The sequence below is a fragment of the Coregonus clupeaformis genome, unplaced genomic scaffold (genome assembly GCF_020615455.1).
Source record: "Coregonus clupeaformis isolate EN_2021a unplaced genomic scaffold, ASM2061545v1 scaf0820, whole genome shotgun sequence".
NCBI classification, from domain to species: domain Eukaryota; kingdom Metazoa; phylum Chordata; class Actinopteri; order Salmoniformes; family Salmonidae; genus Coregonus; species Coregonus clupeaformis.
In genome coordinates, this window is record NW_025534275.1 from 91,502 (window position 1) to 235,680 (window position 144,179).

The 144,179-nt window shown below is 42.5% G+C and overlaps 1 protein-coding gene and 1 long non-coding RNA gene across 2 annotated transcripts in view; both read left to right on the top strand.

Annotated features, from left to right (window-relative positions):
- LOC121560157 (melatonin receptor type 1A-A) overlaps positions 1 to 1,760 on the top strand; it is a 2,943-nt gene extending 1,183 nt beyond the window's left edge. The window contains exon 2 of the mRNA XM_041873181.2: positions 498 to 1,760. Coding sequence (XP_041729115.2) covers positions 498 to 1,366 — 869 coding nt within the window. The 3' untranslated portion in view covers positions 1,367 to 1,760. The remainder of the gene's footprint in view (positions 1 to 497) is intronic.
- A 25,651-nt stretch (positions 1,761 to 27,411) lies between these two features.
- Positions 27,412 to 111,926, top strand: LOC121560158. Its single transcript, XR_005998900.1, has 5 exons — positions 27,412 to 27,508; positions 31,209 to 31,397; positions 32,693 to 32,763; positions 34,291 to 34,465; positions 111,855 to 111,926. It is a non-coding gene; the product is annotated as an uncharacterized LOC121560158 (long non-coding RNA).
- The last annotated feature ends 32,253 nt before the right edge of the window (positions 111,927 to 144,179 follow it).

A 144,179-nucleotide genomic window follows, 5' to 3' on the forward strand; every position in this document is an offset into this window, starting at 1 on the left:
TTATAATTGCAATGTTCTTTGTTTTTCTCTCTCTCTCTCTCTCTCTCTCTCTCTCTCACTCTCTCTCTCTCTCTCTCTCTCTCTCTCTCTCTCTCTCTCTCTCTCTCTCTCTCTCTCTCTCTCTCTCTCTCTCTCTATATATATATATATCTCCATATCTCTATGCCTCTCTCTCTCTCTCTCTCTCTCTCTCTCTCTCACACTCTCTCTCTCTCTCTCTCTCTCTCTCTCTCTCTCTCTCATTATTCTCTCTCATTATCTCTCTCTCATTATCTCTCTCTCTCTCATTATCTCTCTCTCTCTCTCTCTCTCTCTCTCTCTCTCTCTCTCTCTCTCTCTCTCTCTCTCTCTCTCTCATTATCTCTCTCTCTCTCTCTCTCTCTCTCTCTCTCTCTCTCTCTCTCTCTCTACTCTCTCTCTATATATATATCTCTCTCTATATATATCTCTCCATATCTCTATGCTCTCTCTTTCTCTCTCTCTCTCTGTGTCTCTAGGCAACATCTTTGTGGTGAGCCTGGCCGTGGCCGACCTGGTGGTGGCCATCTACCCCTACCCTCTGGTCCTCACCTCCATCTTCCACAAAGGCTGGAACCTGGGCTATGTCCATTGCCAGATCAGCGGTTTTCTCATGGGCGTCAGCGTCATCGGCTCCATCTTCAACATCACCGGCATTGCCATCAACCGCTACTGTTATATATGTCACAGCCTTAAGTACGACAAGCTGTACAGCGACAAGAACTCAGTGTGTTACGTCCTACTCATCTGGGCGTTGACCATTGTGGCCATCGTGCCGAATCTCTTTGTGGGTTCGTTGCAGTATGACCCCAGGGTGTATTCGTGTACGTTCGAGCAGTCGGCGAGTTCGGCGTACACCATCGCTGTGGTCTTCTTCCACTTCATCCTACCGATCATGATCGTCACCTACTGCTACCTGAGGATCTGGATCCTGGTCATTCAGGTTAGGCGACAGGTCAAACCGGACAACAAACCGAAACTGACGCCAAATGACGTGAGGAATTTCGTGACTATGTTTGTGGTGTTTGTGCTGTTCGCCGTGTGCTGGGCGCCACTTAACTTCATCGGGCTGGCGGTGGCCATCAACCCCGAGGTGGTGGTGCCTCTCATCCCCGAGTGGCTCTTCGTAGCGAGCTACTTCATGGCCTACTTCAACAGCTGCCTTAATGCCATCGTGTACGGGTTGCTCAACCAGAACTTCCGGCGCGAGTACAAGCGCATCGTGGTGTCAGTGTGCACGGCGCAAATCTTCTTCCACGGCAGCTCCAACGACGTGGCCGAGCGGCTCAAGAGCAAGCCGTCGCCGCTCATCACCAACAACAACCAGGTCAAGGTGGAGTCGGTGTGAGAGGACCAGCTGGTCCCAGTGCGCTCCCTACACCTCCCCCATGGCGCAAACCCTTCGATGTCTATACATCTATAAGGTGGAAGGAAGCAATATGGCGGAAGCTCAAGCTTCACCATTTCGCTCCTTGTACCTATCCAGTACACTGCAGATCTACAAACATCGGAGGGGTTAAGGAGCCCAGGGGAAGGGGTAGGGAGCGATTTGGGACCGGGTGATACTAACACACACACAAAGGGGGAGGGGGAAGTAAGGGAACTAATGTGACATAAAAGAGTAACATTTGTTTAAAAAATACAAGTGAACGGAGAACAATTACCAAATACAAAAACAAAACAGCTTCCACTTTCTGAACCGTCCGTGATCTGTGCTATCTTCACCTCTATAAAATCAAAGCAAAATGAAAAAAATTATCTTTGTCTTTTGCAAAAGCACATTTGTTAGTTTTTTTGGTACCTAAAAAAGTTATAATGTACTTTTGTTTTCATGTTTACAGTGATACTAACAGTAACTCTATGTAAGACATTATATGTTTTTATTTGATATGAAGTACAGTGAGGGAAAAAAGTATTTGGTCCCCTGCTGATTATGTACGTTTGCCCACTGACAAAGAAATGATCAGTCTATAATTTTAATGGTAGGTTTATTTGAACAGTGAGAGACAGAATAACAACAAAAAAATCCAGAAAAACTCATGTTAAAAATGTTATAAATTGATTTGCATTTTAATGAGGGAAATAAGTATTTGTCCCCCTCTCAATCAGAAAGATTTCTGGCTCCCAGGTGTCTTTTATACAGGTAACGAGCTGAGGTTAGGAGCACACTCTTAAAGGGAATGCTCCTAATCTCAGCTTGTTTCCTGTATAAAAGAGAACAGTCCACAGAAGCAATCAATCAATCAGATTCCAAACTCTCCACCATGGCCAAGACCAATTAGCTCTCCAAGGATGTCAGGGACAAGATTGTAGACCTACACAAGGCTGGAATGGGCTACAAGACCATCGCCAAACAGCTTGGTGAGAAGGTGACAACAGTTGGTGCGATTATTCGCAAATGGAAGAAACACAAAAGAACTGTCAATCTCCCTCGGCCTGGGGCTCCATGCAAGATCTCACCTCGTGGAGTTGCAATGATCATGACAACGGTGAGGAATCAGCCCAGAACTACACGGGAGGATCTTGTCAATGATCTCAAGGCAGCTGGGACCATAGTCACCAAGAAAACAATTGGTAACACACTGCGCCGTGAAGGACTGAAATCCTGCAGCGTCCGCAAGGTCCCCCTGCTCAAGAAAGCACATATACAGGGCCGTCTGAAGTTTGCCAATGAACATCTGAATGATTCAGAGGAGAACTGGGTGAAAGTGTTGTGGTCAGATGAGACAAAAATTGAGCTCTTTGGCATCAACTCAACTCGCCGTGTTTGGAGGAGGAGGAATGCTGCCTATGACCCCAAGAACACCATCCCCACCGTCAAACATGGAGGTGGAAACATTATGCTTTGGGGGTGTTTTTCTGCTAAGGGTATAGGACAACTTCACTGCATCAAAGGGACGATGGACGGGGCCATGTACCATCAAATCTTGGGTGAGAACCTCCTTCCCTCAGCCAGGGCATTGAAAATGGGTCGTGGATGGGTATTCCAGCATGACAATGACCCAAAACACACGGCCAAGCAACAAAGGAGTGGCTCAAGAAGAAGCACTTTAAGATATTGGAGTAGCCTAGCCAGTCTCCAGACGTTAATCCCATAGAAAATCTGTGGAGGGAGCTGAAGGTTCAAGTTGCCAAACGTCAGCCTCGAAACCTTAATGACTTGGACAAGATCTGCAAAGAGGAGTGGGACAAAATCCCTCCTGAGATGTGTGCAAACCTGGTGGCCAACTACAAGAAATGTCTGACCTCTGTGATTGCCAACAAGGGTTTTTCCACCAAGTACTAAGTCATATTTTGCAGAGGGGTCAAATACATATTTCCCTCATTAAAATGCAAATCAATTTATAAAATTTTTTACATGCGTTTTTGTTGTTGTTATTCTGTCTCTCACTGTTCAAATAAACCTACCATTAAAATTATAGACTGATCATTTCTTTGTCAGTGGACAAACGTACAAAATCAGCAGGGGATCAAATACTTTTTTCCCTCACTGTATATTATATAGTTATACAAGAATATATATAATGTTCATTTCACCCACATCGATAATCCGATGAAAGAAAATGACTAGGGTTGCAAAATACCTGTAACTTCTCAAAGATTCCCTGGTTTTTCAGAAATCCCAGTTGGAAGAATCCCAGAATCAGGAGGGAATAAGCAGGAACCATCCAACCAAGATTTGTGGAGTTACCAGAATTTTGCAACCCTACAAATGACAAATATATCATGCCATGAAAGCCAGAAAATGTCTGCAATGTCTGGTCACAAAAGTGTTTGTTACAGAATTTACAGATGAAAATGATCATTTTTGTTGGGGTGTGACACTGTTACACTCCTTCCTTTGGAGGACGAAGCAATATGTTTGGATTTCTGCTGTTTCACGACACCCTGCAAAACTGTTCCCATCATTCGATGGAATAAATATGTTTATAAGTGTGGGATTTCTTTCTCACTCACTTCTCATTCTCTTTCTGTCTCTTTCTCTCTCTATCTCTGTGAGCTCCTTGTATGCATGGATCTGAAGAATCGTTCATATGCAAAATAAAGGATCAGATGCAGACGTGTGCTCCTATTTCAGTACAGCACAACAGAACACAAGCACACACATATTGCAGTTCAGTTTGTTCAAATCCAATGTAATCTTTTTTTTTTGTTGATATTTTCTTGGAAAATTATTGCATGTTATATCGATACATAAGGAAATATACTTAGTAAAGACAGTTGGATAAATGGATTACCTTGCTATTAGCCAGTAGATTTTCACCGCTCAGCAGTTTGCTTAGGACTTATTTGAAGAGAGCCTTTGTCAGACGGTGCTCGCTAAGACAAATACGCTTTCAAACCCACTGATTACACTTTAATTGCCATTAGAAAACAAACCAATCTGTCTCAGGCTGGGGCTGTATTGATGCGCAACGTTAATTGATGTCCCCCGACTTGGCTGAGGTCCTTGGCTGAGGTCCTATCTTTTGGCCCGGAAACCAGAGATCAACAGTGACGGCGGCGCTACAAATCTGCCCAGGTAATTTGTGATTCCACCTGGCCCATGCTAAGGCTCAATCACCAACAGTAGCTGTAAACCAACTAGATATCTATCCTGGCTAGAATTCATAATTTTTTTATGGTAAAACTGACTATATCAGTTTGGATTCCAGGCTACTAGAAACCACTACAGAAAGTATTTTTTCTTTATCTCTCATGGCAAAAGTCAATTCGTTTACCACTGTTAGTGATATAGTTTCGTAGCTTTCAGGTATTCTAGTTCAAACAAACATGATTTTCCATTAAACATTAGAATACACTTCGTGGGCCCAGGATCCTGCAACAACTAGCTGTAAACAGTGTTTGACTTGGGATGAAACAAGTGCAGGAGCTGTCTTTTTCCAATTCGGTCCATTAGACTAGTTCATCAATTCACAAACAGTATAATGCTACAGAGACCTCTGATTATTCACTGTTAAGGGTTTATACACATTTTTCATGACTTCTCCATGACTTAACCACATTTTCATGACTATTATTATAGCCTACATGAAAAAAGTAAGCATTATTGACAATGGAAGGCTGCTGTGTCTGATCCCATGTAGGTCTACCATCTCCTGCCGTTGTGCCCTTGATCAAGGCACTTAACCCTCCACAAAGTAGAACTGCACTGTTAGTCACATGTTGTCTACATGTGGTCAACCCTCCATCTGGAGAGCTCCTGGGTGTGCAGGCTTTTGATCCAGCCCTGAAACACCCAAGGCTGCTTATCAAGGTCCTGTTGAGCAGATGATGTTTAGACTACAATGTGGTTAGACCAGTGCTTGGACAAAAGCCTGCACACCCAGTAGCTATTCTGGAGGATGGTTGCCAGCCTTGATATAAAATATTGCAACATTACAACCAAATACTTTTGTCTTTATAACATTATTTCCTCATTCAATGAATCAGGGATCAAATGGATAAGGTAGTCTACTTCAAAGCAAGGTATCTAACTAGACATGTTAATATATAAGACTTGAATATTCATGTTTGAGGGGAGATCTATGCACAACAAGTGATTTGTCAATTAGGCTATTCTTCGAATATTTTTTACGTTCTCGCAATTACATGGCTACTGTTTAATAGAGGGGAATCCCAGCATTCCGCTGGTGCAGATTTCTTTAGGCTATCTACAGTGCCGGTGGAAAGGCGACAATGACATTAATGATTAGTTAGATATAGTTAACTAGAGAGTTAACTACTACTAGTTATGTTTTGAATTGGCTATCTAGCTAGTCTGTTGTCTGTCATTACTTTAAACCTGCTGCTGAAATGTTGCCAATTCTCCTCGGGCAACGGCCCACTCGCATTGGCACACACACAGCACACACAGACACTGAAGGGTCATTACGATAATGGATGATATGTACATTTGTTGTGATTGATAATATTTAAAAGTGTGCCTTCATGAATTACATTAACACATTTCCATGACTTTTCATGACCTTACAAACCCTCATTTGACAACTTGGAACAGCACATCATGTACATTCAGGCTGGTGCATTTTTCTTGAACAGCCTACTGTCACGCACAGATTCACAGCAGGAAATAAACTTGAACAAAGCGGAATAAGGAAATGAATGCCCACTCTCAATTGCTATTCAATGCAGATCCCGCCTTCATTCCGCTTTGATCAACCTTTTCTACCGAGGTGTGTGAATCTGGGCCGGCTATAGGCTAGTTTATTTTATAGTGATGGGTATTGCCTTTGTTTAAGGATGAATGTCGTAGGCGGCTCGATTGTGTGCAACGACGCTAATTCCCCTTGTCCTTGACGTTGCCCTAACGTGTGTGGGCAACGGGATTAGTGGGCCACAGACAAAAGCACCATAAACCGCCACAATTGCGCTGGTTGCGAAAGGCTGAACTGTGCATTTGACATCCACTTTGTTTACATACGGACTCTGACCAGCCATCGCCATCCTTCACCCACAGAACCTCATTCTCCCCCCTCTTCCCCCTTCCCCGTACAATCCCCCTGCTAATCCTGTGAGCTGTGTGTTGTAGGGAATGAATGGGCAGGACAGAGACTGGAGCATATATATAAAAATCCCAGGGTTTTATGCCCTCCTCAAACTGATTCATACAGTGATCTGGTCCCCTCCCGCACACTTTCATAATCTCCCCTTGGCACCAGGATCTACAACACACACACACACGCTCGCCCGCACATGCACACACACGCACACACACACACAAATGCACACAAATGCACACACAGAGGGGGGGGAAACACAGTGTTACAAGGTCTGGGAGGTGATGAGGGGGGAAAACACGGTGTTACAAGGTCTGGGAGGTGATGAGGGGGGAAAACACGGTGTTACATGGTCTGGGAGGTGATGAGGGGGGAAAACACGGTGTTACAAGGTCTGGGAGGTGATGGGGGGAAACACGGTGTTACAAGGTCTGGGAGGTGATGAGGAGGGAAAACACGGTGTTACAAGGTCTGGGAGGTGATGAGGGGGGAAAACACGGTGTTACAAGGTCTGGGAGGTGATGAGGGGGGAAAACACGGTGTTACATGGTCTGGGAGGTGATGAGGGGGGAAAACACGGTGTTACATGTTTTCCTCCCCCTGTGTGTGTGTTGTAGATCCTAGTGCCAAAGGAGGTTCTAAAAGTCTGCAGGAAGGGACCAGATTACTGTATCATTCTGTTCGAGGAGGGCATAAATCCCTGGGATTTTTATATTTGCTCCAGTCTCTGTCCTGCCCATATTTTTCGCTGAGCGTCTGTCCACTTCGGGAGGCCAGGGATTTGTTTGTGGGATGACTGCTGGGAGGCTTGACCCTGGCTCTGGATCAAAGCTTCCCCTGGCTGGTGTTCATCAGGCACAGAATGGAAGAAAACAGACTGAAAAAGGAAGGGACTAGCTGGTCTAATAGAAATGTTCATCTTCATTTTCCGTTTGCAAAATGTGTTAGAAATGTTCTGTTGCGTGCTCTAATGAACATGATCCTGGTGGGTTCTGGATGGTCCCTGGTGAGTGTTCATCACGGTGAAACGAGACAAAATAAATGTGTGATGATGGTCTCACCACCAACCTGGGCCTCATTTCTCAGTGTTTCAATTAGCGCTGTTAAGTTCATTGTTAGATCCCAGTTAAAATGTGTCGTTAGCATCCGTACTGTTTCCCAATAACCACAGTTGCACTAACGCTGAATCAGTCACAGAATGTGGTAACTTTCTCCCATTTCTTGAACGCAGGTAGAAAATATACAGATATTTTCATGAGCTATTGAGACTCCTTGTTGTTATTCATGTTGCACTTGATACAATTATCATTGTAAAAACCATTGAATGTGGGACTATCAGCCCCATAGATCAGGGCAATATGAAGTTTGATCAAACAGTATGGCATTGTTTACATTGTCTGGCTGCTCACGTGCACTGGATGCTTCTCAGCCAGGTTTGGCTGAATAGATCATGTCACGGGACTGCCAATTTCAACTCCCTTCATCCGGTACATAAGTTAGTAGGTCTTGTCCGAGCCAGAACGGAATCTCCTGTACACCCCCCAGACAGGATGCTAGTCTGACGCAGGGCCTTACCCCCAATTATGGAGAAATCGCTCCGCCATTACCTGCTTGCTAAAACTCAAAAACTTCAGTTTATGTGACAAAACAAGCTGTTTTGTGTTTAGTGTAGACAATCAATGTACCATCTAAACTGCTGTGAAATATATTTTCAAGCTGGTGTTCAAAACCAAAAGTAAAAAGATGGAAAAACTGAACTTGAGGGGAAAGCATAGAAATAGCACACGTAGATTGGATCGACCGCATATCAGACTTGATCTATAACACACATTTCTATATGAATTCTGTCAGGTCACGCACAAAGCTACATACTGCAGCTTTAATGCTGAGTGCAAAGCAGAGAGGCTTCAGGTCCCATTTTCTTTAGAATGACTCGACCAGGGATCAAACCCCTGACCTTCCATTCTCAGGGCAGACAGTCTAACCGCACGGCAACTGATTTGACATCAGGTACATGCTGCTCTGCAAATCAAACGCACCTCTGAAATGGGTTGAGTCCTGGCAAAAGCCCATGTGAGAGATTCAGAGCTTTGGAGTAATGTAATTATTAGAATTGAATGTTGTTTTTTGAGTTTGAAATATGCTTTACATTTGCTGGTAATTTAGTCCTTTCTGGAATCCAAGCCTCGGAGACACAAGCTGAAGACAATTGAATGTGAAAATGCAAATGTCTAAACAGACACAGTATAGCAGAGAATAAATATCCATGTTTAATTTGATCCCTCTCTAAATAGTTTCAACTAACCGGAACTTTTAATGCAAGCTTAAACATGCAACGAAATTCATTTATTGACGACTAATTTAATTTGCCACGCTTCGACGTGTATAAAAACTGTATAAACTGTAGCTAAGCACAATAGAGTTCCATAAACTATATCTAAATACCGTAGATTCCCAAACATCGTGCTCATCAAACTTGCAATGTGGCCCAAAATAAATGTTCTGGTGATATGAATTGTGTCCGTAGCCAAACATACAGTACATCAGGCCACCCAGGTGCGATTATATGCCTCCATATTCCAACTTGGCTATACCCTTGGCTAGGGTGAAAATAGGGTGACATTTCAACCACAGGATTATGTCAAAACATGTTGAATTTGTACCTTTAAAAACAACGTCAGATCTTCAGCGTTATAGCCACTCTCAGAAAAAAGATAGGCTGGGCAGCACCTCCTACTGGAGAATTGCTCTATCTACAGCCCCCCTTTAGTCTCCCATCCAGGGTTTTAGCCAAGCTCTGCTTAGTTATGATAGTTGTCACTGACTATTACCGATGTGCTATCATAAAAATGATAGTTGAGAGAGTTCCACTTAACCCATAAGCGTCTAAGCCCTGTTGATGAACATTTGTATTTGGCCTTACTGTGGTCCTCTGTAGCTCAGCTGGTAGAGCACGGCGCTTGTAATGCCAATGTAGTGGGTTCGATCCCGGGACCACCCATACACAAAAATGTATGCACCCATGACTGCAAGTCGCTTTGGATAAAAGCGTCTGGTAAATGGCATATTATTATTTATCCATACAAACGCATTGATGAACAGATTCACTACATGGAACAACAGAATGTCCCCCCAAAAAAACATCTAAAGGAAGTTTGTTCTGAAGTGTCTGTCCTAAATCTGAGAGATATAAGAATTGTTTTTTTGTGTGTGTTTTTTTTAACATGTATTTAACCCCTTCTTTTTTCCACTAAACAGTCTCCATAGATACTTCCTTTAATTATTTCAACTGGTACCAGGGGACCTTCAGACAAGTCTTGTGAGGCCACCGACATTCATTCAATACGTGTTCATGAGAATCTCACCTTTCCACAGAGGGGTCATATTAGTGTGAAGACAAAACTGTTTGGACACTGCAGACAGAAATTGGCAGATCGGCTGTACCGACTTCAGACGAGTCTCCTGACACTTATGGGGGTCGTAGAGCAAAAACGGAGAACACCATCGTGTTCATGAGAGTCTCATCTAGAGGACGCTACAGACGATTTTGTGAGAAGACCGATTTTCGGGAGTTCTCATGGTCTGACAAACAACGCTCCAGCTCTGTCACCTTTCACCGCAGATGCGGAAGTGCGACATAGGTGGATGCGGTGGATTGAGACACATCCAATGCAAAAAATGCAGATATAGTCTACACATTAATAATTGATATGTTGGATTCACATCTCCATTTTAACAAAATATCAATGTTAGGACTAAATCAAAGGAAATAATCAATTCAAACTTTAAGTGCACTTTAAATACAGTTTGATATGATTTAGTCCTTTGATATTTGGTTCAGATGGAGACGTGAATCCAACATATCAATTATTAATTTGTAGACAAACCTTTAAATCTTGATATTTGGTTGCATTGCATTTGATTACTTTTTATTACAAAATAATTAAAATGAGTAACACATCCACACATATAAAGCGTGCATGTTCAAGATAGCATGCATAGGTCGTCACAGGTCTGTGGAGATTTTCGCAATTGCTGTAATAATCTGAGCAGACTCTCGAACGGCAATGATCACTTGCACCAATGTAATCTCAACTGCAATCGAGGTAATCTGGTTATGCTATTAGATGAAGCACAGTGATATCACATGAATCTGCTGTATAAATAAACACAATATCTGACATTGTATTCCCATTCTAACTTTGGTGTGCTTTTAAATGGTTGAAAGCGCAGTAATAGACATTTGGGTGACAACTAAACCAAAAATCAAACATTGAAATTTGGTTGTGCTTTTAGGTTGAGAGCATAGCGATAACACATTGGAAATTCAACTACCTTTGGCTGTCTTTTTGAGTGGGTGAATATAGGTTGTGGCTGGGCTGGGTTGGAATCTCTCGTTGATCGACGTCTCAACCAAATATTACCCAATCATCAATGTGGAAATGAGTGGGGTGCCCATTTGGTCAGGTGTTTCTCTCTTTCCCTCTCTTTCACTCTTTAGAGCTCTTTCATAATGTCTTTCCACGATTCCTCCTATCCTATCTCCTCACCTCTTTCTCTCTTCCCTCTGACCTTCTTCTTTAATGGGTTTTATGAAGGATGCGTGGAGAGAGGATGTGAGAAATCATGAGAAAATAAATTGAAAAATACCCTCTCTATCGCTCCATAGCCCATGATGGAAGTATTACACTTGTATTCTCCATCTTCTGAATGGACCATGTCAACTCTGGGTGTTGCCCAACCAATCAGGGCAATGAGGACAGATTGGGCCCCACATAGTGCATCCATGAAGAAGGGTAGAGACAGAATGAGACAGGAAGAGAGGGAGCGAGAGAGAGAGATGGGTTCAACATTGAATGGCAAGGAGGCTCCTTTGTCACCGGTTGTCTCTGTTGAGAATAATGTAGAGAAAGAAACATAGAGCCATTGACACGTTCTCATAAAACACATTTGGAATAGTCAGGATAACAAAATACACTATTAGCAAATCAACCTTGAAAATAAGCAAACGCTACATGGATGAACAATTGTCTAATATTCCATTCCCCCCTTCTTTATTACACAATTCCAGCTCCCTGTATTATGCTTGTATGTTTTTTATCAGTGAATGTTTCTCCTTGCTCCCTCCCTAACACTCGGACAGAATCATAGGAGTGTGTGTGTATGTGTGTGACAGCGTGCCTTGCCTTACAATGTTTCACCTAAGCCCTGCCGAGCTATAGGACATGATTGTGTCCGCCAGCATAATATTATGCTACTCGCTACATGCTACCAGCCAGAGAGCACTGACAGTTGAGATAATAATAATAATAATAAAATGCCATTTAGCATAGATAAGGTGGTCGCAATGCAGAGGATGTCCAGGACACACGCACGCACACACACACACACAAACACACACACACACACACACAGTTTTGTACAACACACACTCACATACACACACACACCCCAAGCATCCCATAGCCACTCATCAGCGGTTCAGACCAAAATAGCCAGACAACTCAACCTAAATTGAATTCCGTTGCTCTATCAATCGCTACATATATTCAGTCTGACACTGCCATCCTAGAAGTTGTTTGTACAAAAAGAATTAATCAGCAATTGGATTGTCTCTAAAAAAATCTAACCAATCAGAGTGTCAAGGTTGATACCGTCATCATATAGGCCAGCTCTGGCCCAACCCATTGGTTTCTGGGACCAATCATAACGGTCAGAATGTATTTATATTCTAGAAATTGTCGCGAGGGAGGCAAATCATGGAGAAGAAATGTCAGTTGGCCGGAGCGATGTGGATGGGTTGCCAGCAAGAAGAGCATGACTTGGAAAAGGTGTTCTGTCCCTCTAGGAGGAGACCAACAACCCTCAAGTATTGTTAATTCACTCACGTCTGAAGAGCAAGGTCGTATTAATTTGTGCATGGACATATTAGTAAACACAACAGAACGTTTTGCAACGGTCAGGTCCCACTGGGCACAAACTGGTTGAATCAATATTGAGAACTGATTCGAAAGAGTCATAAAGGAACCTCGGCAATTGTTGTCTTTTTCCCACCCAACCTAAATCCAATGACATGGTTACATTTTTTGTTGATTTCATTATGAATTCATGTTAGTTAATGAATATAAATCAAAATCATACATTGAGCTGACCTCTGTGTCCAGTGGGTTCTCTCATGGTGGACATTTTTCATTTGGGTAAGAAGGCATAAACAAAGGTTATATTTCGTTTTTGATTCGATTTATTAGGATCTCCAATTAGCTCGACGCCAATGGAGACAGCTAGTCTTACTGGGGTCCGACACATAATGAAAACAACATTACAGACAAATACTTAACAATTGACCTACATTTAAAAACATTAACATGTAGTGAGTGTGTGTGTGTGCATGTATCAGTTACACATACATGTCAGTATACATGTATACAAACAACAAGTAGGTCACATGGGGGGAGAGGCGTTGTGCCGTGAGGTGTTGGTTTATTTGTTTTTGAAACCAAGTTTGCTGTTGATTGAAGATTGAAGGGAGTTCCATGCACTCATGGCTCTGTATAATACTAAATGTTTCCTTGAATCTGTTCTGGACCTAGGGACTGTGAAAAGACCCCTGGTGGCATGTCTGGTGGGATAAGTATGTGTGTGTCAGTGCTGTGTAAGTTGACTATGCAAACAATTTTGAATTTCCAACACATTAACGTTTCTTATAAAAACAAGAAGTGACGCAGTCAGTTTTTCCTCAACTCTTAGCCAAGAGAGACTGGCATACATAGTATTAATATTAGCCCTCTGATTACAATGAAGAGCAAGACGTGCCGCCCTGTTCTGGGTCAGCTGCAGCTTCATTTGGTATTTCTTTTGCAGCACTTGACCATATGACTGGACAATAATCAAGGTAAGATAAAACTAGAGCCTGCGGGACTTGCTTTGTGGAGTGTGGTGTCAAAAAAAGCAGAGTATCTCTTTATTACGGACAGACCTCTCCCCATCTTTACAACCATTGAATCTATATGTTTTGACCATGACAATTTACAATGTAAGGTAACACCAAGTAATTTAGTCTCCTCAACTTGTTCAACAGCCACACCATTCATTACCAGATTCAGCTGAGGTCTAGAACTTAGGGAATGATTTGTACCAAATACAATGCTCTTAGTTTTAGAGATGTTCAGGACCAGTTTATTACGACCACCCATTCCAAAACAGACTGCAACTCTTTGTTAAGGGTTTCAGTGACTTCATTAGCTGTGTTGCTGATGCATATATGGTTGAATCATCAGCATACATGGACACACATGCTTTGTTTAATGCCAGTGGCAGGTCATTGGTAAAAATAGAAATTAGTACATTAAAATTTTAGTCATTTAGCAGACACTCTTATCCAGAGCGACTTACAGTTAGTGAGTGCATACATTTTTCATACTGGCCCCCCGTGGGAATCGAACACAGATAGCTCTGGATCCAGAATATGGAAAACACATACGTTTTATTAACAACAGGTTTTGGTCAATAATATCAAAGGCTGCACTGAAATCTAACAGTACAGCGCCCACAATCTTATTATCAATTTCTTTCAACCTATCATCAGTCATTTGTGTCAGTGCAGCACATGTTGAGTGCCCTTCTCTATAAGCACGCTGAAAGTCTGTTGTTAATTGGTTTAGATAGAAATAGCATTGTATTTGGTCAAACACAATTTTTTCCAACAGTTTGCTAAGAACTGGCAGCAAGCTGATAGATCTGCTGTTAGAACCAATAAAGACCATTTTACCACTCTTGGGTAGCGGAATGACTTTGGCTTCCCTCCAGGCCTGAGGACAAAGACTTTCCTCTAGATTCAGATTAAAGATATGACAGATAGGAGTGGCTATAGAGTCAGCTACCATCCTCAGTAGCTTTCCATCTAAGTTGTCAATGGCAGGAGGTTTGTCATTATTGATCGATAACCATAATTTCCCCACCTCTCCCACACTAACTTTACAAAAATCAAACGTACAATTATTTTCTTTCATTATTCGTTTTTTTTATGCATGAGTACGATGGCACCCTGTTCGTTGTTGGAATTTCCTGCCTAAGTTTGCCCACTGTTCTCCTGTCTAAACTCATCGAGCTGACCCTGGGAGAACTGCAAACTGTTCTTCAGGTCCTGGACCTCTCTGCTCAGGTCATCCATTATTTTATTAGTTGAATCCACCAGTATTTGGACAAAACACTTGAAGCTATTTTCTTGTTGTTGTAACAACTGCTTGTAGAACTTTTTGTTCGTTTAAAATATCCTTCACCTGTGATAGAGACACACCACTCACCTCAACAGTACTCCGCCTGCTTTGGTCTTTGTCATGGTAGGTTACTCCTCGTAATTCCAGACAGGGCAGGTCGCCTGGAAGATTGGAAACAACAACAGCAAACAGCAGGGATCTAGACAGCCACAAGCCTGGGACAATCCGTGGTTCCAGCCACAATGGCTAACCGCATCGCGGACTGTGCTCAAGCTCTCAAGAAAACCTCACTAACTTGATAGGCAGCTAGCTAGTAGCTAGGCTAGCTGATATGCCAAGCATCTCCTCAGACACGACCTTAGGCGTCTGGATCACTGGACAGAGAGTAGCGGTCCCATCAACTGAAGCCAACCGCGTTGCGATCCAAACTCAAAAAGCTGGTAACAAAACATTTTCAATAGACTTTCAAAACGTTCCAAAACAACAAACCGAGCTCTCCTTCGTTCCACGTTCAACAGGAAGTGACGTGGAAGCTCATCCAAAGTGATCTGGAAACTCATCCAACACTCTGGAAAATCGAATCAGGAGGGCCGGAGGATGCTGTATCCTTCATATAGATTAGGATTACTGAATATGGACAAGAGATTTATCCTGGTCCTCAGCTACGTGCCACGTTAATCATAGCATGCGTCCCAAACGGCATCCCTATATAGTGCACTACTTCTGATCAGCCCTACAGATGTAGGAACTTAATTTGAGTTAGTTTGCTACAGCAGGAGAGTAATCCTGCAGCAACAGGAAATGTGAATTATTATGTGGATTATGATTAATGGGAATTTTTTGTAGGGGATGATACATTTTTTTTAGGGGCAAATCAAGTCTGACATTTTAAAGTGGAAATTACTAACTTTAGAAGCCTTTTTAATCCTTGAATACACTACAAGTTTGCATTTCCTGCTGTGCAAGTTCTCAGCAACAACATTAAGATCCTACATCTATTTGGGCCCTGGTCAAAAGTAAGCAGTGCACTACGCGTGCCATTAGGGACGTGTCCATAGAATATAGATACATAAGATACTGTAGGAGAAAAGGGGAAAAAACGACAGTATACTAGTGGAATCTATGAGTTGCACGTATGTGGGGGGTGCGTGTGTGTGCAGTGCCCTCTGCGGTGTGTGTCTCGTGTTAAATGTACGTAGGTTCATTGTCTTTTCAGGAACTGAGAATTGTCTCTCAAATTGGATTTAATTTAATTGGATTTAATTTACCTAAGACAAAAACAACAATGCAAAAAACAAAAGACATCAAGGACAACAAAAATCATAACAGCAAGGCCAACTGAATATGTTTGAGTGCATGTATGGCACTATTTACATGTGTGTATGTGTGTGTCCCCGTGTATGTGCACGTGTGTGCATTTGAATGAGAGTGTGTTTATATGCATGTGTACAAACACCTGAACGGCATCAGCCTCAGGCAAACAGGCATTAGCTGTAACAACACTGCCACTGTGTCATTCAAACGTACTTTTTGTTATATTTTATTTGTTATATGATTTTTTGACTTTTATCTTTGACCGTCATTCTATCCCCCGCCCAGCAAATCCACTCCCACCTGTCTCCAATTCCACATCCCAACCCTCAGCTTCCCTCAGCCCATCCCACCTATCTCTGCTGGCCACTCTCTTCAGATTTCTACGCGCCATGTATCTTTCAGCAATCCTGTGATGTTTAACATACAATTTGAATCTATCTAATCGAATAGAATCCACAGATTGCGATTTGAAGATAAATACTTTTACTAAGAGTATTAGTAATTGACTGTGATTGTCTCTCCAGATCTCCCAGTAATACCATTTCTAGGGTCAATTGTAGATAAATGTTATGCATTTTCAGCCGTTCCTGAACCTGAGACCAGAAACATGGTACCTGAGGGCAATACCAAAATAAATGATCTATTGTTTCTGTATCCTCACAACAAAATCTGCATCTTGGTTGTGTGATACACACTGAGTATACCAAACATTAGGAACACCTTCCTAATATTGAGTTGCACCCCCTTTTGCGCTCAGAACAGCCTCAATTCGTGAAGGCATGGACTCCATAGGATGTCGAAAGCATTCCACAGGGATGCTGGCCCATGTTGAATCCAATGCTTCCCACAGTTGTGTCAAGTTGGCTGTACCATTCTTGATACATACAAATCAAATCAAATCAAATGTATTGGTCACATACACATGGTTAGCAGATGTTATGCGAGTGTAGCGAAATGCGTGTGCTTCTAGTTCCGACAGTCCAGCAATATCTAGCAAGTAATATCTAACAGTTCCACAACAAATACCTAATACACACAAATCTAAGTAAAGGAATGGAATAAGAATATATAAATATATGAATGAGCAATGTCATTGTCAGAGCGGCATAGGCTAAGATGTAATAGATATTAATAGAATATATATGAGATGGGTAATGCAAGATATGTAAACATTATTGAAGTGGCATTATTTAAGTGACTAGTGTTCCATTTATTAAAGAAGCCAGTGATTTTCAAGTCTGTCTGTAGGAGCAGCCTCTCTGTGCTAGTGATGGCTGTTTAACAGTCTGATGGCCTTGAGATAGAAGCTTTTCAGTCTCTCGGTCCCAGCTTTGATGCACCTGTACTGAACTCGCCTTCTGGATGATAGCGGGGTGAGCAGGCAGTGGCTCGGGTGGTAGTTGTCCTTGATTATCTTTTTGGCCTTTCTGTGACATCGGGTGCTGTAGGTGTCCTGGAGGGCAGGTAGTTTTCCCCGGTGATGCGTTGTGCAGACCGCACCACCCACGGTGCATTTGCCGTACCAGGCGGTGATACAGCCCGACAGGATGCTCTCAATTGTACATCTGTAAAAGTGTGTGAGGGTTTTACGTGACAGGCCAAATTTCTTCAACCTCAGGAGGCTGTTGCGCTTTCTTCACCACACTGTCTGTCCCTCTCTTGTTTCCTGAAGTCCACTATCATCTCCTTTGAAACTGTTGAGTGTGAAAGACCCAGCAGCGTTGCAGTTCTTTACAGAAACCAGTGTGCCTGGCACCTACTACCATACCCCGTTCAAAGGCACTTCAATATTTTGTCTTGCCCATTCACCCTCTGAATGGCACACATACACAATCCATGTCTCAAGGGTTAAAAATACTTATTTAACTTGTCTCCTCCCCTTCATCTACACTGATTGAAGTGAATTTAACAAATGACACAAATAAGGGATCATAGGTTTCACCTGGATCCACCTAGTCAGTCTATGTCATGGAAAGAGCAAGTGTTCTAAATGTTTTTGTATACTCAGTGTTGTACAGTACATTGAACATACACACACGTGGTGTTTTGAAATGTGATGCCACACACCAGATCATATGGATTGCACAGCTGTACAGGTATGGGGACTTTATATGCACCAAGTATACAAAGTACTGTTGTATGTATGTGTGTGTGTGTGTGTGTGTGTGTGTGTGTCTTTGTCTGTCTGTGTGTGTCACTATGCTTAGTCAACGAGTCATGTTGTTATTGAACATTATCAAAGATGTATGCACATAACCCCCAACCATGAGCGCTTCACACACGCACGCACACACACGCACACACACATGCGCGCGCGCGCGCGCACACACACACATGCACACACATACACACTTCACAAAGTACAGGGAGGGGGTAGCCGCAATGTCGCTGAAAGCAAAGCAGCTAAACGCAAAGCAGCTAAACGCACAGAGGGGGATACAGAGAGAGGTGTGATGCTAATGGATGTTATACCCCTCGAGGAAACGGTGTCCAACAACCTCCAAACATTCACCATGCTTTGGAAGGTGAAACAAGCAAAGACTCCCCACACCGAGAAGAGAAACGACACAAATATGAAACATGACACAAGTCTGTGTCACACAAGTGTGTGGTCTGGCCTTAATGACACCGAAACCTATTTGTTCACTACACTAGCATTTGGCATGCTTTCTTTTAGTATGCAAGTATGTATGGATATTAGAACATAGCCAAGGACTTGCTATGCACTATTATTGGGAACCCCACAGCAAAGTTGTACTTTTTATGTAAAAGCAGTGAGACCTGAACCATTAGGCAAAATGCTGTTTGTTTGTAGCCATGGTCTAGACAGACGTCTGGTGATAATCTGGGGTTAAGTTTCCCCTATGTACAGATCTAGGATCAGTTTTCCCTCCTCCAATCCTAACCATTAGCGGGGGAAATGCAAAACTGATTCAAGTTCAGTGTCTAGGGGCCACTTCACCCTACTCCCTGATGATAGCCCATTCATTTACAGATTAGACAAAACCTGGGGGTGGCAGTCAGACAATTTCTCTTGTGACAGTTTGGAGACTGGCCCTCGCCGCCGACAAAGCCTTGGATGTGATCCTCTGTGTCAGAAAATTATTCAATATCTTTTAATATCTCATTATGTTCCATTATAAATTATTTGGGCGTGGGTAGTGGAGTGAGTATGGTGAGTGACCTCTTTGCTTACCCCAGCCCTTCTGAAGCCCCCCCCCACCCTCTCGCTCCCTCTCTCCCTCCACTCTCTCTCCCTTGACTCTCTCTCTCTCCCTCCCTCTCTCATTCTCTCTCTTTCTCTCTCGCTCCACTGAGCAGTGAGATTTTAATCAACATCATTTATCACTATTTAATTCACTTGTTATGTTCCAATACAACAGCCTCTAATTTTGACTTGCTTCTTGGGACTGGTTGGAACATCTAGTCACTCCAACCAATGTCACTTCAAGGCTCTCCTTTGTGGTATTGCACAGTGAGGTAAGTTGGAACCGGTGATGGCCTAACAGTTATTCCAGTGTTATGACAATATAATAACATATCTAGAGAAAACATTAATAAATTGACACATTAACCTAGAGTCGATGTCCGCACCCCCAAGAAAATGGAATTAGCATAGTAAAAAAATCCTCATAAAAATCTGTTAGTTTAAGCTAGAGATATCTGGTGCATTGGAGATGTCTCAATCCACCGCATCCACCAATGTCGCACTTCCACATCTACATATTAGTCATTTAGCAGACACTATTATCCAGAGCGCCTTACAGTAGTGAGTGCATACATTTTCATACTGGTCCCCTATGGGAATCAAACCCACAACCCTGGCATTGCAAGCGCCATGCTCTACCAACTGAGCCACACAGGACCAACTGCGGTGAAAGGTGACAGAGCTAGAGCGGTGTTTGTCAGACTATGAGACATCCCGAAAATCGGTCTTCTCACAAAATCGTCCGTAGCGTCTGAATGGTTTGGCCTAAAAACTATGAACCCTCTATGGAAAGATGAGACTCTCACAAAGACGATGGTGATCTCCATTTTGCTCTTGGGACACGTCTGAAGTCGGTACAGCCGATCTGAAAACTTCTGTCTGTAGTGTCCGAACAGTTTGGGCTGCACACTAATATAACCCCTCTGTGGAAAGGTGAGACTATCACGAATGCGTACTGTACATGTCAGTTGTTTTGCTCTAGGATGCCCACAGGCCTCACGAGACTCGTCTAAAGGTCACCCGGTACCAGTTGAAAAAATGAATGGAAGTACAGTACCAGTCAAAAGTTTGGACATGCCAACTCATTCAAGGGGTTTTCTTTATTTTTACTATTTTCTACATTGTAGAAAAATTGTGAAGACATCTAAACTATGAAATAACACATATGGAATCATGTAGTAACCAAAAAAGTGTTAAACAAATCAAAATATATTTTATATTTGAGACTCTTCAAAGTAGCCACCCTTTGCATTGATGACAGCTTTGCACACTCTTGGCATTCTCTCACCCAGCTTCATGAGGTAGTCACCTGGAATGCATTTCAATTAACAGGTGTGCCTTGTTAAAAGTTAATTTGTGGAATTTATTTCCTTCTTAATGCGTTTGTGCCAATCAGTTGTGTTGTGACAAGGTAAGGGTGGTATACAGAAGATAGCCCTATTTAGTAAAAGACCAAGTCCATATTATGGCAAGAACAGCTCAAATAAGCAAAGAGTAATGACAGTCCATCATTACTTTAAGACATGAAGGTCAGTCAATATGGAACATTTCAAGAAGTTTCTTTCAGTGCATCAAGCGCTATGATGAAACTGGCTCTCATTAGGACTGCCACAGGAAAGGAAGACCCAGAGATACCTCTGCTGCAGAGGATAAGTTCATTAGAGTTAACTGCACCTCAAATTGCGGCCCAAATAAATGCTTCACAGAGTTCAAGTAACAGATACATCTCAACATCAACTGTTCAGAGGAGACAGCGTGAATCAGGCCTTCATGGTCGAATTGCTGCAGAGAATCCACTACTAAAGGACACCAATAAGAAGAAGAGACTTGCTTGGGCCAAGAAACACGAGCAATGGACATTAGACCGTGTAAATCTGTGTCTTTGTGAGACTCAGAGTAGGTGAATGGATGATCTCTTCATGTGTGGTTCCCACCGTGAAGCATGGAGGAGGAGGTGTGATGGTGTGGGGGTGCTTTTCTGGTGACATTGTCTGTGATTTATTTAGAATTCAAGGCACACTTAACCAGCATGGCTACCACAGCGATACGCCATCCTATCTGGTTTGCGCTTAGTGGGACTATCATTTGTTTTTCAACAGGACTATGACCCAAAACACACCTCCAGGCTGTGTAAGAGCTATTTGACCAAGGAGAGTGATGGAGTGCTGCATCAATCACCCGACCTCAAAAGCAGCCAACAAGTGCTCAGCATATGTGGGAACTCCTTCAAGACTGTTGGAAAAGCATTCCTCCTGAAGCTGGTCGAGAGAATGCCAAGAGTGTGCAAAGCTGTCACCAAGGCAAAGGGTGGCTACTTTGAAGAATCTCAAATATAAAATATATTTTGATTTGTTTAACACTTTTTGTTCACTATATGATTCCATATGTGTTATTTCATAGTTTTGATGTCTTCACTATTATTCTACAATGTAAAAAATAGTAAAAATAAAGAAAAACCCTTGAATGAGTAGGTGTATCCAAACTTTTTACTGATACTGTAGGACAGACACCTCAGAACAAACTTCCTTTTGATATGTTTTTTGGGAATATCTTTTGTTCCATGTAGTGGATCTGTTACTCAATGTGTTTGTATAGGCTAATAGCTATAAGGCCAACTAAAAATGTTCAATCAAATATTTTTCATATATTTTTGTAATACTTCAAGGGGTCTTAAAATTCTAAATCAAACAGCAAAAGTATCCTTGGCATGACCTTATTAAAACAATGCCATATACAGTGAGGGAAAAAAGTATTTGCCCGTTTGCCCACTGACAAAGACATGATCAGTCTATAATTTTAATGGTAGAAAAGCAACAACAAAATCAAGAAAAACGCATGTCAAAATGTTAGAAATTGATTTGCATTTTCATATGGGAAATAAGTATTTGACCCCTCTGCAAAACATGACTTAGTACTTGGTGGCAAAACCCTTGTTGGCAATCACAGAGGTCAGACGTTTCTTGTAGTTGGCCACCAGGTTTGCACACATCTCAGGAGGGATTTTGTCCCACTCCTCTTTGCAGATCTTCTCCAAGTCATTAAGGTTTCGAGCCTGACATTTGGCAACTCAAACCTTCAGCTCCTCCCACATATTTTCTATGGGATTAAGGTCTGGAGACTGGCTAGGCCACTCTAGGACCTTAATGTGCTTCTTCTTGAGCCACTCCTTTGTTGCCTTGGCCGTGTGTTTTGCGTCATTGTCATGCTGGAATACCCATCCACGACCCATTTTCAATGCCCTGGCTGAGGGAAGGAGGTTCTCACCCAAGATTTGACGGTACATGGCCCCGTCCATCGTCCCATTGATGCGGTGAAGTTGTCCTGTCCCCTTAGTAGAAAAACACCCCCAAAGCATAATGTTTCCCACCTCCATGTTTGACGGTGGGGATGGTGTTCTTGGGGTCATAGGCAGCATTCCTCCTCCTCCAAACACGGCGAGTTGAGTTGATGCCAAAGAGCTCGATTTTGGTCTCATCTGACCACACCACTTTCACCCAGTTCTCCTCTGAATCATTCAGATGTTCATTGGCAAACTTCAGACGGCCCTGTATATGTGCTTTCTTGAGCAGGGGGACCTTGCGGGCGCTGCAGGATTTCAGTCCTTCACGGCATAGTGTGTTACCAATTGTTTTCTTGGTGACTATGGTCCCAGCTGCCTTGAGATCATTGACAAGATCCTCCCGTGTAGTTCTGGGCTGATTCCTCACCGTTCTCATGATCATTGCAACTCCACGAGGTGAGATCTTGCATGGAGCCCCAGGCCGAGGGAGATTGACATTTATTTTGTGTTTCTTCCATTTGCGAATAATCGCACCAACTGTTGTCACCTTCTCACCAAGCTGCTTGGCGATGGTCTTGTAGCCCATTCCAGCCTTGTGTAGGTCTACAGTCTTGTCCCTGCCATCCTTGGAGAGCTCATTGGTCTTGGCCATGGAGGAGATTTTGGAATCTGATTGATTGATTGCTTCTGTGGACAGGTGTCTTTTATACAGGTAACAAACTGAGATTAGAGCACTCCCTTTAAGAGTGTGCTCCTAATCTCAGCTCATTACCTGTATAAAAGACACCTGGGAGCCAGAAATGTTTCTGATTGAGAGGGGTCAAATACTTATTTCCCTCATTAAAATGCAAATCAATTTATAACATTTTTGACATGCGTTTTTCTGGATTTTTTTGTTGTTATTCTGTCTCTCACTGTTCAAAGAAACCTACCATTAAAATAATAGACTCATAATTTCTTTGTCAGTGGGCAAACGTACAGAATCTGCAGGGGATCAAATACGTTCTTCCCTCACTGTAGCTTAGTAGACCCCCACCTCCCCCCCCCCGGCTTAGACATGGTTTACACTGTAATGGGTTAACCATTCATATCAATTCTAATCTCTAGCACTGTTAGCCCATTACTTCTTCTTTGTATTTGAGAGGTTATGTTCTTTTCTGTCTCAATTGTCCAGCCGTATATTTCCAGTGTCATCCGAGGACATTGGGCAGCGCATGCAGAGCTGGGTGCTTGAATCCATTGTCTGTATAAAGGCCTAAACCTGCAGTCTAAACCAGCCTCTCTGCATTATCCATTCGGGTAATATTTTTGCGGCTTTCGAGCTTTGGCTATTTTCGTTAGGCAGACTTGTGCGTCACAAGCTCCGGAACAGTAATGTATTTTCGAGATGATCCAAATCAATATATTTGTATTAATAATGGTGTTTGCATTCAAAAGCCTCTCACAGCCTCCGCCTCCTCCCCCGCTCTCTGCTGCCCCATCTCTCCATCCCTCCTTTCTTTTTTTCACAATAGCATCTCTGTAGGGGGAAGGAATCAACTGACGTCATTTGTCATTCACACCAATATAAATGATACCTGATGCGTTTTTCATAGACATCTTCCCCCCTCCTGACGATATCTGCGCCACAGTGACAGAGTGGGATGAGGGCCTAAAAGAGCCACGAAATTGGCTGTGAATGGGGTTTGAAAAGCGATCTGTCTGCCTCGTCCTTGCCTACAATTTCCATGACAGTGCCTGGGTCATGTTCATTAGTGCACTCAATGAGTAACATTTTACGACATTTTGCAAAGAAAGTGAATATTTGCTATTGGACATGTACAGGTGGCCCCTCCATGTTTCAGACCTTTTTCTTTTCGCCTAGTGCCCAATGAACACAGCCCAGGCTTTGGCAATGTCTGACACACACCTAACCATTCCACAAGCAAAGACTACTATGTCATGGCCAACTTAGATCTAAATCTTTGGAAAATGTATGTCTACCAACTATCGTTGACGTTCTGGAACTTTCTTTCCACATAGAGGCAGAATAATGAATCTCGACCGTTGATCAAAATGTGTTAAAAAACAATTACCAACCAATCCTTTATGACTAATACAACCGGCTTGATAGTTAACTAGTTAAACCAACTAAAGTGATTAAACATAGTGTTTAATTAAACAAGTCTTCTTTTAAAAGCGCCGTTAGAAGCGGTACCGAACGGCAATGAGCTTTGATTTACATCAAATGAAGGATGAGTCATTTTCATCTCGCCTAATCTGGTGGCCATTTTGACCTTCATCATGCTGTAGCAGGAGATGAAGGAAGATGAAGCACAAGAACACACAAGTGTAATAAGGGACTCCTGCTATCGCTATTCACCCACCACCATTACCTTCGAGAGCTTAGTATCAAACGTTTTTCCTCACCTTCCATCTACGCCACTGGAGATAAGAAATAATTATTAGTGTTAGCGCCATCATTAAGCAGTCGGCTTATATCACATATCAAAAAATATTTTGAATGTTTTATGTATTCACCTAGGGTGATATAGGTAGTGTGAGAGGAGAAGGGAGGAACGAAGGTGATTTGTTTAGACCTGGGGAATTTCACCCTGGAAGCGTTTCTCACCACTCCTTCTGGGCCGAATGGGTCACTCCTTAGCCGCCATTAAAAAAGAGGAGGGAAGGAGTATGTGGACACCCCTTCAAACTAGTGGATTTGGCTATTTCAGCCACAACTGTTAACGATAGGTGTGTAAAATCGAGCACACAGCCATGCAATCTCCGTAGACAAACATTGGCAGTACAATGGCCTTACTGAAGAGCTCAGTGACTTTCAACATGGCACCATCATAAGCTGTCACCTTTCCAACAAGTCAGTTTGTCATATTTCTGCCATGCTAGAGCTGCCCCGGTCAACTAAAAGTGCTGTTCTTGTGAAGTGGAAACGTCTAGGAGCAACAACGACTCAGCCGCGAAGTGGTAGGTCAGACAAGCTCACAGAACGGGACCGCCGAGTGCTGAAGCACGTAGCGCATAAAAATCGTCTGTCCTCGGTTGCAACACTCACCGAGTTCCAAACTGCCTTTGGAAGCAACGTTAGTGAAGAAGTGTTCGTCGGGAGCTTGATGAAATGGGTTTCCATGGCCAAGCAGCCGCACACAAGCCTAAAATCACCATGCGCAATGCCAAGCGTCAGCTGGAGTGGTGTAAAGCTCGCCGCCATTGGACTCTGGAGCAGTGGAAACGCGTTCTCTGGAGTGATGAATCACGCTTCACCATCTGGCAGTCTGACGGACAAATCGGGGTTTGGCCAGGAGAACGCTACCTGCCCCAATGCATAGTGCCAACTGTAAAGTTTGGTGGAGGAGGAATAATGGTCTGGGGCTGTTTTTCATGGTTCGGGCTAGGCCCCTAACTGTAGTTCCAGTGAAGGGAAATCTTAACACTACAGCATACAATGACATTCTAGACGATTCTGTGCTTCCAACTTTGTGGCAACAGTTTGGGGAAGGCCCTTTCCTGTTTCAGCATGACAATGCCCCCGTGCAAAAAGCGAGGTCCATACAGAAATAGTTTGTCGAGATCAGTGTGGAAGAACTTGACTGGCCTGCACAGAACACTGACCTCAACCCCATAGAACACCTTTGGGATGAATTGGAACGTAGAGTGATCCTAGATCAGTAGCCAGGCCTAATCGCCCAACATCAGTGCCCGACCTCAGTAATGCTCTTGTGGCTGAATGGACGCAAATCCCCGCAGAAATGTTCCAACAACTAGTGGAAAGTCTTCGCAGAAGAGTGGAGGCTGTTATAGCAACAAAGGGGCAACCAACTCTATATTAATGTCTGTGATTTTGGAATGAGATGTTCGCGAGCAGTGGTACCCATACTTTTGGTCATGTAGTGTATGTACTTAGCAAAGACTATGTTAACACACTATATTGTGCTGATAGTTGCCTATTAAGCAGTAGGCCTTTAAGGCTGCAGGTATGGGTGTGGTTGGAGGTGTGACCAACCCACAAGTGCCATCTTGAATTAGTAGTGATGGGAAAACTAGGCTTTCTAAAGCCTTTGGGGCTTTCACCATATTGTGCCGAAAAATGGTTCATTCCTCTGAGCTTTTAAAACATTGCACATTAGTGGCATCTGCTGGTCAGTAACAAACAGCAGCATTTGATGTTCAGAAACACCTTTTTCTATCGTTTGTAAAAACTCTGTGGTGCAGGTTAGTCATGGGATTTGAACCCCTCAGGTAGAATACGAGGTTTGCATCTTACATCTTAGGCTACTTCTCTTCTTTGCCTCCAAGTTCACTATTTTTCTAAAACATTATTTAGGATGCAACAAAAGCTTATAATATAGTCTACTAAATGAAACAAATTATTAGAACAACAATGTGCAGATGTGTGGTTTCACATAAAACAATACAAACAATTTTGCCTTCGCCTGGATACAACCTTATGCTTTAACGTCTCTGGGTGCGTCATAGTTTCCAACCTACCTGCTGAGCTACCGTTGCAACACACGTTTTGAAAAGTATGTGATCAACTGAAGCTTACAACTGGGCACAGACATCAGTTCAACATCTAGTTTTGATTTAAATTAGGTTGAGTTGTCAACTAAAGTGAAATCAATGTGAAATCAACAAAAACATTCACCATGTCTTTGAATTTAGATTCAAAGTTAGGTGAAAAAAAATACGAAATTCCCTACCGTTGATGTCTTCTTGCAAATCCAATCAGTTGACCACATTGATTACGTGGAAACAACATTGATTCAACCAGTTTTTGCCCAATGGCTTCGGAAGTCATTGATCACGTGGTAATTGGAATTTGATACAAGCATCGGTACTTTTGCATCAGGCTGTTTTATGTTGGATTGTTGACTTTATAACAGGGTTGTGTTGGTTTTACCTATTTGTCTTTTTTGGGGGTTATTTCCTTGGATTTGGACTTTGACTTCCCTTCAAGACTCAACCTGAGGTTCTGGTAGGACTAACGTTTTAAGTTGTATTATTAAATCAATATTTGTGTTACTTATATTAAAACTCTATGGTTTTCATATCAATACACTATTATTGCACTAACCAAGTTCCCCAATTTCCTATTTCTGTCAAGTTTGTGTTTTATGCAAGTTTGTTACAAGTTTCATTCAACGTATATTTTTGTAACTGCCCTGGTTTTGGGGAAAAATCTCCCTAGGAAGTCACCACCATTAAATAATTTTTTCTTTAAATTTGGGAGCTTTGTTCCCACTAATCCAATCTCCCTATTCCACGACTGGCCATACTACATATACCGGTCATCTTGCTGTATCAATGTGATTTGGAGGGAAAACGCAAGTGGGTTTTGAATAACTATCGCCAGTTATATTGTTGTATTGAGTGGAAAATATTGAACGCATGCGATACACAGAGTCTAGTGCGGACTGTTCCATTGACTTCCGCCAGAAAGCAAAGGGTTTGATGCATCTGGTGGACATAAGGTGTTGGCCAGGGCTGTGAACATGCCGTGTACAATATTCAAGACGTCTATCTCTTTAACCAGTCCTTTACATTATTTAGACTGAAGTGCAGTCATATTTCATTGAGCATGTGTGGATATTTTTAGAACCTCTGGTTGGAGAAAAGAAAGAGTGTGTTTGCACATGAGCGGTTAATTAGGTCACTACCAATGGCAAGCCTGCATTGGAGCTGCATAGTGTGTGTGTGTCTTTGTGCATGCGTGTGTGTGAGAGCATGTGTTCATATGCACGAGTGTGTGTGTATCAAGGCATGAGAGCATGTGTGCGTGTGCACGTGTGTGTGTGTGTGTGTGTGCATGTTTTGTATTCAACTGAATTTAGCCAACACTTATTCACACACATTGCATTTTAATACCACATGTTTTACTGACAGATTTGGAGAAGTCGTTTTAATGAAGACTTGCAAAGCTTTCATGAAAACGCTCGCACAAATCCAGAGGTTACAGATCAATCAGTGATTCGTTATTAACCTAGCCCCCTTTTAGTGACTGACCTTTTTGGATTAATTTGGATCCACAACAATTTCTTTCTCCAAAAAGCCATAATCCGCCCCAAACGTGATTGAATTCTCAGTGAGCAAGAGGTGAAATATCTGATAGATCAGTGAGAAATGTGAAGAAAAAAGACTGCTTTTGCTCCTTGGTCATTTCCAATGACTAGACTGTAAAGCATTTTTTTTTTTTTTTCATAGTTTTCATTTGCGATTCAGTTCAGCTCAGCTCACTAGTTTGAAAAGGGTATTAGTTAATTAACACAAATGTCACATAACTGTCGCACCACCATCTCTTCAATATAGGCTCAATGTCTCTCGCCCAAAGCAGACCCAACAGAACTCCCAGAAACATATTTTTCCCTTCAAAAGTGTCATTGAGACACATATCTAGACTGTCTGTTGCGGACCTTTCGCTAAATAGCTGTGCACTTTGCATTGACATCTCAAAGCATAAAAGACCAACGATCCCACTAAAGGGGTTTGTGTCCCAAATAGCACCCTTTCCCTACACTGTCCACGTCTTTTGACCAGAGCCCTATGGGCCATGGTTCAAAAGTAGTGCACTAGGGAATAGGGCGCCATTTAGGACAGAACCAGAGTTTTCAAAATGGCTAAAGCACTCCATTAAGAGATGAGGCTGCCAGCGCCGGTTTATTTTTAGAGCTTTTCATTATAAAGTGGCATATTCAGACTGCCCAATCTATTCCGGCGACATCACGGATGATGTCGTCTGAAGGCGGAATTAACGTGTGCAGTGGCGTCCTCTTTGTGAGCTTTCTACATTTAATGGCTGCTATAAAAAAGCAGACTGCACCACACGGCCTGGATGAAATGAAAGTGGGGGATAAGGGAGAAATGATGGGTGGAAAGACACAAGGAAATCTGGAGGGAGCCAGAGAGATGCCCCTAGCTGGAGCAAGGTCATAGGTGGCCATTCCGGCCTCGGTGGGTTTTTTGAATGTGTGCGTGTGTGTTTTACACTAACGAGGCTGGAAGAGCATGTGGCTCACTGGGTAGGCAGTAATAATGTTATATGGACAGAGTGCTTAGAGGACAGTGTGGTCTTAACACACACACACACACACACACACACACACACACACACACACACACACACACACACATGCTGCAACAAGCTCTCACAGACTCACTGCAGAATCTGACGGACACACACCCTAGTCCAGGAGTGTGGCTAGATAGCCAGATGGAGAAAGATGGAGGTTATTTTAGGAAGGAAAGAAGGGAAGTAACCGCATACGCTGTGTACAGTAGAGTTCAATTCCTCCATATGCTACCATCAGCGCTAATTGGAAACGCATGGTCGACTTGTGTGTGAAGCGTGCCTCTCATCCTAAAGGCATAGTGCGTAATTTTGGCACAACCCCAATGCTATGTCCTATATCACGTTGAAGGACTGTGGACCGAAATGGTTTGTGGGAGATCTGTTCAATACATTATGGAGAATAGAAGAGTGTCGCTGTGCTGGAGTTTCTTCCTCTATGCAGCTAAGTAGGCTATATAAGTCATGGAAAGAAACCTATTATACAGGGATAAGATATGCATCAATAGATAAAGATATTTAAACTTGAAAATTGTGAAACGATATCAAAAGCAACAAACCCTTTAATACGTCAATATTAATGAATAATTATTTCCCATAACGCCTCCTTGCGAATTCTTGCCCCCTGTAAAACAAACGATACGAAGAACAGCACTCAAGAGAATGCAATACTAATTTCCACAAAATCCCCCAATCCTTCAAAAAATGTCAATTAAATTGGATTCCTGAACGTAAACTCTCATCTCTTTGGACAACAGTCCTCTGACAACTCCAGACTTTGCTGATGGGCAGACGACGATCTGAGGACTTAAGCCGTGTGTATATTTGCCCATTCCCTGATTCCGCTAAAAGTCCAGTATATCCTTTGGGATTAATGTCAAAATCGGGGTAAGGGATCAGGAGGCTTAGGGAGGGATAGAGGAGCTCATTTTCTCTTTCATATGACAGATGGTGGTCGGAGCCATGGATATAGGCTCCTCAGAACTCAAGATGCTTCAAATGTCTATTTCCTATTAATTACTGGCCAATGCGACGTATTCGGAACAATGCTAAATTCAAACAAGGTGACTTTGAGTTGTCAGTGTGTGTGCGTGTTTCTGTGTATGTGCACATTCATACTGGACACTGCCAATAGGCTGGTCCTTTCATTAGATATAATGAAGAGGAGAGGCAGATTCTTCTTAGTGTGTGTGTGTATGCGTGTTACTACATACATAATTGTACTGTACCTCTGCATACAAACATTTTATTGGTGCACACACACACACACACACACAAAACCCACACACTACTACCCATGCATATATTCCTGTAGTTGTTGACACACCCCCAGCCTCTGCTCCGGTCCCATGTCATAGAAGACAAGCATCGATTATGTAAAGTTTTGTCCCCTTAACAGCAGTGAGCATATAGGGCCCTGGGGCTGTCATTACAGACACAGACAGACACAGAGGTCAGAAGGCAGTGTAACCACTGCAGGCGACTAGATCAGACCATAGCTACAGTAGTACTGTGTGTGTGTGTGTGTGTGTGTGTGTGTGTGTGTGTGTGTGTGTGTGTGTGTGTGTGTGTGTGTGTGTGTGTGTGTGTGTGTGTGTGTGTGTGTGTGTAGGGCTGTTGCGGTGACCGTATTACCGCCACGCCAGCGGCATGACCAGACCAGCCAGGCCACAACAACATAGCTACAGTAGCCTGAAGGATGGGACTGGCCCGCTGCACTGTCTGCACGCTACTGGGGCCCGAGAGGGCTCGGTTAGGGCTTGGTTTAGCCCTTCACACCCAAATAACTGTCATTCACTTGGTAAGTCTTTACTGTCCTCTGTCCTCTACTGAAGGAGAGAGATGATGAACGAGAGGGAGAGAGGGAGAGAGAGAGAGAGAGAGAGAGAGAGAGAGAGAGAGAGAGAGAGAGAGAGAGAGAGAGAGAGAGAGAGAGAGAGAGAGAGAGAGAGAGAGAGAGATTAGGTTAGAGAGTTAGGGAGAGAGAGAGACAGGGAGAGATTTAGCAGACAGATAAAAAAAAGGGTATAAATAGTGAGAGAGGGTATGAGATGGAGGAAGAGATAGAGTGTGACAGAATAGAGATTGACAGGAGAGAGGTGGGAAAAGAGACATTCAAATTGAGAGAAAGAGTGTGAAGAAGTGTGAAAGAGGTGAGAGGAAAAAAGAGGGGGAGATACAGAAAGGAGTTGCCAAGTAATTAGCATGCACACATACACGCGCACACACCACCTCCCTCTAAAGGCATCTGATTCCCACAAAGGACACAATCTTGAAACATTGGCATCGTTATCACAATCATTATCATCATGAAATTGCATTAAGATGCGCCATTATCTCTGCGAATAGTGATACTGTAGCAATTGGGGAAAATGCCCTTCTATAGGTGAGGCTTCTGTAGTATTTTAGCATACACCTGAAAGCTGGCAATCCAACACACACTTGTGTACATATGTGTGCGCGCACAACCAGACCAGACACACGTACACACGCGTATGCACATGCACAGTAACACACACGCAGTGTAACAAACAGTCACACACACGCACTTGCGCACACACACACACCAAGACTCACGATCGCACTCATACATATAACACGACAGAGCGTCGTTCTGATTAATCAATTTGCACATTGATTCCAACGCTTCCATTAACTTAAGTGGTGGTGTGTGTGGTTGCCATGCCGAAACATGTTTACCCTAAACAAGTGTGTGAGGACAGAATAGCCGCTAAAACAGACAAACTTCGCAATTCGACTAAACCAACTTGAACTCAAAATGGAACATTCAATCGGCGCCATTACTCATGTTATGTTTTGGTTAGCGTTAGCGCTACTTAAATGTTCTGTCGGTAATATGAGTGCGTTCGGAGTAAAATAACATCCTTGTTGTTGATATTTCGGCTGCTAAAAAGAGGGGGGTTAATTAGATCTTCTCGATTCTCTCCTGTCATCTGTATAAGCTTTCTCTCATGCTAGCAATGTTATGATAGCTAGCTCTAAGACCTAAAATGGCCGTGCTGTTTCGATGGCATTACCCACGGATTAAAGACAAGGCACAGAAAAGCTGTTGATCTGGCCTGTTTGTTTTCACAGGCGTTCACACGTCTCCACACTAATCCTAGGAAGCAAGGGAGCCGGTGACCCCAAAATGGCGCCATCTACGGGTGAGAAGAGTGGCAGTTTCTCCTTGACACATGCGATTTACCATTGATGGGTGACTACTGCTCGTGTAGCTCAGCTGTATAGTGCACTGTATGGTTCCACACATGGGAAATCCATGTGACTGGCCCTGTGGATTCAATATTGTAGTGTTAATAGGAGAGAGACAGAGAGCAAGAGAGAGAAAGAGAATAGGAAAGAGAGAGTGAGTGAGGGAAAGAGATAAAGCAACAAAGGGCAAGCAAGAGAGAAACATAAATATAGAAATACATTGCACATTGCTGAGATCCGTGAGAAATAGAGATTTGACAACCACACAAGTAGGACTTGATTATCTGCCAGATTCCAATGCATTTCTCATCCCAGTGCTTTCTGTGGAGGTGACAGGCGTGCTAACCGAACATGTTTGTTCAATGCATGAGAGGAATCGCATGAATTCGTGTTAGGGCAATCAAGCAGAAAAGACATGTTATGTATAGATGGAGGCAGAGAGATCATGGATAGTACAGAAGGAGGTGTAGTGGTTGGATACAATTGGAAAAAAAGAGAGGAGAGAAAGCAAGAGTGTGTGTGTGTGTGTTCGCGTGTGCATGTATTTGTTTGTGTGTACTGTATGTGTTTTACAGATAGAATGTGTGTTTGTGTGTGTGTGCGTGCGTGTATGCTTGTGTGTTAGTTACGGTGTGTGTCTCTGTCTGTGTCAGAGAGCGAGAGCACCAGAGGCTGGAGCTAAGAATAAAATGTTTGATGCCCTGTTGGTTTACTTGCTGCTTGCCTGGCATATTCTCTGCTGGATGAAATGACATTTATGTGATGTCAGCACGTATTAACCTCCCCAAAACACAACACAACTAACTGGGCGACACTCACACAGGGTTGTGGGAGGGGAAGCTGATCCAAGATCTGTACCTGCAGAAATGTCCTACCCCACCAGACCTAAGTAGCATGTCTAGCAGAGTATATGGCCTGAGCCATGGTAGAGAACATGCCACAAGATCCAAAAGAAACGAAGATAGGAACCTTCATGGGGACTCCTTGTAGCTTGGGGGCAAGTTTGGGGATCCAAACCACATACTATAGTAACCTTAATCCAACACTTATAGCAACCTTATCAAGAGGTTGACAGTCACTGGACTTGAGTTTGTATCTCGGTTGGGGCTACCCCTCAAATACACTGCAGTGCATTACAATCAAGGTCTTCACTTTATCCACAAGGAGTTCTAACGTAAAAATAAATAAATGCTACTTCAGATGACAGACATTTTTGGACAGTTTTTTATGTTAAAGGAAAATAGTGCTATTTTCCTTTAAGCATCCTGGGTTAAATGACATATTTGGCATTGGTCGAAAAATAGTAGTTGTAATTGGAAACAGTCTTGACATGTCTCGCTAATAACATGAATAACTAATATGCATATATCAGTGCTTATATGAATATGCATATTTGGAAAGCTTGGCTCGTTGAATAATTGACATGACCTCACGTGTGCTCATTGGATTGACTGACGTGTGCACTTGCACTATTTTAACAGTTCTTGAGTTGACTGAAGAGCCAGTGAAGAGTTGTTCCAGTGAAGAGCTGTTCCAGTGAAGAGTTGTTCCAGTGAAGAGCTGTTCCAGTGAAGAGTTGTTCCAGTGAAGAGCTGTTCCAGTGAAGAGTTGTTCCAGTGAAGAGCTGTTCCAGTGAAGAGTTGTTCCAGTGAAGAGGTATGTATGCCGTATTACTTGTGTCGGTTTTAGGGGGGTTAATTGAAAGTGTGACTGTGTGTGTGTGTGTGCATATGTGCACATGGATGAGTCTGTGTATGTCTGAGTTTTCTCTGCATTTCCTCAATCAACACAGGCATTAAGCGTCCAACATCTTAGAGAACAGCTCGGAGAGGCTGTGTCCCAAATGGCACCCTATTCACAATAAAGTGCAGTACTTTTTTATGGCTCTGGTCAAAAGTTGTGCACTACATAGGGAATAGGGTGCCATTTGAGACGCAACCCCTGTCTTCCTTACTAAAGACAATTCTGTGTTTCCCCACAATCCCCAGCGGTTTCCCTGTGGGTCAGCATGCTAATTTGAAGGGGTCCCTGGACCCAGAGTAAAGCCTCGCCATGCCACAGAGGGACTTCTTCCAAAGCCTTTTCACACTTAAAGAGGCATTTCCAAATTTTCCAACTTCATATTCATCATCTCCAGCACCACCCCAACATCAACATATGTGAAAATGGTGCGTTTCTATGTTTTGTAGTAAAACAAAAATAGAGAAAGATAAGTGTTTCCAATGACATCATCAACCAATTAGCAGACAATAAGTAGGCAATTAGTAGGCAATGCCTACTCATAATTGGTTAAAATCACAAGATGCACACGATGATGTCATTGGAAACACTTATCTTCCTCTATCTTTTTTAATAAAACACCTAAAAAACGCACAATATTCACATTATGTTGATGTTGGGGTGGTGCTGGAGATGATGAATATGAAGTATACATTAAAAAAAAATCCCTTTAATACCCCTCGTTCTCCAGCCCTCTGCAAAAGGAGAGAGCTGTTTTTAGAAGACAGAAACTACGCCGGGAAACCTATTTGTGTAATCAGGTAGCTTCGGTGGAGCCAAAAATAGACAAGGAGGGCGAGTGAGGCAAGGCGGCGAGGCGGCGGCTGTTGTCAATTTTTAATGCCATGGATGGTGATTAGTTTTGAGAAGCCCACGCACAACAAGTTCAGTGACAGAGGGCGAGCAATAAAACATGGGGAAATGCAGGCAGACTGGGGCGGCTAAAATTAGATTGGGTCCTGGCAATTATGTATGTGTGTGTGTGGGGGGAGAGAGATAAATCAAATCAAAGTCAAATTTTATCTGTCACATGCACCGAATGCAACGGGTGTAGACTTTACTGGGAAATGCTTACTTATGAGCCCTTCCCAATGATGTAGAGTTAAACATTTATTATAAAAATAAACATTTTAACACAAGAGGGATAAAATACACAAGAATGGAGCTATATACAGGGAGTACCAGTACCAGAGCGATGTGCAGGGGTGCAAGGTATTTGAGGTAGATATGTACATGAAGGCAGGGTAAAATGACTACCCACTGGGCACAAACTGGTTGAATCAACATTGTTTCCTCATCATTTCAACCAAAACAAATCTATGTCATTGTTAAATCAACGTGGAAAACTGATTGGATTTGAAAAAAGTAATCAATGTAAGGGCATTTTGTCTCAACTCTTAACCTAAATCCAAGGACATGGTGAATTTTTTTGTTGATTTCACATTGAATTCACGTTAGTTGACAACTAAGCCAAATTTAAATCAAAACTATACAATGGACTGATGTCTGTGCCCAGTGAGTAGGCATCAGGATAGATAATAATAAGAGTAAAATAAAGAACAGAGTAGCAGCAGCATATGATGAGTGTAAAATTGAGTGTGTGTGTGTGTGTGTGTGTGTGTGTGTGTGTGTTTGTGCATATGTAGTGTATGTGAATATGTTTGGGTTTTGTGTGAGCTTGTCAGTGTAGTGTGTGTGAGTGAGTGTGTATATAGTGTGTACAGTGAGGGGAAAAAAAGATCCCCTGCTGATTTTGTACATTTGCCCATTGACAAAGAAATGATCAGTCTATAATTTTAATGGTAGGTTTATTTGAACAGTGAGAGACAGAATAACAACAAAAAAATCCAGAAAAACGTATGTCAAAAATGTTAGAAATTGATTTGCATTTTAATGAGGGAAATAAGTATTTGACCCCTCTGCAAAATATGACTTACTACTTGGTGGCAAAACCCTTGTTGGCAATCACAGAGGTCAGACGTTTCTTGTAGTTGGCCACCAGGTTTGCACACATCTCAGGAGGGATTTTGTTCCACTCCTCTTTGCAGATCTTCTCCAAGTCATTAAGGTTTTGAGGCTGACGTTTGGCAACTCGAACCTTCAGCTCCCTCCACAGATTTTCTACGGGATTAAGGTCTGGAGACTGGCTAGGCCACTCCAGGACCTCAATGTGCTTCTTCTTGAGTCAATCCTTTGTTGCCTTGGCTGTGTGTTTTGGGTCATTGTCATGCTGGAATACCCATCCACGACCCATTTTCAATGCCCTGGCTGAGAGAAGGAGGTTCTCACCCAAGATTTGACAGTACATGGCCCCGTCCATTGTCCCTTTGGTGCGGTGAAGTTGTCCCGTCCCCTTAGCAGAAAAACACCCCCAAAGCATAATGTTTCCACCTCCATGTTTGACGGTGGGGATGGTGTTCTTGGGGTCATAGGCAGCATTCCTCCTCCTCCAAACACGGCGAGTTGAGTTGATGCCAAAGAGCTCAATTTTGGTCTCATCTGACCACAACACATTCACCCAGTTCTCCTCTGAATCATTCAGATGTTCATTGGCAAACTTCAGACGGGCCTGTATATTTGCTTTCTTGAGCAGGGGGACATTGCGGGCGCTGCAGGATTTCAGTCCTTCACGGCGTAGTGTGTTAACAATTGTTTTCTTGGTGACTATGGTCCCAGCTGCCTTGAGATCATTGACAGGATCCTCCCGTGTAGTTCTGGGCTGATTCCTCACCGTTCTCATGATCATTGCAACTCCACGAGGTGAGATCTTGCATGGAGCCCCAGGCCGAGGGAGATTGACAGTTATTTTGTGTTTTCTTCCATTTGCGAATAATCGCACCAACTGTTGTCACCTTCTCACCAAGCTGCTTGGCGATGGTCTTGTAGCCCATTCCAGCCTTGTGTAGGTCTACAATCTTGTCCCTGACATCCTTGGAGAGCTCTTTGGTCTTGGCCATGGTGGAGAGTTTTGAATCTGATTGATTGATTGCTTCTGTGGACAGGTGTCTTTTATACAGGTAACAAACTGAGATTAGGAGCACTCCCTTTAAGAGTGTGCTCCTAATCTCAGCTCGTTACCTGTATAAAAGACACCTGGGAGCCAGAAATCTTTCTGATTGAGAGGGGGTCAAATACTTGGCACACCAGGCAGGCTAAATCAAATGCACAATGTATTTGAAATGTTGAAATGCACACTTGTTGTGTATTTGAGGTTTAAAAAGGCTCCTAAAGATAGTAGTTTCCACGAAAAATGTATAAACGCCTACAAGAAATGTCCATTAATTATAGTCCACATAATAATTCACATTTCCTGTTGCTGCAGGATTATTTTCCTGCTGTAGCAAACTGGCTCAAATTAAGATCCTACTGTACATCTGTAGTATTTGAACCCAGGTCTGCAGCCAAATAGGACTCTCAGAAACCATCAACTTACAGAAATTACTTGGAACATGTGCTAGAGTGGGGACCACTGCACCACAATTGACAATTAATTTGGAAGCAGTAATCAGCATAGCAAAGCAAGACGACCCTTGATTATCTAATTACGGTGGAGCAGTGTGCAAATAGAGTACCCCGACTTCTGTTGCCATCACCCTTTATTTGCACCATCGGCAGAATAGAGAGAAGGAGAAAAAAAGCAAGAGAAAATGAGAGGAAAAGTGAAAGAGAGAGAAGAGAATGAGAGAGTGAAAGAGAAATGGATTGAGGGAGAGAATGAGAGAGGGAGAATTAAAGTGAGAGAGAGAATGAGAGAGAGAACGAGAGAATTAATGAATGGGAAGTAAACAGCAATTTTGGAGCAGGAGCGGAGTTGTCGCGGGTGGAGGGATTTCATAAAACAATGCCTTCTTACTCGATAAACAGCGGAGGGCCGGAGTACTTAATCTCATTCATAGTTCATGGGGAAGATATTAAAAAACATGCTCACTTATACTGGGCGCTGGTGAGCGGGGGCTGAGCGTCCTGCCAAGCTATTGTTAGCGCCTACTGTCACCCGTTTCGGGAGGCACGCGAAGCGTAAGCAATTTCAACAGAACGGCTGGGCTGATAACAAGATGGAAAATAGGAAATGCTAAAGATGACAAGAGCTTCACCTCCCTAGTATCAGTTATTTATTTAAACGTCTCTGACAGGGTCGCCACACTTAGCATCAGTAGGCTTAGAGTAGTGACATTTCCTGCTTCGCCGTTCAATGCCGATGGTGTAGTTTGTGTTGTTTATTTGTATTTTTTTTTATTTCACCTTTTTTTAAACCAGGTAAGCCAGTTGAGAACAAGTTCTCATTTACAACTGCGACCTGGCCAAGATAAAGCAAAGCAGTGCGATAAAAACAACAACAACACAGAGTTACATATAGGATAAACAAAATGTACAGTCAAAAACACAATAGAACATCTATATACAGTGTGTGCAAATGTAGTAAGTTATGGAGGTAGGGCAATAAATAGGCCATAGTGCAAAATAATTACAATTTAGTATTGACACTTGAGTGATAGATGTGCAGAAGATGATGTGCAAATAGAGATACTGGGTGCAAATGAGCAAAATAAATAACAATATAGGGATGAGGTAGTTGGGTGGGCTAATTACAGATGGGCTGTGTACAGGTGCAGTGATCTGTAAGCTGCTCTGACAACTGATGCTTAAAGAGTCTCCAGCTTCAGAGATTTTTGCAGTTCGTTCCAGTCATTGGCAGCAGAGAACTGGAAGGAATGGCGGCCAAAAGAGGTGTTGGCTTTGGTGATGACCAGTGAGATATACCTGCTGGAGCGCATACTACTGGTGGGTGTTGCTATGGTGACCAATGACCAATAAGGCAGGGATTTGCCTAGCAGTGATTTTTAGATGACCTGGAGCATGTGGGTTTGGCGACGAATATGTAGTGAGGGCCAGCTAACGAGAGTGTACAGGTCAAAATGGTGGGTAGTATATGGGGCTTTGGTGACAAAAATGGATGGCACTGTGATAGACTACATCCAATTTGCTGAGTAGAGTGTTGGAGGCAATTTTGTAAATGACATCCCCCGAAGTCAAGGATCGGTAGGATAGTCCGTTTCTACGAGGGAATGTTTGGCAGCATGAGTGAAGGAGGCTTTGTTGCGAAATAGGAAGCCAATTCTAGATTTAACTTTGGATTGGAGATGCTTAATGTGAGTCTGGAAGGAGAGTTTACGGTCAAACCAGACACCTAGGTATTTGTAGTTGTAAATCAGACCCGCCGAGAGTAGTGATTCTAGTCGGGTGGGCGGGTGCAAGCAGCGTTCGATTGAAGAGCATGCATTTAGTTTTACTAGCGTTTAAGAGCAGTTGGAGGCTACGGAAGGAGTTTATGTTCATTTGTTTTTCTCGAGAGAAAGAGAGGAGGAGATAAAGAGCCGGATTTTCATGGAGCAGACATGGAAGCCAGTTGGCAAATTAGAGAGCGAGAGACCGAATGATAGAGAGAGAGAGAGAGAGAGAGAGAGAGAGAGAGAGAGAGAGAGAGAGAGAGAGAGAGAGAGAGAGAATGTTGACGTGAACCAAACATGCACAGCTAGCTAGATGTGATTGGGGTCACTCCGTCACTCCCTCAATTCTTCCATTTCCCCTCCCTCCCCTCCCTGCCTCCTCTGAGATATTTGCCATTGGAAATTCATCTCCGTTTTGTTATTGTTCTCTAATGCCTATGTGTTTCATTTTGCTACGTCAAACTGGCTCCAGGGAGGTTGGGGAGAGGCCCTCAGGAGCGATAAGGGGGCCCCATCAGGCCCTGTAATTCAGCCAAATCGAATGGAAACACAGCTGTGTAGCTTTAACACGGTTATTTATAATAGAGTATATCAGATCTGGCTTCAAAAACTATTTGAAATCATTTAAAATACGTTCTATGTACTTCATTGAGCTTGCCTGGTTTAATGGAACAATAGAACAGTCTTAAAACCGTAAACCCTGCCCATCTGGCACTTTAGACAGGGTAGAACAAAGGCTAAAGGTATTTAAAAGATTTCAAATAGTATTTGAACCCAGGTCTGCTTTATAGTAGAGTATATAGAGTCTGGTGTTCGTCTATGGCCACAGAAGGCCAACCTACAGTATCTCTGCATAGGATCTGCTACCCAGGAAGAACAAACAGGAGGAGGCAGGGAGGAGGGAGGGAGTGTTTGGTCAACGCCTTGTTGTTCAAGTCCAGACCTACATGTAGAATGTATGTTGTCTTTGAAAGAATTAGAGATTTATTATTATCAAAACTGCTTGCATTGAACCCTCAAAATAATAATATTTGTAGCTGCTTGCACTGAAATTGGTACTTAATGCAGGTAAAACCAAGTATATGTTATTCTACAAATCACGTAAAAATTTAGCTGATGATTTCTGCATACACTCTAAAAAGAAAAGGTTCCTGGATTATCCTTTAGGGTTCTGCAAATTGAAACTGTGGGGGAACTCCTATAAGTTCTTCAAAGAACCCCTTTTAATGGATCCTCAAATAACCTTTGGAATAACCTTTTGAGTTACATTTTCTAACTCCCCCCCCCCCCACATTATTATGAATAATAATAATAATAATAATAATATGCATAACAATAACACAATATTTTAGTTGGAAGTGTTTATTATGATTTTAGTGGCAAAGCAGAATAAAAAATTCCAAATATAAATCTAAACTCCCAGCAGAGCCCCAAGTCCAATGGGTATATCCTCTGGCATGTTGATGTTGGCATGTTGATGTTAATGTGTTGATGTTCTCCGTATCCATAGCCAGAATGATTTTGCAGTGCATGGTGATCGAACAGGTTTCCTGTTATATTCATCAGAGGTGTAGGGAGGGTGAAGTCTGTGAATCCAAAAAATAGTAGCTATACAGATGATTAACAAAAAATGCTCGCGACAGTATTCATACCTTGGTTTTTGTGGTAAATGTGAATGAAAAAATCTGGTTCAATAATTGTTTTCGTATACATACCTTGTCCATAATGTAGAGGCCTATGGGATATTCATTGAAGAGGTAAGGGAGGAGGATGGTAACTGTGATCAGCATAACATACCAATACCAATTGACAAACCTTTGTATGCCTCCTCGTCTGTAAACCTGCAGACACAGACACAAAAGTGAGAAGTTCAGTCATCTGCACCCAATACAGCTAGCCTTCAACATATTCTTATAGCCTACAGTACATCTTCTTACCTCTTTGTTGATTGAATTCCATTGAATTGTGTCCATTTTCTGTTTTAGAAAGATTTGCACAAATATGAAAAGATAGATAGTGTCATTAGAAAACAATATCAATTTAGATCATACAAGGGACAAACCTTACCTTAAATTGAGGAGATCTTTGCATTTTTCAGTTAAGTGCCTGCACCTGCTGTCCTTTCAAATTCAAATCCAAATGTTTCAGTTGGGCAGTTGGGTTCCGGCAAGAACCCCCACCAACTAAGGAGGTTCCTCAATGAACCCCACCTCCTATGGGGTTCTTGGAAGAACTTTTTGAGGGCAATGTTCAGTGCCAAGAACCCTAAGGTTCTTCAAAGAACTTTGAGGATCATAGAAGAATCCTTGTTCAACCCATAATTTTTAGAGTGTATGTAAATTGGAGGGTTCCCTCATTGATCTTGTCCCCGCTTATAAATATCTGGATTGACAAAAATCTTTATAAAAAAACATGTTGATGAGTTAGTAAATAAATGAATAATAATACATGAATTCAGTAGCAGAAAACAAATAATTCAGTCGAAATTCATACCGCTTATAGACTATGGGGATATTGTCTATATGAATGCAGCTGCCACTGTATTAAAACCATTGGACGCAGTTTATCATAGCGCACAACGATTTATCACAGGAGATAGGTTCCGTACGCATTCTGTATCAGAAAGTAAGCTGGCCCTCTTTGAAATCTCCTAGATTGATGCATTGCACTTTTGTGTTTATAAAGCCCTCCTGCATAAACTTCCACCGTACCTTACTTTATTGTTAACTTATAGACATATGGAATACCAGACTTGGTCTCAGGGATGGTTAACTCTGGAGATCCATTTCCACTGAGTTGGGTAGATCAACTTTTAGTTTTTTTGCACCTTATGTGTGGAATGATCTCCAATGCACTTTAAAACTGGAGGAATTGGTGCCTCTTGGGCATTTCAGATGGCTGTTAGAGGACCTTTTGACTGAAGTATGTTAATGTGTATATGGATGAGTAATTTAATGTTTTTTATGTATATTGTGGTGGTATACAAGGTACATCTGGAAAATACAGTGAGGGAAAAAAAGTATTTGATCCCCTGCTGATTTTGTACGTTTGCCCACTGACAAAGAAATGATCAGTCTATAATTTTAATGGTAGGTTTATTTGAACAGTGAAAGACAGAATAACAACAAAAAAATCCAGAAAAACGCATGTCAAAAATGTTATAAATGATTTTCATTTTAATGAGGGAAATAAGTATTTGACCCCCTCTCAATCAGAAAGATTTCTGGCTCCCAAGTGTCTTTTATACTGGTAATGAGCTGAGATTAGGAGCACGCTCCTAATCTCAGCTTGTTACCTGTATAAAAGACACCTGTCCACAGAAGCAATCAATAAAATCAGATTCCAAACTCTCCACCATGGCCAAGACCAAAGAGCTCTCCAAGGATGTCAGGGACAAAATTGTAGACCTACACAAGGCTGGAATGGGCTACAAGACCATCGCCAAGCAGCTTGGTGAGAAGGTGACAACAGTTGGTGCGATTATTCGCAAATGGAAGAAACACAAAATAACTGTCAATCTCCCTCGGCCTGGGGCTCCATGCAAGTTCTCACCTCGTGGAGTTGCAATGATCATGAGAACGGTGAGGAATCAGCCCAGAACTACACGGGAGGATCTTGTCAATGATCTCAAGGCAGCTGGGACCATAGTCACCAAGAAAACAATTGGTTACACACTACGCCGTAAAGGACTGAAATCCTGCAGCGCCCACAAGGTCCCCCTGCTCAAGAAAACACATATACAGGGCCGTCTGAAGTTTGCCAATGAACATCTGAATGATTCAGAGGAGAACTGGGTGAAAGTGTTGTGGTCAGATGAGACAAAAATCGAGCTCTTTGGCATCAACTCAACTCGCCGTGTTTGAAGGAGGAGGAATGCTGCCTATGACCCCAAGAACACCATCCCCACCGTCAAACATGGAGGTGGAAACCTTATGCATTGGGGGTGTTTTTCTGCTAAGGGGACAGGACAACTTCACCGCATCAAAGGGATGATGGACGGGGCCATGTACCGTCAAATCTTGGTTGAGAACCTCCTTCCCTCAGCCAGGGCATTGAAAATGGGTCGTGGATGGGTATTCCAGCATGACAATGACCCAAAACACACGGCCAAGGCAACAAAGGAGTGGCTCAAGAAGAAACACATTAAGGTCCTGGAGTGGCCTAAGCAGTCTCCAGACCTTAATCCCATAGAAAATCTGTGGAGGGAGCTGAAGGTTCGAGTTGCCAAACGTCAGCCTTAAAACGTTAATGACTTAGAGAAGATCTGCAAGGAGTTATTCTGTCTCTGTCACGGTTTTCTAAGCCAGAACCCAGAAGCAGATCAGGACAAGGTGAGTTGAACGAAGGTGAGTATTTATTAACAGATTCAAAAACGATGCAGAATAATCCAGGGAACAGAGCGGGTGGCGGAGATGAGTTGGTGGAGGTGAAGTGGCAGATCCAATGATGGCTCGGCAGCCGCCGACAACCAGGCAGGGGTTGGGTGAAGGTTCCGGGAGAATGACTGTAGATAGAAACAAACGGAGGTAAGTACACGGCAAGCCAACAAGGTGCAAAACAACAAAACTAACGCTAGTAACTCAGAGGCTGATACGCTGACAAACATACTGTTCATGGCTAACGATCCGGCAGGGAATGGATGTCAGGTCAGAGCTCATGAAGGGTGATGATCAGGACCAGGTGTGCCGATAGCTGATGAGATGCAGGCGCGGGTAATCGGGAGATCTCCCGCCTAGCAACGTCGCCCGGCAACCAGGCAGGGAGCGTTCAAGAACCTTCAGGAAACAGGAGATTCAGAGCAGAAAAACGGCAACACAGGCAGGAACGACTCAGGACGCAGGGTTCATGACAGTCTCTCACTTTTCAAATAAATCTACCATTACAATTATAGACTGATCATGTCTTTGTCAGTGGGCAAATGTACAAAATCAGCAGGGGATCAAATACTTTTTTCCCTCACTGTAAACCTTGGTTTCAGCATTGACTCCCTGTCAACAAAAAAAAGAAGGAAAAAAAAGAAGCTAACACTCCAAACTTACAGGAACTCAACCAACTACGGTGGTTCATCAGGAACTCAGAGCACAATTATAACTTGCATTCACAAATGAATTACCTCAAATGCAAAGTGCTTGTCGACAACACGCTGTGGATTGAATTGAATTGTGTAAATCAGTGGTGGCTGATGGACGAAGATATAGGAGAATGGGCTTATTGTAATGTCTGGAATGGAAACCATGTGTTTAATGTGTTTGATACCTTTCCATTCATTCCATTTCAGCCATGACAATGAACCCTTCCTCCGATATCTCCGCCTACCTCTGATGGAAATTGATATTTTCAATTTCTGGCTGATTTTATTTGTCATTTTTGTAGCAGTTACAGTGGTCACAGCTATACCATAGTATTTTGAAAATGGCGTTTTAGGGTGTTTATACAATGCAGGATATAGCAGATTGCGAGGTAAATGCCTCCACGTGTTTTTCACCTTCCAAATCGGCCCTGCTTGATGTGATGTGAAATGAAACGGGGCTGAGTGATGATGTTGTCACGATTAGAGTGTGAAAATTGTCCCTAGCTGTCACTCATCTCATCATTGCGGGAACAGTCAAAGCACCCATACACATTAAAGCCAAGGGCATAGCAGAGCGATAAGACGGATAGAGAAAGAGGGAAGAGAGAGAGTGAGGTGAAACTAAAATACATAAGGGAAAGAGAATGAGAGGGGGTGAGAGAGAGCAAAGGAGAGGGAGGGGGCGAAAGAGAGATTGTGAAAGCATGTTGAATGCACCATTTTGTAAGTCGCTCTGGATAAGAGCGTCTGCTAAATGACTTAAATGTTAGTGTAATGTTGTGAATAAAGAGAGGGTGAGTAATTGAAGGAAAGAAATAGGATGAGAGAGTAATGAGAAAGTGAAAGAAGTTAGGGGGTAGAGAGAACGGGAGACAAAGAGAGAGATTGAAAGAAATCAGATGACAGAGAGAACGTGAAAGAAGTTGGTGTTTGGGGGATGGAGAGAGTGGGAGATCAAACAAAGTAAAATAAAGAAATCTAGGCAATGAGAGAGAGAGAGAGAGAGAGAGAGAGAGAGAGAGAGAGAGAGAGAGAGAGAGAGAGAGAGAGAGAGAGAGAGAGAGAAGAAATTACAATATGCAGAATCTTGTGGGGTTGGGTGGAACTCACGCAATCAAGCATGGGGCTCATAATCTGATCCACCAAACGGCGCCCAAATCCAGTCATCGTTATTCATCCACGCACTCACCAAATACGGACCATCGAACACGCACAAGAATCTTTAGCCGTCCGGATCCTTTAGATCCACTTAAGCCCATTCCGTAGCCCAAAAACACAGCATACCTGTCATTGGAAGACAATGATGGACAGAGAGAATGACACAAAATTACTGTCTAGTTGCCTCAAAAATGCTAAGATCCTTTGATATCCGTTCTTTCTCCATTTCCGATGTGCGTCATTCGATTCAGGTAGGGTAGTTGACGCATTAAAGAGAGAGTGTGTAAGTGGTAAGATAGGGTATAAAGATACGCATTACCTACGTTTTCCCTCACCTACAATTTACCTGACAATTTAGCTGTGTTTAGATAAAGCAGCAGTATGAGAGAGGCCTCACAAGCTATGTGATTGGTCGATCTACCAAAACTTTTAATTTGGCTCTATACTATTGGATCTGAGATCAAATGTTTCATATGAGGCGCCGACAGTACAGAATGTCACCTTTTATTTGAGGATATGTTCATACATATCTGTTTTACAGTTTAGAAATTAAATGAAACAAAAACGTAGGGGAAAACACACTTTGTCATCTCCGTGCATTCCGCGCCTATACCGTGGGTCTCCCATCCTCCCAATGATCTATTGGTTTGCAATGTTTGTTCGCTTTTTACCTTTGAAATGACTCCTACAGTAAATCCTTACAAAAGGTGTAATTTATACAATCCCCCTCTTAATTTGAAAATGCACAAGGTTCTAAGTATTTAAGTACCAAACCGTATCATTCCACCCTGAGATAGACAGCTTCTAAATTACATCTGGTAGCGGCAGCCGGCAGAAAATCCCACTTCAGGAATCTCGTCTAATGGCTCTGAAAGAGACACAATAGCACTGTGCAAAAATCCCCTCCGTAATCTGCGTCTGCTTGTATAGGGTTCGGGGGCTCAAGCAGGTATGAATCAGGTATATGTCGCTGTAATGAAAAGGGCTTTATGCTGCCTGAAAATGCTTCACACCTTTCAAAAGGAAATAAATAGTCCCTGTCCTGGGTTGCCCCTGTAACCACACCCTCCATTGGCTGGCTCCCTCATTGCCCTCTTTTTCGCTTTTTAGTAAGAATTTACAATGAAAAACGGAGGGAAAACGGCGGCCTTGACAATGCAGTCTAGGCTCAGGCAGCGTGCCATGCGATGCGAGCCGGTAATGAGATTTTTCCCCCTATTTTTGTGAAGGTAGCCATTGCTATCGGAGTAGAGGCAGGTGAGGCACATAGAGATAAAGAGACAGGAGTGAAAGAAGGGGAGAGGACGATTTGAAAGAAGAGGGTTGTTTTCTGTTCTCTTTCTCACTTAGGCCTTTAATCACCATTTTCTCTTGTGCGAAATAACAGTTTATCTTCCTTTCTTATACTTTCAATCTCTATCTTTCTCTCTCACACAAACAAAATGCAATTATATATACATTATATACAGTGCATTCAGAAAGTATTCAAATTCCTTGACTTTTTCCACATTTTGTTACATTACAGCCTTATTCTGAAATTGTTTCCCCCACCCCCTAATTAATCTACACACAATACCCCATAATAAAAAAGCAAAAATTTGAAATATTACATTTACATAAGTATTCAGACCCTTTTCTCAGTACTTTGTTGAAGCACCATTGGCAGCGATCACAACCTTGAGTCTTCTTGGGTATGACGCTACAAGCTTGGCACACCTGTATTTGGGGAGTTTCTACCATTCTTCTCTGCAGATCCTCTCAAGCTCTGTCAGGTTGGTTGGGGAGCATCCATGCACAGCTACTTTCAGGTCTCTCCAGAGATGTTAGATCGGGTTCAAGTCTGGGCTCTGGCTGGGCCACTCAAGGACATTTAGCCACTCCTGCGTTGTCTTGGCTGTGTGCTTAGGGTCGTTGTCCTGTTGGAAGGTGAACCTTCAGCCCTGAGGTCCTGAGCAATCTGGAGCAGGTTTTCATTCAGGATCTATGTGTACTTTGTTCCGTTCATCTTTCCCTCGATCCTGAATAGTCTCCCATTCCCTGCCGCTAAAAAACATCCCCACAGCATGATGCTGCCACCATCATGCTTCACCGTAGGGATGGTGCCACGTTTCCTCCAAACGTGACGCTTGGCATTCAGGTCAAAGAGTTAAATCTTGGTTTCATCAGACCAGAGAATCTTGTTTCTCATGGTCTGAGAGTCCTATAGGTACCTTTTGGCAAACTCAAGCGGGCTGTCATGTGCCTTTTACTGAGGAGTGACTTCCATCTGGCCACTCTACCATAAAGGCCTGATTGGTGGAGAGCTGCAGAGATGGTTGTCCTTCTGGAAGGTTCTCCCATCTCAGCAGAGGAACTCTGGTGACCATCAGGTTCTTGGTCACCTCCCTGACCAATAACCTTCTCCCCCGATTGTTCAGTTTGGCCGTGCGACCAGCTCTAGGAAGAGTCTTGGTGGTTCCAAACTTCTTCCATTTAAGAATGATGGAGGCCACTGTGTTCTTGGGGACCTTCAATGCTGAAGAAATGTCTTGGTACCGTTCCACAGATCTGTGCCTCAACACTATCCTGTCTCGGAGCTCAACGGACAATTCCTTCAACCTCATGGCTTGGTTTTTGCTCTGACATGCACTGTCAACTGTGGGACCATATATAGAAAGCTGTGTGCCTTTCCAAATCATGTCCAATCAATTGAATTTACCACAGGTGGACTCCAATCAAGTTGTAGAAACATCTCAAGGATGATCAATGGAAACAGGATGCACCTGAGCTCAATTTCAAGTCTCATAGCAAAGGGTCTGAATACTTATGTAAATAAGGTCTCTGTTCTTTTTTTTAAATATTTGCAAAAACGTCTAAAAACCTGTTTTCACTTTGTCGTTATAGGGTACTTTGTGTAAATTGATGAGGATTTTTATTTATTTAATCAATTTTAGAATAAGGATATAACGTAACAAAATGTGGAAAAAGTCAAGGGGTCTGAACACTTTCCGATTGCACTGTATGTATATATATATATACAGTGGGGAGAACAAGTATTTGATACACTGCCGATTTTGCAGGTTTTCCTACTTACAAAGCATGTAGAGGTCTGTAATTTTTATCATATGTACACTTCAACTGTGAGAGATGGAATCTAAAACAAAAATCCAGAAAATCACATTGTATGATTTTTAAGTAATTAATTTGCATTTTATTGCATAACATAAGTATTTGATCACCTACCAACCAGTAAGAATTCGGCTCTCACAGACCTGTTCGTTTTTCTTTAAGAAGCCCTTCTGTTCTCCACTCATTACCTGTATTAACTGCACTTGTATGAATTCGTTACCTGTATAAAGACACCTGTCCACACACTCAATCAAACAGACTCCAACCTCTCCACAATGGCCAAGACCAGAGAGCTGTGTAAGGACATCAGGGATAAAATTGTAGACCTGCACAAGGCTGGGATGGGCTACAGGACAATAGGCAAGCAGCTTGGTGAGAAGGCAACAACTGTTGGCGCAATTATTAGAAAATGGAAGAAGTTCAAGATGACGGTCAATCACCCTCGGTCTGGGGCTCCATGCAAGATCTCACCTCGTGGGGCATCAATGATCATGAGGAAGGCAGAACTACACGGCAGGACCTGGTCAATGACCTGAAGAGCGCTGGGACCACAGTCTCAAAGAAAACCTTTAGTAACACACTACGCCGTCATGGATTAAAATCCTGCAGCGCACGCAAGGTCACCCTGCTCAAGCCAGCGCATGTCCAGGCCCGTCTGAAGTTTGCCAATGACCATCTGGATGATCCAGAGGAGGAATGGGAGAAGTTAATGTGGTCTGATGAGACAAAAATAGAGCTTTTGGTCTAAACTCCACTCGCCGTGTTTGGAGGAAGAAGAAGGATGAGTACAACCCCAAGAACACCATCCCAACCGTGAAGCATGGAGGTGGAAACATCATTCTTTGGGGATGCTTTTCTGCAAAGGGGACATGACGACTGCACCGTATTGAGGGGAGGATGGATGGGGCCATGTATCGCGAGATCTTCGCCAACAACCTCCTTCCCTCAGTAAGAGCATTGAAGATGGGTCGTGGCTGGGTCTTCCAGCATGACAACGACCCGAAACACACAGCCAGGGCAACTAAGGAGTGGCTCCGTAAGAAGCATCTCAAGGTCCTGGAGTGGCCTAGCCAGTCTCCAGACCTGAACCCAATAGAAAATATTTGGAGGGAGCTGAAACTCCGTATTGCCCAGCGACAACCCCGAAACCTGAAGGATCTGGAGAAGGTCTGTATGGAGGAGTGGGCCAAAATCCCTGCTGCAGTGTTTGCAAACCTTGTCAAGACCTACAGGAAACGCATGATCTCTGTAATTGCAAACAAAGGTTTCTGTACCATATATTAAGTTCTGCTTTTCTGATGTATCAAATACTTATGTCATGCAATAAAATGCAAATTAATTACTGAAAAATCATACAATGTGATTTTCTGGATTTTAATTTTAGATTCCGTTTCTCACAGTTGAAGTGTACCTATGATAAAAATTACCGACCTCTACATGCTTTGTAAGTAGGAAAACCTGCAAAATCGGCAGTGTATCAAATACTTGTTCTCCCCACTGTATATATATATATATATATATATATATACATATATATATATACTTCAACTGTGAGAGATGGAATCTAAAACAAAAAATCCAGAAAATCACATTGTATGATTTTTAAGAAATTCATTTGCATTTTATTGCATGACATAAGTATTTGATCACCTACCAACCAGTAAGAATTCCGGCTCTCACAGACCTGTTCGTTTTTCTTTAAGAAGCCCTCCTGTTCTCCACTCATTACCTGTATTAACTGCACGTGTTTGAACTTGTTACCTGTATAAAAGACACCTGTCCACACACTCAATCAAACAGACTCCAACCTCTCCACAATGGCCAAGACCAGAGAGCTGTGTAAGGACATCAGGGATAAAATTGTAGACCTGCACAAGGCTGGGATGGGCTACAGGACAATAGGCAAGCAGCTTGGTGAGAAGGCATCAACTGTTGGCGCAATTATTAGAAAATGGAAGAAGTTCAAGATGACGGTCAATCACCCTCGGTCTGGGGCTCCATGCAAGATCTCACCTCGTGGGGGCATCAATGATCATGAGGAAGGTGAGGGATCAGCCCAGAACTACATGGCAGGACCTGGTCAATGACCTGAAGAGAGCTGGGACCACAGTCTCAAAGAAAACCATTAGTAACACACTACGCCGTCATGGATTAAAATCCTGCAGCGCACGCAAGGTCCCTCTGCCAAGCCAGCGCATGTCCAGGCCCGTCTGAAGTTTGCCAATGACCATCTGGATGATCCAGAGGAGGAATGGGAGAAGGTCATGTGGTCTGATTAGACAAAAATAGAGCTTTTTGGTCTAAACTCCACTCGCCGTGTTTGGAGGAAGAAGAAGGATGAGTACAACCCCAAGAACACCATCCCAACCGTGAAGCATGGAGGTGGAAACATCATTCTTTGGGGATGCTTTTCTGCAAAGGGGACAGGACGACTGCACCGTATTGAGAGGAGGATGGATGGTTCCATGTATCGCGAGATCTTGGCCAACAACCTCCTTCCCTCAGTAAGAGCATTGAAGATGGGTCGTGGCTGGGTCTTCCAGCATGACAACGACTCGAAACACACAGCCAGGGCAACTAAGGAGTGGCTCCATAAGAAGCATCTCAAGGTCCTGGAGTGGCCTAGCCAGTCTCCAGACCTGAACCCAATAGAAAATCTTTGGAGGGAGATGAAAGTCCGTATTGCCCAGTGACAGCCCCGAAACCTGAAGGATCTGGAGAAGGGGAGGCCCAAAATCCCTGCTGCAGTGTATGCAAACCTGGTCAAGACCTACAGGAAACGTATGATCTCTGTAATTGCAAACAAAGGTTTCTGTACCAAATATTAAGTTCTGCTTTTCTGATGTATCAAATACTTATGTCATGCAATAAAATGCAAATTAATTACTTAAAAATCATACAATGTGATTTTCTGGATTTTTGTTTTAGATTCCGTCTCTCACAGTTGAAGTGTACCTATGATAAAAATTAAAGACCTCTACATGCTTTGTATGTAGGAAAACCTGCAAAATCGGCAGTGTATCAAATACTTGTTCTCCCCACTGTATATAATATATATATATATATATATATATATATATATATATATATATACACACTACCGGTCAAAAGTTTTAGAACACTTACTCAATCAAGGGTTTTTCATGATTTTTACTATTTTCTACATTGTAGAATAATAGTGAGGACATCAAAACTATGAAATAACACATATGGAATCATGCTGTAACCAAAAAAGTGTTAAACAAATGAAAACATATTTTATATTTGAGATTCTTCAAATAGCCACCCTTTGCCTTGATGACAGCTTTGCACACTCTTGGCATTCTCTCGACCAGCTTCATGAGGTAGTCACCTGGAATGCATTTCAATTAACAGGTGTGCCTTCTTAAAAGTTAATTTGTGGAATTAATGTCCTTCTTAATGCGTTTGAGCCAATCTGTTGTGTTGTGACAAGGTAGGGGCTGTACAGAAGTAAGCCCTACTTGGAAACATACCAACTCCACATTATGGCAAGAATAGGTCAAATAAGCAAGAGAAACGACAGTCCATCATTACTTTAAGACATGAAGGTCAGTCAATCCGGAAAATTAAGAACTTTTAAAGTTTCTTCAAGTGCAGTCGCAAATACCATCAAGCGCTATGATGAAACTGGCTCTCATGAGGACCGCCACAGGAATGGAAGACCCAGAGTTACCTCTGCTGCAGAGGATACGTTCATTAGAGTTACCAGCCTCAGAAATTGCAGCCCAAATAAATGCTTCACAGAGTTCAAGTAACAGACACATCTCAACGTCAACTGTTCAGAGGGGACTGTGGGAATCAGGCCTTCATGGCCGAATTGCTGCAAAGAAACCACTACTAAAGGACACCAATAAGAAGAAGAGACCTTCTTGGGCCAAGAAACACAAGCAATGGACATTAGACTGGTGGAAATCTGTCCATTGGTCTGGAGTCCACTGTGTCTTTGTGAGACGTGATGTGGGTGAATGGATGATCTCCGCATGTGTAGTTCCCACCATAAAGCATGGAGGAGGAGGTTATGTTTTTTTTCTTCTCCTGGTGACACTGTCTGTGATTTATTTAGAATTCAAGGCACACTTAACCAGCATGGCTACCACAGCATTCTGCAGTGATACGCCATCCCATCTGGTTTGGGCTTAGTGGGACTATCATTTGTTTTTCAACAGGACAATGACCCAACACACCTCCAGGCTGTGTAAGGGCTATTTTACCAAGAAGGACAGGGATGGAGTGCTGCATCAGATAACCTGGCCTCCACAATCCCCCGACCTCAACCCAATTGAGATGGTTTGGGATGAGTCGGACGGCAGAGTGAAGGAAAAGCAGCCAACAAGTGCTCAGCATATGTGGGAACTCCTTCAAGACTGTTGGAAAAGCATTCCAGGTGAAGCTGTTTGAGAGAATGCCAAGAGTGTGCAAAGCTGTCATCAAGGCAAAGGGTGGCTATTTGAAGAATCTCAAATATAAAATATATTTTGATTTGTTTAACACTTTTTTGGTTACTACATGATTACATATGTGTTATTTCATTGTTTTAATGTCTTCACTGTTATTATACAATGTAGGAAATAGTAAAAATAAAGAAAAACCCTTGAATGAGTAGGTGTGTTCAAACTTTTGACAGTATATATTTATATATTTATATGTGTGTTTTTTCTTGGGTGTTGCTGCTGCACATTTATGCATTTTTACCAGGCCCAAAATGCAATCATCCACAACTCCCTAACACTGCACCAACCTTCTCCCCACAGTAAGTTAAACGTAAAAACAAATTCTAAATGAATAAATATGTCCCGATGAAAGGAAATTGAAAAGTAATTATGAATATGTTTACAGTTAATGTATTCAGAACCAATTTTTTTCTCAGGTCAAACGAGAGAGAGAGTGAGAATGGGAAAAAGAAAGAGAGAGAGAAACAAAAGTATTTACTTTGAGAAAATAAATAAATAATCTGCATAATCTCCTGTATCAATGCTTTGCTGTGGCTTGGAACATTGGCTTCAATTGCTTTGTGTGGATGCCATCCCAAGAAATATTGGAACTTTTGATTATTTAATTTCAACATAATTGATTAGGCCAGGTGGAAATGGAGCCAACCCTTTTCCAAATATAATGATCCACATTCCACAGTGTGAGACACGCGGATTGTCCCAGGAATGTGGCTGTCTAGATCACTGCTGTTTGTTGCTGTTTCCAACTTCCCTGTGACCGGCCTTGTCGATTTGAAAGGAGAGGGTTGTCTTTTGTTCTCTTTCTCACTTAGGCCTTTAATCACCGATTTCTCTTGTGCGAAAGAACAGTTTATCTTCCTGTCTTATACTCGCATTACCTGTCACTCACAACTACATCTCTCTCACTCACACACACACACAAAATGCAATTGTATATATATATATATATATATACACAGCGCATTCGGAAAGTATTCAGATCCCTTGACTTTTTCCACATTTTGTTCCATGACAGCCTTATTCTGAAATTGATTAAATTGTTTCCCCCCACCCCCTAATTAATCTACACACAGTACCCCATAATAAAAAAGCAAAAACAGGTTTTTAGAAAAAAGCAGGCAGGTAGAGAGACAAAAAGACAGATCCCCAGTATCTGACAAGTGATGTTTCGTGCAACATAGTCTCTTTTGGGGTATGTATGTGAGGGTCAAGGGTCAACAAAATGTCGCTGAAAAGTTGACTATGAGTATAATGTATTATCTATTAGCTGTGTGTCGATAACTAACACACCCAGCTGCTATAAGTTATTGATAACTATCGTTCAGCCTCGGGAGAACAATAGCGTTCTGACACTTCCTGTTGAACTCAGAACGAGGGAGAGCTCGGTTTGTTGTATTGGGAAGTTTGTTGTTTTCACTGTCATTATAGGGTACTGTGTGTAGATGAATGAGAAAAAATAAGAATGTAATACATTTTAGAACAAGGCTGTAACGTAACAAAACGTGGAAAAAGTCAAGGGGTCTGAATACTTTCCGAATGCACTGTACATATATTTACATATATTTAACCCCTTTTTTGGTTAGGCACAAAACTAACTTCATACTTCCATTCATTTCTTTAAACCTTTACCATTTACCTCAGATGAGTCGTATGACACTTGTGGGGGGTGTTATGCAGTTTCTAGGCCAAACCGCTTGGACACTGTAGACGTTTCCGTGAGAAAACCAATTTTCGGATGTCTCATGACGAGACTCTAGGGGGTTATTAAACAGGAGAATGGCAATATGACAGCAAAATGTCAGTGAGAGAGGACATCAGTTCTGTATGTGAATCCTTGATAACAATGACAGAGAAATCAGATTATCTCGAGTGACAATCAAGGTGGAAACAACATTATTGTGGATGGAATTGCAGAATCTCCACATGAGACCTGGACGGAGTCTGAGGACAAAGTGAAGACAATGATCTCAGAAAAACTAAAGATGGACCACAGCAAGGTTGAGGTGGAGCGCACCCACAGGACTGGAAAACCCACCACCGGCCCAGGTGACAGGCCCAGGACGATATTGGTCAAATTCTTGCAGTTTGAAGGAATTGTCTGCAGAGCTCTGAGACAGGACTGTGTCGAGGCACAGATCTGGGGAAGGGTAACAAAACATTTCTGCAGCATTGAAGGTCCCCAAGAACACAGTGGCCTCCATCATCCTTAAATGGAAGAAGTTTTGAACCACCAAGACTCTTCCTAGAGCTGGCCGCCCAGTCAAACTCAGCAATCGGGGGAGAAGGGCCTTCGTCAGGGAGGTGACCAATGGACAAGTCTCTGAATGTCCTTGAGTGGCCCAGCCAGAGCCCAGACTTGAACTCAATCGAACATCTCTGGAGAGACCTGAAAATTGCTGTGCAGCGTTTCTCCCCATCCAACCGACAGAGCTTGAGAGGATCTGCAGAGAAGAATGGGAGAAACTCCCAAATACAGGTGTGCCAAAGCTTGTAGCGCCATACCCAAGAAGACTCGAGGCTGAAATCGCTGCCAAAGGTGCTTCAACAAAGTAAAGGGTCTGAATACTTATGTAAATTAAGGGGGGAAAAAACAACAACAATTGAATCCATTTCAGAATAAGGTTATAATGTAACAAAATGTGGAAAAAGTCAATGGGTCTGAATACTTTCCGAATGCACTGTCTGTTTTTGTTCAGTATCAATGCAAATGGATGCCAAACTGTTTAAAGAAGAAGATAGATGTATGCATGTCAGAACTATTTCACTCCTCTAGCATGTATTCTAAAGGCGTCCGCATACAGTACAGGTTCGGTATGCTCCTAGCAGAACTCGGCTAGGCGAAGCGACCGTCTGTGCTCGCATACTCCTTAAAGACCTTTGCTTGAAAATGTTGACCGATCACCGACGAAGGAGCATAGACTTCGCCACCGAACTTCGACTTGTCTTAAGACATTTTTTTGTGTGTGCGCGAGCAGCCGAAGACCAAAACTAATAAAAACGTTACAAAATGTTGCGGGAACTGTTTTGAAGCATACGGTAGACTTAAGCCTTACTGCTTCACTGTTCAAGGCCATGATAACCGGGCCAAGTTAATTCTAGCACATCTACATCTAAGATGGTAGATGAATGATATTCTAAGGGTAGAGCATTGCCAAATTAATCGAGAAGCTATTGCACACACACATCAAATCAAATCTAATTGTATTTGTCACATGTGCCGAATACCACAGGTGTAGGAGACCTTACAGTGAAATGCTTACTTACAGGCCCTTAACCAACAATGCAGTTTTAAGAAAAAATAACTGTTAAGAAAGTATTTACTAAAATGAACTGAATTAAATATTTTTGTTTTTACAAAAAAATAAGAAAATAGAAAAATAACAAATAATTAAAGCGCAACAATAAATAACAGTAATGAGGCTATATACAGGGGGTACCAGTACAGAGTCAGTGTGCGGGGGGCACAGGTTAGTTGAGGTAATTGAGGTAATATGTACATGTGGGTAGAGTTAAAGTGACTATGCATAGATAACAAACAGAGAGCAGCAGCAGCGTATGAAATGGCGGGGGGACACACATGTTCACAAACACACACACTCTCCATCTTCAGAGCTTGAAATGCTGATGCCCTTGAATCCTTTTTTACTCATCATATTTCAGTGAAGAACATCTAGTGTACTTTTTCTCTCCCTGGCTTTGCTCTTTTGGATAACGAACTGAAATCTCTCTCTCTCTCTCTCTCTCTCTCTCTCGCTCTGTCTCGCTCTCTCTCTCTCTCTCTCTCTCTCTCTCGCTCTCGCCCCTCTCCATTTCAATTCAATTTAAGGGGCTTTATTGGCATGGGAAACATATGTTTACATTGCCAAAGCAAGTGAAATAGATAATAAACAAAAGTGAAATAAACAGTAAAAATGTACAGTAATTACACTCACAAAAGTTCCAAAATAGTAAAGATATTTCAAGTATCATATTATGTCTATATCCAGTGTTGTAACGATGTGCAAATAGTTAAAGTACAAAAGGGAAAATAAATATTGTATTTACAATGGTGCTTGTTCTTCACTAGTTGCCCTTTTCTTGTGGCAACAGGTCACAAATCTTGCTGCTGTGATTGAACACAGTGGTATTTCACCCAATAGATATGTGAGTTTATCAACATTTGATTTTTTTTTCAAATTCTTTGTGGGCTGTGTAATCTGAGGGAAAATATGTCTCTAATGTGGTCATACATTTGGCAGGAAGTTAGGAAGTGCAGCTCACCTCTCTCTCTCTCTCTCTCTCTCTCTCTCTCTCTCTCCCTCCTGGCCTAGGGTCTCAATCTTTCTCTCTCACTCTGTTTTCTCTGTTTCTGTCTCCTTTTGTCACTTTCTCTCTTTCTCTCTCCCTCCTTCGTCTGACCCAGGGTTGGCCCCTAAGCCTGGTGTCCCAAAGCTATAGTTCTGCCGAGGCTTCACTATGGTTATTAATGCCTTATAGCAGCTGGGTGTGTTAGTTGTCCACACACAACTAATAGATCATATATTATACGCATAGTCACCTTTTCAGTGACATTATGTTCACCCTTGACCCTCACATGCACACACTTGTGCACACACACAAAAATAATACTATGATCCACCATACATCACGCGTCAGATGTTGGGGATCTGTCTTTCTTCACACTGTAGAATGTGGATCATTTTGACCTGGCCTTATAAAATATGTTGAAATGATAATAATAAATGATCAAAAAGGTTGATGGCATCCACATAAAGCAATGGAAGCCAAGCAGCTTATTGCATTCCCACCAGTGTTCCAAGCCTGTCACATCTCGCTCATGAACGGGTCAGACCAAGGCGCAGCGTGATATGCATACATGTTTATTTGAACCGAATAAACAACTACAAAACAACAAACAAAATGTGAAGTCCAAGGTACACAAACAACATACCTCAACACGGAACAAGATCCCACAACACACTAGTGCCAATAACCGAGCGACAGCTGCCTCTGATTGGGAACCACACCGGCCAACATAGAATTACAAATACTAGAATATACAACATAGACAATCACCACATAGAATATACACACCCTGACTCAACATATAAGCTTCCCCCAAGTCAGGGCGTGACAGTACCCCCCCGCAAAGGAGCGGACTCCGACCGCACAACATAAACATAACAGGGTAGGGGGGGTGGGCATTCCGCCTCGGAGGAGGATCCGGCTCAGAGCGTGACGACCTCTCACTCTTCGCCTCCCTGTTGCGCCCTGGTCTGGTCTAGACCTTGGCGCGTTGTTCCCCTCTCCTTCCTCCCACTATACTCCAAGCCCTGTCTGGACCCCGGTGTGGGAGACCCCGAACCTGGAGAGGGGCTGTCGTCTGGGTCTGGACTGGAGCCGCTGACCGGAGCTGGACTGGCAACGGTGGAGCGGACTGCTCTGGCTCTGGGAGTGGAGCGGACCGGATCTGGACTGGACCCCGGTGGAGCGGACTGCTCTGGCCCGGAGTGGAGCAGCTGACCGGAGCTGGATCAGGCACCGGTGGAGCGGACTGCTCTGGCCCGAGTGGAGCCGCGGACCGGAGCTGGACTGGACCCCCGGTGAAGCGGATTGCTCTGGCCCCGGGAGTGGAGCAGCTGACCGGAGCTGAACTGGGCACCAGTGGAGCGGACCGCACTGGCTCCGGAGTAGAGCAGCTGACCGGTGCCGAACCAGGCACCGGTGGAACAGGCACGGGCCGGGCCGGACTAGACACACGCACCACTGGCTTGGTGCGAGGAGCAGGAACAGGCCGGACTGGGCTGGCGACGCGCACCACTGGCTTGGGTGAGGGACAGGAACAGGCCGGGCCGGGCTGGCGACGCGCACCACTGGCTTGGCACGAGGACAGGAACAGGCCAGACCGGGTGGCGACGCGCACCACTGGCTTTGGTGCGAGGGGCAGGAACAGGCTGGGCCGGGCTGGCTACGCGCACTACTGGCTTGGTGCGAGGGACAGGAACAGGCCGGACCGGTCTGGCGACGTGCACCACTGGCTTGGTGCGAGGGGCATGAACAGGTCGGGCCGGGCTGGCGACGCGCACCAACGGCTTGGTGCGAGGGATAGGAACAGGCCGGACCGGGCTGGCGACGCGACAACTGGCTTGGTGCGAGGAGCAGGAACAGACCGGGCCGGGCTGGCGACGGGCACCACTAGCTTGGTGCGAGGAGCAGGAACAGGCCGGGCCGGGTTGGCGACGCGCACCACTGGCTTGGTGCGAGGGACAGGAACAGGCCGGGCTGGGCTGGCGACGCGCACCACTGACTTGGTGTGAGGGACAGGAACAGGCCGGACCGGAGCTGGACTGGACCCCCGTGAAGCGGATTGCTCTGGCTCCGGAGTGGAGCAGCTGACCGAGCTGAACTTGGCACCGGTGGAGCGGACTGCACTGGCCCGAGTAGAGGAGCTGACCGGTGCCGAACCAGGCACCGTGGAACAGGACAGGCCGCGCCGGACTGGACACAGGCACCACTGGCTTGTTGCGAGGAGCAGGGACAGGCCGACTGGGCTGACGACGCGCACCACTGGCTTGGTGCGAGGGGCAGGAACAGGCAGGGCCGGTTGGCGACGCGCACCACTGGCTTGGGGCGAGGGACAGGAACAGGCCGGGCCGGGTTGGCGACGCGCACCACCAGCTTGGTGCGAGGAGCAGGAACAGGCCGGGTTGACGACGCGCACCACTGGCTTGGCGCGAGGGGCAGGAACAGGCCGGGCCGGGGCGACGGCACCACTAGCTTGGTGCGAGGAGCAGGAACAGGCCGGGTTGGCGACGCGCACCACTGGCTTGGTGCGAGGGGCAGGAACAGGCCGGGCCGGTCTGGCGACGCGCACCACTGGCTTGGTGCGAGGAACGGGAACAGGCCGGACCGGCTGACGACGCGCACCACTGGCTTGGTGCGAGGGGCAGGAACAGGCCGGGCCGGTCTGACGACGCGCACCACCGGCTTGGCGCGAGAACGGAACAGGCCGGACCGGTGACGACGCGCACCACTGGCTTGGTGCGAGGGGCAGGAACAGGCCGGGCCGGTTGACGACGCCGCACCACCGGCTTGGTGCGAGGGACAGGAACAGGCCGGACCGAGCTTGCGACACGCACCACTAGTTTGGTGCGAGGGTCAGGAACAGGCCGGACCGGCATGACGCGCGCACCACTGGCTTGGTGCGAGGGGCAGGAACAGGCCGGGCCGGTTGGCAACGCGCACCACTGGCTTGGTGCGAGGGTCAGGAACAGGCCGGACCGGTGGCGACGCGCACCACCGGCTTGGTGCGATGGGCAGGAACAGGCCGGGCGGGTTGACGACGCGCACCACTGGCTTGGTGCGAGGGACAGGAACAGGCCGGACCGGGCTGACGACGCACACCACTGGCTTGGTGCGAGGGCAGGAACAGCCGGGCCGGGCTGGCGACGCGCACCACTGGCTTGGTGCGAGGCGCAGGGACAGGCCGGGCCGGGCTGGCGACGCGCACCACTGGCTTGGTGAAAGGTGCAGGAACAGGCCGGGCTGGGCTGGCGACGCGCACCACTGGCTTGGTGCGAGTGACAGGAACAGGCCGGACCGGTTGGCGACGCGCACCACTGACTTGGTGCGAGGGTCAGGAACAGGCCGGACCGGGCTGGCGACGCCGCACCACCAGCTTGGTGCGACGGCCAGGAACAGGACGGGCCGGGCTGGCAACGCGCACCACTGGCTTAGTGCGGGAGTAGGAACGGGCCGGACCGACTGTCGACACGCACCACTTGCTTGGTGCGAGGAGCGGGACTGGGTTCTTTTATTAACCCCCACTCCTTCTGCTGCCTAACCAGCTCCTCTCGCCGTGCCTCTACAATTTCCTTCTCCCTTTTAGCCTCCTGTAGCCTCGTCATCCACCGCGGTGCCCCCCCAATTTTTTATTATTGGGGTTGCCTCTCGGGTCTCCGTCGGCCGCCACGGTTGGCGCCAGCCACCTCTCCTGCCTGGGCATCTACCTTCGCCCATGGCCCTTTCCCCACAAATATCTCCTCCCATGACCACCATTTGCCCACCGTGACATGGCTATTCGCTCTTCCTGGGCACGTTGCTTGGTGTTCATCTTCTGTCACGCCGCTCATGAACGGGTCAGACCAAGGCGCAGCGTGATATGCATACATGTTTATTTGAACCGAATAAACAACTACAAAACAACAAACGAAACGTGAAGTCCAAGGTACACAAACAACATACCTCAACACGGAACAAGAACCCACAACACACTAGTGCCAATAGCCTGCCTAAGTATGGTCCCCAATCAGAGACAACGAGCGACAGCTGCCTCTGATTGGGAAACCACAAAGACAATCACCACATAGAAAATACACACCCTGACTCAACAAATAAGAGTCCCTAGAGTCAGGGCGTGACAAAGCCACAGCAAAGCATTGATACAGGAAATTATACATGGTATATATATATACAGTGGGGGAAAAAAAGTATTTAGTCAGCCACCAATTGTGCAAGTTCTCCCACTTAAAAAGATGAGAGAAGCCTGTAATTTTCATCATAGGTACACGTCAACTATGACAGACAAATTGAGAGAAAAAAATCCAGAAAATCACATTGTAGGATTTTAATGAATTTATTTGCAAATTATGGTGGAAAATAAGTATTTGGTCACCTACAAACAAGCAAGATTTCTGGCTCCCACAGACCTGTAACTTCTTCTTTAAGAGGCTCCTCTGTCCTCCACTCGTTACCTGTATTAATGGCACCTGTTTGAACTTGTTATCAGTATAAAAGACACCTGTCCACAACCTCAAACAGTCACACTCCAAACTCCACTATGGCCAAGACCAAAGAGCTGTCAAAGGACACCAGAAACAAAATTGTAGACCTGCACCAGGCTGGGAAGACTGAATCTGCAATAGGTAAGCAGCTTGGTTTGAAGAAATCAACTGTGGGAGCAATTATTAGGAAATGGAAGACATTCAAGACCACTGATAATCTCCCTCGATCTGGGGCTCCACGCAAGATCTCACCCCGTGGGGTCAAAATGATCACAAGAACGGTGACCAAAAATCCCAGAACCACACGGGGGGACCTAGTGAATGACCTGCAGAGAGCTGGGACCAAAGTAACAAAGCCTACCATGAGTAACACACTACGCCGCCAGGGACTCAAATCCTGCAGTGCAAGACGTGTCCCCCTGCTTAAGCCAGTACATGTCCAGGCCCGTCTGAAGTTTGCTAGAGTGCATTTGGATGATCCAGAAGAGGATTGGGAGAATGTCATATGGTCAGATGAAACCAAAATAGAACTTTTTGGTAAAAACTCAACTCGTCGTGTTTGGAGGACAAAGAATGCTGAGTTGCATCCAAAGAACACCATACCTACTGTGAAGCATGGGGGGGGGAAACATCATGCTTTGGGGCTGTTTTTTCTGCAAAGGGACCAGGACGACTGATCCGGTAAAGGAAAGAATGAATGGGGCCATGTATCATGAGATTTTGAGTGAAAACCTCCTTCCATCAGCAAGGGCATTGAAGATGAAACGGGCTGGGTCTTTCAGCATGACAATGATCCCAAACACACCGCCCGGGCAACGAAGGAGTGGCTTCGGAAGAAGCATTTCAAGGTCCTGGAGTGGCCTAGCCAGTCTCCAGATCTCAACCCCATAGAAAATCTTTGGAGGGAGTTGAAAGTCTGTGTTGCCCAGCGACAGCCCCCAAAACATCACTGCTCTAGAGGAGATCTGCATGGAGGAATGGTGTGACGTTCTGGCTCCGGGACTCTTAGTAGTGAGCCAGGGTTGTCATTTTCATTTGGGTGTAGTTCTATGTGGGATCTAGTTGTTTCATTTCTATGTTTGGTTTTGATGTTGATTTAGTCATATGACTCCCAATCGGAGGTAACGAGTGTCAGCTGTCGGCTCGTTATCTCTGATTGGGAGCCATATTTATACTGTGTGGTTTCACCTTGGTTTTGTGGGTTTTTGTTTCCTTGTTGCTGTTAGTCATTATCAGTATTGAACTTCACTTTCGTCATATTTGGTTTGTTGTTTTGATCGTGGTTTCTTTATAATAAAGTCTACGATGTTCGCTCAACACGCTGCGCTTTGGTCTCCTCCTTTGACGATCGTGACAAATGGGCCAAAAATACCAGCAACAGTGTGTGAAAACCTTGTGAAGACTTACAGAAAACGTTTGACCTGTGTCATTGCTAACAAAGGGTAAATAACAAAGTATTGAGAAACTTTTGTTATTGACCAAATACTTATTTTCCACCATAATTTGCAAATAAATTCATTAAAAATCCTACAATGTGATTTTCTGGATTTTTTTTCCCTCATTTTGTCTGTCATAGTTGATGTGTACCTATGATGAAAATTACAGGCCTCTCTCATCTTTTTAAGTGGGAGAAATTGCACAATTGGTGGCTGACTAAATACTTTTTTTTCCCCACTGTATATATATGGTGTTGACATGATTTTATTTTCTCAAAGTTAGATTTTTTTTTTACCACTTTCAATTTCTCTCTCTCTCGCTCTCTTCTTCACTCTCTTACTTCATTTTCCTTAGCAACACCTGAGCAAAAATTGGTACTGAATACATTAACTGTAAACATATTCATAATAATTTTTTCAATTTGCTTTCATCGTGATATATATTTTCATGTAGTCTATTTTAAGTTGGTGTGGGGAGAAGGTTGGTGCAGCGGAAGGGAGTTGTGTATAATTTGATTTTGGGCCTGGTGTATCGTGGAGCAGAGTTGGGGACTTGAGTCAGTGACTCGGAAAGAACATTGATTTGCATGCTGGGGGGCTGGTCTAGTGGTAGTGCTTCCACCCTAGGATCACACCCTAGGATCACATTACGAGCTCATTGAGAGGCACCAAAGTCCACCAGGATATCCGGGGCTATCATATTTCAATTATTTCAACACCTCGTCACTAAAGGGAGAATGAGATGACAAAAAAATAACAAAATGACACACATTACCGTACTCAAAATGGGTTTTTTGTTCATTTAAAAATGTGTGAAAATGTCACAGACACCCTCTGCTGGAGGCTTGTCTAGCTATTCCTTAAAAATATATAAAAAAATAACGATTTCATTATTTACCCTTTTCGCCCAAAGCTGTTCAACTTTAAGGGCCGGATAGAAAGAGTATAGTTTCTTCCCTTATGCCCCAGGCCTCAAATATAATTGAATCGTTATTGTAAATTCCATATCCCTAAGTGTTTGCATCTGATTTGATCCATTTTGAGAAGGACTAAGTAACAGTCAGCTGTGAAATTGGCCAGGTTGTTAGCTTCCAGCGATTCATATTTTTGGGATTGTGTTTGCTGTTAATATGGTTTAATTAATTTCTAGATAATGTTATTAAGAGGAAGGCCGTTGGAGCTGTTAGTCTGCAGACCAACCAATTATATGTGTGGATACACCAAGATAGCCAAATATGAATTCTACTGTAGCTAGATAATCACATTTGTTTGTGTCATATAAGAGCAGTTTTGGAGTTTTCTTTATTAAAGTCTCGAGGGCAGAAATAAATGTGATTGGTTAATTTTAGGCAAGACATTTTATGGTAAATTTAGGCAAGTCATTCCTAATAAGGTTAGGGTTATAGGTTGGGTTTAGATGACGCTATAAATGTTTGTGAAAGATTGGGTTGGTGGTAAGATTTGAACCAGCAACCTGGTGCATGCTTAGCCACATGTTATGGCCACGCCAACCTGAAAAGGTGACTATGTGTATAATGTATTATCTATCTATTGTGTGTGGATAACTAACACACCCAGTTGCTATAAGGTATTAATAACCATAGTTTAGCCTCGGCAGAACAATAGCTTTCTGACACTTCCTGTTGAACTCGGAATGAGGGAGAGCTCGGTTTGTTGTTTTGGGAAGTTTGTTGTTTTGGAAAATTTTAAAGTATCTGAAAAAGTTTGGTTACTAGCTAGCTACCTTTTGAGTCTGGATTACACGACGTGTTTGGCTTCAGTTGGACCGCTGCTATCTCTCCAGGGATCCTGCTGACCGAGGATCTGAGGAGCTGCTTGGCGAGCAGCTAGCCTAGCTGCTCGCTTCCTATCAAGCTAGCGGGGTTTCCTTGAGAGCTTGAATCAAAATCAAATCAAATTTATCACATACACATGTTTAGCAGATGTTATAGCGGGTGTAGCGAAATGCTTGTGCTTCTAGCTCCGACAGTAATATCTAACAATTTCACAACATATACCCAATACACACAAAAAAGTAAGGAATGGGATTTAAGAACATATACATATATGGACAAGCCATGACAGAGTGGCATGGACTAAGATACAGAATAATATTATAGAATAGAATGCAGTACAGTGAGGGAAAAAAGTATTTGATCCCCTGCTGATTTTGTACGTTTGCCCACTGACAAAGACATGATCAGTCTATAATTTTAATGGTAGGTTTATTTGAACAGTGAGAGACAGAATAACAACAACAAAATCCAGAAAAACGCATGTCAAAAATGTTATAAATTGATTTGCATTTTAATGAGGGAAATAAGTATTTGACCCCTCTGCAAAACATGACTTAGTACTTGGTGGCAAAACCCTTGTTGGCAATCACAGAGGTCAGACGTTTCTTGTAGTTGGCCACCAGGTTTGCACACATCTCAGGAGGGATTTTGTTCCACTCCTCTTTGCAGATCTTCTCCAAGTCATTAAGGTTTTGAGGCTGACGTTTGGCAACTCGAACCTTCAGCTCCCTCCACAGATTTTCACGGGATTAAGGTCTGGAGACTGGCTAGGCCACTCCAGGACCTTAATGTGCTTCTTCTTGAGCCAGTCCTTTGTTGCCTTGGCCGTGTGTTTTGGGTCATTGTCATGCTGGAATACCCATCCACGACCCATTTTCAATACTCCTGGCTGAGGGAAGGAGGTTCTCACCCAAGATTTGATGGTACATGGCCCCGTCCATTGTCCCTTTGATGTGGTGAAGTTGTGCTGTCCACTTAGCAGAAAAACACCCGCAAAGCATAATGTTTCCATCTCCATGTTTGACAGTGGGGATGGTGTTCTTGGGGTCATAGGCAGCATACCTCCTCCTCCAAACACAGCGAGTTGAGTTGATGCCAAAGAGCTCAATTTTGGTCTCATCTGACCACAACACTTTCACCCAGTTCTCCTCTGAATCATTCAGATGTTCATTGCCAAACTTCAGACGGCCCTGTATATGTGCTTTCTTGAGCAGGGGGACCTTGCGGGTGCTGCAGGATTTCAGTCCTTCACGGTGTAGTGTGTTACCAATTGTTTTCTTGGTGACTATGGTCCCAGCTGCCTTGAGATCATTGACAAGATCCTCCCGTGTAGTTCTGGGCTGATTCCTCACCGTTCTCATGATCATTGCAACTCCACGAGGTGAGATCTTGCATAGAGCCCCAGGCCGAGGGAGATTGACAGTTCTTTTGTGTTTCTTCCATTTGCGAATAATCGCACCAAACTGTTGTCACCTTCTCACCAAGCTGCTTGCCGATGGTCTTGTAGCCCATTCCAGCCTTGTGTAGGTCTACAATCTTGTCCCTGACATCCTTGGAGAGCTCTTTGGTCTTGGCCATGGTGGAGATTTTGGAATCTGATTGATTGATTGCTTCTGTGGACAGGTGTCTTTTATAAAGGTAACAAACTGAGATTAGAGCACTCCTTTAAAAGTGTGCTCCTAATCTCAGCTCGTTACCTGTATAAAAGACACGTGGGAGCCAGAAATCTTTCTTATAGAGAGGGGGTCAAATACTTATTTCCCTCATTAAAATGCCAATCAATTTATGGAAATGTATTATTCATTTTGACATTTTTGCCGAGGAGGTCTTAGTCGCGCAATTTGACTTCTAGATAAGATGTTTGGAGCAGTATTCCTCAAATAAAAACAGGTGCATGAAAACTAGTCGTCTCTCGTTGACTGACAACAAACACTTCATGTTCCCACTCCCACTAGGAGTAGTACTGTTGACCGAGAAGTACTGTTGACCGATCACCGACGAAGGAGCGTAGACTTCAGCTACCGAACTTTGACTTGTTTTAAGACATTTTTTTGAGTGCGCGAGCAGCCGAAGACTAAAACGAATAAAAACTTTTTTAAAATGTTGCGGAAACTGTTTCGCAGCATATGGTAGACTTAAGCCTTACTGCTTCACTGTTCAAGGCCATGCTAACCTGGCTAAATTAATTAACTACATCTAAGATGGTAGATTAATGATATTCTAAGGGCAGAGCATTGCCAAATTAATCGAGAAGCTATTGCACACACACATCAAATCAAATCAAATTGTATTTGTCACATGAAGCGAATACTACAGGTGTAGTAGACCTTACAGTGAAATGCTTACTTACAAGCCCTTAAACAACAATGCAGTTTTAAGAAAAATAACTGTTAAGAAAGTATTTACTAAAAGAAAAAAAAATATATATATATATAAAATAAAAATAACAAATAATTAAAGAGCAACAATAAAATAACAGTAATGAGGCTATATACAGGGGGTACCGGTACAGAGTCAATGTGCGGGGGCACAGGTTAGTCGAGGTAATTGAGGTAATATGTACATGTACAGTGGGGAGAACAAGTATTTGATACACTGCCGATTTTGCAGGTTTTCCTACTTACAAAGCATGTAGAGGTCTGTAATTTTTATCATAGGTACACTTCAACTGTGAGAGATGGAATCTAAAACCAAAATCCAGATAATCACATTGTATGATTTTTAAGTAATTAATTTGCATTTTATTGCATGACATAAGTATTTGATACATCAGAAAAGCAGAACTTAATATTTGGTACAGAAACCTTTGTTTGCAATTACAGAGATCATACGTTTCCTGTAGGTCTTGACCAGGTTTGCACACACTGCAGCAGGGATTTTGGCCCACTCCTCCATACAGACCTTCTCCAGATCCTTCAGGTTTCGGGGGCTGTCGCTGGGCAATACGGACTGTCAGCTCCCCTCCAAAGATTTTCTATTGGGTTCAGGTCTGGAGACTGGCTAGGCCACTCCAGGACCTTGAGATGCTTCTTATGGAGCCACTCCTTAGTTGCCCTGGCTGTGTGTTTCAGGTCGTTGTCATGCTGGAAGACCCAGCTACGACCCATCTTCAATGCTCTTACTGAGGGAAGGAGGTTGTTGGCCAAGATCTCATGATACATGGCCCCATCCATACTCCCCTCAATACGGTGCAGTCGTCCTGTCCCCTTTGCAGAAAAGCATCCCCAAAGAATGATGTTTCCACCTCCATGCTTCATGGTTGTGATGGTGTTCTTGGGGTTGTACTCATCCTTCTTCTTCCTCCAAACACGGCGTAGTGGAGTTTAGACCAAAAGCTCTATATTTGTCTCATCAGACCACATGACCTTCTCCCATTCCTCCTCTGGATCATCCAGATGGTCATTGGCAAACTTCAGACGGGCCTGGACATGCGCTGGCTTGAGCAGGGGGACCTTGCGTGCGCTGCAGGATTTTAATCCATGACGGCGTAGTGTGTTACTAATGGTTTTCTTTGAGACTGTGGTCCCAGCTCTCTTCAGGTCATTGACCAGGTCCTGCCGTGTAGTTCTGGGCTGATCCTCACCTTCCTCATGATCATTGATGCCCCACAAGGTGAGATCTTGCATGGAGCCCCAGACCGAGGGTGATTGACCGTCATCTTGAACTTCTTCCATTTTCTAATAATTGCGCCAACAGTTGTTGCCTTCTCACCAAGCTGCTTGCCTATTGTCCTGTAGCTCATCCCAGCCTTTTGCAGGTCTACAATTTTATCCCTGATGTCCTTACACAGCTCTCTGGTCTTGGCCATTGTGGAGAGGTTGGAGTCTGTTTGATTGAGTGTGTGGACAGGTGTCTTTTATACAGGTAACGAGTTCAAACAGGTGCAGTTAATACAGGTAATGAGTGGAGAACAGGAGGGCTTCTTAAAGAAAAACGAACAGGTCTGTGAGAGCCGGAATTCTTACTGATTGGTAGGTGATCAAATACTTATGTCATGCAATAAAATGCAAATTAATTACTTAAAAATCATACAATGTGATTTTCTGGATTTTTGTTTTAGATTCCGTCTCTCACAGTTGAAGTGTACCTATGATAAAAATTACAGACCTCTACATGCTTTGCAAGTAGGAAAACCGCAAAATCGGTAGTGTATCAAATACTTGTTCTCCCCACTGTAGGTAGAGGTAAAGTGACTATGCATAGTATGCACTCACTAACTGTAAGTCGCTCAGGATAAGAGCGTCTGCTAAATTACTAAAATGTAAAATGTAAAATAACAAACAGAGAGCAGCAGCGGCGTAAAAAATGGCGGCGCACTCACATGTTCACACGTGCGCACACACGTGTGCACAAACACACACACACTCCATCTTCAGAGCTTGAAATGCTGATGCCCTTGAATCCCTTTTTACTCATCATATTTCAGTGAAGAACATCTAGTGTACTTTTCTCTCCCTGGCTTTGCTCTTTTGGATAACGAACTGGAAATCTCTCTCTCTCTCTCTCTCTCTCTCTCTCTCTCTCTCTCTCTCTCTCTCTCTCTCTCTCGCTCTCTCTCGCTCTCTCTCGCTCTCTCTCGCTCTTTCTCGCTCTCTCTCGCTCTCTCTCCATTTCAATTCAATTTAAGGGGCTTTATTGGCATGGGAAACATATGTTTACATTGCCAAAGCAAGTGAAATAGATAATAAACAAAGTGAAATAAACAATAAAAAATTAACAGTAAACATTACACTCACAAAAGTTCCCAAAAAATTTATATATACAGTGTTGTAATGATGTGCAAATAGTTACAGAAGGGAAAATAAATATACATAAATATAGGTTGTATTTACAATGGTGTTTGTTCTTCACTGGTTGCCCTTTTCTTGTGGCGCCAGGTCACAAATCTTGCTGCTGTGATTGCACACTGTGGTAGTTTATCAAAATATTTTTTTCAAATTCTATGTGGGTCTGTGTAATCTGAGGGAAATATGTGTCTCTAATATGGTCATACATTTGGCAGGAAGTGAGGAAGTGCAGCTCAATTCCATCTCTCTCTCTCTCTCTCTCTCTCTCTCTCTCTTTCTTTCTCTCTCTCTCGCTCTCTCTCCATCCTCCTGGCCTAGGGTCTCAATCTCTCTCTCTCACTCTGTTTCTCTCTCTGTTTCTGTCTCCTTTTGTCACTTTCTCTCTTTCTCTCTCCCTCCTTCGTCTGACCCAAGGTTGGCCCCCTAAGCCTGGTGTCCCAAAGCCATAGTTCTGCCGAGCCTTCACTATGGTTATTAATGCCTTATAGCAGCTGGGTGTGTTAGTTGTCCACACACAACTAATAGATCATATATTATACGCATAGTCACCTTTTCAGTGACATTATGTTCACCCTTGACCCTCACATGCACACACTTGTGCACGCACACAAATAATACTATGATCCACCATACATCACGCGTCAGATATTGGGAGTCTGTCTTTCTTCACACTGCGGAATGTGGATCATTTTGACCTGGCCTTATAAAATATGTTGAAATGTTAATAATAAATGGCTTGGATGGCATCCACATAAAGCAATGGAAGCCAAGCAGCTTATTGCATTCCCACCAGTGTTCCAAGCCACAGCAAATAATTGATACAGGAGATTATACATGGTGTTGACATGATTTTAATTTCTCTAAGTTACATATATATTTATCTTTTTCAATTTCTCCCTCTCTCTCTCTTCTTCACTCTCTTACTCTCGTTTTCCCTAGCAACACCTGAGCAAAAATTGGTACTGAATACATTAACTGTAAACATATTCATAATAATTTTTTCAATTTGCTTTCATCGTGATATATATTTTCATTTAGTCTATTTTAAGTTGGTGTGGGGAGAAGGTTGGTGCAGCGTAAGGGAGAGGTGGATAATTGGATTTTGGGCCTGGTGTATCGTGGAGCAGAGTTGGGGACTTGAGTCAGTGACTCGGAAAGAACATTGATTTGCATGCTGGGGGCTGGTCTAGTGGTAGTGCTGCCACCCTAGGATCACACCCTAGGATCACATTACGAGCTCATTGAGAGGCACCAAAGTCCACCAGGACATCCGGGGCTATCCTATTTAAATTATTTCAACACCTCGTCACTAAAGGGAGAATGAGATGACAAAAAAATTACAAATTACACACATTACCGTACCAGAATTGTTTTTGGTTCATTTAAAAAGGCGTGAAAATGTCACAGACACGCTCTGCTTGTCTAGCTATTCCTTAAAAATATATAAAAAAATAACGATTTCATTATTTACCCTTTTCGCCCAAGAGCTGTTCAACTTTAAGGGCCAGATAGAAAGAGTATAGTTTCTTCCCTTATGCCCCAGGCCTCAAATATGTCATTGAATCGTTATTGTAAATTCCATATCCCTAAGTGTTTGCATTTGATTTGATCCATTTTGAGAAGGACTAAGTAACAGTCAGCTGTGAAATTGGCCAGGTTGTTAGCTTCCAGTGATTCATATTTTTGGGACTGTGTTTGCTGTTAATATGGTTCAATGAATTTCTAGCTCAGGTTATTAAGAGAAAGACCATTGGATTTGTTAGTCTGCAGACCAACCGATTTTATGTGTGGATACACCAAGATAGCCATATATTAATTCTACTGTAGCTAGATAATCACATTTATTGGTGTCATATAAGAGCAGTTTTGGAGTTTTCTTTATTCAATGTCTCGAGGGCTGAAATTAATGTGATTGGTTTAGTTTAGGCAAGTCATTTTATGGTAAGTTAAGGCATGTCAATCCTAACAAGGTTTGGGTTATAGGTTGGGTTTAGATGACGGTATAAATGTTTGTGTAAGATTGGGTTGGTGGTAAGATTTGAACCAGCAACCTTGTGCATGCTTAGCCACATGTTATGGCCACGCCAACCTACCACCTAGCGAGCCATATATTATTTACAATTTCACTGACCGTTTAGCTGTCATCTAACCAATAACATTAATTCTGCCTTAGACAGGTGTGATAACAGGTGTATTAGAACATAGCCATCTAGCAATACTACTGTGGGTGCAAAATGGTTTTGTTACAGTCTCTTAAGATAAATGGTACTAGTCACTGGTAATTTTCCACAGTCACAGTTGTTCAGTAACCTCTTCACATACCGCACAGAAGAGTGAATTATTACTAGCTCATTATCTATAGGGCACTAAAAGCCTAGACAGGCGGTAATCTAGTTTCCTCTGGTTAGATCCTATCACCCTCTATCTTAGACATAAAGGCTGTGAGAACTGGTTAGAACCTGTTCTCATTTGTAATGTTTTTTCTAAGGAAGTGGAGCCAATTACCCTTATCTACTGTATTTTCTTAGCTTGTCTCCCCTAGAAGGGGGTATATAGCTCTTCTTGTAGATGAAGTATATAAAGACTGTGCAATTTGTACATTAACAAGATCCTCTCCGGATTCATCCTGAGAGAGTGATTTTCCTTGCTATTGCTTGAATAAAGCTCTTATTGCTGATAAATGAGTTCTGCCTGATTCCATGAACGGGTTTTCCTCAACACTACAGTAGATAGATCATGAAATGATAGGTGGGTTATAATGGTAGATGTGATATAAAACCATAGCCACCCAGCAACACTACAGAAGGTAAACAATGAAACTATATTATGTATGTAAGAACGTGGTGATATACTGTAGTAATAGGTGTGATGAAATAGCATCACCATCTACCAATACTACTGTAGTTACATAATGAAATGATATTGTGAGGTGTGTAAGAAGGATAGGTGCGACATATGACCATTACCAATACTACTGTAGGTAGTAAATCTAAATAATTTGGTCTTGTCACCAATTTGCCAAAGGTCAAAGGTGCATCTGCTATGGTAGCCCCGCCTGATGAGTGGACAAAAAGAGCAACATTCTATGTGCGTGCAAGGCTAGCATATCACACAAACACTGCATACCTCAAAAACATTGTGATCGAGGTTGTGCAGGTAAAATATGACACACATCATACTACTATTAATACAATTATCAATCTTCTCACATACCTTCAGACAATTAAATATTCTAAACACAAGCCTTATCATGATTCTTGTCAATGTTTACATGTTTGCAATGTTGAAGAGACACAGGGTGACAGACAAATTATATTCCATACTTCCATACTTACCCATACATATACTACGCTCATAGATTTGGGACATGACAAGAGGAATGTAAGCTTGGGAAAATGCAGACTAGCCTCAAATCTCAAGCCGAGCAGACATTTGTGTTTCTAGCTTGTGTTCCTAGCATTGCTACCAAGTTAAATATAGATTTGCTTGGCAACACCACTATTAGGATGCAGCAACCAAGTAGCTCAGAGCGTATTGATTACTAGAGGGAATTACTCTCTACATAACTGAATAGCAAAGCAACATAATCAGGTATTTCTTTGGGGAAGGGTATGCCTCAGCTCATAGACTTGTCTTTCCTGACATGGCAAACAACTAGACACTTGAAGCCTCTTATTGGCAGTTAAAACATTGACATGGGAAGTGGTAAACATTAAAATGAGAGAACCAGAAAACAATGCATTGGTGTGTTTGCCATCTGTAGAGACATGCAGAGAGAGACAGAGGAAGCTGGAGATGAGAGTGAATGGGCGTAGAGAAAACGTGAATTAATATCTGTCTCTCGAGCAGAGAAATGGGTAAACAATATTAGAATGGAGTGACGTAGCTCTCTCTCACTCTCTCACTCTCTCTCTCTCTCTCTCCCCTCTCTCATTCATTTCCTCTCTCCCTCTGCCTGCCTCTCCCTCTTTCTCCCTCTCTCTCTCTCTCTGACATGACTAAGACATTTAAGCGTGTTAATCCTCGCAAGGCTGCCGGCCCACACGGCATACCAAGCCACGTCCTCAGAGCATGTGCACATCAGTTGGCTGGAGTGTTCACGGACACATTCCGTCTCTCCATATCCCAGTCTGTTGTCCCCACTTGGTGTAAGATGTCCACCATTGTTCCTGTACCCAAGAAAGCGAAGGTAACTGAACTAAATGACTATCACCCCGTAGCACTCACTTCTTTCATCATGAAGAGCTTTGAGAGGCTAGCTAAGGATCACATCACCTCCATCTTACCCAACACCCTATACCCACTCCAATTTGCATACCGCCCCAACAGATCCACGGACAACGCAATCGCCATCGCACTGCACACTACCCTATTCCACCTGGACAAGAGGAATACCTATGTAAGAATGCTGTTCATCAACTACAGCTCAGCTTTCTACACCATGGTGCCCTCCAAGCTCATCATTAAGCTCAGGGCAACTGGGTCTTAACCCCGCCCTGTGCAACTCGGTCCTGGACTTTCTGACAGGCCGACCCCAGGTGCTGAAGGTAGGCAACAACACCTCTGCCACGCTGATCCTCAACAAGGGGGCCCCACAGGGGTGCATGCTCAGCCTCCTCCTGTACTCCCTGTTCACCCATGACTGTGTGGCCAAGCACGTCTCCAACTCAATCATCAAGTTTGCAGATGACACAACAGTGGTAGGCCTGATTACCAACAATGATGAGACAGCCTACAGCAAGGTGGTGAGAGCCCTGGCAGGATGGTGCCAGGAAAATAACCTCTCCCACAACATCAACAAAACAAAGGAGCTGATCGTGGACTTCAGGAGACAGCAGAGAGAGAACGGCCCCATCCACATCGACGGGGCAGCAGTGGAGAGGGTCAAAAGCTTAAAGTTCCTCTGCGTGCACATCACTGATGAACTGAAATGGTCCATTCCTTCCAGTTACTCTACGCCATTCCTTCCAGTTCTCTGCTGCCAATGACTGGAACGAATTGCAAAAATCTCTGAAGCTGGAGACTCTTATCTCCCTCACTAACTTTAAGCATCAGTTGTCAGAGCACCTTACCGATCACTGCACCTGTACACAGCCCATCTGAAATTAGCCCACCCAACTACCTCATCCCTATATTGTTATTTATTTTGCTCTTTTGCACCCCAGTATCTCTATTTGCACATCATCTCTTGCACATCTAGCATTCCAGTGTTAATACTATTGTAATTATTCTGCACTATAGCCTATTTATTGCCTTACCTCCATAACTTGCTACATTTGCACACACTGTATATATATTTTCTGTTGTATTTCTGACTTTATGTTTTTTACCCATATGTAACTCTGTGTTGTTTTTATTGCACTACTTGCTTTATCTTGGCCAGGTCGCAGTTGTAAATGAGAACATGTTCTCAACTGGCTTACCTGGTTAAATAAAGGTGAAATAAAGGTGAAATAAAAAAATAAAATTCACACAGACAGTGGTGAAGAAGGCGCAACAGTGTCTCTTCAACCTCAGGAGGCTGAAGAAAACAGCTTGCCCTCCAGGACATCTACAGCACCCGGTGTCACAGGGAAGGCCAAGAAGATAAGAAGGATAAGAGCATTTAGCAGATGCTCTTATCCAGAGCGACTTAGAGTTAGTGAGTGCATACATTTTCATACTTTTTTCATACTGGCCCCCCGTGGGAAACAAACCCACAACCCTGGCGTTGCAAGCGCCATGCTCTACCAACTGAGCTACACGGCGCCCGGGGCACATAGCCCTACATGTGGTGTTTCAATCACCTCTCTCTCGCTGTGTTCTTGGGTATCTGGTCCTCCCCGTCACTGAGACATGGGAATGTGTTCAATCTTAGATGTAATTTCAACAACAAAAAAATTGGTCTTGAATTTCTGTTTTAGACTGTGTGTGTTTGTGTGTGTGTTTGTATGTTTTGTGTGGGTATGTGTATGTGCTAGTGTGTATGTGTTTGTATATTCTGTGTGTCTATGTATTTGTGAATATGTGCCATGCCGATGTGTGCATTGGTATGTTCTTTGTGTGTGTTTATGTGTGCACATGTATGTATTTGAGTGTACGTGCCAGTGTGCATGTTTATGATGTCAGTGTGTCTTGCCTCCGACTGTCTCCCAAATGTAATTTGTTATCAGTCTGGTCACGCTGCCGTTCCCAACCTGTCACAAGAGAGATCACATAGGGAAACATCATTTGTAGTAACCTCAGCACTATTGACAGACAATGGCTCCCGGTCGCGTTCGCATTCGCTGTCATCTTATTTCCTGTGTCCTCCCATGTGACAGCCAGACCGTCTTATCTCTCAACTCTTATCTTGTGTTTGTGCCTTTGTGTCGTCCAATATACTATAAGTGGGAGGGATGGCTTAGAGGTTAAAGAGAGTGGCTCACATTTCATACTTCACAAAGAAAATCCCACATCGCCGTCGTCTCCCAACCAACGACGTAAAAATGTGCGGATAACCGAATCAAAACACTGTTTGCCTAGCCCGCAGGCTCTCCAAAATGGGATCGTTCCTCGGAACATTATTGAGGACAAGTTACCTCTACTGCATCTGCTCTTAGTTTCGGCACATTTTCAAACACAGCATCGCTATGTCTGCAGCCGATGAATAATTGAGACTCACCTTTAGTAGCACACACGCTCGAGATTCCGATAATGTTTCGAAGTCTTATGCAACTGTGAGGATTTCTTCTGTCTTTACAGCCGCCGCCTCAGGGCGTTTTCGGGCATACCTGGCTTTGGGATGATGAACAGCAGACACAGCAAAGGTTTAGTCTGGTCTGGGAGCTCTGGGGTCAAGTTTCTCCTACATACATATCTAGGATCAGCTTTCCTTCACCCAATTGTAACCTTAACATTAGTGGGGGAAATGCTAAACTGAGCACAGATCAGCGACTATGGCCAACGTCACCCTGTGTCAGGTAAAACATAGACAGTCCATGACCTTGCCCCTTTCTCTAAATTGATCCGACTGGGAGATTCAAACATAGGTAAGCTATTCAATGGATTATTATGAACCAGCAGGCATAGCACTGTGGCTGGGTAATACTCTATTCCAGTGCTTGACTTGACTGAAATAAGCGTGAAAACTCAGTCATTTTTTTTATATTTGCATATGGTGTATCATCTGGGGTTTTTGTGTTGTAAAAACCTTAGATGATGTACAATACAGTCTAAGCTACAACATATGCAAATATGAAGAAAACTAATCTGAGTTTTTGGCGTTTAAGATTCAACAAAATACTTTTTTTTTTAACAGAAATTATCAAATAATTTGACAACCCTTTTTGTAAGCTTTTAAATGATATCAATCTCAACTGTTGATCTTTTCCAGTGATGAAGACATTGATGTCTCATGGTATGGTGGGGTGTGCAAAATGGGTCAACTTTGAACACCTTTATTTATTGGACTTGAAAAGTCCCTTTCTGAGCAATGTATGGGTTTTGTGCAAATCAAAAGGGGTGCTGTCAAAAAGTGATTGAATTCAAATGAATTTACCCTCAACTTAGTAGGTTAAAACCTTATTTGAAGTTCTGCTTATAAACTGCTATAAACTATTAAGAAGATAGTAAATCGTTATGATTAACTAAGGTAATATGAGTCATATGGGTCAATAAATATCTTATTATGGGGAACATATAGTCATGTACAACTCATGAACAACTGTCCTTATTGAACATGTATTTACTTAATAAGTTGATTAACAAAATATGTAACGATACTATTTATATGCGCTTTCGAAGCTGAGTATGAAATAGTGTTTCTGAGATTGCTTGAATTTGTACTTTTCTGCTTCAGTCACATTGTCCAGATAGCCTCGTGTTGAACCACATTTCTCTCGCCGCATGCCGCTAACACATCTATTCAGACGGCCTCTCTTGCCCCTCCGCGAGCTGAACAGTGGCGAACGCTGCTAGAGGTCACTGCAAACGCATTGTAACCTAGCGACACATAAAATATTGAAAAGTGAGGGGTGAGTTAACATAATTAAACCTCCCTTAGCCCTCTTTATCTGGGGTTCTGGCTCCTCGCTGGCCACCCATCACCACCTGTGACTGGCCCACAAGTCCATAATTTTACATGGTCTGGAAGATAATGTCCTACTGAGACTAAGGGTTCCATAATATGAAAACCTTAGAAGCTTCACAAACGTGATCTGTTATTCACCGGCTGGAGTTTCTGCACTTGAAAAGCTCAAACCCAATGGCTTTTGCTCAGTTCGGTCTTTGTTCGGTCAGCTTTTGCCTTCGAACTTGATCGTTTCATTAATGAATGAAAGAAAAATAAGCATTTGGTTGGTAGAGAATGGACTGCACACAGGTTAACGAGGGCAATGTAAAAAGGTCCCTGTCATTGACAAATTATTTTGAAGTTGTCAATTACCAACACTAAGTGGCTGCAATTAATGATGACCTTGAACTGGTCTGGTTAAATGACACTATAGACCCTTTGATTAGACATTACACATTGATTAAAAGTCCTTAAAGGTAGTCTGTGAGAGTCTGAATTTGAATTGAAATTGTGCCCTAGCTCTGCCTATCATAGTCCAAGACCTCAAAATAAAACTTTTGCTAAAATCTTTGCCTGGCAAGGGCTCCTCTGAATGCAACATCTCCCTCATCCAAGCTACTCAAATCAAATCAATCAAATCACATTTTATTTGTCACATGCGTCGTAAATAACAGGTGTGGACTAACAGTGAAATGTTTACTTATGGGCCCTTTTCCAACAATGCAGAGAGAAAGAAAGTAGAGAAATACTAGAAAAGTAAAGCCAGATCAGGCCTACCACCGTCGTGTCGTCAGCAAACTTAATGATGGTGTTGGAGTAATGCGCAGTCGTGGGTGAACAGGGAGTACAGGAGGGGACTAAGCACGCACCCTGAGGGCCCCCGTGTTGCGAGTGAGCATGGTGGATGTGTTGTTGTCTACCCTCAGCCCCTGGGGGCAGCCCGTCAGGAAGTCCAGGATCCAGTTGCAGAGGGAGGTGTTCAGTCCCAAGTTCCTTAACTTAGTGATGAGCTTGGAGGACACTACGGTGTTGAATGCTTAGTTGTAGTCATTAAACAGCATGCAGTGCCTTCAGAAAGTATTCATTCCGCTTGACTTATTTCACATTTTGTTGTGTTACAGCCTGAATTGTTAAGCATACTCCTGAACTTATTTAAGCATGCCATAACAAAGGGGTTGAATCCTTATTGACTCAAGACTTTTCAGCTTTTCATTTTTTATGAATGTAATGATGTCATGTCATAGTATTGTCAGGACAGAGATAGAGTTAGGAGATAATTGGTTTGGGGCCATGAAGTCTACATTCCTTGTCAAAGTAGATTAGTGATGTTTATGATTGCATGAGTGATGGACAGGATACTGACTTGTGGTAAGGGTGATGAACATCAAAGACAGGGAATGCCCATGGAGACTTACCAGATGTATGCCAAGAAGAGGGTAACAGAAGGTGTATAAGGTAGAGTGTCTCCTTTGTTCAAGTTAGTTCATAACACCAAGGGGCAAAGCTCTGGTCATTGTTGTAACGAACCCGGTACCGATCATTAAACATTTGCATTCACTTTCTACAAAGTGTCTAACTATATTCTTGCATCCTTGATTACTTGAACACCCGAGAAACTCATCATAACAATGAATTTGTAAAAAATTCTAAAAACATAATTCCACTTTCACATTATGGGAGTTTTGTGTGTAGGCTAGTGACACAAAAATCTCAATGTGGAAAAAAGTTGAGGGGTGTGAATACTTCCTGTTACTTTTGTCCAGGTGGAAAAGGGCAATGTGAACTGCAAGAGAGTGCATCATCTGTGGATCTTTTGGGGCGGTATGCGAATTGGATTGGGTCCAGGGTGTCTGGGATGATGGTGTTGATGTGAGCCATGACCAGCCTTTCAAAGCATTTAGTTCATGGCTACCGATGTGAGTGCTGCTTTGCGATAGCATCTGGTGAAATCCGTCAAAGCCTTTGGAGGCTCTATTCCCATAATGCCCAATAATATTATATCATTATTATGATTACCATCATTACCGTCATCAGCATCATTCTCTTAATTCTTTGTAAGTAATTAAGTAATAGGGTGACTGGACACCCTTCGACTCAACGCTCTAACAACGTTGGAAATCATGGCACACTGATGATGACGATAATGCTGTATCACCTCTCTTTTAACACACTGAGAAAAAAAAGGTGCTATCTAGAACCTAAAAGGGATCTTCGGCTGTCCACATAGGAGAAGCCTTTGAATAATCATTTTTGGTTCCAGGTAGAACCCTTTTCACAGAAGGTTTTACATGGAACTCAAAAGGGTTAACCTTTTGGAAGACTTTTTCTAAGTGTGGAGATCTCCAAATGATTATCACTCATAATCTCCTCCCTTTTTCCAATGTACAGAATGGAGGGGTTAGACTCTAGCCATTTCAGAGCCATCACTAGTGTAGGCGTTTTGACTTTGATGACCTTAACAAATGTATTTCACACACAAACACACTTCTGTCATGACACCATTAATCTGAGAGTTCAGGGATGATCGAATGGCAGAAGTATCACACTGAGTGAGATGACGCTGCTGCTGCTCGCATTGCATTGTGGGTAACTACAGCGCTTCTTCCGTTTGGCTGTTGGACATCGCTCACGAGCAAGTCCATTGATTAATTCATTAATTCAGTGCATTCAAATGATCCAGAGTGGAGGCCTTACATTCATCTATGTCACCTGCTTTCCTCTCTAATGACTTTGGAGCACCGGAGGAGCCAACAAAGACTCAGCAAAGAGGAGACGTATCATTGGGGGAGCAAGAAGGGGGGCATTAGGATGCAAGACAGACAGAGAATATTAGAATAAGAAGGAGAGGGCATGAATAATTACAGCGTTTAAGAACTGTTCAGGAGACTGCGGGACAGCAGAGTTCACCAGTGTTAAAATAACTGAACTGCCATTACTGGGGGCATATTCTCTTTTTTGTGAGAAAGAAGGTGAGTGGAATTCCAATTGGCTTTCTTATTTTTTTATTCAGACAGACAATTATGAATTAGAGGTGGAGAGAGACACAGGGAGGGAAGGATACTTATTTAAGTCCAGATTTGGAAGTGCTACTACTGGACCAGGCTTTGGCGCTTATGTTTTAATTTCACGTAGGGCTGTTGCGGTGACCGTGACACACGCCACACCGGCGGTCACGAGTCATGAAGGCAGTCAAATTCCACGTGACCGTTTGGTCACGGTAACTAGGCTTCTCCAAGCTCTGATGCTGCTGATGGTCATTAGTGGCCTACCAAACTTGCTAACTGCCTGGTACTCAGCACTCTATTGTCCCTCTAATCACTCTGACATCAATGCAAATGTCATCGGAAATCTAATCAAACACTTCATGAGAGCCCATGAATTCATGTTGCGCAACATTTCTATAGGCTATGCAATTGTGCGAGAAAACAGAGTGATGGCCTCTATTAAAAAGAGGAGGATCCCATCAGCTTTCTTTAGGCTTTGCTTACTATACTTATTTCTCAACTTTCCTAATATTAAGCACATTGCTTATCTTTACAACTGGAGTATAGCCTACCTGGCTGGCATGAAAATTAACCACTGGAAAAACATCCTCCATTCGCAATTTAAGTGCATAGATGCCATGTATTTTTTCCCCTGCCCCTGTTTCCCGAGACAGGTGCATGATAATGGTCCATCAAAACAAATTTCCCACATATATTATTTAGTATATGTAAAGACAAGATTAAATCAAGAATAGTCTGATGGGTGACAATATTAGCCTAACACTTGTGAATTATATATTATCACTTGTGAATGATGCCCAGCATAAGGCAATGCCTTTTATTTGCGACTTTTTCTAATCATAGTCGCACACCTCATGTAGCCTAGCCCATAGGCGTATATGTTTTGATAAAGTTTGTATCACAACTAAGGTGGCCAAATAACTTCTTAAAATTAAGCACATTAATCTGCTTTAGAAGGGGTTTAGAGCCTAACTGGCATACATAAGCAGTGAGTGAGTTTCATACATAATGCACCTTTATAATAAAAGCATTACATGCATAATCACATTTGCGGTCACTTTTGATAATGGTGTTTTCCCGCTAATGGAATATTTGCGCTTATAGCTTACAGCCACGTGCTCATTGCGGCGCTTATAATGTGAAGAAATAGCCTAATAGTTTATCACATTTTAAGCTAAACGTTCTGATCTGTTGCGTCAGCCTCAATGCATAAAAACTTTTTTTGATGATAGTGGTTGTATTAATTTGGAATCTATCGCATCCCACAACTGTCCCAGACACTATAATTTGAATATTTATTTCTCGCACAGAGTAGAATAGGTCAACTTTTGTACTATGGGGGATAGTAGATTGAAATGGGCTAGTGCTTTTGCTGTTCGTTAGGCCTACTCATCTTGTTGGCTGACGAAAAGTAAATGTGGACATTTCTTCCAATATGTTGAATATGCACCTCGGAATTGGATAAGGACACGCGCAGTTGCTTCCCTGAAGTGTCTGTCTTCACTTATAGCCTGTGAGAAAGACCCGATCACGTGATGGAGAGCCATGTGAGTGAGAGGTGCTTCGGAGCACACAGCACTGAGGGAGAAGGGAACAATGGCCACTGGCCCCAAAAGGCTTTTTTTTTTTTTGGGTGAATTACGGCCACACAAAGGGGATGCCGCCGGGAAATCCGAGGCATTATCAAGTGCTTGTCAAATTGTGAATGAGAGACTGATGAAGTGTGTACAGAATGCGCAAAAAAAACTAAGCATAGCTCATGCTTTTCAATCAACTTTTATTAAATCATCATTAGAGTCACATCATACAGCCTTAGAATGTATTACAAATCTATACAAATAGCCCAACGTTTGTAGATCAACTAAAGTTACACTAATAACTCTAAATTAAGCATATAGGAGTACCATTTCTTTGTTAACCGCTCAACACATGTGCGCACTCCCTCAAATCGTTTGGAGAAAATATCATTTTCTATTTTATTCAACTTTGTTCAATTGTATTCTTCATGCTATAAAATAATATAAAAATAATGCCACGGAATTCTAACCTAATCTTGTTTGCTAAATGAACTAGTATAGCCCACAGCCATATGGCATAGACAGATCAGGACCTAACATAAGGACAACTCAGAGTATGCTATATTGTTCTTCTGAAATAGACTACATTTTCTTCGCATCATGTTTCTTTAGACCTGTCTAAAATAAATAATGGATTTATTGTGAAGGTGTAGGCTATATTACATGGATTTATTAGACTTTTTAAAATTTAGATGTTCCAAAGGTCTGCATCAGTGGCTTGTAGGCTATGTAGGCCTCCTGTAGCTCAGTTGGTAGAGCATGGTGCTTGCAACGCCAGGGTTGTGGGTTCAATCCCCATGGGGGGCCAGTATGGAAAAAAAAATGTATGCACTCACTAACTGTAAGTCACTCTGGATAAGAGCATCTACTAAAATCTATGTGTGGAAGCCAGGGGATGCTAAATGTGTTTATGTTAATTGGCGGTCACTTCGTGACTTGACTGAATTGAAATGGAATTGACACAATAACTCTTCATTCCTTGTTTGTTGCTACTCCTCACTCATCCTCACTGCTCCTTATGTAAGCATTTTGTCATTCACACACACTCTTGACATCCCAGAGTTTATTGGGCTTCAAAACAAGGGAAACACTCAAAAGTATTCAAAAACACCTTGCAAAGGTCAGATAAGTAGACCCCATTGAAATTACCGGTGGCCCAGAATGCATTGCCGCAGGACTAAGGTAATGAGTCTAGCGCTACCTCTTTGGGTTTCTGACAAGAGCCTTAATTATTTTTAATTGGAAAATGGGAAAGTTTGGGGGTTTCTTTGGTTTTGTTTCTTCTCTCTCTCTGTCTCTCTCTCTCTCTCTCTTACTCTCTGAAGTCTTAACTTCTTAACTTTCCTTCATTGTAACTGCTTGTTGTGGTTCAATATAACTTTGTATTCATGTCTAATTGTCTGCAGCCTTTGTTGTCTATGTCTCTGTTAATTTACTTGCCCTCAGGGATTGACAAAAAAAACAAACGTATTTTATTTTATTTAACATTTATTTAATCAGGGAGTCATACTGAGACCAAGGTCTCTTTTACAGATGAGCCCTCAATTACATAAATTACAGACAATACACACATAAATATATAAATACAAGCAGAAAGAAAAACACGGTCATAAAAAACAAACACATTCATCAGTAATAAGGTCCTCAATCAGCTTTCTGAATTGCCCTAGAGGCACTAAAACTTCACATTTAAGAACATTTTTAAGATTGTTCCACAAAAAAGGTGAAAGAAAACTAAAAGCTGATTTACCTAACTCAGTAGAGACCAAAGGAATTTCTAGAGTTAGCCATCCATGAGACTGGGTGTGGTAACTCGCGATGGTGGAAAAAGTATCCAATTGTCATACTTGAGTAAAAGTAAAGATACCTTAATGGAAAATGACTCAAGTAAAAGTCACCCAGTAAAATCCTACTTGAGTAAAAGTCTGAAAGTATTTGGTTTTAAATATACTTAAGTATCAAAAGTAAAAGTAAAAGTATAAATCATTTCAAATTCCTTATATTAAGCAAACCATACGGCACCATTTTTTTGTTTTTATTTATTTAGCCAGGGGCACGCTCCAACACTCAGACATCATTTACAAATGAAGCGTGTGTTTAGTGAGTCCGCCAGATCAGAGGCAGTAAGGATGACCAGGGATGTTCTCTTGATAAGTGTGTGAATTTTCCTGTCCTGCAAAGCATTCAACATGTAATGGGTGTCAGGGAAAATGTATGGAGTAAAAAGTACATAATTTTCTTTAGGAATGAAGTGAAGTAAAAGTTGTCCAAAATATAAATAGTAAAGTAAAGTACAGATACCCAAAAAAAGTACTTAAGTAGTACTTTCAAGTATTTTTACTTACGTACTTTACACATTTTTACATTTACATTTTAGTCATTTAGCAGACGCTCTTATCCAGAGCGACTTACAGGAGCAATTAGGGTTAAGTGCCTTGCTCAAGGGCACATTTACGTCATTTAGCAGACGCTCTTATCCAGAGCGACCTACAAATTGGTGCATTCACCCTATAGCCAGTGGGATAACCACTTTACATTTTTTTTTTTTTTTTTTTTTTTTTTTTTTTTTTTTGGGGGGGGGGGGTAGAAGGATTACTTTATCCTATCCCAGGTATTCCTTAAAGAGGTGGGGTTTCAAATGTCTCCGGAAGGTGGTGAGTGACTCCACTGTCCTGGCGTCGTGAGGGAGCTTGTTCCACCATTGGGGTGCCAGAGCAGCGAACAGTTTTGACTGGGCTGAGCGGGAGCTATGCTTCCGCAGAGGAAGGGAAGCCAGCAGGCCAGAGGTGGATGAACGCAATGCCCTCGTTTGGGTGTAGGGACTGATCAGAGCCTGAAGGTACGGAGGTGCCGTTCCCCTCACTGCTCCATAGGCAAGCACCATGGTCTTGTAACGGATGCGAGCTTCAACTGGAAGCCAGTGGAGTGTGCGGAGGAGGGGCGTGACGTGAGAGAACTCCACTGGTAACTTATGTTTAAAGTTTAATAAAGATGTTAGGTACAGTGGGACTTTTTGTAAAAGGGCTTTATACAGTGGGGGAAAAAAGTATTTAGTCAGCCACCAATTGTGCAAGTTCTCCCACTTAAAAAGATGAGAGAGGCCTGTAATTTTGATCATAGGTACACGTCAACTATGACAGACAAAATGAGAAAAGAAAATCCAGAAAATCACATTGTAGGATTTTTTATGAATTTATTTGCAAATTATGGTGGAAAATAAGTATTTGGTCAATAACAAAAGTTTCTCAATACTTTGTTATATACCCTTTGTTGGCAATGACACAGGTCAAACGTTTTCTGTAAGTCTTCACAAGGTTTTCAGCACACTGTTGCTGGTATTTTGGCCCATTCCTCCATGCAGATCTCCTCTAGAGCAGTGATGTTTTGGGGCTGTCGCTGGGCAACACGGACTTTCAACTCCCTCCAAAGATTTTCTATGGGGTTGAGATCTGGAGACTGGCTAGGCCACTCCAGGACCTTGAAATGCTTCTTACGAAGCCACTCCTTCGTTGCCCGGGCAGTGTGTTTGGGATCATTGTCATGCTGGAAAGACCCAGCCACGTTTCATCTTCAATGCCCTTGCTGATGGAAGGAGGTTTTCACTCAAAATCTCACGATACATGGCCCCATTCATTCTTTCCCTTTACACGGATCAGTCGTCCTGGTCCCTTTGCAGAAAAACAGCTCCAAAGCATGATGTTTCCACCCCCATGCTTCACAGTAGGTATGGTGTTCTTTGGATGCAACTCAGCATTCTTTGTCCTCCAAACACGACGAGTTGAGTTTTTACCAAAAGTTCTATTTTGGTTTCATCTGACCATATGACATTCTCCCAATCCTCTTCTGGATCATCCAAATGCACTCTAGCAAACTTCAGACGGGCCTGGACATGTACTGGCTTAAGCAGGGGGACACGTCTGGCACTGCAGGATTTGAGTCCCTGGCGGCGTAGTGTGTTACTGATGGTAGGCTTTGTTACTTTGGTCCCAGCTCTCTGCAGGTCATTCACTAGGTCCCCCCGTGTGGTTCTGGGATTTTTGCTCACCGTTCTTTTGATCATTTTGACCCCACGGGGTGAGATCTTGCGTGGAGCCCCAGATCGAGGGAGATTATCAGTGGTCTTGTATGTCTTCCATTTCCTAATAATTGCTCCCACAGTTGATTTCTTCAAACCAAGCTGCTTACCTATTGCAGATTCAGTCTTCCCAGCCTGGTGCAGGTCTACAATTTTGTTTCTGGTGTCCTTTGACAGCTCTTTGGTCTTGGCCATAGTGGAGTTTGGAGTGTGACTGTTTGAGGTTGTGGACAGGTGTCTTTTATACTGATAACAAGTTCAAACAAGTGCCATTAATACAGGTAACGAGTGGAGGACAGAGGAGCCTCTTAAAGAAGAAGTTACAGGTCTGTGAGAGCCAGAAATCTTGCTTGTTTGTAGGTGACCAAATACTTATTTTCCACCATAATTTGCAAATAAATTCATTAAAAATCCTACAATGTGTATTTCTGGAGAAAAAAATCTCAATTTGTCTGTCATAGTTGACGTGTACCTATGATGAAAATTACAGGCCTCTCTCATCTTTTTAAGTGGGAGAACTTGCACAATTGGTGGCTGACTAAATACTTTTTTTCCCCACTGTAAATGAAAACATAGCAACATCAACCTACGTGATATCAAAGAGGGCCAACCAACTTTCTGGTAGAGAATGCAGTGATGAGTACAAAAATCGTCACCCGTAATGAAGCAAAGTGCGCTATGATAAACTGCATCTAACGGCTTTAATGAAGTGGCAGCTGCATTCATACAATTTAGATGATGTCGCTATAGTCTAAGACCGATAGGATAGCTGAATAATCAGTTTTCTACTAACATCGAAGGTGCTTCATTAAAAGATATCCCACTGGGCACAAATGTCAGTTCAACGTCTAGTTTTCACTAATGTGAATTCATTGGATTTAGGTAAAAAGTTGGGTGAAAAAACATGACATTTTCTTACGTTGATGACTTTTTGCAAATCCAATCAGTTTTCCATGTTGATTCAACATCATCACATTGAATTTGGGGGTTGAAATGACGTGGAAACAACGTTGATTCAACCAGTTTTTGCCTAGTGGGATAGATTAATGTCTCTGAACTTCTTTTAAATATCGGAACAGGTTTCCCAACCTCATTGTTGTTGAGAACCTTGTTTGAGGTTCAACTTTGATAATAATTCAACCCTAGAACAAAACTGTGTGGTCATTATAGTGCCTCTTCTCTGCCAAACTCCTGAACTAGCAACCCAACCCAACCACCCTTTTCCCCCACTTCTTCTTGTGTTTTCTGCAGTGCCGCTGCTGTTTGGGTGAGAAGATCAGAACACCCGTGCTAACTGAAGGGCTCCAAACGTACAAAGCTTTATCATATCACACTGAACAAAACAACAAAAGTCAAAGTTGGGAGGTTCAAAAGTTTCAGCACTTCTCACTAGTGGCTTCTTCTGGTTTTGTTTGAGCATGCCACAAATTATTTATAGTCTTATACACCAGGGGAATAACCTTGCGGTGGATCTGGGATTCCTCCGAATTCCTCCGAACTAAAGCTAATTTTCTGCATTTCTACTAGGGCTCTCCCCGACTTAAAAATGTAATAATTTGGTTGACCAAGAGTAGTCTTTTCTTTCGACTACATTTTTAAATGTGTGTTTTTCCATATATAGACACACTATGTGTTTTAACAAAATCAACTAGGCTATATGTACTGAACTTGTCTGATGCTTTAAGCAGGCTGTTTGAATAAATAATCAAGACATATAAATTACTCAAGAGGGAGCCAGAGATCAAGACCAGAATAAAAAAAAAACTGTTCCTGACCCTCCTCCCGCTGCTGCTGACCTTCCTTCACAAATTCTGCCATTATGTTCCTGAAGTTGGGGTAATAGACTACACCAGCGGTCGGTAACCTTTTCCATTTGGAGTGCCAATTTACCACTCTGAGTGCCAGTTATGATTTTCAAATGCACATTTTTGTGGAACAATTTCATTTCTTTTATAATGTTATTTGTATCTCAAAATCATTGTCTGTGATTAATTAATTGATTACATTCTATCTAAATCTAAATGAAAATTATACACATCTAAAAGTAACTTATTGCCATAGCCAACTATTTAAAAATAGCCTACATAAAGCCAACACATAAAAACATTGCAGCCTGCAGGTAGAAAATATCCTGATAAAAATAAATATCCTTTAAATCACATTGGCTACACATGGCCTGTCTTGTATCAACTATCAACTGGGTTGCGCAAAACTCACGCTAGCAATAAAATATTCTGGGTTCGGGACAGACACAGCTGTAGGCTATTTGTGCAAGGGATAAGAAGTAATCAGGTATTGTCGTATCGCGTAAGTGCTGGCAATTATTGCTGATGAACAAAGGAGTCTGCTCATACTGAACCTTGATCATAAGTTTATTCATATTACAAGCTTTCAGCATAAGTGACAGATGTCATGACACCCGGAGAACGGCGTCCCAGATTGCAATGGCCGTTCTGACTCCCTCTTTGTCTTGCTCATACTTATAAACAATGCAAACAGATGGGTTGCTCCCTCTTCTGGCCAATCACCAGTCTCCCCTGTCTACAACACACTTCCTGTCTGTTGTATGTGGCGTTACACTAAAACATTCCCTCTTGATACTAAAATCCACGTCCTCTCCGGTTCCACTTAAAACATTAACAACGTCATAATCTTCATATACGATATTCCCCCCTTCGAGACTAAACAGTCTCGAAAACAAACAGAATAGGATTATGACAAGTGACAATTTATCTTATTGAGTATCTTTAACATTAAACCAAAAACATTCTCCTCTAGAGTGTAAATACCTTTCTATGAAATATGAATAACTGTTTATGAAGTGTGAATACATTACTATGAAATATGAACACATCTTTATGGAGTGTAAGAGCGAAAAACTGTCCGGCAACCTTTGTTCCAAATCCATCCATCAATCAAGACAGTAAAATTCTCTCACGGTCCCTCTGCCCCAGGCAACCACCTCAGTACTCCAGATAAACTCATAAACAATGTAAATACATTTGAAACTATGATGTAATTAAATACACATGTAAGCCCCTGCAAACAAAATCCTATCCAAAAAATATCCACTCTAAGGCTGGTCAACCCATTGGACCCTACAGTGGACCTCTCCCTGCCTAGACTCCCTGTCCCTAAGCATTCACGAAATAAACAAAAACATCTAAGATCCCCACATGTATCCAATAACATCAAATATCATTCTACAAAAAGTAATACCTAAGAATATGACACAAATTATGTATTTACACATGCAAATATGTCTATATTTCATTGCAGACACTGGAATGTAGTCCACTACACTTCATCTCCTCCGTAGTCTCCTCTTCTAATGCATTGTTGATGATGGAATCGGAATCTTTCCACACCCTCTTTGTTTCATCTCCTCCAGTCATTGTCCCTTCATATTGTCCTTGTTTGAGTATTTCAATCTCCACATGTTCCCCCAAATGCTTCTGGAAGAAAAGAAAAGACCAAACAGTATCTTTTGCAAAACAACACTTTCAAATTAAACATCAATATCAACTAAGAATATAAAAATGATATATAAATGATGTATGAATCACATTAACCCACTTCCCCCTTTTGATTCATAAAATCATACTAAAATCACACTAATATTGAAAAAAATGTTTTGAAAAATGATCAAATAATCAAAAAGGATATTTATCATCCAGTCCCACTTGTCCCTCTTCATCCAGATCAGGAACAGTCAACAACGGCATCTGAGTGTTGTCTCCAGGCATCACTACTCCAACCTATCTCAATATCATAACTTTCTCAAAGATCAGTAACAAATTACACACATCACACACAGTGTTATCAAAGCTGCTATTAAAATGTAATCCATCACTGCTCCTACTGGCCTAACTGATCTTGCAACCAAGTCTTTGCTGACCATCCAGCTCCTTCAGATCTACCAAATGCAACCCTTATATTCTTCAATGCATATATAACCCTAGTGATAATATCTGAACTATCTGGACTCAAAGTATAACTAATATTATCAATATGATCTTCCCAAATGTTACACCATACCATGGAAAAAGTCCCCCCTTCTCCCTTAGATTTATCCTTCAATGATAGGCTTGAAGACTATTAAATGTCACCATATCTCATTTCACCCTATTTCAACCCTAGCTTCAGATTTATCTGTGTCCGGTGCTACCCCTCTTTTAATGGTAGAAACCTCATATGGAAGCTTCAACGTTGACATGTAACAACATCCTATCCATCCCTAGGGTAAGAATATATACGCTTTATTATCACAAACCCTCCAAATATCTCTAAAATTTCCAATAGTCATATTGTCAGTCAAAAGCTAATCTTTTAACCATCAAAGTCCTGCTCTTCTTACTAACTGGAACATAAAAAGTAACAAAATATTTCTCATTACTACCCTTAAGGTCATGCTTACCCAAAGTCATCATATAATCATCACAATCTGATATTCCCATAAACATACCCCTTACATCATATGTTTTATTAGAACAAAAACAACTTTTAGCCCTCACTGGTTTCACCTCCAATGCTTCAGGGTTCGTTGTTAACTGACTTTCCCTACCGTCTACAAATTCCCATAGGGTAATTCATTTAACCAAGAACACCTAAACCTAGGCTTAAACAAATGTTTTGACAATGACATTATTCTATCTGTTACTGACTGTTGCTGATACCACAGTCATGACAAAGCATAAGATTGACCCATACTTGATAGAGGTCGAGCGACCGTCTCTAACATGTTTGGTTGGAATTCTCAACAGACATTGACCCTCAAGATTCCTCCCTGATCTTACAGAATGAATTAACCGCCCATCTATCTCTAATTTTCACAACAGAAGAATCAAACTACATGCATTTAGTTTCTCTCTTCCCTAACGAGCGGTACTGATCAGATACCTCTCCTTGTCTGTCATTAAAATCAAAGACCTCATCCTGTACCTCCATGATAGTATCCTTCACTATTTCAGATGAATTCATATTAATTCTCTCTATTAATATCTGCTCTCCTATTTTAACCCTATTCGTACTATCATTGACAGCACTCTCCATCCGTAACATAAACCCCTGAGTCCTTCTTGCTACCCCCTTTAATTTCAGAAAAGTTGTTGTCGGTGTCATACTTCCTACATTTGCTATTGCCATCGTATCATTAATTTCTTTCCAAAGTTACCATTAAAGTAGTTGATTTACATTTTTTACATTTTTAGTCATTTAGCAGACGCACTTATCCAGAGCGACTTACAGTTAGCACATACATTATTTTATCGAACCCACAACCCTGGCGTTGCAAACGCCATGCTCTACCAACTGAGCTACATCCCCTGCCGGCCATTCCCTCCCTTACCCTGGACGACGCTGGGCCAATTGTGCGCCGCCCCATGGGTCTCCCGGTCGCGGCCGGCTACGACAGAGCCTGGATTCAAATTATGTATTTACACATGCAAATATGTCTATATTTCATTGCAGACACTGGAATGTAGTCCACTACACTTCATCTCCTCCGTAGTCTCCTCTTCTAATGCATTGTTGATGATGGAATCGGAATCTTTCCACACCCTCTTTGTTTCATCTCCTCCAGTCATTGTCCCTTCATATTGTCCTTGTTTGAGTATTTCAATCTCCACATGTTCCCCCAAATGCTTCTGGAAGAAAAGAAAAGACCAAACAGTATCTTTTGCAAAACAACACTTTCAAATTAAACATCAATATCAACTAAGAATATAAAAATGATATATAAATGATGTATGAATCACATTAACCCACTTCCCCCTTTTGATTCATAAAATCATACTAAAATCACACTAAGTTGATGAATTAACACCCTTAATTACTTATAGTGGGAAAGCTACCAATATCCTATGTGTATTATTTACTGTTGGAGTGACTACTGTAATCTACTCCTCCTGAACTCCCTCGGTGACTGTGGAAGCGGAACAAATTTTAATGCTTGCACTAGATAAGTACACATATATTCTCCCTGATCTTTCTATGTGACATTACGCAAAATAATACCTCCTTTGACTAGGTGCAACAGCTTCTATTTCTGGTCCTGATAACAATACTTCTTCTCCCTAATTATCTCTCCATGTGGGAGGAACGTGTGACACTCTGGCTCCATGGACTTTATTATTGAGCCAGGGTTGTTCATTTTCCTTGTTTGGGTGTATTTCTATGTTGGGTATTCTGGTTGTTTCATTTCTATGTGTGGTGATTGTTCGTGATTATTCAGGTGACTCCCAATCGGAGGTAACGAGTGACAGCTGTCGGCTCGTTATCTCTGATTGGGAGCCATATTTATACTGTGTGTTTTCTCGTGGGTATTGTGGGTTTTTGTTCCATGTTTCTGTCAGTGTTACAGAGGACTTCACTATCGTCATTTGTTGTTTTTTGTGGTTGCTTTATTAAATAAAGTCATCATGTTCACTCCACGCGCTGCGTGTTGGTCCGCTTCTTCAGACGATCGTGACAGAAAAACCCACCATAGAAGGACCAAGCAGCGTGTCCAGGAGCAAGACAGCTGGACATGGGAGGAAGCGCCTGGTAAGGAGCTCGAGAGGCTGGCGATGGCCCAGGTGGGCAAATCGTGGTCCTGGGAGGACATGCTCGGGGGCAAGGGACCTTGGGGGAAGATCAAGGCCCTGGCGAGAGAGGAGCAACGGCGTCAGCAGGGCCATCATCGTTGGAAGGACGAGAGGCAACCCCAAAAAGTTTTTTGGGGGGGCACATGGCTTGGACGACGTGGCTAACGGAGGCAGAGAAGGGGCGAATTCAAGAGGCAACCAGGTTACGGGGTCACTGGCCAAAGTAGGGAAAGGAGATGTAGAGGCACGGCGTGAGAGACTGAGGTGTGTATCCAGTCCGGTCCGGCCCGTTCCAGTTCCCGGGGTAGAGCCAGGGGTGTGTGCCTCCAGTACGGTCCGGCCTGTTACGACCCCTCGCACCAAGGATACGGTGCGCTTCGCCAGCCCGGCCCGGCCTGTTCCGGCCACTCGCACCAGGGATACGGTGCGCTTCGCCAGCCCAGCCCGGCCTGTTCCGGCCACTCGCACCAGGGATACGGTGCGCGTCGCCAGCCCTTTCCCACCAGTGCCTACACCACGCCCCAAGCCTCCTGTGTGTCTCCCGAGTCCTGTGCGTCCTGTTGCTGCTCTCCGCACTAGGCTTAATGTGAGTCCCCAGGGTCCAGCATGCCCTGTTCCGGCTCTCCGCACTAGCCCTGAGATGCGTGTCCTCAGCCCGGTAACTCCAGTTCCGGCACCACGCACCAGGCCTACGGTGCGCCTCAGACGGCCAGAGTCTGCCGTCTGCCCAACGGGGCCTGAACTGTCCGTCTGCCCAACGCCGTCTGAACTGCCCGTCTGCCCAACGGCGCCTGAACTGCCCGTCTGCCCAACGGCGCCTGAACTGTCCGTCTGCCCAACGCCGTCTGAACTGCCCGTCTGCCCAACGCCGTCTGAACTGTCCGTCTGCCCAACGCCGTCTGAACTGCCCGTCTGTACTGAGCCTGCGGGGCCGCCCGTCTGCCATGAGCCTTCAGAGCCGTCCGCCAGACCGGGAGCCGCTAGAGCTCTCCGCCAGACAGGATCAGCCAGAGCCTTCCGCCAGACAGGATCAGCCAGAGCCTTCCGCCAGACAGGATCAGCCAGAGCCTTCCGCCAGACAGGATCAGCCAGAGCCTTCCGCCAGACAGGATCAGCCAGAGCCTTCCGCCAGACAGGATCAGCCAGAGCCTTCCGCCAGACAGGATCAGCCAGAGCCTTCTGCCAGACAGGATCAGCCAGAGCCTTCTGCCAGACAGGATCAGCCAGAGCCTTCTGCCAGACAGGATCCGCCAGAGCCGTCCAGCCAGGATCCGCCTGAGCCAGCCAGCCAGGATCCGCCAGCTAGTCAGGTACTGTCCCTTAGCCCGGTGCTGCCCCTTAGTCCGGTGCTGCCCCTTAGTCCGGTGCTGCCCCTTAGCCCGGTGCTGCCCCTTAGCCCGGTGCTGCCCTCTAGCCCGGTGCTGCCCCTTAGTCCGGTGCTGCCCCTTAGTCCGGTGCTGCCTCTAAGTCCGGTGCTGCCCCTTAGTCCGGTGCCGCCCCTTAATCCAGGTGGGTTTAGTTGGGGGTGGTCATGTGGAGGGGGCTACGGAAGCGGATAGTGACTAAGGTGGGGTGGGGACCACGACCTGGACCAGAACCGCCACCATGGACAGACGCCCACCCAGACCCTCCCCTAGACTGTATGCTGGTGCGCCCGGAGTGCGCACCTTTAGGGGGGTACTGTGACACTCTGGCTCCATGGACTTTATTATTGAGCCAGGGTTGTTCATTTTCCTTGTTTGGGTGTATTTCTATGTTGGGTATTCTGGTTGTTTCATTTCTATGTGTGGTGATTGTTCGTGATTATTCAGGTGACTCCCAATCGGAGGTAACGAGTGACAGCTGTCGGCTCGTTATCTCTGATTGGGAGCCATATTTATACTGTGTGTTTTCTCGTGGGTATTGTGGGTTTTTGTTCCATGTTTCTGTCAGTGTTACAGAGGACTTCACTATCGTCATTTGTTGTTTTTTGTGGTTGCTTTATTAAATAAAGTCATCATGTTCACTCCACGCGCTGCGTGTTGGTCCGCTTCTTCAGACGATCGTGACAGAACGTCACCATCCTAACCCTAATAACAGTCTTTTTCCCCCTAAAATTGGTGCTGGAACTATTGGTTCCCTTATAATCAAATGCGATATTTTTATGGCTTTAATAACTATCAATGTTGAAAGAGTTAAATTGCTTCTCACTGTTGTTTTAATAGACTGAAGTGTTGATGTTATTGTTGTTACTTCATCCCTAGTTTCCCCTAAGACTTTTAACTCTTTGCTTGTACTTCCATCTATCACCACTAGTGTCAAATGACGTAAAGTAACTTACATTCACTCTCTCTTCCTACTCTAAACCCTAACTTTCAAACTTTTGATTATAACAATACACCTACAATTACCTTGATCTTCCTGCTGGAAACTGTAAATATAGATACTCAATCACCCTCAATCTTCTCTTATCATTCAGCAACGCATACTTTCTCAATGCATCTGCTCCTAACAGATCTAAACTCCTACCATATCTTCCCACTAAACTCTAGAATGTCCTTCATCACTGTTCTCTCTCTGTCTTACTACTAACTTTGAAACTTAGCTTACTGTCTTAGAGTTCCTTCAACCCTAGTTCTCCTAACTTATTTTAATCTAATCTTTTCTCATAACCTTTAAAAACCTTTTCCACTGATTTATTCACAAAATCCCTTCACCACCAATTTTTAGAATATGTGATTGGGAAAGTCCCCATCTGCTTCTGACTTCTTCACACACAGACTTGGCAAACGACTAAACACCCTTTACAGTGGCGGTTTTACACGGAGGCCGGGGGACTCCCTGGAAATGTCCCTGGCCACCCCTGTGGCCCCCCCGTGCTGACCAAATAAAAAATTATGAATTTATAACTATTTTACACGCGAGCGCCAAAAGCGGAACTAATGCAACGCTCTACACGGCAACATTCTACACGGGTAAATTAGAGTGGCGCACAAAAAACTGTATCCTGCCATCTGCCTGCCTGCCACGTGTGGTGCTGCTTCGGTGAATGAGAGCTCAGCAACTACTATTTGCGAGAGGAGCTACGATTTGCAGGAGTCGAAGGTAAGCAAAACGATTTAATATCATAAGTGACTTGTTGTTCTTGCACATAGCCTACATGTTCCTTTTGTTCCTCACACATAAATCAAATCAAGTTTTTAAATGTCTGGTCTCGATTTGTTTAGAAATGTAATCATATCTAAGCAAACTCATCGAAGCAGAAGCAAATATCCAAATGTTAGTAGGCTATCCTTGCTAGGTCTACACAATGTTGTGATGTTAACCACGTAACTTCATCCGTCTTGGCTGTTGCATCGCGATAACAAATACATTTTTAGTAAAGTAATCAACAGGTTATCTGCCAGTGTTAAGTAGGGAGGGATGGTTAGGTAACAAAATGTAATGCATGCCCCTACGTTTTTTCTTCTTCTAATAGTTATCATGAAACGAGGAAGGGACATAAAGTCATTTTTTGCCCCAGCAAACAAAAAAGTGAGAGAAACAAATCGAGGTTTTGAGAAAGTTGAGGAAGAGGGAGAGCCAGCATGTGATGAAAGTGAGGGGTCTGACAAAGAGAGGGAAATTCCAGAGGGTGAGGAGGATGAAGAAGAGGGTGAGGAGGATGAAGAAGAGGGTGAGGAGAATGAAGAAGAGGGCGAGGAGAATGAAGAAGAGGGTGAGAAGCATGAAGAAGAAAGCATACAGGGACAGAGAGATGAACAGCCAGAGGGACAGCAAGTGGATCCATGTGGATCAAGTACTACACCATCAGGTTTGTGATGAGGAAGGTTCTTACTATTTGCAAAGCAATGCAATTACAATGTAATGGTAGGCCTGCTGGGTGTCCTTAAAATGCTGCTTTCTGCTGTTAATTCTTTTTGTGTCAATATGGCTCTGTTTTTTTTTAAGTAAATACTTTGCCTACATTTTGAAATACATGCAGATATACAGTAAATAAATGTTGTAGTTGTGCCCTATGTTTACTGTCCATCTTCTTCAGATATCAGCAAGTCTAAGTATGACGTACCAGTACAGCCGAACTTGAAGATATTCCCAACCACACTGATGGGGGACAGAAGACGAAGCTTCAGACCAAACTGGTACACTACTCATCCATGGCTTGAGTATTCTGTAATGACGGACTCTACATGTTGCTATGCATGTAGACATTTTAGCACACCAAATGCCCCAGACACCGTTTTTGTTTCAACACCTGGTTTTACAAACTGGAAAAAGGCAACTATGAGAAATGCAGGGTTTTCACTACATGCAAAGTCTGAACGACACAAGTGTGCAATGATCGCATGGAGGGATTATCAAAGAGCTGTTAGAACTGACGCAACACTAACAGATCTCCTTGACAAAGAACACACTAAACAAGTACAAGAAAATCAGGCATACATTAAAACAGTTGGGGAAGTGCTGTTGCTTACAGCTACACAAAACATAGCACAAAGAGGACATGATGAATCTGAAGGGTCCACTAACAAAGGAAACTTTAGGGAAATTCTTAACACAGTTGCTAACCACGACCAACTTGTTAAGAGAAGATTAACTTTCATTCACAATGAAAAGTACACAAGCAAGATCATCCAGAATGAGGTTTTGGGTTGTTTGGCAGAAATGGTTCGGTCTGAAATCATAGAAGAAGTGAAGAAAAGTGAGGTTTTTAGCGTCATGGCAGATGAAACAAAGGATATTTCAAAAAAATAACAGATGTCCTTCACACTCAGGTACTATTACAATGGGGGCCATTAAGGAGAGTTTTCTCCATTTTGAATCTGCAGAGAGGTTAGATGCAGCAGGGCTTACTGGAAAAATAGTACACTTACTGGAACGTTATGGCCTGGACTACAAAAATAACCTCGTAGGCCAAGCGTACGATGGCGCTGCCGTTATGAGCGGTAAGCATTCAGGGGGTTCAGGCAAGGATCAAAGAACAGGCTAAATTTGCCTTCTACGTCCATTGTAGTGCTCATTGTCTGAATTTAGTGTTAGTTGATGTAGTCAAAAGTGTCCCAGAAACGGAGGAGTTTTTTCTTTGTTACAGAGTCTTTATATGTTTACTTCTTCCTCATATGTGCATCCAAAATGGCTGTCTCTCCAAAGAGAAATGTATGGCAGAACCAGAGAGCTGCAACGTTTAAGCGACACACGTTGGTCATGCCGATTTCTAGCCCTACGTAATATCATGGACACTCTACCTGCCCTTAAACGACTACTGCAAGAGATTGCTCAAGAACGTCATGGTGAAAGAACTGTTGAGGCCCGAGGTCTTCTTGCTCAAATTGACCTAGAATTTGTTGTGCATCTTGTTACTCTGCGTAAGTTGTTTGGGGAGACAAAGCTATTGTCTGACATGTTACAGTCACAAACTGTTGATCTGTCAAGTGCTGTTGACTTAGTAAAATGCTTTAGTCCTGACATTGAAAGACCACAGGCAGGAGTCTTTCTTTGATGAGTTGTGGGATGAAGCATTGAATATTTGTGAGCAGTGTGATTCTGCAACAAGGTCAGTGGCGAAACGTCAGAAAATGCTGAGCTCTAGACTCAGTGGCTACTGCACGCTAAGCACTGTTGGTCAGAGGGAGGTAGAACGTGACAAAGATATGTTTCTCACATCATTTTTCTATCCTGTAATTGACAGCATGCTCAATGAGTTGAACAGACGTTTCTCCAATACAAACTGTGAGCTCATGAGAAGCATACAGTCTCTCAGTCCCCAGAGTGATACCTTTTTAAAGGAGAGCAATGTTTTTTCATTTGGCCGTTTGTATAATGCAGACATTGATGATTTAGGGCATGAGCTCCATCAATTTAAGAGAGTTTTGGACAGAAAAATACAGAGTGGTGAAGTCAAAAAGCCATGCAGTACAGTTGAGCTGGTTTGTTTTATTGAGCCATACAGGGAAGTTTTCTTTGAGCTCTTTAGACTGTGCAAGATTGCTGCAACCCTTCCTGTAAGCTCAGCCTCTTGCGAACGCAGTTTCTCCACACTGAAACTGATAAAAACCTTCCTGCGGTCCACCACTAGTGATGAGAGACTCAGTGATCTTGGTGTCCTGAGCATAGAGTCCAGAAGGGCCAAGGCTCTGGATCTTGATGTATTTGTGGACCGTTTTTGCCAGACAGCACAACCGCCGTATCCTGTTGCTGTAGTGTATCTATATGATATATACGCTAGTAGCGTATGAGTGCCGCTGTGAGGAAAAAGAGATATAATGAACAATAAAACAACAAGCTTGAGCTTCTTAAGACACGGTGGGTTTATCTGTTCTCAATACCACCGGTAAAATGAATGGAGTTAGTCTGGTGTCCACATGAAGTTACGTGTGTAGACAAAGAGTCTGGTGTCCATATGAAGTTACATGTGTAGACAGAGACAGTCTGGTGTCCATATGAAGTTAGATGTGTAGACAAAGAGTCTGGTGTCCATATGAAGTTACATGTGTAGACAGAGACAGTCTGGTGCCCATATGAAGTTAAATGTGTAAACAAAGACAGTCTGGTGTCCATATGAAGTTACATGTGTAGACAGAGACAGTCTGGTGCCCATATGAAGTTAAATGTGTAAACAAAGACAGTCTGGTGTCCATATGAAGTTACATGTGTAGACAGAGACAGTCTGGTGCCCATATGAAGTTACATGTGTAGACAAAGAGTCTGGTGTCCATATGAAGTTACATGTGTAAACAGAGACGGTCTGGGGGTCCATATGAAGTTAGATGTGTAGACAAAGACAGTCTGGTGTCCACATGAAGTTACATGTGTCTACTTAGATGAACCCACCGTGTCTTAAGAAGCTGAAGCTTGTTTTATTTTTCATTTTACATCATCTATCTTTTTTTCCTCACAGTACCAGTAGTTCCACACACTACTAGAGTGTATGTATGTTTGTATGTATGTATATATATCCCACCAATCCTCTCTCAAGAGGTTTTCAAAAAGGGGCAAACTCATGTCTCAAGACCTGCTTCTGTTGGTTCCCCTCTCCTGCCTGTAACTTTCCATCCACATCCCCAAAGTTTTGTGGCCCATTATGACATCACTCCATTAAGTGATTGCTGCATGTACTGCTCTAAGGAAACACTTCTCTCTCTCTCTCTCTCTCTCTCTCTCTCTCTCTCTCTCTCGATAGATAGATAGAGTTTATGATTTTATTCTTTTGAATTATCTCTGCCAAACATCTATGTACTACAAATCTTCAAGCTCCACAGATGTTTTATGGCATCCACTAAACCTCTTTAGATATTTGTAAATTATACAGTGTGATAACTTTCAACGAAAGTTTATTTTATTTTTTACCAAATATGATTTTTCCTTTTGAAAACAAGCAAAGCAAGAAAAAAAAGAAACAAAATCACTCCAATCATTGCACACTTGTGTCGTTCAGACTTTGCAGGTCCAGCTTTGACATGATGATCTAACTAACACTAATATTGTAACTAATATTGTAACTGAAATATGTATGATCCTATGATGAGCGATTGCTTACTTCCCTTTCACTCTTAAAAAATTACTGAAAAAAAATGTGTATAAAAAGGTATATGTAGTATATGTTTGTTTAGTGAGCATTCATGCTGTCATTTTTTCCTAATGTGAACTATGGTGGAAATGTGCTGTCCTAAATGGACTTGCCCATATATGTTGTAAAGCCTTTTTTTGTACACCTGCTCATCAACTGACAGTGAAGTACACAAAGACACAGACACACACACACACACACACAGACACCTGTAATATTCTTGTTTTCATGTTGTTGCTGATATCCATCAGTGTTGTTCATATTGCTACATTGTGTTGACATGATTGTTGCTTTTAAACGAATGTTAACTTAATGTTTATTGTCTGCATCCTATTGGACTACTGGATGTTAATGTGTAACACGTTTCCCTGTTTATGTGCTTTAGCAATACTGTATGTCAATATGGTCATGCTAGTAAAGCCTCTTTGAATTGAATTTCTTTTCTGATTTGGTTTATTTTACCTAAATGGATACAGGGTAGTGTGTTTTGTTTATAAATCACTCAGAAAGTTTTCTTTCTTAAAACAAAATGTGGAATCAACTGTCCACAGTAGTGGGGCTTCCATAAATAGGAAATGGCACATTGTTGTACCCTTTGTTGTATCCTGGAGTTTTGTTCACATTGAATATGAACCCTGTATTTGTACCCTGTACTTTTTAATTTTTTATTTATTTATTTTTTCATTTTTATGGCACTATCTCTCTTGCATCTGCACTCTTGTACAAAATACGTGTTATAATAAATGTCATATGATTTTAAAGTAAAATAAAGTTTATAATCTTTGAATATCATGTGTTGCCAGTTTTTTTATGTGTGCCCCCCTGATTAAACACTGGCCCCTCCTTGGCCCCCCTAGTAAAATGTGTCTAGAACCGCCACTGACCCTTTAGCCTAGCCTGAAATCTCTTGGTGTAAGAATGTAACCCAGAATAACAGTCACCCCTTTTAACTTTATTTTTCAGACAGATTGTCTAATAGGCAGTCTAATAGATTATCATCCTTCCTATGATATTATCTTTTTAAGCAAATATGATTCCCAAAAACCCTACTTTTTAAAATCTTCTACCAGACAGTTGTCTAGTGTACATCTTATTGTACAGTTGAATTTACACCATGCATCTCTTCCCAACAATGCAATAGGTGTATTGTTCTAATATTAGTATGTCTATTTTAATTTCTCTTTGATTTTTATAGCAGATCTCAATTGGTTCCCTAAGAGTAATTAACTGTTTTACTACCTCAAATCCCTATCCTAATTAGTTAATTTTACATAGTGATATGTTTAACCTCTTTAGGCTGAACACAGATAAAAGCTTTTCCACTATTCACCATCACTTCTAATGGTCGGTTGTTTATTTTCACCTCAATTGTTGGATATTTTTGTTCTTCTCCCTAAATCGGTGCTATCAGCTGACACCCCCCTTCGTATCTTCTAGGCACTCTAGAATCATTTAAGGGTTCAAATAGAGAACAGGTGATCTTCACTTGCTCCTTTATCTTCCTCAGAAATGTCCTCTGTTGTTTCCTCCTGGCGCATTGCACCAACAGGTAAAGTGACCAACCTGTCCATAATTCTAACAGTCTTCTGGAGATTGCTGGAAGTGTAGCTGAAATCTTCTTCCTCCTTCTAAGCCTTCCCGTCCTCTTCCTCTCCAATTCTGTATCTGTCCAGAAACTGTCTGTGGATATGAAACACCTGGTACCGCCCTTGGTGGCTGGTACAATTGCGGTTGACCTTGTTCAGTTGAAGCTGTAGTAGTGATTGTTGATTTGGTTCACTCTGATTCTTCATAACCAAAGCTTCTCTTCTCCTTCTTCTCCACCAGTTGTAAGTTGTATTTGATTGAGTTTTCTGAGAGTTTCTTGGTCCTGTTCCTTCTTGCTGTTGACATATCAGTATTCTTCAAAAGGTTATATTCTAAGTTCTGTCCTCGAAATATCATCTTCCATCATCTTCTTACTAGTGGCCTTTCCTTTGGCCTCACTGTATTCTTCTCCTCCAATTCTTGGGATCCTTTTCTCAGCAGTTTTTTCTTCTCTTCATCTTTATCTTCATCTTTCCGAACCTCATTCTTCTCTTAGTTTCCAGACATCTCAGTTTTTCTTACTTCTGGAGTTTTGGATTCATCTTCATTGTCGTTTCTGCTGGTCCTCTATCTATTATTCGTTTATCTTCATCTCTGATGCAACAATCACCCTCCTGGATGATCCCTGGAAGCTGAGGATAAACATCCCTAAGCTCTACTTCCTTCTCATAAGGTGGGTGTCTTATTGCTGAATCCGTATGTGAGAAAGGTGTACTAACTTCTGCCATTAGTTTTCCTGTCGCCTTCTCTATACCGTTGTTTATCTTATCGCTGGAATCTTTTATCAGTTTTTGTTTGAGAATGAAGGGCAACTTTTGTTTCATTTGCCGGATAACCTAGCAATACTTTAGTTAAAGGGTTACTATTTTGTACTATATCAATCGGTGTAATGACTTTATAGCCTTGCTGTCCTTTTTCTCCCCATTATAACAACCCTTTTATATTCCTTTATCGTGAATTATTTTATTTTAGACTATATAGCCTATGGCTTCCCCCCTTTAATTATTAATATAAACCTAAACAACCCAAAAAAAAAAAAAATTTTTTTTTTTTTTAATAAATCAATGAAAATATGAATATGAAAAAATTCAATTATTAATAAATCAATGAAAATATGAATATGAAAAAATTCAATTAAATTTTTTATTCAAAAACAATTTCTAATTAAAATAAAAAATCTATTAAAAAATCAATTAAAATTTATGAATAATTAAAACCAATTTTTTATTTCTACATCCTATGTCACCAATTTATCAATTAGTGGTGGCTATCTTACCACAACCCATCAAATGCAAGTAGTCAACTTCAGACTACAATACCCATAAACAAAGCCTGTAACCCTACCATTACTACAATTCCCATAACCCCTTGCTCTATAAGCACCTAATTATCTTTATTTTACAGAATAATGTCAGTCCTTGATTCCCAACACAACTCCAATCAACCCCAGTGATGCATAGCCTCCAAAATGCAAATTTTATTCAAATGATCAGTCTGTTGCCAAGCCTCTGTGAAATTGTCATAACATCAAATATCCTGTAGGGGAAGATTTTGTGAACTAGCCTGATATCTGATCCTCTGCCGCGTCACACCTTGTCACGTCAGTCAGCCCCTCCTCTCTTTCTCCTCTGACACTCCTCTCGTCCTATCGCCTCTCATATGACAAAAGAACAGAGACACAGGAAAATAGTTTAGTAGTTAATGCAATACTGAGTTACTTCAACCATATTCAATATTCCTTCGTTCACATTCGCTCTAAGAATCCACTCAGGACTAAATAGATCGCTCAAAAACATTTTTATTTTATTTTAATCCGTCATTTAATTTAATTCATTATAATCCGTCAACATATCTAATTTATAATTTCAATAGGTCACAAAACAAGTTTAATCTTTAACCAACAGCCGATGTAACACCTAGAAGATTTAATTCATTTTCAAATCTTTCCTCTTTGTTCCCTCGTCTGTGTTTCTCTGTCTCCCCCTGCAGTGTAACAGATGTGTTGTTTAGTAAAATCCCACGCATGCGCGATACATTCAAAAATACTTTTTCACCGTGGAAGGGAGATTCTTAGATCTCTCCCCAACCCAAATAGACGGTTAACAGTCCTGCTGTACCTCCGTTTTCCCCTCATAGTCAACCAACATTTAACAGCGCTCACAAAACATAGAACTTGAATTCCACAGACAAACATAATTTAAGAGGCTTTCTCCCATCGCAGTGGACCTCCACGGTCACATGTTAGCATGCAGCATATTAGCATTAGCATTTAGCCTTAGCCTGTATGCACCATGTAGCATAAAAACAATGCACCTGACATTGCGTCTTTAATTACTTTTTCCTTTTTTCTAACTTTAGGCTGCCGTGAGTTCTGGATATTTTTATGAGCGGTCCCCCCCAAGCAGATATCCCATCGAATAGAAGATGGGCAAGCAACCCCCACTAAATCTACAACCAAACTCCAGTCCAAGACTGACTGACCTGGAACCCCTAACGCGTTACCAGGATTTTAATGGCCCACCATGCGGTCGCCTCGTTTGTTCCGAGGGCTTATCAAATCCTGCAATGTCCTAACTTGTATACATATCTTGGCCCCGATTGATCTTGACTTACTATTCAAGCAACACATCTCTATAAACAATCCATAAGCTCTACTCACTTTTGTGCTGTTTTAAAATGTTTATAATGATTAGCCAGACCCCCAGTTATCAGCAATAACGCCACACAAGGCACGGTCGTAATGGTACATTTCTCCAGTGTACAATCACATAGCATCCAAACTAACAATCTCCAAAGCTGTGAGGAAAACTCACCCTTTTCTGGCACTTCAGACCGAGTTAGCTTGGCGGCTGAATGAAACAGAGGAGAGATGCAGACCAGCCCCACGTTGGGCGCCATTTGTCGTATCGCGTAAGTGCTGGCAATTATTGCTGATGAACAAAGGAGTCTGCTCATACTGAACCTTGATCATAAGTTTATTCATATTACAAGCTTTCAGCATAAGTGACAGATGTCATGACACCCGGAGAACGGCGTCCCAGATTGCAATGGCCGTTCTGACTCCCTCTTTGTCTTGCTCATACTTATAAACAATGCAAACAGATGGGTTGCTCCCTCTTCTGGCCAATCACCAGTCTCCCCTGTCTACAACACACTTCCTGTCTGTTGTATGTGGCGTTACACTAAAACATTCCCTCTTGATACTAAAATCCACGTCCTCTCCGGTTCCACTTAAAAAATTAACAACGTCATAATCTTCATATACGATAGTATTTTATTACATTTCCACTGGATCAGAGAATTACATTTTTCCCTTTCATGCCAAGTGGTTATCGAAAGGGAGAGAGCTGGAAATATTGTTCAAATACTTTGAGGAACTACTGTCATTCTTAATTGATTCTAAAAACAGACTTTGTTTACTTGCTGTTTGAGGTGAAGAAAAATTACTTTGAGAAGCTCCACAGCTCATTAGTGGTGGTGAGTTAAGACAATCAGAAATACTATCAGACATCCCCAAATGGGCACATTTATAGGCCTACAGTCGTGGTCAAAAGTTTTGAGAATGACACAAATATAAATTTTCACAAAGTCTGCTGCCTCAGTTTTTTGATGGCAATTTGCATATACTCCAGAATGTTATGAAGAGTGATCAGATGAATTGCAATTAATTGCAAAGTCCCTCTTTGCCATGAAAATGAACTTAATCCCCAAAAAACATTTCCACTGCATTTCAGCCCTGCCACAAAAGGACCAGCTGACATCATGTCAGTGATTCTCTTGTTAACACAGGTGAGAGTGTTGACGAGGACAAGGCTGGAGATCACTCTGTCATGCTGATTGAGTTAGAATAACAGACTGGAAGCTTTAAAAGGAGGGTGGTGCTTGAAATCATTGTTCTTCCTCTGTTAACCATGGTTATCTGCAAGGAAACACGTGCCGTCATCATTGCTTTGCACCAAAAGGGCTTCACAGGCAAGGATATTGGTGTTAGTAAGATTGCACCTAAATCAACCATTTATCGGATCATCAAGAACTTCAAGGAGAGAGGTTAAATTGTTGTGAAGAAGGCTTCAGGGCGCCCAAGAAAGTCCAGCAAGCGCCAGGACCGTCTCCTAAAGTTGATTCAGCTGCGGGATCGGGGCACCACCAGTGCAGAGCTTGCTCAGGAATGGCAGCAGGCAGGTGTGAGTGCATCTGCACGCACAGTGAGGCGAAGACTTTAGGAGGATGGCCTGGTGTCAAGAAGGGCAGCGAGGAAGCCACTTCTCTCCAGGAAAAACATCAGAGACAGACTGATAATCTGCAAAAGGTACAGGGATTGGACTGCTGAGGACTGGGGTAAAGTCATTTTCTTGTTTGGGGCATCCGGAAAGAAGCTTGTCTGGAGAATACAAGGTGAGCGCTCCCATCAGTACTGTGTCATGCCAACAGTAAAGCATCCTGAGACCATTCATGTGTGGGGTTGCTTCTCAGCCAAGGGAGTGGGCTCACTCACAATTTTGCCTAAGAACACAGCCATGAATAAAGAACGGTACCAACACATCCTCCGAGAGCAACTTCTCCCAACCCTCCAAGCACAGTTTGGTGACGAACAATGCCTTGTCCAGCATGATGGAGCACCTTGCCATAAGGCAAAAGTGATAATTAAGTGGGTCCATGGCCAGGAAAACAGACCTTAATCCCATTGAGAACTTGTGGTCAATCCTCAAGAGGCGAGTGGACAAACAAAAACCCACATATTCTGACAAACTCCTAGCATTGATTATGCAAGAATGGGCTGCCATCAGTCAGGATGTGGCCCAGAAGTTAATTGACAGCATGCCAGCGCGGATTGCAGAGGTCTTGAAAAAGAAGGGTCAACACTGCAAATATTGACTCTTTGCATAAACTTAATGTAATTGTCAATAAAATCTTTTGACACTTATGGAATGCTTGTAATTCTACTTCAGTATACCATAGTAACATCTGACAAAAATATCTAAAAACACTGAAGCAGCAAACTTTGTGAAGACCAATACTTAAATTAACAAAAACTTGTTTCTCACAAGTGTAGTGTAGGTTGTGAGTTCTGCAAAACACATGTCCACTGACAATGAGAACTGTAGGCCTAAATGACTATAATAAAAATACAGGTCCTAAAATTAACACCCGCCACCTGCCAAATGCGGGTCGATTTTGGCATTGGCTGGTAAGATGTCCATTTCACCAGCCATGTTGGAGGGTGGTCAGGGCTCCACAGTGCGAACATTTCACTTACATTTGGGCATAAACATAGTCAAGTATGATCATATTTATAGGAAAGTAAATGCTGCAGTACCGTTTTGTTTCATAGCTGGTAAATTAATCGCACAAAGTCAAAGAACTACAAATCCTATAGCCTATCCTACCTCGAGCTGCAACAATGCCTGGCTAGGGGCTGTGTGCAGTGCACGTGAATAGCTGAGTGAAATATTTGTTTTTAGAAGCACTGTGCACAGGCATAACAGTTGGTCTAATTTACTTGAAACGAAATTCTACTGAAGTGAGACTTTGTCCTTGTGTTTCTTGGCTATTTACATTGTTTTGTTCACAAGCTAGGTTGTTTTTCAACGTTTGAGTTTCAACTGCTAGGAAGAGAAGACAACACAGCTATTAGTCAGACTCTGGCTGCGTTTCAAACATGTAAAAGACACACCCTCCTCCACTTACCCTCGCATTATGCCCTTGGGGTAATCACCATGGCCATCTTTGCGTTGGTCCAAACAATTAGCCAAGCAAGGGAAGTTGGCAACGTAAGCCTGAAACGCCCCATGATTCAATTGTTTAGTGTCATGGGGAAAAGCCTCTATTAACCTTTAGTAAAGTTTGGAAATCAACTTGAGGTTTGTCAGACTGCCTTAAAATAGTTTCAATCTTTGAAGCTTCTGGCTTGTTCAGTGTTTGCATCACTGAGAGAATAAAGTTCTTCCCTGGTTGCCTGACCCTGCAGAGACCCCTGTCACCATCTGAACTTGCTCAGATGAGGCATGACAAAGAATTACCTTGGTGTACATTTATACATGATATTATCCAAGAATAGAATCAATGGTTCAATAATTGAAATGACCATTATTCCCAGATCCCAGACTGTAGCCTACTCATCAACTCAAGATGGAACGTTGTATCCATTCACTGATTGTTATAATATACTGCAAAATTAACCTGAGCTCCGTAGACTGGTCTTCCCTGGCTGTCTGACCCTTCTGGGCACCTGTCACCATCTGATCCTGCTAAGACATGATGAGCATAGTATTGTGTACTGACTGTGCACCATGACAGCGTAGCCTGTAGAGCTGTTTATACCGTCTCAGTGTGAAAAGTAGGGAGTTAGCTAGGGAAACTGACAGATCAATAATGTTACATTGCTATACTAACTCTAATAAACACTCACATTGCAATGTCAAAAAATTTCAGAATACCGGTCTTCAATCGTTTGGCCGCTAGTTTCATCATTTGATTCAGGTCTAGTGTGATTGAGGCAAAAATAATAGCTAAAGTTAGTGAGCTAGCTAGCTACTATTTGTGGGTAGCTCTAATGGTACATCAACTGACGAAAACTAGCCAAGTTAATTGCCTTCTGTTGAAATGGGACAAAAAGTCTACAAAACATTTCCATACACACAACAGCTGTTAGATATTGCTAACTGATAGATAGCTAGAGGATAAAGCTGAACTGGCTGTGGTAGCTACTAGCTAGCTAGTTCATTCTCTTCAGACAGAACTTCAGTCGAGAGGGGATGAAACATTACTGTAGGTAACGTTACATGTCAGTTATACTACTAGTTCAGTACTGGGAATAAATAAATGTTTTCTGTTAAGTCAAACAGCAGTTACCTTGCCAGCTACATCAGTCAAATAAGGAGTAGCCAGTTTCTGCTCTATTTGCTTTTACAACTCTGAGAAAAAGCACAACACACAAAGAGACAGCAGCTGCAGACAGCAGCACCATGTCTTTCAGAAGCTTTGCCTTCACACAGCCTGACTGCACGCTCTGTGGTGTCTGTGTGGTCCTAAATCCTGCCGGCAGAAACCGCCAAACAGCCTACCCGACCACTCTGAGGCGTACGCATGGTCCTAAAGACAACGATGCCACTTTTAGTATCACAGTGCAATGCTAAAACTGGGGGGACAAAAATGCCATTTTAGAATGAGGGGGTCATGTCCCCCATCCCCTGGGAAAGTTGCGCCCCTGCTGATGTCAACAATAATCATTTTCATTCATCATTTAATTTGCGGCTGTCTGTCCCCCGCCTCTCTCAGAGTCCCCTGTGGCCGACACTGATTTCATTGTTAAACCCACAGCCAACAATTGTGTCCTTGGGGGTTTGCCCCATTGTGTCTTGTGCCGTTTAAAAAGCTGTAGCTTGGGAACCCTCCCGTTAATTATTCAACGCTCCCCGCTACATGTTGGCCCCCGTCGGATTCTTTCCTAACTAATATCATTGTTGAGTCAGTGAGAAGGAAATAGAAATCACAATGCCACAGAGCAGCGTGGGAAGAAGGAAGGGGATGGTGTCATTAGCTGATTGGTGTCGGCTGATGAGTGTCAGCGGGAGTAGAATGAGGGGCCCGTGGACCATGCTAATGTGTCCAGGAGATAATGATTAAGAATGTTAACTGAACAGAGGAGCAGCGGAGGAGGGAGGGGGGTGGTGGGGGAGGAGAAGCGTCCCCACTGACAAGGCCAATGAGCAGCTCATAAATGGCTCTGTCCAGCCATTTACTTACATTTACATTTTAGTCATTTAGCAGACGCTCTTATCCAGAGCGACTTACATATTTTTTTATACTGGCCCCCTGTGGGAATCGAACCCACAACCCTGGCGTTGCAAACGCCATGCTCTATCAAATGAGCTACATCCCTGCCGGCCATTCCCTTCCCTACCCTGGACGACGCTGGGGCAATTGTGCGCCGCCCATGAGTCTCCCGGTCGCGGCCGGCTGCGACAGAGCCTGGATTCGAACCAGGATCTCTAGTGACACAGTTAGCACTGCGATGCAGTGCCTTAGACCACTGCGCCACTCAGGAGACTACTCACCACGTACTGTAGCTATTGAGTTTGGGTGTGATCTCGGCGGGGTTCTCCAAAAGCTGCCAGACTGGCTGACCCACTAGGTGTACAGATGGACCGAGAGGTCCATTTCTGAGGGCTTTTGGGGAATACATTCAAGTATAGTTGATCTTGTTTTGAGTGGAAAAGGGACTGCAACACAATATCAGTCAATGCAGGAAATTAACTAGAACCTGGAGAAATCAGAGTCTAAATCAACTGATACACTGTAGATTGAAATGTTTGCGCAACACGCTCAAAATAGCGATGACCTCGAACGTGCCCACATATGTCGACATTGACGTCACGTGACAGTGTGCAAAGAACAGGGGTCAAGAAGAAGGTCAGCGTGCACAATGCAGACGTGAGCGATTGCTGCAAAATAAATAAAGTGTTGTACACGAGACAAAAACGTCAATGCAGGAGAGAGAAAGTACGTTTTCCATGCAATTTGTTTTGCTTTTATGGATACATTAATTCTGCTGGGTAGCATTTGGTTGGCTAGCTAACTAACCATATTTTTGTTTGGTCTACCAACTAGGCTAGCTAGCTAGCTAGTTAGCTACCATACAGAATATACTTTCCATTCAATATGTTGAGTTTTTGGGTTATTAACAATCTAGCTAGTTTTCTAACCTTGACTAGCTAGGTAGCTACCTAAAGCTGGCAAATAGCTATGCTATGGTCGCCACTCGCTAGCTAACTAACTAACTTTAGGAAGCTGACTGGTTCGATGGTCTTATCTTCCCTGAAACGTTAGTTCCTTTTCAATGTCACTAAACACTAATGGTAGATAACTTATTAGTGTTAGCAAGCCCTATTGTTGGTAGCTGGATAACACAACAACTAGCTAATTAGCTAGCTAGCTAGGCCTAGCTATAGGCCTAAACTATAGAAATCAGGATGATGATACTAGTATAGGTTAATGTAGTGTCTATGGTAAATTGTCATACATTCTTCTTCTCTACCACAGATTCCCACAAGGTCTCAGACTCCAAGATGGACAAATGCTTACAAGAAGAAACAGATGAAGACAGAGACAGAGTTGACGATTTCCATCGTTACTTGTAATATTAAAAAGAAAGAGACAATCCCGCTTTTCTAAATGAGCTATCTAGGCTACTTACTATAGGCTACATATTTAAATCACCACTATAATAGTTATGTTTTATTTTATTGAGTAGGATTATACCTTTGTTTAATCTAATTAATACAATTACAAAGCTAACAATAAAAAGTATTATTATTGTGTAAGAAATGTATGGTCAAATGTAACAACAAATAGTAACAAAGATAGCTAATAATGTAAGCATACTGTGTCCATAATAAGTATATAGGTTGTATGTTGGGAGCTTTTGGGAAAGAGCACAGTTAGAAAGATATGGCATATAGAAGCAAACCGGATGGACATCATGAAAATGATCGGAGAGGTTGAGAGTAGAAGAAGTTCAGGAGCAAAAATAAAATAAAAATAAAATATATATAATATAATTATTGTAAAATTAACTGTCCATAAGGTGTAGATAGTAAGTATAGACCGGAAGTAGAGGCCTGGGCATTGCATAATTTACTCCAAGTAGGGAAAGGATGGCAGGGTTGAAAAGTAATAAAGGGGAGTATATATATAAAAAACATGGGGGATTGGAAGTGATGCAGACAATTACATTGATAGAAGATACAATCTATCTGCAATATTAAGCTGATCCATCCCCCCCAAAAAAAAGAAGAAAAAAGAAACATTTATTGTCTTTTTACATGTTGTTGTAAAGTTGACTAAAGTAGAAGCTCATCTTCTGTTTGCAGTAATTATATAGAAATTGCTCATAAATAGCTAAAACTAGCTTGTACTTATGCAGATATTACAGATAGTAGTCTGTGGTGTATTCATGTTTTTCTTTTCTCACTTGGATGGCACTTTCAGAAGCTGACTATTAGATTGTCAGGATGGGTAATGTACTTTGTAGGTACACAATAATTACAAGTAAGTACCCCTCAAGATACACTTCACTTTAACTAACTAAATCCTAAACACTTAGTAATTACATTGTACTTATGCAGATATTACATGTATTCTGACTGTGGTGCGCTAATGTCTTTATCCTCCCACTTGGATGGTGCTTCCGGAAGCCTTACAATGAGGGCCAGGTTGTCAGGATGGGAAATGTACTATATAAGTACACATTAATTACAAGTAAGTACCCCTCAACATACACTTCATTTGAACTAGCTAAATCCTGTAACACCTAGTAATTACATTGTACTTATGCAGATAGTACATGCACTTTATGGTGTACTTGTGGGTTTATCCTCTCACTTGGAAGGCAAGTTTCAGGTTGTCATAATGGGTAATGTACACATTAATTATAACTACATTTTTAGCATCAACATTGAGTGGAGATTTTGAAGAGTGTGCATTCACGGATAGATAATTAGAGCCTATGCAGCCTCCAACCTTTGTAATCTGGGACAACCAGCTCATCTGTCCATAAGCGAGTACAACCTTATAATAATATGCCATTTAGCAGACGCTTTTATCCAAAGCGACTTACAGTCATGTGCGCATACATTTTTACGTATGGGTGGATCGAACCCACTACCCTGGCGTTACAAGCGCCATGCTCTACCAACTGAGCTACAGAGGACCATAACCTTGTGACAGTTGTCACTGAATTGAATGCAGCTGGAAAAAAAACGAAACACTACATTTACATTACATTTTAGTCATTTAGCAGACGCTCTTATCCAGAGCGACTTACAGTTAGTGAATACATATATATATTTTTTTGTCATTTTTGTTTGTTTTTTTCAAACTGGTCCCCCGTGGGAATCGAACCCACAACCCTGGCGTTGCAAACGCCATGCTCTATCAACTGAGCTACATCCCTGCCGGCCATTCCCTCCCCTACCCTGGACAACGCTAGGCCAATTGTGCGCCGCCCATGAGTCTCCCAGTCGCGGCCGGCTGCGACAGAGCCTGGATTCGAACCAGGATCTCTAGTGGCACAGCTAGCACTGCGATGCAGTGCCTTAGACCACTGCGCCACTCAATTGGTGAATTTAGTGGAAACATGCCCATTTGTAACAAGCATGGTAACAAGCATTCATTCTTACACCTCTGTATTTACAGACTGCAATTACCACCAGTTACATGTTGTTATTACAGTGTAACTATGAGTTATTACAATTAACTACAAAAGCTGAAGAACATACGCACATCCAGGTACTTTCCGCAGGTGCTGGAGTTGTAGGCAAATTCATGAAAAACAGAAAGGAAAACGCTGCACACTGCTGCTCATGCTCCCAGGTGATATATATTTATAACAACAATTCAACCCTTAGGTCTTCATCAGGCATCCACATCCCAGGTGGGGGTGGAAGGTCCTATATATAGGGGCAGTACTCAGTGACATCACTTCCTGAAACAGGAGGTAAAATATATATAACATAGGTTCACAATATTAACATTCAATGTATCAAAATACACCACCGGTCAAAAGTTTTAGAACACCTACTCATTCAAGGGTTTTTCTTTATTTTTACTATTTTCTACATTGTAGAATAATAGTGAAGACATCAAAACTATGAAATAACACATATGGAATCATGTAGTAACCCAAAAAGTGTTAAACAAATCAACATATATTTTATATTTGAGATTCTTCAAATAGCCACTCTTTGCCTTGATGACAGCTTTGCACACTCTTGGCATTCTCTCAACCAGCTTCATGAGGTAGTCACCTGGAATGCATTTCAAATAACAGGTGTGCCTTGTTAAAAGTTATTTTGTGGAATTTATTTCCTTCTTAATGCGTTTGAGCCAATTAGTTGTGTTGTGACAAGGTAGGGGGGTATACAGAGGATAGCCCTATTTGGTAAAAGACCAAGTCCATATTATGGCAAGAACAGCTCAAATAAGTAAAGAGAAACGACAGTCCATCATTACTTTAAGACATGAAGGTCAGTCAATACGGAACATTTAAAGAACTTTGAAAGTTTCTTCAAGTGCAGTTGCAAAAACCATCAGGCGCTATGATGAAACTGGCTCTCATGAGGACCGCCACAGGAATGGAAGACCCAGAGTTACCTCTACTGCAGAGAATAAGTTCATTAGAGTTACCAGCCTCAGAAATTGCAGCCCAAATAAATATGATCATATACAAGGAATGCAATCAATATTTACAGTAATATACATACAATATTCTTACAATGTTCAGTTAGGATCTTTTTTTTAAACACATTTTGGACATATTGAAACTACAAAAACGGTTTCATGTCAAACTCTTCGTTAAGGCCAAGAGGAGACTGTGTTGAGCCTGTGGATCCAGAAAGATTCCTTTTGAAGAAGTTTCCTCTCAATGTCCTCTCTCCTGCATGACATCTTGACCATTTCTATTTCTAAAATTAACAGCAACCAGATTTTTTGTCTCACCTGTCCGTATATTGCTACCGTGGTCACAGATCCATGTCTTAAGGCTTCTGCAGGTTTTCCCTATGTAAGACAGACCACAAGGACATTTCAACATGTAAACAACATTGGTGGACATGCAGGTAATCAGGCCTTTGATCTTAAATCTTTGTCCTGTGCAGGGGTGGGTAAATGAATAATTACCCTCTGGAACCTTGTCCAAGAAAGTTTCCCTATTCTCTGGTGGATAATCAGATTTAACCACAATGTCTCTCACGTTTGGGGGTCTTTTAAAGACCATATGTGGGGGATATTTAAAGCTGGGTTTCCATTGTGGGTCAGTATCAATAATGTACCAGTGCTTCCTGATAATGTTCTTAAATGCCTTCCCCAATGGTGAGTATTGGGTAAAGAATGAGGGGGCACATTCTGCTTGTTGTTTAACTTTTGGTTGAAGGCTTTCCAGCTGTGTAAGCCCTTCAAAACGATCATTGGCATGTTTTATCCAATTGTCTTTGTACCCCCTTTCCTTAAACCTTTGTGTGAGGTCCGTGGTCTGTTTCTGATAAGAAGCATCAGAGCTGCATATTCTTCTGATGCGACGGAATTGACTTATAGGGAGACTTTTAATAAGTGGACGTGGATGAAAGCTGTCACCTCTAAGGAGGGTATTCCTGTCCGTAGGTTTCCTATAGAAGTATACATCTGGCCCTTCATTGGACACTGTCTTAACAAACCTCCAAACGAGCTTCAATGCCATACAACACTCCTTCAGTAGCCTCCAACTGCTCTTGAACACTAGTAAAACTAAATGCATGCTCTTCAATCGAACGCTGCTGGCACCCACCCACCCGACTAGAATCACTACTCTCGGCGGGTCTGACCTAGAGTATGTGGACAACTACAAATACCTAGGTGTCTGGTTAGACTGTAAACTATCCTTCCAGACTCACATTAAGCATCTCCAATCCAAAGTTAAATCTAGAATCAGCTTCCTATTTCGCAACAAAGCCTCCTTCACTCATGCTGCCAAACATGCCCTCGTTAAACTGACTATCCTACCGATCCTTGACTTCGGCGATGTCATTTACAAAATAGCCTCCAACACTCTACTCAGCAAATTGGATGTAGTCTATCACAGTGCCATCCGTTTTGTCACCAAAGCCCAATATATTACCCACCACTGTGACCTGTACGCTCTTGTTGGCTGGTCCTCACTACATATTCGTCGCCAAACCCACTGGCTCCAGGTCATCTATAAATCACTGCTAGGCAAATCCCCACCTTATCTTAGCTCATTGGTCACCATAGCAACACCCACCCGTAGTATGCGCTCCAGCAGGTTTATCTCACTGGTCATCCCCAAAGCCAACACCTCCTTTGGCCGCCATTCCTTCCAGTTCTCTGCTGCCAATGACTGGAACGAACTGAAAAAATCTCTGAAGCTGGTGACTCTTATCTCCCTCACTAACTTTAAGCATCAGTTGTCAGAGCACCTTACCGATCACTGCCCATCTGAAATTAGCCCATCCAACTACCTCATCCCCATATTGTTATTTATTTTGCTCATTTGCACCCCAGTATCTCTATTTGCACATCATCTCTTGCACATCTATCATTCCAGTGTTAATACTAAATTGTAATTATTTTGCACTATGGCCTATTTATTGCCTTACCTCCATAACTTGCTACATTTGCACACACTGTATATATTTTTTCTGTTGTATTTTTGACTTTATGTTTTGTTTACCCCATATGTAACTCTGTGTTGTTGTTTTTATTGCACTGCTTTGCTTTATCTTGGCCAGGTCGCAGTTGTAAATGAGAACTTGTTCTCAACTGGCTTACCTGGTTAAATAAAGGTGAAATAAAAATAAAATTAAAAATAGAGATCTGTAGAGAGGGAGGTTTTGTCCTTAATAACCATCATATCAACAAAACCTATTTGTGATAGGTCATAGTTAATGGTGAAATGAAGGTGTTCATTCATAGAGTTTAGATAAGCATGGAATTCCAAAAGTTCTTCAAAGGGAATCTTTCTGGAGCCACAGGCTCAACACACTGTCTCCTCTTGGCGTTAACGAGGAGTTTGACTTGAAACCGTTTTTATAGTTGTCCAAATTGTGTTTAAAAAATAAATCCTAATTGAAAATTGTATGAATATTGTATGTATTGTACTGTAAATATTGATTGCATTCCTTGTATATGATCATATATTTTGATACACTGAATGTTTAATATTGTGAACCTATGTTATCCATTTTTTACCTCCTGTTTCAGGAAGTGATGTCACTGAGTACTGCCCCTATAAATAGGACCTTCCACACCCACCTGGGATATGGATGCCTGATGAAGACCTAAGTGTTGAAACGTTGTTGTAAATAAATATAACTTGGGAGCATGAGCAGCAGTGTGCAGCGTTTTCCTTTCTGCTTTTTATTACAATTAACTACAATACTTGGTACAGTGTAATTACACCGTAATAAGGATCCAAGGAATTGAACACAGTTGGTAACGACCTTGTACCAAATGGTGACTGCTTGTACTTGTTTTGATGAATCCCCAAAAAACAAAGTAAATATTAGGTTAATGCTGTAATTACCAGTTTACCGTTTACACCTTGTTATCTGTGTACTGTGAAATAAAATGCTACCAGTATCCATTCATCCTACCTCTTTCCTGCTCATTCATTCACATTCATTCATTATTTTCCCCTCACACACACACATTCATACAATAGATTTAGTCTCTACCTCTAATTAACTTCTTCATATTCCTTCTCCATGTTCATTTATGCCTCTCCATCATGCACACTGCATTAATTCAATATGCTTCTTCCCTTCATATTCGCTTGGGAACATTAATTCTTGTTTTTTACACACACACACGTATATTCATTCTGTACTCGTATTCATTCATAACGGCACACACATCCGCAGGCATACTGTCACTGGGGAGATGACTGCCCCTGTTGCACAGGAGGCGGTTCGGAAACACTGCAGGGGTGGGGCGGGCTGTGTGTGTTATGCACAATGTCCCCCAGGGGCTCTGCACAGGCAATCCTTTGTGAACATTCATTCATACACACAGACACACAAACACACACACACACCAGCAGACATACATAAGACCCCCCCCCCCCTTCATCTAATTACAGACATGGACCCACATAGGCACTTAGACTCATCCACAGACATACCTGTTCACATACACACACACACATACGCGTTCTCACACACATGCGTGCTCACACACACACAAACGTATACACACACACACACACATAAACGTACACACACACACACACATACACACACACAAACCCCATGTTGAGGTGGGTTAGCTAGTTGCGTGCAATGTGCTGCTGTTTGTTCCCTGCAGTGTACGGGGGCCTGCTGATTTCCATCCTAATGTAATGTGATTGGACAGTTTAAGGGCCAGTGTGATTTCAATAACTTGGCTCTCCGCCTCTCAGTATCTCTCGCACACCCACTTTCACAGCTCGCCTCATCCTTCCCCCACCTGAAGATGTATTGCCCAGACAGCTTGGAATGTCTGACTGAAATAAGGGACAAATCAACCTTTTTTTCTAAATAAGTGGTGTTTGAATTTGTTGATGAAATATGGGACATGATTGGTTGGTTGCGGGAGGCAGGACAAAGAGCCAAAATGCGGGCCTGTGGTCACCCTAAGTGGGAGGTTAGAAATAATCTGAGTCTTTTGACGCACCCTTGAATCAATCTAAGTAACATAATAGAAAAATCCCCATCAATCCCCATCCGTCAATTTAATCTAGGGATATCTGTTTTTTTTTGCGTGGGCTGCATCTCAATCCACCACATCTGCTTATGTCAGCCTTCCACATCTGCAGTGGAAGGTGGCCGAGCTACGGCGGTGTTTGTCAGACCATGAGACATCCAGAAAGTCGGTCTTCTCACGAAAACGTCTGTAGCGTCCAAATGATTTGGCTAATACTAACTAATATGATCACTGTGTAATGACCCTCCCACTGTCTGCCAAATTCTTTCTCTCTGTTTTCCTTAATAGGATGTCAGTGGGCGTTTCTGGGACGATCGTCAGCAAAATGGGAGACACCTGGGCTCGGGTGTGTCCCGGGGATAAATACACCTTTCCCCCATACATCGAGGAGACTCTTTCCACGCAGACACACCGTCGTTTTTTTGTTGTGGCATTTTGTGGCTTCTTTGTGTTAGTTTATTTTGGCACTACTCAACACCCCTCATCATCACCATCTACAGTGGCTTGCGAAAGTATTCACCCCCCTTGGCATTTTTCCTATTTTGTTGCCTTACAACCTGGATTTTTGGGGCGTTTGTATCATTTGATTTGCACAACATGCCTACCACTTTGAAGATGCAAAATATTTTTCTTGTGAAACAAACAAGAAATAAGACAAAAAAACTACAAACTTGAGCGTGCATAACTATTCACCCCCCAAAGTCAATACTTTGTAGAGACACCTTTTGCAGCAATTACAGCTGGAAGTCTCTTGGGCTATGTCTCTATAAGATTGGCACATCTAGCCACTGGGATTTCTGCCCATTCTTCAAGGCAAAACTGCTCCAGCTCCTTCAAGTTGGATGGGTTCCGCTGGTGTACAGCAATCTTTAAGTCATACTACAGATTCTCAATTGGATTGAGGTCTGGGCTTTGACTAGGCCATTCCAAGATATTTAAATGTTTCCCCTTAAACCACTCAAGTGTTGCTTGAGCAGTATGCTTAGGGTCATTGTCCTGCTGGAAGGTGAACCTCCGTCCCAGTCTCAAATCTCTGGAAGACTGAAACAGGTTTTCCTCAAGAATTTCCCTATATTTAGCACCATCCATCATTCCTTCAATTCTGACCACTTTCCCAGTCCCTGCCGATGAAAAACATCCCCACAGCATGATGCTGCCACCATCATGCTTCACTGTGGGGATGGTGTTCTCAGGGTAATGAAAGGTGTTGGGTTTGCGCCAGGCATAGCGTTTTCCTTGATGGCCAAAAAGCTCAATTTTAGTCTTATCTGACCAGAGTACCTTCTTCCATATGTTTGGGGAGTCTCCCACATGCCTTTTGGCGAACACCAAACGTGTTTGCTTATTTTTTTCTTTTTTCTGGCCACTCTTCCATAAAGCCCAGCTCTGTGGAGTGTATGGCTTAAAGTGGCCTATGGACAGATACTCCAATCTCCGCTGTGGAGCTTTGCAGCTCCTTCAGGGTTATATTTGGTATCTTGATTGCCTCTCTGATTAATGCCCTCCTTGCCTGGTCCGTGAGTTTTGGTGGGCGGCCCTCTCTTGTGGTGCCATATTCTTTCATTTTTTAAATAATGGATTTAATGGTGCTTCGTGGGATGTTCAAAGTTTCTGATATTTGCACGCACCACTTTTCCGTTATTTGTTTTTTTATAATTTTTTTAAACAAGTTACTTTTTTAATTTCACTTCACCAATTTGGATTATTTTGTGCATGTCCTTTACATGAAATCCAAATAAAAATCCATTTAAATTACAGGTTGTAATGCAACAAAATAGGAAAAACGCCAAGGGGGATGAATACTTTTGCCAGGCACTGTATGCACGCATCCACTCACTTATACTACTGACTACTGACTACACACACTATTGTTGCTTGTATATAGTTACTTTATTTAATACATATATTTTCGTTATTTCTTTATCTCTGCGTTGTCTCACTCTTTGTTACGGGCTACGAGGCAGTTCGTAACAACTATGGAAAGATGTGACTCTCACGAACACAATGATGTTCTCCGTTTTGATCTACATACCCCACAGGACTTATCTGAAAGTAACCTAGTACCAGTTAAAGAAATGAATGGAAGTATGGAGGTAGTTTTGTGGCAACAAAGAAAAAGGGTTAAATATGTGTCCAAAAATATATATTTTTACTGAGCTTTCTTGTACTGTATCTCCTAGATATAGGACAGACACTTCAAAACCGTATTCCTTATGATTTATCTTTTGACTGTGTGTTTTGCCATTTATAAATGTGTTATTCAATGCATGGGCTTTTACATATATTTATTTATACCTACAGGGGTCCTAAAATTCAAAATCAAATAGCTAAATGATCCATGGTATTACCATCTTAAAACAATTCCATATGCTAGCTTAGTAGCATCTTCATATGTGACACAAAACAGTTCCACAATGTTTTCAGTTAGACAGCATAGCAAAATTACTAAATGAAAAACATAACTAAATAATACAGTCAATAAATATCAATTAATAAGATTCATAATTGAATGTGAATGACAATATTATGCTTAATAAAACATCAACACTTCTTCAAGTGAGTCAATGTGAAATAGTTTTTGAAGTGTGGGTGATATCCTTAATCGGGGGAAAGTTACTGAGAAGAAAGAATGTCATCGTCATTGACATAGAAAATGGTACAGGTATTGTTGTCTCAATGTTTTGGGCATAAAGTGACTCCGTCTTCAGCTTGACTAATTCAACCGTTAAAGGTGCACTCCAAAGCTTTCTATATCTGGGAGCCAGAAATCTTTCTGATTGAGAGGGGGTCAAATACTTATTTCCCTCATTAAAATGCAAATCAATTTATAACATTTTTGACATGCGTTTTTCTGGATTTTTTGTTGTTGTTATTCTGTCTCTCACTGTTCAAATAAACCTACCATTAAAATTATAGACTGATCATTTCTTTGTCAGTGGGCAAACGTACAAAATCTGCAGGGGATCAAATACTTTTTTCCCTCATTGTAGGTGCCTTACTCTGGGCGCACACCGAGCAGGAGGAGACATACACCCTCACCTCCTTATCCAAGGTAGGCTACCAGTACTTTCCGGTCAGGCAGCGTACTGTATGACCCGATACCTTGGTGACCAGAGGAGGTGGACGTGTGTGCCCAATAGATCACGGACAAGAGAAGGCACGTACTGCAGCCCAGCTGGACACTGAGTTGGAGATGGCTCTGTGCGTAGCGCCCGCTCTATGTCAGCGAACATCCCCATACTGCCGGCGCCACAAAGCAGGAGGCCGGGAGTATGGGGGTGTTGTCTATGGGCCTCTCCTCTGTGTCGTACAGCCGTGACAGTGCGTCTTGCTTCACGTTCTTCGTACCCGGGATGTAAGATAGGGTAAAATCAAACCAGGTGAAGAACAGGGCCCATCTGGCCTGGCGAGGGTTCAGCCTCCTCGCTGCCCAGATGTACTCCAGGTTACGGTGGTCTGTCCAGATGAGGAAAGGGTGTTTCGCCCCCTCGAGCCAGTGCCTCCACATGGTCAGGGCTCGGACAACTGCCAACAGCACCTGATCACCAACGTCGTAGTTCTGCTCAGGGGCGGAGCTTGGGTGGCGTGCCCGAGTGTTGAGATAGGACAGTGCCTATTCCTACCTCGGACGCATCCACCTCCACTACCAACGGTAGTGATGGATTGGGATGGGCCGTACCAGGGCTGAGGTGAACAGAACCCTCAAGTTACTGAAGGCCCTGTCAGCCTCAGCAGACCAGCGGGGACGGCCCACCCTTCAACAGTGATGTGATGGGAGCGCGACCTTACCAAAGCCCCGGATAAACCTCTGATAGTAGTTGGCAAAGCCAATAAAGCGCTGCATCTCCCTAATCGTGGTTGGAGTTAGCCAATTATGCACCCCTGAAATGTGATCTCCCTCCATCTCCACACCTGAGGTGGTATTGCGATATCTGAGGAAGGAGAATGACTGTTTTCTGCCTTCGTATAAAGGTCATGTTCCAACAGTCGGCCCAGCACTTTGCGAACCATGGACACATGCTCGGCGCGCGTAGTGGGAATACACCAGAATGTCATCGATGTAGACCACTACGCCGCGACCAAACATGTCCCGAAACACCTCGTTCACAAAGGACTGGAAGACAGATGGAGCATTCATGAAACCGTAAGTCATCACCAGGTATTCGGAATGCCCCGTGGTTGTGCTGAATGCTGTCTTCCACTCGTCCCCCTCTCGGACACGCACCAGGTTGTACGCACTCCGGAGATCTAATTTTGTGAAGAACGCGCCCCCATGCATTGACTCGATCACAGATTGTATAGTTGGTTGTATAGTGCTAACCAGGGAAGACCCTAACACAACAGGGAAATCAGGAGACTCAATAATTTTAAAAAAATGACTTGCTCTTGATGAGTCTATTGCGTAACCATAGTGACTGGTGCTGTAACTTCCCTAACGAACCCGGACCCTAATGGTCGATTGTCAAGTGCTCTGATGGGGAGTGGAACGGATAGGGGTTCCAATGTAATGCCTAGACTATGTGCAAATGACCTTTCCATAAAGTTCCCAGCTGCGTCTGAGTCGACCAGCGCCTTACACTGGGGAACTACCGTGTAATCAGGAAAGTGGATGTGTAAGGTACAGTGCGCAGTAGAGGGCTCTGAACGAGTGTGGGTGTTCGATACCTGGGGTGATGCGAGAGTGCCCTGCCTGCCGCCTCCAAACCCAAAAGAACACAGACGACAGCGTGCAGCAGAATGTCCTCCCGTGCCACAAGAGTGACATTGGCGGTGTCGTCCTCCGCTCTCTCAGATCGCCGCTCCACCCAGCTCCATCATCTCGTGATCCGGGTTGTGGGGGGCGCCATGTCCACCAGTTGATCGAAAGACAACATGGTGTCCCGGCAGGCTACCTCCCTTCGGACGTCCTCTCGTAGATGGCACCGGAAGTGGTCGATGAGGGGCCCGCTCGTTCCAACCAGACCCAGCCGCTAGAGTTAAAAACTCCAGGGCGAAGTCCTGCGCGGTCCTCGTCCCCTGCCTCAGGTGGACCAGCCGCTCACCCGTCTCTTCAGGCGGGTGATCGAAGACTGGCCCGAAAGAGGCGAGCGAACTCCCCATAGTTGTTGGCCCACTCCAGCGTTTTCCCTGTAGGAGGAATCCCTGGCAGAGGGCAGCTGTCCCAGTCAAAAACCCGTGGTCGAGATATGTGAATCCCCCTGGGTGCTGGGGTGTGGGTGGCTGGATCCGGTCGCTCAGCTGGTCCGGAAAGATCCATCGCTTCTCCCAAGCTGGTTAGCATAGTCAAATGTTCCCGGACCCGTGCCATGACTCCAGGCAGCTGCTCCTCTCCTGCTGACTCCATATTCGGGTGTGTGATTCTGTGATAAGGTGATTTTGAAGCAGTCAGGCACAGGAGGGTAAATCACAGAATAACAGGATTTATTCTGAACCACAGAGTTACGCAGTAATGTGTAAAAACTCTCAGTGCGCAAAACAGGTGCACTGGAAAATACAAGGCACACGGGGAATATTCCCGGCGATACAAAATACACGGAGCTCCACCGAGGTTCCCTCTCCTCCACAATAAACAATCACACACAAAGACAAGGGGTCAGAGGGAACACTTATACAGGTACTGATGAGGGGATATGAACCAGGTGTGTGTATTAAACATGACAAAACAAATGGAATGATGAGATGAGGAGGCGGCAGTAGCTAGAAGGCTGGTGACGACGAACGCCAAGCCTGCCCGAACAAGGAAAGGAGGCAGCCTCTGAGGAAGTCGTGAGACATACATTCACACAAACCTTTATACACACACACACGCCTGGTATGGCATATGCTGAGCACTTGTTGGCTGCTTTTCCTTCACTCTGAGGTCCAACTCATCCCAAACCATTTCAATTGGGTTGAGGTAGGGTGATTGTGGAGGCTAGGTCATCTGATGCAGCACTCCATCACTCTCCTTGATCAAATAGCCCTTACACAGCCTGGAGGTCTGTTTTGGGTCATTGTCCTGTTGAAAAACAAATGATAGTCCCACTAAGCGCAAACCAGATGGGATTGTTCCGTGTAGCTCAGTTGGTAGAGCATGGCGCTTGCAACGCCAGGGTTGTGGGTTCAATTCCCACGGGAGGCCAGTATGAAAAAAATGTATGCACTCACTAACTGTAAGTCGCTCTGGAGTTAGAGTATGTGAGTATGTGCGTGTGTGTTTGTCCCACATCTGTTGTGGGGGGTGAGGGATGTTGGGGGTATGGGATGGACCGCGTAATTATTTGCTAGGACAATAATTGCTTGTCAATAAATTAAATGTAATACAATGGCAATCCGGGTTGAATGTTGAGATCCTGCGCATGAACTGCCGACATTGTTACGTATATTAATTGATAATGATGGAAAATAAGATATGCAGGATATTTAAATAGATATATATTTTTAAATAGTTATATATATATATAGAGGTGACAGCATTGAAAATGCTTTTGGCGGTTAATCTGCTTCTGATTTGTGGGTGGCACTGTGTCCTGTTGTCGATGGATGGGTCCTGGCCTCTCGGGGCCCTAGGGATCCGGAGGGACGTGGGTGGGATGCCGATCACTGGGATGACGGCTCAACTTGGGATGGGGAGGGGGCTTTAGAGGGGGAATTAGTGGAGAACAATTGAAGGGTTACTTAGTAGCAATGCAAATATCACGGTACAGCTACAGTGGGGAGAACAAGTATTTGATACACTGCCAATTTTGCAGGTTTTCCTACTTACAAAGCATGTAGAGGTCTGTGATTTTTATCATAGGTACACTTCAACTGTGAGAGACTGAATCTAAAACAAAAATCCAGAAAATCACACTATGATTTTTAAGTAATTAATTTGCATTTATTGCATGACATAAGTATTTGATACATCAGAAAAGCAGAACTTAATATTTGGTACAGAAACCTTTGTTTGCAATTACAGAGATTATACGTTTCCTGTAGGTCTTGACCAGGTTTACACTCACTGCAGCAGGGATTTTGGCCCACTCCTCCATACAGACCTTCTCCAGATCTTTCAGGTTTGGGGCTGTCGCTGGGCAATACAGACTTTCAGCTCCCTCCAAAGATTTTCTATTGGGTTCAGGTCTGGAGACTGGCTCAGGCCACTCCAGGACCTTGAGATGCTTCTTACGGAGCCACTCCTTAGGTGCCCTGGCTGTGTGTTTCGGGTCGTTGTCATGCTGGAAGACCCAGCCACGACCCATCTTCAATGCTCTTAATGAGGGAAGGGGGTTGTTGGCCAAGATCTCGAGATACATGGCCCCATCCATCCTCCCCTCAATACGGTGCAGTTGTCCTGTCCCCTTAGCAGAAAAGCATCCCCAAAGAATGATGTTTCCACCTCCATGCTTCACGGTTGGGATGGTGTTCTTGGGCTTGTACTCATCCTTACGGCGAGTGGAGTTTAGACCAAAAAGCTATATTTTTGTCTCATCAGACCACATGACCTTCTCCCATTCCTCCTCTGGATCATCCAGATGGTCATTGGCAAACTTCAGACGGGCCTGGACATGCACTGGCTTGAGCAGGGGGACCTTGCATGCGCTGCAGGATTTTAATCCATGACGGCGTAGTGTGTTACTAATGGTTTTCTTTGAGACTGTGGTCCCAGCTCTCTTCAGGTCATTGACCACGCCTGCCGTGTAGTTCTGGGCTGATCCCTCACCTTCCTCATGATCATTGATGCCCCACCGAGGTGAGATCTTGCATGGAGCCCCAGACCGAGGGTGATTGACCGTCATCTTGAACTTCTTCCATTTTCTAATAATTGCGCCAACAGTTGTTGCCTTCTCACCAAGCTGCTTGCCTATTGTCCTGTAGCCCATCCCAGCCTTGTGCAGGTCTACAATTTTATCCCTGATGTCCTTACACAGCTCTCTGGTCTTGGCCATTGTGGAGAGGTTGGAGTCTGTTTGATTGAGGTGTGGACAGGTGTTTTTTATACAGGTAACGAGTTCAAACAGGTGGAGTTAATACAGGTAATGAGTGGAGAACAGGAGGGCTTCTTAAAGAAAAAAAAACTAACAGGTCTGTGAGAGAGCCGGAATTCTTACTGGTTGGTAGGTGATCAAATACTTATGTAATGCTATAAAATGCAAATTAATTACTTAAAAATCATACAATTTGATTTTCTGGATTTTTGTTTTAGATTCTGTCTCTCACAGTTGAAGTGTACCTATGAAAAAAATTACAGACCTCTACATGCTTTTTAAGTAGGAAAACCTGCAAAATCGGCAGTGTATCAAATACTTGTTCTCCCCACTGTATATGGACACTCAATCATTACGGTATTTTTTATTGATAAATTTACAAACATATGTAATGATAAATAGACTTGAAACTTGTATCTCATTATGGTGTATGGTGAAATAAGTATAGCCAGTTATAATTGTAATGGCTTAGCTGATAATAACAAAATAATAACAATATTTACATGGCTCAAAGAGAAGGAATATAATATCTATTGTTTACAGGAAACTCATTCAACACTTCTAGATGAAGTTGCGTGGAAAAAGGAATGGGAGGCGAAATATACTTCTCCCATGGGCAAAGAAATTCAAAAGGGGTGACGATATCAATTAATAGTAATTTCGATCAACGAATGTGCAATTGTAAGAATAGATACGCAAGGTTGATGGATTATTTTAAATATGTTATTGGACCATAAACAGATATGGCTCATTAACCTTTACGGACCAAATAATGATGATACACACTTCTTTGACATTATATATATAATAAATTATCAACCCTGCAAGCAAATCAAGACAATATTAATATGGTGGGGGGTTATACTACTGTTTTAAATAGCTCAATGGACTGTAAAGAAATCATACCACAAACAATCACCCACATGCTCTTAAGGAAATCGTGAATGTCATGGATACATTAGAACTAGTAGATATATGGAGGCTTAAATATCCTGATCTAGTGAGATACACATGGCGGAGACTCAATCAAGCTAGTCGTCTTGACTATTTTCTTATCTCATTCTCGTTGGCACCAAAAGTTTAAAAAGTGTTGATAGGGGACAGAATGCGGTCGGACCTTCTTATAATTGGCATATACATTACTCTTACTGAATTTCCACGTGGACGAGGATATTGGAAATTTAATCAAAGCCTATTGGATGATAATTTATTTTTTAACTAGGACAAAGGAATTTATAACTGACTTTTTTCCGACATAACATAGGTACAGCAAATCCCCTTATTGTATGGGACACCTTTAAATGTGCCTTTAGAAGCCATGCAATTTAGTACTCATCTCGAAAACAAAAGCAATTTAGGTCAAAAGAGTTTATACTAACAAAGGAAATAGAAAGTCTAACAGAACAGATAGATGGCAATAAAAACTGTAACATAGAGGCTCAGAATAAATTAAAGGAAAAACAAAAAGAAATTGAGAAACTTATTCAAGAAAGATCAAGTGTAATGTATTATAAAAAATAAAGCAAACTGGATGGAATATGGGGAAAAATGCACCAAGTTCGTTTTTAATCTTCAACATAGGAATGCTACCAAAAATAATTTAATGAAACTGGTTACAATTGACGGAGTAACCCATGATTCACCAAATTATATTTTGAATGAGGAAACAAAGTACTTTAAGCATATGTTTTCATTTCCAAGTTCACCCCCATCTTCTCTAACTGAAGCTAATTGTAGAGTTTTTTCTTCTATTGATAATGTAAAATTAACAGAAATAGAGAAATACTCATGTGAAGGTGAAATTACAGAGGAGGAACTTCTGGATGCAATTAAAGACTTTAAGTCCGGGGAAAACTCCAGGGTTGGATGGCATACCAGTTGAGGTATACCAAACCTTTTTTGATATACTAAGAGGACCGTTATTAGCATGTTTTAACCACTCCTATGTAAATGATAGATTATCTGACACTCACGAAGAAGGGATCTCATTATTACTGAAACAGGATACAAGTGGAAAATATAAAAGATCCAGTCCATTAAAAAAATTGGAGGCCCTTACACTTCAGTGTTGTGATGAAAATTTAGCAAAATGTATAGCGCATAGAATAAAAAAGGTATTGTCGGATATTATTCATTCTATTCAGACAGGTTTTTTACATGGAAGATACATTGAGACCAATATAAGGCAAGTGTTGTAAACAATAGAACACTATGGAACATCTGGGAAACCAGGCCTGCTATTCATAGCAGACTTCGAAAAAGGCATTTGATAAAGTAAGACTGAGGTTTATATATAAATGCCTGGAGCATTCCATTTTGGAGAATAATGAAGATGATTAAAATCATATAATAAGTAACCCTAGGTGTAAAATAGTAAATAATGGCTATTTCTCAGAAAGTTTAAACTGTCCAGAAGTGAAACATGGTTGTCCCTATGAATATCTATTTTATTGTAGCCATCGAGATGTTAGCTATTGAAGTGATCCAACAATAATATCAGGGGATTATAAATCCAGGGTTTTAAAAACAAAGGTGTCATTGTACGCTGATGGTCATGTTTTCTTTTAAATCCACAACTGAGAATCCCTCCACAGCCTCATAGGATCTAGATACATTTGTATGACCTCTCTGATTACAAGCAAATTATGACAAATGTGCTGTACAGTAAGGGAAAGAAGTATTTGACCCCTCTGCAAAACAGCTTAGTACTTGGTGGCAAAACCCTTGTTGGCAATCCACAGAGGTCAGATATTTCTTGTAGATGGCCACCAGGTTTGCACACACATCTCTCAGGAAGGGATTTTGTCCCACTCTTCTTTGAAGATCTTCACAAGTCTTTAAGGTTTCGAGGCTGACGTTTGGCAACTCAGACCTTAAAAACTCCCTCCACAGATTTTCTATGGGATTAAGGTCTGGAGACACTCCAGGACCTTAATGTGCTTCTTCTTGAGCCACTCCTTTGTTGCCTTGGCCATGTGTTTGGGGTCATTGTCATGCTGGAATACTCATCCCACCCACCCATTTTCAATGCCCTGGCTGAGGGTAAAGGAGGTTCTAACCTAAGATTTGACGGTACATGGCCCCATCCATCCCCTTTGATGCAGTGAAGTTGTCCTGTCCCCTTAGCAGAAAAACACCCCCCCAAGCATGTTTCCCACCTCATGTTTGATGGTGGGGATGGTGTTCTTTGGGGTCATAGGCAGCATTCCTCCTCCTCCCAAACACGGCGAGTTGAGTTGATGTGCCAAAGAGCTCGATTTTGGGTCTCATCTGACCACACAACACTTTCACCCAGTTCTCCTCTGAATCATTCAGATGTTCATTGGAAACTTCAGATGGCCCTGTATATGTGCTTCTTGAACAGGGGGACCTTCTAGGGCGCTGCAGGATTTCAGTCCTTCGCAGTGTAGTGTGTGTTACCAATTGTTTTCTTGGTGACTAGGTCCCAGCTACCTTTGAGATCATTGACAAAAGATCCTCCCGTGTAGTTCTGGGGCTGATTCCTCACCGTTCTCATGATCATTGCAAGAGGTGAGATCTTGCATGGAGCCCCAGGCCGAGGGGAGATTGACAGTTATTTTTGTGTGTTTCTTCCATGTGCGAATAATCGCATCAACTGTAGTTACCTTCTCACCAAGCTGTGGCGATGGTCTTGTAGCCCATTCCAGCCTTGTGTGGCTCTACAATCTTGTCCCTGACATCCTTGGAGAGCTCTTTTTGGTCTTGGCCATGGTGGAGAGTTTGGAATCTGATTGATTGATTGCTTCTGTAGACAGGTGTATTTTATACCTTGAGGTAACAATCTGAGATTAGGAGCACTCCCTTTAAGAGTGTTCTCCTAATCTCAGCTCAGTACCCGTATAAAAGACACCTGGGAGCTTCAGAAATCTTTCTGATTGAGAGGGGGTCAAATACATTTATTTCCCTTATTAAAATGCAAATCAATTTATAACATTTTTGACATTACGTGTTGGGATTTTTTTATTGTTATTCATGCTCTCACTGTTCAAATAAATTTACCATTAACATTATAGACTGATAATTTCTTTGTCAGTGGGCAAACGTGACAAAATCAGCAGGATCAAATACTTTTTCCTCACTGTATTACGTATTGGATCACAAATACAATTTTTACAGTACCATGAAGTTTACCAATAAAATGGTCTGATGGTGATTTTGGATATACTCGGAATACATATCCCAAAGGAAATAAATCATCTCACTTCAATACATTTTAATAGAAAGTTAGCAAAAATAGATAAGATCTTGCTACCAAAGGTAAGCCGTCAATTTGTGGAAAAATCACCCTGATTAACTCTTTAGTATTATCCCAGTTTACCTATTTGCTTATGGTCTAAGCCTACGCAAGCGGGTGAAGTTAAATTATATGCAGAAAAAAAGATTCAATTTTATTTGGAACGGCAAGCCAGACAAAATTAAACGGGCCTATTTATATAATGAATATGAATTCGGAGGACAGAAATTATTAAATATTAAAGCATTAGATCAATCACTAAAAGCTTCAGTTATACAAAAGCTATACTTAAATCCGAACTGGTTCTCTAGCAAATTAGTAAGATTGTCTCACCCAATGTTCAAGAATGGCCTTTTCCCTTTATTCAGATTACAACCACTCACTCAGTTATTTGAAAAGGAAATAATCTCCCAAATATCACTATTTCCTGAAACAAGCCATAGCAGTTGATTGCAATTTCATTTAATCCTCCAGCAAACGACAGAACCAATAATGCAACAAATATTGTGGTTAAACTCAAATATACGAATTGAAACAAAATATTTTTGTCGAAAAAAAAAAAAATATATATATATATAATCTTCATAAATGATATCATCGGTCGCACACATGCAGCTAACAAAAATATATGGAAATGTCTGCTCTACCCAAAATTACAAACCAAGCAATAATTGCAGCCTTACCGAAAAAATGGAAGAGGAAAGTGGAAGGGGAGAAAGTAAGAAACTTGTCTGTCGGCCTTGCACTAAATAACATAATTGGTTAAGGGGAAAACTGTGATGAATAAAAAAAAGTATATCAGTTTCATTTAAGGACCAAAGGATTGACAGCCGTCCCATATAGATTGCAAAATAGTTTAGGAGTAATCGGAGAGGTTGAGAGTAGAGGAAGTCTCAGGAGAAAAATGTGTGTGGATGTATGTATGTGTGTGTTTATGATATATATATATATATATATATATATATATATATATATATATATTTATTTTATTATTTTTATATATATATACAGTGGGGAGAACAAGTATTTGATACACTGCACGATTTTGCAGGTTTTCCTACTTGCCAAAAGCATGTAGAGGTCTTTGTAATTTTTATCATAGGTACAATTCAACTGTGGAGATGGAATCTAAAAAAAAAATCCAGAAAATCACATTGTATGATTTTCAAGTAATTAATTTGCATTTTATTGCATGACACAAGTATTTGATCACCTACCAACCAGAATGAATTCGGCTCTCCCAGACCTGGTAGTTTTTCTTAAGAAACCCTCCTGTTCTCCACTCATTACCTGTATTAACTGCACCTGTTTGCAACTCGTTACCTGTATAAAAGACACCTGTCCACACACTCCAATCAAACAGACTCCAACCTCTCCACAATGACCAAGACCAGAGAGCATGTAAGGACATCAGGGATAATATTGTAGGACCTGCACAAGGCTGGTATGGGCTACAGGACAATAGGCAAGCAGCTTAGTGAGAAGGCAACAACTGTTGGCGCAATTATTAGAAAATGGAAGAAGTTCAAGATGACGGGTCAATCACCCCTCGGTCTAGGGGCTCCATGCAAGATCTCTCACCTCGTGGGGCATCAATGATCATGAGGAAGGTGAGGGATCACCCAGAACTCACACGGCAGGACCTGGTCAATGACCTGAAGAGAGAGCTGGAACACAGTCTCAAAGAAAACCATTAGTAACACACCTAAGCTGTCATGGATTAAAATCCTCAGCGCTATGCAAAGTCCCCCTGCTCAAGCCAGCGCATGTCCAGGCACATCTGAAGTTTCACAGAGACCATCTGGATGATCCAGAGGGGAGGAATGGGAGAAGGTCATGTGGTCTGATGAGACAAAAATATAGCTTTTTGGTCAACTCCACTCGCTGTGTTTGGAGGAAGAAGAAGGATGAGTACAACCCCAAGAACACCATCCCAACCGTGAAGCATGGAGGTGGAAACATCATTCTTTGGGATGCTTTTCTCACAAAGGGGACAGGACGACTGGGGACCGTATTGAGGGGGAGGATGGATGGGGCCATGTGGATCACGAGATCTTGGCCAACAACTCTCCTTCCCTCCCAGTAAGAGCGACGATGGGTCGTGGCTGGGTCTTCCAAACATGACAACGACCCGAAACACACAGCCAGGGCAACTAAGGAGTGGCTCCATAAGAAGCATCTCAAGGTCCTGGAGTGGCATAGCCAGTCTCCAGTCCTGAACCCAATAGAAAATCTTTGGAGGATCTGGAGAAGGTCTGTATGGAGGAGTGGGCCAAAATCCCTGCTGCAGTGTGTGCAAACCTGGTCAAGACCTACAGGAAACGAGATCTCTGTAATTGCAAACAAAGGTTTCTGTACCAAATATTAAGTTCTGCTTTTCTGATGTATCAAATACTTATGTCATGCAATAAAATGCAAATTAATTACTTAAAATCATACAACGTGATTTTCTGGATTTTTGTTTTAGATTCCGTCTCTCACAGTTGAAGTGTATCTATGATAAAAAAATTACAGACCTCTACATGCTTTATAAGTAGGGAAAACCTGCCACAAAATCGGCAGTGTATCAAATACTTGTTCTCCCACTGTATAAAACATGGGGATTGGAAGTGATGGATAATTACATTGATGGAAGTTGGCAATCTATCTACCCCCAAAAAAAAAAATTATAATAATCAAATAATGTAAAATAAAAAATAGAAAAAGGTTGCTCTGGATAAGAGCGTCTACAAATGACTAAAATGTAAATGGCGATCGCTGCAGAATGCTGTGGTAGCCATGCTGGTTAAGTGTGCCTTGAATTCCTAAATAAATCACTGACAGTGTCACCAGCAAAGCACCCCCACTCCAGAACACTTCCTCCTCTATAGCTTTACGGTGGGAAATACACATGCGGAGATCATCCATTCAACTCACAAAGTCAACAAGGTTGGAACAAAAAATCTCAGATTTGGACTCCAGACCAAAGGACAAATTTCCACAGGTCTAATGTCCATTGCTCATGTTTCGTGGCCCAATCAAGTCTCTTCTTCTTTATTGGTGTTCTTTAGTAGTGGTTTCTTTGCAGCAATTTGACCATAAAGGCCTGATTCACACAGTGTCTCCCTCTGAACAGTTGATGTTGAGATGTGTCTGTTACTTGAACTCTGCGAAGCATTTATTTGGGCTGCAATTTCTGGAGGCTGGTAACTCTAATGAATTTATCCTCTTGCAGCAGAGGTAACTCTGGGTCTTCAATTCGATGGTTTTTGCTGACTGCACTTGAAGAAACTTTCAAAGTTCTTGAAATGTTCTGTATTGATTGACCTTCATGTCGTATAGTAATGATGGACTGTTATTTATCTTTACTTATTTGAGCTGTTCTTGCCATAATATGGACTTGGTATTTTACCAAAAGGGTTATATTCTGTATACCCCCCGTTTCTACTCATTTCTTTGTTGTTAAGACTTAGGCAGTGATTACAGCCTTGGAGTCTTCTTGGCTATGACCAGCCAAGCTTGGCACTCCTGTATTTGACGAAGCTTTCTCAGAATCTTCTCTGCAGATCCTCTCCAGTTCTGTCAGGTTGGATAGGAGTGTCGCTGCACTTTGTATTTTCTGGTCTCTCCAGAGATGTTAGATTGGGTTGAAGTCCGTGCTCTGGCTGGGCCACTCAAGGACATTCAAAGACAAAGAGTTCAATATTGGTTTCATCAGACTAGAGTATCTTGTTTCTCATAGTCTTTAGGTGCTTTTGGCAAATTCCAAGAGGGCTGTCAAGTGTGCGCTTTCACTGAGGAGTGGCTTGCGTCTGGCCACTCTACCATAATTGATTGGTGGAGTGCTGCAGAGATAGTTATCCTTCTTGAAGGTTCTCCCATCTCCACAGAGGAATTCTGGAGCTCTGTCAAAGTGACCATCGGTTTCTTTGGTCACCTCCCTGACCAAGGCCCTTCTCCCCGATTGCTCAGTTTGGCAGTTTTTTCGATTTAAAAATGATGGAGGCCGCTGTGTTCTTGGGGACCTTCAATGCGCGCAGACATTTTCTTGTACCCTTCCTCATATCTGTGCCTCGACACAATCCTGTCTCTGAGCTGTACGGACAATTCCTTCGACCTCATGGCTTAGTTTTTGCTCTGACATGCACTGTCAACTGTGGGACCTTATATAGACAGGTATGTGCCTTTCCAAATCATGTCCAATCAATTGAATTTACCAGGTGGACTCCAATGAAGTTGAAGAAACATCTCAAGGATGATCAATGGAAACAGGATGCACCTGAGCTAATTTATTGTCTCATAGCAAAGTGTCAGTTTTTATTTTAATAAATGTGCAAACATTTCTAAAAACTCTGTTTTCACTTAGTCATTATGGGGTATTGTGTGTGTAGATTGATGAGGATTTGTATTTATTTAATCCATTTTTAAAATAAAGTTGTAAACGAACAAAATGTGAAAAAATCAAGGGGTCTGAACACTTTTCCGAATGCACTGTACCTGTACTCCGTGCAGCTGTGTCATGGGAATAACTGTGTCCTGGGGTAACTCAAACATTAAAATAATTGCGTCAGTTAGGCCCTAGGGACCCTGGTCAAAGTAAAGTGCACTATATAGGGAATATCATGCAATTTTGGATACAGCCTTAGTCTTGGACGGAGGGACCCATGTGATTGTTAGAGTGCAGCAAGTCCACATGTTGATGCAGCTTTACATGACAGTGAGCTAATGGAAAGATGGTGTCGCGTGAAAACTATTCCCAGGATTACTTGTTACTGTTGGGCGGAAGGGCAGGCGATCGGCACCGGAGGCATGGTAGGTACACATGTTCTGGGGGAGAGTCCGGGGAAACAATGTCTGGCCTCTCTGTGTCACTCCAAGGGCCAAGGCATGCTTGGAGAAATGTGTCAGCAGGGCAGAAATAGCACATTCTGGGAATTGAACGGGAAGGCTGTTCTCAACTTGGAAAACAGGGTCAGAAGGGAAGACGAGGCTGTGTTCCATTTGGCATAGCAAACTAACTACCAATGCATTACAAATTTTACATTTCAAACTCATTTGAGATGTTATTAGTTCGTAAAATTTAGGAAATGTAATGGTGGACATAGCCATAGAGATGGCAAATCACACTTTTGTGCATTACTCCCCACCAGATGTTCCGACCTGAAAACAGAGAGACAGAGGGAGGGAGAGCCTGTATCCCATCAAATCAAATCAAGCTTTATTTCTATAGCACATTTCCAGACATGAATGCAACACATTGCTCTTCACGGGAAAAAAACTGAAATAAAAAACAATTAAAGACAAAAACACAAATATTTACTACACAACAAACATAAGAGGATAAATAACTAAAGAATAACAATAAAAACTGAAAGACTAAGGAAGTATCCTAAGATCTCTTTGAAATATGTCCACAGTTTAATTCCCCCTCGGGTTCTCTGGCAGGCTATTCCAGAAGCGAGGCTGCCTCTCCATGCATCTTGTCTTAGGCTTTGGGATGGTTAAAAGGTCAGTGTCAGAATACCTGATGGATCTACTGGGCACATACAGGGGGAGAACAAGTATTTGATACACTGCCGATTTTGCAGGTTTTCCTACTTACAAAGCATGTAGAGGTCTGTCATGTTTATCATGCAAAGGTACACTTCAACTGTGAGAGACGGAATCTAAAACAAAAATCCAGAAAATCAAATTGTAGGATTTTTAAGTAATTAATTTGCATTTTATTGCAAGACATAAGTTTTGATCACCTACCAACCAGTAAGAATTCCGGCTCTCACAGAACCTGTTAGTTTTTTCTTTAAGAAGCCCTCTGTTCTCCACTCATTACCTCTGTAAAACTGCACCTGTTTGAATTTGTTACCTGTATAAAAAACACTGTCCACATACTCAATCAAACAGACTCCAACCTCTCCACAATGGCCAAGACCAGAGAGCTGTGTAAGGACATCAGGGATAAAATTGTAAAGGACCTGCACAAGGCTGATGGGCTAAGGACAATAGGCAAGAAGCTTGGAGAAGGCAACAACTGTTGGCGCAATTATTAGAAAATGGAAGAAGTTCAAGATGACGGTCAATCACCCTCGGTCTGGGCTCCATGCAAGATCTCACCTCGGGCATCAATGATCATGAGGAAGGTGAGGATCACCCAGAACTACACGGCAGGACGTGGTTAAACCTGGAAGAGAGCTGGGACCACAGTCTCAAAGAAAACCATTAGTAACACACTACGCCCAAAAAATCCAGAAAATCACATTGTATGATTTTTTAAGTAATTATTTGCATTTTATTGCATGACATAAGTATTTCATACATCAGAAAAGAACTTAATATTTGGTACAGAAACCTTTGTTTGCAATTACAAAAGATCATATGTTTCCCTGTAGGTCTTGACCAGGTTTGCACACACTGCAGCAGGATTTTGGGCCCACTCCTCCATACAGACCTTCTCCAGATCCTTCCAGGTTTCGGGGCTTCGTCGCTGGGCAATACGGACTTTCAGCTCCCTCCAAAGATTTTCTATTGGGTTCAGGTCTTGGTGACTGGCTACACCAATCCAGGACCTTGAGATGCTTCTTAAGGAGCCACTCCTTAGTTGCCCTGGCTGTGTGTTTCGTCGGTGTCTTGCTGCAAGACCCAGCCACGACCCATCTTCAATGGGGGCTCTTACTGAGGGAAGGAGGTTGTTGGCCAAGATCTCAATACCATGGCCCCATCCATCCTCCCCTCAATACGGTGCAGTCGTCCTGTCCCACACGCAGACAAGCATCCCCAACGAATGATGTTTCCACCTCTATGGCCACGGTTGGGATGGTGTTCTTGGGGTTGTACTCATCCTTCTTTCTTCCTCCAAACACGGCAGGGAGTTTAGACCAAAAAGCTCTATTTTTGTCTCATCCAGACCACACTGACCTTTCTCCCATTTCCTCCTCTGGATCATCCAGATGGTCATTGGAAACTTCAGAAGGGCCTGGACATGCGCTGGCTTGAGCAGGGGGACCTTGCGTGCTCTGCAGGATTTTGGTATCCATGACGGCGTAGTGTGTTACTTATGGTTTTCTTTGAGACTGTGGTCCCAGCTCCCTCTGTCCTGGGCTGAGGTCCTGCCGTAGAAGTTTCTGGGCTGTCCCTCACCTTCCTCTAAAAGATCATTGATACACCCGAGGTAGAGATCTTGCACTTGGAGCCCCAGACCGAGGATGATTGACCGTCATCTTGAACCTTCCATTTTCTAATAATTGCGCCAACAGTTGTTGCCTTCTCACCAAGCTGTTTGCCTATTGTCCTGCAGCCCATCCCAGCCTTGTGCAGGTCTACAATTTTATCCCTGATATCCTTACACAGCTCTTCTGGTCTTGGCCATTGTGGAGAGGTTGGAGTCTGTTTGATTGAGTGTGTGGACAGGTGTCTTTTATAAGTACAGGTAACGAGTTCAAACAGGTGCGAGTTAATACAGGTAATGAGTAGAGAACAGGGAGGGCTTCTTAAAGAAAAACTAACAGGTCTGTGAGAGCCGGAATTCTTACAAGTTGGTAGGAGATCAAATACTTACAGTGTCATGCAATAAAATGCAAATTAATTTAGCAAAAATCATACAATAGTGATTTTCTGTCTCTCACAGTTTAGAGTGTACCTATGATAAAAATTACAGACCTCTACATGCTTGTAAGTAGGAAAACCTGCAAAAGGCTGTTTTAGTGTATCAAATACTTGTTCTCCCCACTGTAACTCAAAAGCATGTCTGATATGTAGTGGGGTGCACAATTGTGGATTGATTTAAAAACCAATAGAATAATCTTTTAACATTTTATTATAAAACTCAAAGGCAGCCAGATCAGAGATTTAAAAACGAATGTAATGTGTGCTCTCCATCTGGTCTTAGTCAGCACCAGTGCTGTGTAGCATTCTGTATGCTTTGGCAGTTGACCAATGGCCTTCTTTGGGTAGACCAGACAGGAGATCATGCAGTCAAGCCTGCTTGTAAAAAGCATGGTTGAGCTCTCTGTATGCAGCCTGAGAGAGAAACAGCCACACCTTGGCAATGTTCCTCAGCTGGTCACAAATCCTAATGTGTGAATCGAATGTAGTTTAGAATCTAAAATGACACCTAGGTTTTTTACCTGGTGTTTTATCTTTATTGCCCGTGAATTAAAATGTGTGGCCAGATTCTCTCTCTGTGCTTTGGCTCCAATAATAAGTACCTCGTTTGTTTGATTTAGTTGGAGGAAGTTTGAGCCATCAAGTATTTCAATCACCAATACAGTTAATAATTTATTGTGGAAGTAATCCCAAACAAAAGCAAAGTCGGGTATATCTGCGCAGCAGTGAAAATTAATGCTGTGCTTCTGATAACGCTGCTAATGGGTAACATAAGCAGATATAAACTGAACAGTACCGACCCAAAATCAAACCTTGTAGAAGGCTACATGTGATATCTATTTTTTGAGTATGTTATCAAGGGTGACAAAAACCTTTGACTGGTTAAATAGGTCTAAACCTATTTAGAACTGGATCTGTTGGCATAGTAATGCATATATTAGTAAGTGCACTAGCTGTGTAGGCGTTGCACTAAACACTTCTAACTCATTTGAGAAGTTTTTAGTATGTTGTATTTAATTCAAGTTTCTGGTTGGTTTCAATTGAAGTGTGAATGGATTAGCTTACTGAGCTGGCCTTGCCCCTTGGGGGAGCTATTAGCCTCCTGCTGGACTTTGCTCCAGCCTACTATAACCCAACTGATTCTACTAATCAGCTCTGCAGGGACTTGATTAGCAGCTGAATCAAAGCATCTTAGAGTAGAATGGTGATTTAGGTTTAGTTTTGCCTTTTAAGATATCATGTATAATATAAAATATGACAGGGGAGATTCACTGCTCAGGACCTTGACTAGCTGAATTAAGTATGCTGGAGTGTAGCCAGAAAAACCTGCATACCCAGTATCTCTCCAGGAAGAGAAAGGGCTTTACCACCCTAAACTAATGCTACCTCATGCCAACATTGCCACTCTTTAAAGACATGCTCCAGAACTTTGGCGACTACTAAAAACCTTCTCACTTTGGGTGATGTGTCAATGTGTAGTTCATAAATGCATAATCTAAGAGCAGAACTATTGTTTACCTTAATTAGCCAATGCAAAATCCCTAGTTTGAAAGCGAGTTTTTTAGAATCTGTGCTAGCCATTTTCCCTACATTGTCCACATGGGCCAGCCCCTAACAATTTGAGGTCAACCAATGAGCTTCAGCCCCTTCCATTTGAGTGACAGCTAGCAAGAAGCACATCATGCACACACAGCAGAGCGAGAGAGAGAGCAATGACATGATGCATAAAAATTAAATACATGTGATGCAGCACGCAATTTTCATGGACCACATTGGCTCTTGAGCTACTACTTTGTGAACTACTTTGGCTGCAAGTATTAAAAATGTACCTGGAGAATTTTTTTAAGACTGACAAAGAATGCTGTTGTTAGAAGTTTAGGAAAACTGAAAAGAGAAGATGCTCCTGTAGATCATTTAGGGTATAACTGACCCTGAAAATCCATCAACTAGACCTTCTTACTTTTCTGTGTTTTGTACACCTTAAATTGTATTACTTTTGGTGTTAAAGAGGGCACTGTGACATGTTTACATCACTTGCTCTGTATAGTGGTGGATATCAAAGGGAAAGTTTGACATGCACGTGCAGGTGCACGTGAACACTGTGACCACACACACTTTTACTCCTCCCCCTACTCTCTCTCTCTGTATCTTGACCCAGCCATCCATCACACACACACACACACACCTCATGTGTGTTCCGCCAGTAGGCAGATGAGACTTTTAGATACCAATTAACTGGTAATGTGTTTTTCCTGCTTCTGTTTGACCTAGGCATGTAAAGTGCATCAGAACAACATGGGGCATCTGTGCCCGGTTGCCACACACACTCGGGATTTCTCACACACACATACACACACCCAGGAAATGATGCCTCACGCTGACGTGAATAATCTCTCTCTGTGTGCTCTGTCCGTGTTTCTCCTTGCTTGTGTAGAATTAAATTGAGAATTTCTTAAGTGTGTGTGTGTGTGTGTGTGTGTATTTATTGAATAAGATAAACACGCTTTTGGCATGTACATGTGAATTTGTGAGTGTATCTTTATACATGTAGACAAAATGTATATGCATTTATAACAGTGCCTTCGGAAAGTGTTCAGACCTCTTGACGTTTCCACATTATGTTGGCTGCTACAGCCTTATTCTAAAGTGGATTAAATAGTTTTTTCCTCATCAATCTACACACAACACCCCATAATGGCAAAGCAAAAACATGTTTTCTGCTAATGTATACACCAAAAATATCACATTTACATAAGTATTCAGACACTTTACTAAGTACTTTGTTGAAGCACCTTGGCAGCGATTACAGCCTCGAAGTCTTCTGGGTATGACGCTACAAGTTGCCCACACCTGTATTAGGGGAGTATTGGATGGGGATGGGCCGCTGCACAGATTTTAGGTTGATGGTTAAGTCGGCTCTCCCCCGAGAAGGGCCTTCCTCTCTCCCTCCACAATGACATCCAAAATATGAAATCCTGGGCTGGCCAAGTCAGGCCAGGCACTAGACACTGTAATTACATAAATTAAATAAAAATCTCTATGCAACATACATAAATCATCGCTAACCACCTATTAACATTTTAACGGCGTGATAATAAGCCGCAGCAGAAGCTTACATTGATACCTCTTCAACGTGAGTCTATTAATATTCTCAGTGCCTTTAGAAAGTATCTACACCCCCTTGAATTTATTCATGGTTTCAATTTAGATTTTTTGTCACTGGCCTACACACAATATCCCATAATGTCAAAGTGGAATTCTGTTTTTAGATTTTTATTCCAAGTGTATTAAAAATGAAAATAAATATTCAACGGCTCTTTATGGCAAGCCTAAATAAGCTTAGGAGTAAAATGTGCTTAACAAGTCACATAAGTTGTATGGACTCACCTTACAAAGATGTTTAAAATTATTTTTTAATGATCACTAATCTTTTGTACCTCTACACATACAATTATCTTTGGCATCCCAGTTGAGGGAGTGAATTTTACCACAGATTCAACCACAAAGACTGGGATGTTTTCCAATGCCTTGGAAAGAAGGGCACCTATTGGTAGATGGTACAAATAAAAAAGCAGACATTGAATATTCCTTACAATGGTGAAGTTATAAATTACACTTTGGATTTCAATCAATACACCCAGTCACTATAAAGATACAGGCTCTCCTTCCTAACTCAGCTGCCGGAGAAGAAGGAAACCACTAAGGATTTCACCATGAGGCTACTTCTGTGACTTTAAAACAGTTACGGAGTTTAGTGGCTGTAATAGGAGAAAACTGAGTTTGGACCAACAACATTGTAGTTACTCCACAATATTAACCTAAATGACAGCGTGAAAAGAAGGAAGCCTGACATACACACAAATATTCCAAAACATGCATCCTATTTGGCAATAAGGCACTAAAGTAAAACTACAAAACATGTGGCAAGGAAATTACCTGAATACAAAGCGGTCATGTTTGGGGCAAATCGAAAACAACACATCATTGAGTACCACTCTTCCATGGTGGTGGCTAATCATGTTATGGGTATGCTTGTCAACAATTAAGGATAGATGTTTTTTTTGATAAAATTAAACTGAATAGTGCTAAGCACAGGTAACCCGAGGAAAACTCTGGTCTAGCCCATTTTCCAACGGACACTGGGAGACAAATTCACCTTTCAGCAGGACAATAACCTAAACCACAAAGCCAAATATACACTGAGTGTTAAAATATTAGGAACACCTGATCTTTCCATGACAAGACTGGATCAGGTGAATCCAGGTGAAAGCTATGATCCCTTATTGATGTCACCTGTTAAGTCCACTTCAATCAGTGTAGATGAAAGGAGTGAGACAGGATTAGAGAAGGATTTTGGAGACAATGAGAGACATGGATCGTGGTATGTGTGCCATTCAGAGGGTGAATGGGCAAGACAAAATATTAAAGTGCCTTTGAACTGGGTATGCAATTAGTAGCAGGCGCGACTGGTTTGAGTGTGTCAAGAACCACTCCAAAGGACATCCAGCCAACTTGACACAACTGTGGGAAGCATTGAAGTCAAATGGGCCAGCATCCCTGTGGGAATGCTTTCGACACCTCATAGAGCCACGCCCAGACGAATTGAGGCGTTTGAGGGAAAAAGGTTAACTCAATATTAGGAAGGGTTTAATGTTTTGTACACTCAGTGTAAACAGGATTTGTTTACTAAGACTACTCGGGTGGACGGATTACTTTAATGTATGACTGTTATTTATCGAATCACCTATCTATGTTTAATTGTCACTCGATTAAATCAATCATGACAACAATTAACTAATTAGGAATTTGGGAATAAGAAGAAGCTATTTAACGAGTTACATTCGAATTAACTCTTAGAAGATATATGTTATATATCGATAACAGTCACTTATTAAATAATTACTCTAATCAGTCCTGCATTGTCACGCCTGCTCAATGACGGGTCAGACCAAGGCGCAGCGTGATATGCGCATGTTTATTAAACTTATAAACACAACGACAAAACAACAAACTAAACGTGAAGTCAAAGTAGAACACGGAACAAGATCCCACAACTAGACAGTGCCAAAAAGGCTGCCTAAGTATGGTGCCCCAATCTGAGACAACGACCATGGACTGCCTCTGATTGGGAACCACACAGGCACATAGAAATAACATACTAGAATACCACACATAGAAAAAGCACAACAAGGAATATACACACCCTGACTCAACATATAAGAGTCCCCTGAGCGTGACACTCATTCTGAACGTCAGATAATCCTTGAACCTGCAAAAACCCTAACCTTAATAATGAATCAGCAATACAATAAATTGGCTTAATTATTTATTTACTAACTAACTGTGGAAGTG